General features: G+C 38.7%; 4 protein-coding genes across 4 annotated transcripts in view; 3 read left to right on the top strand and 1 right to left on the bottom strand.

Moving 5' to 3' along the window:
* Positions 1–40,280, top strand: part of LOC134670418 (unconventional myosin ID) — a 53,653-nt gene extending 13,373 nt beyond the window's left edge. The window contains exons 2-18 of the mRNA XM_063528266.1: positions 18,004–18,184; positions 20,263–20,384; positions 23,472–23,691; positions 26,510–26,707; positions 27,149–27,388; positions 27,499–27,649; positions 28,052–28,209; positions 28,616–28,737; positions 28,953–29,103; positions 29,439–29,585; positions 30,229–30,455; positions 30,766–30,915; positions 36,290–36,404; positions 36,767–36,947; positions 37,407–37,600; positions 38,043–38,188; positions 38,538–40,280. Of these exons, the coding sequence (XP_063384336.1) occupies positions 18,004–18,184; positions 20,263–20,384; positions 23,472–23,691; positions 26,510–26,707; positions 27,149–27,388; positions 27,499–27,649; positions 28,052–28,209; positions 28,616–28,737; positions 28,953–29,103; positions 29,439–29,585; positions 30,229–30,455; positions 30,766–30,915; positions 36,290–36,404; positions 36,767–36,947; positions 37,407–37,600; positions 38,043–38,188; positions 38,538–38,724 (2,890 nt within the window). The 3' untranslated portion in view covers positions 38,725–40,280. The remainder of the gene's footprint in view (positions 1–18,003; positions 18,185–20,262; positions 20,385–23,471; positions 23,692–26,509; positions 26,708–27,148; positions 27,389–27,498; positions 27,650–28,051; positions 28,210–28,615; positions 28,738–28,952; positions 29,104–29,438; positions 29,586–30,228; positions 30,456–30,765; positions 30,916–36,289; positions 36,405–36,766; positions 36,948–37,406; positions 37,601–38,042; positions 38,189–38,537) is intronic.
* Positions 40,281–68,873: 28,593 nt separating this feature from the next.
* On the top strand, positions 68,874–72,715 carry LOC134669923 (uncharacterized). The gene is made up of 4 exons (XM_063527539.1): positions 68,874–68,981; positions 70,452–70,585; positions 72,028–72,149; positions 72,633–72,715. Exons 1-4 carry the CDS (start codon positions 68,874–68,876, stop codon positions 72,683–72,685), a joined length of 417 nt encoding a protein of 138 aa, XP_063383609.1. The 3' UTR covers positions 72,686–72,715.
* A 3,720-nt stretch (positions 72,716–76,435) lies between these two features.
* On the top strand, positions 76,436–91,619 carry LOC134670386 (cationic amino acid transporter 2). Its single transcript, XM_063528213.1, has 14 exons — positions 76,436–76,741; positions 81,171–81,419; positions 82,331–82,459; positions 83,799–83,954; positions 84,825–84,929; positions 85,423–85,557; positions 85,803–85,951; positions 86,320–86,417; positions 86,973–87,112; positions 87,854–87,956; positions 88,455–88,603; positions 89,626–89,789; positions 90,811–90,919; positions 91,377–91,619. Exons 1-14 carry the CDS (start codon positions 76,648–76,650, stop codon positions 91,502–91,504), a joined length of 1,908 nt encoding a protein of 635 aa, XP_063384283.1. The 5' UTR covers positions 76,436–76,647; the 3' UTR covers positions 91,505–91,619.
* A 4,015-nt stretch (positions 91,620–95,634) lies between these two features.
* LOC134670385 (cationic amino acid transporter 3) lies at positions 95,635–142,850 on the bottom strand. The gene is made up of 12 exons (XM_063528212.1): positions 142,691–142,850; positions 106,503–106,734; positions 105,272–105,420; positions 104,722–104,857; positions 104,287–104,391; positions 103,587–103,873; positions 102,293–102,530; positions 99,975–100,077; positions 98,924–99,075; positions 98,671–98,822; positions 98,153–98,261; positions 95,635–97,573 (listed from the first exon to the last, which is right to left on the bottom strand). The coding sequence occupies exons 2-12, from the start codon at positions 106,732–106,734 to the stop codon at positions 97,464–97,466; spliced, it is 1,773 nt and encodes a 590-aa protein (XP_063384282.1). The 5' UTR covers positions 142,691–142,850; the 3' UTR covers positions 95,635–97,463.
* Between the last annotated feature and the right edge of the window lie 1,329 nt (positions 142,851–144,179).

The raw sequence follows: 144,179 nt of genomic DNA, 5'->3' as shown, positions 1-144,179 counted from the left end.
GGGTACCAACTAGATGCGGGTAATTTGCGAAGTTCGGTGTTCGCGGTAGGCGTTCTGCCCACGCCAAGACGTCACTGGGCTCGACCGACGCCACATTACGACACGACACGTCTTTTTCGCTCTTATTGCGTAGCGAGGTAGACTAAAGGCTGATTTAGACGGCGCGCGAACTCGTATTGGTTTTTAGTTACATTGCGGACTGTTTGTTACGTCCAATTCAAACGACCGAATCAAAAACCGCAATGTTATGAAACTCGCATGCGAGTTCTCGCATCGTCTAAATAGGGCTTAATAGACATAAAGCTTTTTTCTATATTAGGCTATTGCCGATTCCGCGCCGATAGGTGATGTGGGGACTTGGGAGACCCTTACTTTTTCGTCACTGTCATCGTAATAATACCCATGACGGGTAGGTACTTATCGTATCTTGCAAGTAATATATTTCAAGAACTCCATTGACTTGAGCCACCAGGCCATAGCCAGGCGATGACGGCACACCGCATAATAGCCCGTGTAATTGTCGTGCCGAACCGATTGTGTTCGCCCCTCACTAACAATACAATCTCGATCATTTAAATATAATCTAAGGAAAAGAAATATCATTCGTCTAAAAAAGACTTTATTTCCTTAGGATCTTGTCTTTCTTTCTTTGTCCAATGTCATAGCGTCTCATTCTCTCATTGAGCAAAAAGTGAGACAAAATATATATTGTACAAAGAAATTGCACAGGTGGAAATGGGGGAAGATAATATTAATATGTAATGTAACGTTTGAAAGTTTTTTGAAAGGACCCTACGAGTATACTTAAAGTTTGAAAATAGACTACTGATAATATAATAAATTTATTCTTCGTTTAATGACTTATTTAAATCATTTCGTATAACTACGTGAGATTCCTCATAGTCTTAAACAATCTTAATGAGTAAACAAAATAATAAATACTTTAGAACTCATTAACATTCCGTTATTCCAGGGCGTAGGCGTACGCAAGAAGTTGTTTCGTTTCTCAAATATAAAATATGAACAGAAAATGGTTTAACCAGAAATTAAATTACTAATAACAAATTTTATTATTAGACTCCTTAGAGCAGCCACCCTACATCCCCTTATCCACATCTAAATAAAAGTTAACTTATATTATGTAGGTTCTTATAAACGCAACGCATACGAACACTAAAATAAAACGAGCGACTTTAGTTCGAGCTTATTTCAATTAAAGCCCAACTGATAAAGCACGAGCGAGAAGCACGGAGAGTATTGCAAATGATGATGCGAAAGACTATTCATAATTGAATTAATACATAATTTAAATTGGAATAATCCTCTTCTGACGCAAAACGAGCATCTTTTCAATACGCATAACGTCGTATTTGTTCTTAGTTCTTACTCAGTGCATAAACAGGTGTGTCATGCACTATCACTGGCTTTGTAGCTATTTAATGGGTTGTACTCTGGCGTCATCGGTGACTCACGATACGAGTGTTTACATCATTTAAGCGTGTATGTTGAGGAGGCAAGAATCACCATAATTTGTCATAAGCAGGAGTGGCCAGACGTCTTTTAATTGTGTATAGGGATATGGCTAAAAGTGGCCCAGTGTGAATATGCCTAATGGTTGAAAAAATATGTCTGTTTTTATGATATGTCCTGATAAATGAAATGTACGGAGTACTGTAAAGAGTTTAGCCGTCGTTTGACCCCCGAAGCGCGGTCGCCGACCCCACTTGCGCTCATTCTTATTACAGTTCGCGAGACGGATGCTGCGATGTCTTAAGATCTTATCTCGACATACTGCTTTTTACACGCACTGCAAATTACATCATAAACAACAGCTATTTTTTCGAGTCTGTTGACAAAGAGAGAATTCCCGCAAAGTCCATTCCATTACGAGGCCTTATATACAGGGCCTTAAAACTTTGCGATACTAAAACCACGTGAATCGACCATTCAGCGAATGAACTACAAAAAGCAACACTGGGCCTTATTTATGGTACCTATGCCTTTTTACCAAGTGTCGGATAAAACTCCGAGTCCATTGAGTTATCTGCTTCAATAACGCTTGACTCGATTAAAAATTATAATAAGTCAAAACTCGCGTTATTTTCGATTATATTTGGCAAAAAAAAAGTCATTATTGGCTCAATAAAAGATTCGACTCAGGAATTCAAAGACTCGGAAGTTTTTTTTAGCGCACAGTCTCGTAAACGCGTTGGTTTCTTCAAATGTATATATACTCAAAAGACCCGAATTCTTACCAACACAGGTCACAAGCTTTCTTTGTTTAATATTCTTTCGTTTTTGATAAGAGCCAAACTTAGCTACAAAAAGAAACGAGCTTCAACGAGATGTCATTCTGTCACTTTGTATAACACTATACGAATCTCAATAATTCTGGCAACGTAAGAGATAGATAGCGCGTTAACTTCAAACAAAATATTAGGGCTATTGTCCAAGAAATAAGACTCATCATTGCATGTTTTTGGACACGGACAAGTGTGGGTGTGCGGCCCACATACAGTTTAAATTTATAAAAGCATAATTGTCACAACATATAAGTTATAACTATAGTGTTTTATTGTCATGTCTGAAGTATTACACTTGTTTCCAGCTATCCATATCTAAAGATAAATAAACTTGAAATATTTATTGACATGGATTGTTATCATTTATCACTTATCGCGAACTATTGATAAGATTGTAGTCTATTGAATTTAATCCGTCTGACTTAACCTAGAGTGTCTTGTAAAAAGAGGATAAATTAACAAGCATTGTCACTAACGGACAAAAATGCGAGTTCTTGAAACTACACGATAATAACTTGAAATAACCTAGAATATATTTTTTAAATAATACTGCAAACGGCAAAGTATAAAGAAATGTCAATAAACCGTGTGTGTAAGTTAGCTACGAGTAGCTTATGGCGGAATTCCACCAGTATGCGGCACTGTACGACACTAAGCATATTCCGTACTAAAATGCTTGTGCCGCATACTGGTGGAATTCCGCCTTTAGACGGACTCTACCTATATTTAAACCTATCTTCTTCAAAGTAAGTCATTTACGAGTTTTACGACTGAACTTGCGAGTTCGCCAGTGATCTGTCAAGCTTATGCTATAAAACATGCCATAGAAATAGTGCAATTAAAATTCTGCTTGACTGCATGTAGCAAGCTGCATGTAACATGTAGCAAGTATAGCTATAGGAAAAGCAGTGTTTCGTCTCCAATTTTGGCGGTGCAGCGTCGCCGTAATGTATGTCAACTACACGAAATACTCTACATGCCTACGTGCAATCACTATTAACTGCAGCCTTCAAAAACAAGCGGAATACGACCTTAAGCCGGGGCAGTAAGGTCGCAAGTTCTCATGTCACCTGTCTACACGTTGCTGACGAGGCGTTTCTATGGCGCGTCATTTTCTTTTCTTAGAGGATTGACCTCATACCTACGCTACACTTTAGGGCTGTCAAACGCTCCAATGTTTATACATACGATAGATAACTGGTCTAGAAATTAATAAGTTAGTGCGTTAATTTTTTTTCAACACCTTGCTCGAGTACCTACTTCTGCTACTAACTCTACGGTTACCTCGAATTCTTTTTCCCTTTTGCGACAACCCTAGGTGTCCTTAAGGCGCTCTATTTTCCTGGGGTCACGGCACATATCCAAGTCACGTCATCGCCAAGGCGTTCCTTGCCGAATGGAAATAGAAACAAGCTTGAAGCTAATGAAGAGTGCGTAAACGATATGACTCATTTTATTTTCGCTTAGTGTCTTGTGTCAACCCTAGGTGTCCTTAAGGCGCTCCATTTTCCTGGGGTCACGACACATTCACGGCACATATAATATGCAAGTCATGTCATCGCCAAGGCGTTCGCGGAACGGAAATAGAAACAAACTTGACGCAACTGAGTGCGTAAGCTATTTGACGTACTCGATAAATCAGTCTATTTAATTAATGTCTCAATTAGATGCAATTCTCGCTCATTTACTCGAACTACTAAAAGGTTAACTGAAGTAATCTCTTAAGTTCGCCTTTATGCTTGCCTTTTTAGGGTTCCGTAATAGTGACCAATAGTCAACTAGGAACCCTTATAGTTCGCCATGTCCGTCTCTCCGTGCTTCGCCAGCAAAGCCTCGTGCTCCGTGATATGTGCTAGAAAGCTGCCTTTTGGCATGGATACATATATAAATCAATCATGCCGACAACTTGGTAAAATAAAAAGTAGAAAAATATGTTAATAGGGTACCTCCACCTCCCCTACACGTAAAGTGGGATGATTTTTTTCGCTTCATTTACAGTGCATTTCTTAAATTGCATTTCTCTTGTAACTACTTCAATATTTAATAAATCTATGGTAACGATATCCACGAATATGAGGTTGCTGACTCACCAAAGGCTTATAAATATTTCAACGCCTTTATGAGGCTAATATAATATGGGTTCCATTAATTATAGAACGAGTTGGTTTGTGTATTCACACCTGCCGTCCCTCGTCTGCCATTGCCCTTCGCGAGATAAGGTCTTAAATGTCCAATAATTGTGTTTGTCTATGTTGGTATAGGATACATAAGTAGAAAACATGTTCGTCCAACCTCGACAGGTGTGTCATCGAAGCTGAGTCATAAGTTAACTACAGTAACTTGTATTTATGGGTTTATTAGTAAACAAAAGTATACATGGTGACTGTTAGACATCCCTGAGTCGACCAGCCGCGATATTCGATCACTCCTAATTATCTACTTCATTTAATTAAAATGCAATTGTCAATCGCTTCAATCAGGATTGTAAACAGTCAACCGCGATCATCAATAACATGAGTGTGATCCTCTCGAGACGTTTTTATAGGATGTCATGGATTCTATAAGGAGGACAAAATCAATATTCAAGAGCCAACCATTTTAGCGCTGTAATCTGATTTTACCACCAAGATGATTACCCCCAAACACTGACCGGTACCACCAACACCTATCAATCAACCGAACCAACAGCAACCAATAAACACAACATAAAAATGAAACAATTGTTCAGATCTTCAGATAGTTCTACAGGGTGTCCCAGAATTCGACGTCAAGCCGTAAACGGATGATAGACCAAGTCATAACAGTTATCATAAAAATACAAAAAAAAAATCCAACTCATGTTCTTCAAAATTATGGTCACTTTAAAAATCCACTAAAAAATCCACACCCTGTAATGGTTCTTTAACTCTTGTTACTACAAATTCCATAATTTATTCTAATTTTTTTATTATTGTGTAATCTTGAATAATTACAGGATGTGGATTTTTTAGTGAATTTTTAAAGTGACCATCATTTTTAAAGAACATGAGTTGGATTTTTTTTTTGTATTTTTATGATAACTGTTATGACTTGGTCTATCATCCGTTTACGGCTTGACGTCGAATTCTGGGACACCCTGTATAATACACCTTTTTACGGAGCTACGCCGTAGTAGAACACTAAAAGCTCACAAGAAAGCTTCCTCGCGGCGCGCGGCGGCCATTACGCGCTGCAAATTGCTGTAATTTCCGATTCCTGCTACACCTATATATTACTATACTCGGTGCATTTATAAACGCTAATGCGATCCTTTTACGATATTTATTCATTAGGCAGTGATAGAGACTATTAATCAACTCTTACAAAATTAACCATGGCTAGGCGCTGCGAATGTTGTGGTGAGGATTTGTATGCACACAATTCTCTGAAATGTTCAATTGCGAATTGTGCCCGTGACTACAAGTATGACTGTGTTGGCCTTTCACTAGAACAATATAAAAAAATGACCGCGACGGTTAAAAAAACCTGGATCTGTCCGGCTTGCAAATGCTCGAGACCGAAAGGCGATAACTCGAATACACCCTGCCGTAAGCCCGACGATACTAATGTTACTCATAGAAACAAGAATAAAGTCACAACAAATAATGACAACAGTGGGGCCGTCGACGCCAGCGAGACCGGCGCGAGTTCATCGGACGAGCTTCCAGGATGGTACGACTCGCTAGAAAAGAACTTATTAGCCAAAATGCGTGCACTCTTATCCTCAAAAATTGAACCGTTGTCGACGAAGATGGATGAAGTGAGTGATAGTATTAACTTTTTAAGTGATAAGTATGATGACGTAAAAAATAAGTTAGAAACCTTTGAAGACGAATTAACTTTTCTTAAAAAAGAGAATTCCGAGCTGAAGGCAACTGTCAGTTATTTGTCCGCAAGGCTCAATTTGGCGGAACAACACTCGCGAGAATGTAACGTAGAGATTTCATGCCTCCCGGAGCACGACAAGGAGAATTTAGTTAACACCGTCGTTCAGATTGGCAGGGTTGTTCAACTACCACTTCAGGAATCCGATGTTCAGTTGTGTAAGAGAGTGGCAAAAGTTGATGCGTCCAGTACGAGACCCAGGGCAGTCATTGTCAAACTACGGTCTGCGCTCCAAAGAGATCAACTACTTGCAGCTGTTATTAAGTTCAACAAGAGCAACGACAAAGATAAGCTCAACTCGAGCCATCTCGGCATCGGAGGTACAAAAACGCCTGTCTACATCTCAGAACACCTGGCACCGACTGCAAAAAAACTTCACGCGGCAGTCCGCGCTGCAGCTCGGGAAAAATCGTATAAAAATGTATGGACTCGCAACGGCAAGATATTCGTCCGTAAAACTGATGAATCTCCTAAACTTCACATCAAAACATATGCTGACGTAGCGCGTCTGTAGCGCGGTAGGATTATTTATGTACTAGTCCGCGTTTTTATTAATCAAAATTCACAGTGTACTATCAAAACATGAGAGGAGTACGTACTAAACTGCAAGAACTGAAACTAGCATCGTTGTCGTCCAACTACGATATTATTGTAATGACTGAAACGTGGTTGCATAATGGAATAGGCGACGCAGAGCTTTTAGACCCAAGATACTCTATTTATCGCCGTGACAGACAGTACGAAAGATCTGGTAAAAGAGATGGCGGCGGCTGCCTCATAGCGGTTTCAAATAAATTATTTTCTACAAGACTGTGCAATTGGGAAGGAGAAGATGAAGACTTATGGGTTGAAGTCCGCGATAAGTATACAAATTTGACCTTTATTATAGGTACTATTTATATGCCACCTAATTCCACTACCTCAAAGTACGAAAAATACTTTGAAAACTTAAGTGATAGAATGGATTCTTGTGAGGAAAAGATTTTAATTATTGGTGATTTTAACTTAGGGGCTATCAAATGGTCTCCCGACTCAAATGGTTGTTTTTTAAATCCTTCAGTATGTAATAATGGGGCGGCAAATTCTTTATTTGATTTTATGTCATTGAATAGCATGTTTCAATTAAATCCTGTTTTAAATGATAGCTCTAGAATTTTAGACCTAGTTTTAAGTAATTTTGTAGGCCCTATAGTCAGCAAGTCTGTAGATGTCCTTTGTAAACTTGACGGGCATCATCCGGCGCTTGATATTGTAATAAAAAATAACAATAGTGTAAAGAGAATCAGTAAGCCTAAACAATTTGGTACGTATAATTTTAAAAAAGCAGACTATTACATTGTTAATGAGAAGTTGCGTTCTATTGACTGGAATCTGGAGTTTGCCTCGTGTAGTACGGTGGACGACATGGTTTCAGCTTTCTATAAAATTTTAAATAAGGTTATAGAAATTACAATCCCCAAGTCAAAACCTCGTAACTATCTGTACCCATCCTGGTTTAGTTCTGTCCTTATCAGTATGATAAAAGAAAAAAATAAATGTCGACTAAGATACAAAAAAACAAACAATCCTCGTAACTTTTTAGAATTTCAGTTGCTACGTAGTCGGGTCAAAACTAAAATAAATAACGACTACTCGCGTTATACGTCATCTATAGAAAGTGATTTACATTCTAACCCCAAGAAATTTTGGTCTTTTGTCAAAAACTCACGAAAACAGCCTAGGAACAGTTCTTCTATTCCTTCTAGTATGTCCATTGGAAACGTAATAGCTAGTAATGATTCCGAAATTTGTAATATGTTTGCAAGTCACTTCTCCTCTACATTTTCACGACATTTCCATCCTCCAATGGGCGATGTGGTGTCCAAACAAATCTCCATTGATGCACTGAACAACACGTTTTCTTCAGTTCGATTGAATGAGTCATCTGTCATGAAGGAGCTTAAAGCCCTCGACGTCAGTAAGGGCCCCGGTCCCGATGGCATTCCTCCGTACTTTATAAAAAAATGTAGCAAATCTTTGACTGCCCCATTGGTTAAAATATTCAACGAGTCACTGCGACACTCCATATTCCCTACTATCTGGAAGGAGGCTAACGTTGTTCCGGTTTTTAAGAAAGGTGATAAGACAAAGGTATCCAACTATAGGCCGATATCTCTTTTATCTATTTTTCCTAAGGTCTTCGAGTGCATCATCTGTAAAAAACTGGCTTGGCATGTTAAAGAAAGAATTTCTCCTTTGCAGCACGGTTTCATAAGCTCTAAGTCCACTTCTACAAATTTGCTTTGCTACGTGAACGACGTTGGTACAGCTATTGACTCGGGCCACCAAGTAGACGCCATCTACACCGATTTTAGCAGCGCTTTTGATAGAGTGGACCACAGTATTCTCATGCATAAGCTTCTCGACCAGTTTAACGTCACAGGCGAAATGTGGAGATGGTTTGGTTCGTATCTGTCTGGTAGACGGCTAAGAGTAGTGAAAGATGGATACTTTTCAAACACGTACGTGGCGACATCGGGGGTTCCTCAAGGCTCACATCTTGGCCCTGTTCTATTTATTTGCTTTATAAACGACTTAGTTTCGTCTGTCAAGCATAGCAAATGCCTGTTATATGCTGATGATATGAAGCTTTACAAAGTGGTAACATCGGTAACTGACTCGTTGCTATTACAAGACGATTTGAATAGCGTAAAGACCTGGTGTCTGGAGAATAATATGACTTTAAACGCTGACAAGTGCCTCTTTATTAAATTCACGCGAAAAAAACTTCCTACCGACTCAAAATATTGTCTCAATGACGTTGTGCTTCGGGAGGTTTCCAATGTTAAGGATCTTGGAGTATGCCTGGATTCTAAATTAAACTTTATAAATCATATTGATTCAGTTATTAGTGAAAGCAATAAAATGCTTGGGTTTATAAAGCGTATAGGCAAAAAATTCAAACGCGCTGACACATTTCAAACTCTTTTCAATGCTCTAGTACGGTCTCGTCTTGAATACTGTTGTCAAGTTTGGAATCCAGGCTACGCAATTCACATTAATCGGTTGGAAAAAGTCCAACGTTCTTTTACTCGATTCTTAGTGTTTAAAACAAAGACCGAGGGAGTTCGTAAAAACCTAACATATGAAGAGAGACTCCAACGGTTTAAAATGTCTTCTTTACAGCTCAGGCGGTCATTCCTTGACATGGCTTTGTTACACAAGTTGTTAAACGGTAAAATCGCGGAACCTTACCTACTGGGCGGTTTAAACTTTACAGTACCAAAAGCTAGCACCCGGTCTGGTCGTCGCACTACTTTTCGCCCCAGTTCTACCAGGACTAAACTGGGCAAGTCACTTCCGGTCCATAGAATGCAAGTAACATGGAACAATCTGTCTCTTGAACAAAACTTTGAAATAGACATATTTAGTGATTCTATACAAAATTTAAAGCGCAGAATGCTCAAACAAACTTTTAACAAGTAATGTTTATAGTAGTTATATAGTCTTTCCTGCATGCCTTAATTACTTAACCTATTAACCTATTAATGTATATTTATAGTTTGTAAAGTAGTGTAAAAGCCTCGAACTGTTTGAATGTTGTTGCACACCTGTTATTGGTGCATAAATATCATACGTGTCTGATGTACTTATGTAACTTTACTTGCTTTGTTTATGTACTGTTGGTGTGTCAAAAAAAAAACTCATTGATGGATGGACTGTTGAATCTGTGTTCGCTTTGCTCCTGACTTCGTCGGTCATCAGATAGGTACCTACTTATAATGGAGCAACTAAGGTGCTCAGAAAATATCTGAATTTGCCTGTTTCACTTCATTATGAGGTTATACGATAACCATTGCAAGTATCACCATGATCTTCAAATTCATTTGAAAGTTCCGAATGAAGAGTTAGGTCTGCCGTTCCGTACCGCGGTAACTGCCGATGCTGGCACGATATTATTTTAGTTTTTAACGCCCAATAAAAATATATTTAACACGTTGAAACTTTATATTGCCTCTGCTTCTGCTTCAGTTTCTTCGCTTGAGTCGGAAACCACCGGGCAAGAATATAAATCGAAGGCTAAATAAAGACCAATAAAAAAATACTAAATATTTAACAGCCACAGGCTACTGAAACAAAGCGAAGTTTACTATAATCCGTTATTCTTAGCCCTTCCTGAATGGGTAACAATAAAAAAGAACTAAATAATTAAGGGCCGTAAGGCGAAGTTTCCTATAATTTTATTCTTAGCCCTTTCTGAATGGTGCCCCAATGAAAAAGGACTAAATATTTAATAGCCACAGGCCAATAAAACAAAGCGAAATTTTCCGTAATCCGTTATTCTTAGCCCTTCGTGAATGGAACAGCAACAGAAAAGGACTAAATTTCTTTAATCCGATATTCTTAGACCTTTATAAATGGGGCAGCAATGAAAAAGGACAAAATAATTAACAGCAGGGAGAAGTTTTCTATAATGGCGTATTCTTAGCCCTTCCTGAATGGGGGGCAGCACGTGGGCGCGGCTATTTCGGGAGTTTCCCTGCGCTTGCGCCGGATTCCACGATCATGGCACATTATACTTGTTCATTGCACTCTGGTGTTGGACAAGGCAAGGACTGGTAAGGGGTTTACCGGCCTTGGCAGCTTGGCACAAAAATGACCGATGTACAATCTATAACTACAAATAAGCAAGCGAGATCTTAAAATTCTCACGCGCACTTATTTTCTTATTGAATAAAAGTCTTATAACTTCCTAAAGGTAAGCAATCTATAATCCGGCAGTTTACTCAACCTCACTTAAAACGTACCTTGACTTACAGAAGAAAGCACAAAAAGACACATATAATAAAAATAGTCTTTTGTCCATGCTTTTAAAGTATACATCATAAAGAAACCATTACTGCACATGAATCAAGCGAATACAAATCGTTTATCAATGTCTATCTGTTTGGCTGTCTAGTACTTAGTCTAGTGTCAAATACCATACCATAGACTAACATGTCAAGCACCTAGCTATAGAAAAATATTAATGTATCAATATTTACGCCCTAATTAAAATTATAATAACGTACCTACAGACAGCTTGATGTAAACGGCTCTTAAACATTTGGCGACGTCTAGTCTTCGGGCGGGACACAGTCTCGCCAACAAGTAAAGCCCTACGCACTTTCGCTGTTATTGAAGCTAAGCTAGCTATTGCGAGGTCTGTTAAATAACAGCCACACTGATCGTCGGTGGACGTTATCTCTTTGCAATAAGGTTAACAAAGTCAGCGGTGTGGACGTCGATGATCGCCTGCATCTCTTTTGTCCGCATAATACAAAAGCTAGACGCTAGACGACTGAATTTCGATCTTCCATCGTTCACACTAATTTTGTAATGAACCTTATTAGAAACAGATAAGATCCGCCTTTGGTTAGTTAAGAGTGTTGCTGTTAGTTCGCGGTAGCCAAGGACCTACCTCTGTGACGGAAACGCCTCGGGTACAAAGACTCGTACGTAGTACGCGACTTGCATGCCGAATGGTTGCAGCGAGTAGAAAGTGTGTCGAAGGCGAAGGATGGGTATTAGATTGGGTATGTGATGAATGCAATTGTCTTGGTGCATTCTTGTGTGAAGTGCATTATGAAAGGGCATTAGGAATTGCATGCATGGCGGTAGTGTGGTTGTAAAAATATTTGCAGTATTGTATCTTCCTGTCCGTAACATCGTTAGTTTATTATGGTAAATACATGTTTCCTGTTGATGCATCTACAGATTTGTGTAGTCAGCAATCGTTGCTTGGTTAATACGTCCATAAGCAAATAAATAAGGGCTACAGTACGGGAGGAATGGCGACGGATTGTGAAGCTTGCCACCGGCCCTGACATGACGACCACGACCACTCTGACAAGAGTGTGACGACAAAGAAGGAGAAGCAAATAAATATAGTAATAGCTAAGCGGATGAGGTGTTCAAGAATGATGTTATACAGATTTAAGTTATATGCAGATAACTTTGACCTCGTTGTGCGCTTAGTTGCTTCTCCTTCGGACTGTACTTATGTTTGTGCAACGGAAGTATAAAAGAGTTTATAATTCCGATAAAATTCGTTGAAATAACTCCACATCAAATTGAAAATAGCTTTATCCAAAGATAACAGCTGTGAAACGATACAAAATAAATGTTTTCATGTCTTCATTCAGATAATATTGCCTCTTGCTTACTGTTTACTGCTCATTTAATCCGGTCCGGTGAATCGTAAAAATACCTTCGAAAAGAAAACAGGGTATAGTCTAACCTTTGGTTAGTAAATATTTTTATATTGCTATTACATATTATAAATCTAAAAAACTGGCCAACGAACTGTCAACACTATTAAATACAAAAATAGATCGTTTCCCCGTAGACTACCCATTCAGATGGACGTAAGCACAAGGAAATGGAAAATATATTAGGCGTAGACGGATCCATGACGTCAGGAGGGCACTGTCAATGACTCATACTCGGAGTCACACGAGCCAAAACGATAGTGACTCATATCTCGTCTCGTGATATAGATATCATTATTTCGCATAGTACTTGAAGTATAAAACTATACTAATTAAAAAAAAACCAAATGAATTCGATTTTTCCGAGTTCATGTTTGTATTTGTACCTAATACATAGTTGAAAATCAAATAATATCGCAGCACGTGTTGATGAAATTTCTGAACAGCTTTTCCACATCTCTATTCAATAACCGACAGTTTTATAAACAACTATTACTTACAGACAAGAAACTACCAATAAGTTATTTTGGTTCGTCAATATTATAAATAACACCAAATCTCATGCTTTTGTTCAAAACACGCAAGAGCATCATAATAATTATCATAAATATAAAAACGTAACATTTATAGAGTGCGCGTGTGGTCGAACCTGTGATCAATGTGATAAACGATTAAATACAGTTATGAAGACTACATATACATACATATACTATCTGGGTCAAAATCATTAAAGTGTAGCTGCCACGAGTGCCTTTCATAATTAAATCAGTATAAGGCAAAAAATGTGTAGTAATACTAGTATTCCTTGGTAAAACACTCTTAATTGTGTTAATATGTATAAATAATACAAAACAATTTATTTTCAAAACCAGTTCAGTTCATTTTGGACATATTTATACCCGCTTAGCAACTTCTACAGCTGATTGTACAACGGCGAACTTATGTTTTAATCTTGTTATCATATGTTTGACAATCACAAGCCTTCGTAATCACTATCAATCAGAATCGGAAGCCAATACAAATAAAGCTCAATAGGCAATGAATAATCCAACGGACATTAGCATTTCACGGCCTCCTGGGTTATTATTATTATGTTATTAACAAAGCTTGCCAAACAAGCGCACACTTGTATAAGTCCAACCTTTTATAGCAAACATTATGTTACGAAGTTATGACTATAATAGGTCACCTTCTAAAAAACATAAACACGGCCTCCTCGGTTATTATGTTATTACAAAGCTTGCCAAACAAGCAGACTCTTGTAGTATAAGTCTAACCTTTTATTCCAAACATTATGTTACGGAGTTATGACTATATAGGTCTCCTTCTAAAAAACATAACCTTACTACTTTTCTTAAATTTGGCTACTTTTGCGAAAAACTTGGAGCCAGATTCAGACAATTTTAATAAACCACATGTTAGTTTCTAAATAAAATTATTCTTAAAATAATTCGGGTTCTTCGTTGGTTACGTCTTGATACGAGACTCGGGGTCAGACTATATTGGAAACGAATATCTACGCGAATTCATGAATTGTAAATACAAAAACAGCCTCTTGATCTTGAACTGGAAGCTGCGCCTACGCTGTTACAAAATGGCGTATTTAAATGTAACGTTCTAATACTTCTAATCCTTTACGACGTTTGGGTATTACGTGGGTGACGTCATCGCAGCGCTCATCGAAGTCGTTTATAAATGTTACAATTCGCATAGTATAGGAGAGGAGATCGAGTTTAAAGTTTAATTAATGCGAGGACTGATAGTACATGCACATCTTTACATTCTTAACCCCTTACGTGAGAGAAGCTAAGTTAACTTTTGTGTCTGTCTGTATGTAGCGCCTCCAATGGACCTCCGTTGTCTTTGTTAGATATGTTTGGTCGGTGAATTTGGTGACCGATCGGCTTGATTTTACTTTTTTTTTGTAATTTTATTTTAGATTTTTATATGTATTTTATAATAGGTGCCTATTGAAAACTTTCCATGCTACCTTTGTCAATCGAGCTTCATTTAAGGCGAAATACATATCATGAGCGTATGCACATTCCCGCTTTATTCCAATGATTTAAGATGGAAATGTATCTTTAAATTTCGTGTACCATCTCGACATATAAAATGCCTTATTACAATGTGATAAGATTCAATGATGGTCATTTAATTGCCGGTGTTTTAATCTTGGACGCAAACCTGTTCGGGCGGTGACGTCAGCTCTAATGAGTTGTAAAAAATATGCGACTCGACTCAAATGGAGTGTTGAAGTCATATTAGATCATCACGTGTGGTTTTGATTGTTTTGAATGGTTTGCGTGAAATAGTAGAGTTCGGGAATGCTATGTTTTGGTGCAGTTAGCGGCGCGCTCATTCTTTCTTCCGTGGGTGCAATTTGTGTCGAATACATCCAGTGATGACACAAGTTAAATTTTATAAGGAATTCTAGTTAAATAGATAGAAAATAAGTGACGCCACGATCACGCACCGTTCCCGTTACAAAAGAACTTGCCATCTACAGCAACACAACGTCGAAAATATCCAACATCTTTATCATAGTCTTATTTTTGAAGAAATATTTATTCATTATTTTTAAAAGCCATTCATTTAATATTACCTTTTTTTGGGTTTTATAATTATTCCAATTAGAAACAGTACAAATGAATCCAACAGTCAAAGTTTTAATATTGAGAAAATAATTATTCATCCATTATTTTATATAAGTAATTTTTTGGGTATTATTGTAATTCGAAACGGGACAATATATACAAACGAATAAAACAATCAATTTTCCGAATGTAATTCGAAGGTTGTAACTAATTGTTGCAATGAAATTGGTTAGTTACGGTTTAAATTACGATTTAGTGTTATTAGGTCTTCATGATCTAATTCTGTAGGCATTGCGTAAGTGTTGCTAACTGTTGTCATCGCATGAGTTTATTATGAAATTAAAATTTCCAAAAATTCCGGACGGGAAAAGGACGCCCGCAAATGCAGAAGTGTTACTTGCGCGTTGCCGACCATCATTGCCCGCTACTCATGCTTTATTGCCTATATTACCTGCCTACTTTGCCTAATATATTACCTGCCTACTTTGCCTATATTACACACGAGTTACCAAATAGTGTGTCAAGTGTGACAGTGCTACCAAGGCACCATAACCATAAACTGGTGACAGCCTTCGGTCCGTTCGCGGGTCAACGCCCTCTTCGCCTGCTTCATGCTTATTTCTTACCTGGTACACGCGAGCTATGATATGATATCGATTGTCCTGTTATGGGTACTCATTGGTTGGTTGTTTCAAGTTTACGACCGCTAAATAAGTTACGTTTTCGTTTGCTAACAATCTACTGATACAGATTTAGATTAATAATGTATGCAGCGAAAAGGTTGAAAAGGCCAAAGCAAACAGGAACTTATTGACAACCAAAAGCTCTTAAGTTACTCAAACTCGTAAGCAAAAATGTATAATCTACATATACGGTCAGCAGTAGAAGTAGCGAAGCGAGGATTTCAAAATATTCTGAGCATAACTTCTTAGGGAGAAGAATGTGTAAATAAATTTGACCACTTCACCAGCTTTGGTTTTCTATGCTATATGGGACACTTTTCCACCAGTCAGTTCCATATTAAGTTAGGTCCCTTCGTCGATTGTTCTAATAGACAATTAACGCAACCACCAACAAATGCTTGTCAGCCCGACATGGTCATTTCATTTATCTTATCGCAGGTTTACACTAATTGTATACATTTAAACATGCCTGTTGGCACCACGAGCACGAGCCCACCCTGTCAACTAGCCTTTCGTCAACCTTATTGCAAAGACTTGCGGTCTAACAATGGTAAAAAGTGTTGTTAGAACATACGCCGAATTTTCTAATTAACGATCACTCTCGGTCGCGTAGCGGAATCATAGTCGCGTAGGTAATTATTTAAATTGGAACAAGCGTAAAATGTTATTACGTTATGTAGTCTACACACATCAGCTATTTACTCACTACTACGCTGGTGGAATTTCATAATGACAACATCGAACTGCCCTGTTGTAAGAAATCTATTAAAAATAATTAAGTACAAATGGTGATTGTACACCATAAGACATATGGGAGCGGCCAAGGCGCCCACAAATAAAAACATGCCTTTATCAAACATTATTGTCAAAGTGTTAGAGTGCATGTTCAGATATTGTTGAGCATCTCAGCCGCTCGGATATATCTAATGGCGACTGTACCTACACTATCAACCATATTTGGCAAACGGCACGACAACACGAGGCACGTTTGTAAAAATAATGTCGTTTTTACAATATTTTTGCACATTGGCTTATCAATAGGAAAATGTGCGATAAATTCAAAGTTGTATGTTATATGGAATTACCCAATTTTTAGATAAAATAATGGATACATAACTCCTAAAAAAACCATATCGTTACAAATTATAAAGTAAGTACAGTTACTTTCAATAATATCTTATGCGATGAAGCGTGCATGACACACTCTTACATAATCCAGAAAATACACGGTTATATAGATACACAAGAATATATTTCTACATGACTCGTAGGTATCGTATCCATCTTTTGGAACTCTTTTTTGTTTCGATTTTCTGCACAAGTTTGAATGGCCAATCAAGCCTTAGGCCTTACAAAGAATACTTTGTTTTGAGCCGCCAAAGTGAAGTGCAGCACAATGAAATGATGTGTCATTCTTTGGCCACGTCTTATGTCACGCTGCAAACCGCCGATTGACGTTATTTTATTATCTCAATTATCTGCATCGGATCATAATCTCAGATACTGCGCAATGAAAATGGAAGATTGTATTTTTTTCTTTAGTTGTTTTTATATAAAAAAATCCATACAAAGTGTAATGCATCATTACTATATCACACCACAAGCTTGAGCTTACTGTGGGGCTTAATCAATGTAATAATGTCCTATAACAATTATTTATTTTTATTTATTTATCATTAGAATGACGTGGCCGTGGGCTATATTTTCTTCTACCTTCCAAAAAGGAAGACATTGTATAAATATAAAAGGAGATAATAATCTGAAGTTTTTGTGACTTATTTTCTATTTCTGTCACGTAGATCTACATGTGTAATATTAGGTCTATTGTGTCGCCAACAATAACTATTGCATTCATGAGAACACTGGGAACTGGAAATGGTAACAATACGCGGTTATTAAATCATAATTCGTTTTTGTTTGACTTTACTGTCTCCACTACGAGTAGGTATGTTGTTCACCCGTGCTGATTGTCTGAAAATTACAGATAAAGCTGTAGTCCATAATTGTTTTCCTTCAGCAGGTGGTAGCAGGGGAATTAAAAAAGGGGGGTCAAAAATCGATGACATAATTTATGGACAGCCCCCTATTACAAAATATTTTTGTGCTGACAAACAAATCAAGACTTTTTCTATCAGTTTTATCATCTAGTTTTACCAGTGGATCGACTTGAAGATGTTTGGCTCGATTATGATAACAATCGTTGCCCATAGGTTTGCGCTAAATTTTGAATAAAATTCATTGCCGAAGAACATAAAACAAAATCCTAAACCTCTTTCTCTCTTTACAGATTCCAACACAACAAGATATATACATACATCGGCGAGGTCCTTGTGTCTGTCAACCCGTACAAGACGCTCGACATCTACAATGCCCAGCACATGGCTCAATACAGAGGCAGAGAGATGTTCGAGGTGCCTCCTCATGTGTACGCTGTCGCGGACGCGTGCCAACGCGTGCTTAGACAACAGGTCAGTAAAGATACGTTCGCTAAGCAGCAGATCTGTCAAGCAGCAGAATTCAATCATCGGTAGGCATGATGCTGAGCAAGCGCGCTCGATGCACCATAAAGTTACTGAGAATCATGCAAAGTACCTGCCGCACTAACCGTACGGCCAAAAAATGGGCTTGGCCTATAGATGTAACAGTGCTGATGATTTGATGAAGTATTTCAAGGCCTGCTAAGAACACCCGTAGTACGTCTATGCGTGTAAAAGCTCATTTAAACGCTGCCTTAATTATTGGCATAGTATTCTTAAATTTGGACGACTCGGTATTTTAATACTCTAATTGGGTCAAGATGGCTAGCGTCATATAAAAATTTAAACAATTATGACACCAAACATTACGTTATGCGTTTGTGTAAGCGAATTGGAAGGGCGAACGTGTAAAGCCTGTAAAGGATAATTAATTAGTTAAACTCAGAATGGGGTGTGTTTTATAGGGTGGGCTTGTGCCAGTTATGGTCTAATGACGACGCGACTCATTTTGATAAACTGGAATTTATCGTATCTTTTATTTCGCTTATTAAGTCAAGTCAAGTCAAGTCAATACCTATCCTATAGGTACTATCAGATACCTAATAGTATTGTGTAGATTTGTAGAACAATAAGAATCGTAATCCATGCATGACATAAACGAATGACACGCATTCATTATCGAATCATTGTCACTCTTCCATCAAATGATTTGTCACCAAACCCCGAACTGAATTGCCATGACATAACTAAATCGATATGTTCTCGCTATCGCTGACACATATAGTTTGACTCCAGTGCATGCCCTTTTATACGGCATCCCTCTGTAAAGGTCCTTTAAAGGTCGCCAGGACGAAGCACTCGTCCCGCGAGCCCTTTTCGTCCTTTGTCGTGTAAGCGATATTTTATAAAGCATTTTATCGTCTCACTTGAGTATCTATTTTGTATAAAATGAAACATAAAAGTAACATAAGACGATATAACCAGAGCGTATATAGATACTCGTAAAATGCAAACGAGAGTAGATATTATTTCGTTAGTTATCGTTTGCATCTTTTTACGTTCTTCATGGGACAGAGCATTTTCACTCACTCCATTTTCACTCTTTAATTTCTGAATCATCGGCCCTGCGATTTTCGGCGATAAAATGGTTCCTGTTATTCCCAAATTTCCTTTCCAAATGGACCCATCTGAAGAGTCATCAGCACGTCAATGCATCGAGCGGTATCGTCTGTGCGTTTCCCCGAGCAGTTAAATCAGTCACGGCACTGTTCCGTGCCAATCTTCATTGTCCTCCGCCGTAAATGCACATTGCCGGCCGGCGTGCCGTGCCGACAAAGTCGTAAACTCGAGGGCCCTAAAGCATTTTACGGTCAGTGAAGGTATGTTAACGCCTATATTGCTTACAATGTGGTTTATGGAAATGCAAATGGTGTATTGTATATACAAGAGTAAAGACGAAGGAGTTATTAAGTTTTCCATATTATATCTACCTACTTTGCCATGAGATACCTCACTCAACGATAACGTCCTAGGGCCTAAACCATTATAGATGATTGTCATTAGGAAACAGTTCAGTATCTAAAGGTTGTCCATTAAATTGTCCAATCTTATGGCACACCCAAATTTCCTCTCGATATAATGACCTCATCCTACTTGTCCCTGCGGTTTTGACCAGATCGTGGGCACATTGCTCGGAGAACTGATGGCCGTTGGGGCAGAAAGGTTCTTGAGTGGTCACCACGGACCGAAAAATACTGTTGAAATAAATATTTCTGGACTGTGTCTTTTTAAACACAACCACAATAACGTTTCTTTATCCAATGAGAACCACTGTATTTCGGCCTATCCTCCTCCTTGCGTCGTTATCCTCAGTGATGAGGGTCGCGACCTCCCTTCTGAATCACCTTCTCTTTCACAATTTCTCTCCATCTGGTTCTGTCCTTGGCGGTATGGAGAGCCCTGTGGACTGTGGAGTCAAGAGCGGTGCGGATCTGGTCGGACCAACGTATCGGACTTCGTATTGGTATTTCGGCCTGTACCTATTATTAATAATTTCATTTATGTTTCAGGGCAAAGACACATGCGTTCTCATATCCGGCGAATCGGGAGCAGGCAAGACAGAGGCATCGAAGTTCATAATGAAGTACATCGCCGCCAATACCACACAGGTCCACAGGGATTACATAGACAGGTATATTTATAAATTAAAGGAAAACTAGTAAAATGCAAGACTCGAACTTGCAACCTTTTGGAACAATGGTGCAATCACTCTTTAATGTTGTAAAAACTCTAACATGAAAAAAAAATATAGGGTACTGATTGCCATGCTTCGGGTAAAAAATCCTAACAGGAAACTTTACTAGCGATTGCAGCAGTGTTGCCAGATCTACTGATTAAGCAGTAGATCTATCTGATTTTAACCCTTTGACCGCCGTTGTCCGGTATAGAAGACAACGATAGAACGATACGCTGGCGCCGTCGTCTTGTATACAAGACACAAATTCAACCACTGAGTTAATGTGAAAATAATAACAATTGCAATTTCATTTACACTTGTGTTCATATTTAAGGTCTTTGTTTTTTCATTTATTTGCTTTTTAAGCCGCTATATAAATCCCTCCTTTTATAATAAGGCATTTAAAAAAATTGCTCCAATCTTCAACATTTTTCATGTTCCTCGTCGCCGTTGTCTTGTATAAAAGACAGCTAGGGATGGGAATGTTAACTCGATATGGGAATTTTTAAAGTAAATATAAAGTCAGAAATACGTTTTTATCTAAGTATTTGAACACTTGTTAATCGCCAATTTTTTTCAACGAATAGTAGGTATAACTACTTACTAGAATACGTAGAACGAGAGTCAGATAGGCATAACTATATTTAAAGTTCAGGCAGCTTCTTTAGTTCTATAAAGTCAAGAGTCAGACAAGTAAATTTGCCCTTGTAGATTGTGGACTATTTAATTGCAGAAGAGATAAATAAAAAAAATTATTGATGTTATTTTATAGCTTAGTGGGAAGGGATACACCGCAGCGACCGCTTCGCACAAGAGTGGTACAGGGACATACCTGTTTATCAGACTTTAGTTTTTTGTTATAACATTGAAGTTAATGTGTAATTTTTTTATAACAAGTCGTTGAACGTTTTTTTGATAAGAGTTTACCTATATTAATGTAAACCAAACTGAAATTATAATGATAGATTCTAATTCCGGAATAATATCTTCACGCATTAAAAATTCAACCCACGTGTAATTTTCACTAAAACAGTTCCGGTATATTGACTTTATCGACACATGATGCGCAGCTTTAACGTTACGCCAATAAAGTTTACGTACCGACAAGCGCTTACGCCGTTGACCTAGAGACTATTATTACTTGATCCGCGCGGAAACAGTCCTTGTCGATCTGCACTGCGGGCAGTCCATGCGCGCCGTTGTCTTGTATAAAAGACTTCTCGTACAGCCTAGTGCGGCGATATCACGTCTTGAATCGACATTGTTTAGTGGTTGTTTTTTATGTTAAATCCCTATATTTTAAACATTTTCGGGTGTAAAACATATGTTTAATTTTGGCAATTTGGAATTAAATTCAGAGCCGTGAACAGGTAGCGGAGGCAGCTAGTGTCCTGGAACGAGAGGCCTCTAGTTTAGGTCTCAGGATCAACCAGGCAAAAACTGAATACCTCCACATGAAACGTTACAAGAATACACGCATCCAGCGTGATAGTCTTCATGTTGGGGGTACCGTCTACCGTGGAGTTGAGAAGTTTCGGTACCTGGGATGCACTGTTACCGACACAAACACCAGAGAGGAGGAGATCAACATACGCATCCAAAACGCCCTGCGGTGCAGTGCAGCCCTCCACAAGGTGTTGGTGTCCAGGCTTCTCAGCAAACATACAAAGTTACGGATATATAAAACCGTTATACGGCCTATCCTAATGTATGGCTGTGAGGCCTGGTCCCTAACACTAAAAGAAGAAGGTCAGCTCCTGGTAGCAGAGAGAAAAGTTTTTCGCAAGATCCTGGGACCTATTCAGAGAGATGACGGCACCTGGAGGATCCGGAAAAATGCCGAGATCGAGGAGTTAGTGGCCGAACCCAATATCATCGGCGAAACGAAAGCGCACAGACTTCGCTGGTTCGGTCACCTACTCAGAATGGGAGAGGATCGGGCTGTCAAGAAGGCGTTCTTGGGACGACCGACTGGTAGCCGTCCAGTGGGTCGGCCCAGGTATCGCTGGGAAGACAGTGTGGCGGCGGATCTGCTTCAGCTTCGCGTCAGTAACTGGCAGGAAGTTGCGCAGGATCGGGACAGGTGGCACGCTCTCGTTTCGGAGGCCAAGATTCTCTTTGGATCGCTGAGCCAAAATAGTTAGTTAGTTAGTTAATTTGGAATTAAATTGAAACAGGATAAGAACAAAGCTAAATTAAAAAGATTTTTACCATAAATTGTAAATATCGATATCACTATTTGCAATCCCTAAACTTTTTATTAGTTGTTTACTTAAAATTTGCTCTGGCGTGTGAGTGAGCGTCTTTGCGGACTAGGTCCGGCGGCCAAAAGGTTAAAAATATCTACTGATCTACTGCTTTTTGCTGCTGAGCTACTGATTTTTCGAAAACGAATGATTATTCGTCGTGACCGGATCATCTAGTTACTTTATACCGTCGTATCGTGTCGTCTAGTGAACAGTGCTCGATAAAAAAGCGCCGCACTTAAAAACCGCCTTCGTGTGAATACATATATTTGGTCAAGCAGATATTGTCAGTAGAAAAAGGCGGCAATTTTGAAAAATGTAGGCGCGAAGGGATATCTTCCCGTAGAAAATTTGAATTTCGCGCCTTTTTTTACTGGCAAGAGTTGCTTGACCAGCTATACATGATTATCCATTTGTATCATTCAAACGCTTTTTTAACGCGCGGTGAAAAAGCTCCCGTGCGTATGGGGCCTAAAAAGGAAAATAAAAACAAATTTTCTATGGGAGGTTGGTGTCAGGTCAGAGCATATTTTTTTGTTCAATTTTATCTAGTGCAGACATCACTTTTTAAATCTACTGCTTTTTTCCCCTATTTACTGCTAAACCGATTTTTTTTCTACTGAATATTTCAGATTTCATCTTGCAACACTGGATTGCAGCCAGTTTTGGTACTTGTGGAATAAACTTGGACAAAATGCAAACTCGTTATTTCTCTGCAATTTAAGAGTTATCTTTTAGAATAAATAAGAGGAAATGGCTTGAAAACGTAGTTCATTGACTAAATCTTCTTTTGCAGAGTCAAGAACGTGCTCATCCAATCCAACTCCATCCTGGAGACATTCGGCAACGCGAAGACCAACCGCAACGACAACTCGTCCCGGTTCGGAAAGTACATGGACATCCACTTCGACTACAAGGGCGACCCCGTCGGCGGGCATATCAGCAACTACCTGTTAGAGAAGAGCAGAGTCGTCAGTCTGCAGCAAGGAGAGAGGAACTTCCATGCCTTCTATCAGGTAAATACCGATAGAGTACCGAGGTCTAGAGTCCGACGATGCTACGTTTCATGCCAACTGCTACGTCAAGTATGGCGCTCTTATGGGATTACTTAGTTCACGCTAAATCAGCGGTCGGCAACCTTTTAGCAGCCAAGGGCCACATAGCAGTTAACGAAGTTGACGCGGGCCGCACTTTGTTAATATTTATGACTTTATCATACATTGTCATTTGTCGATATTACATACAAAATAGCCAGAGGGAGGCTCGCGGGCCGCAAGTGAGAGGTTCGTTGGGCCGCTGGTTGCCGACCGCTGCGCTAAATGATGATCGTCCATAGTTGGGGCAGAAAATTCCGTGGGTCAGTCATCAGCAATAGTATCTTACACAACTAGGGCCGCAAAAATATGTGACACGTTCCTGTTTGGAGCGCAATAAGAGCGCGTCATATATTTTTGCGGCCCTAGTTGTGTAAGATACTATTGCTGATGACTGTACATCTGCAGCGAAATGGATTTTGTTACGGTGGAAATAAAATGCCCGTTTTTTAATTCAGAATCTGGAATCCAAGCTCACCAAATCTCACTTGTCCCTGGAACCGTTTCAATTTATTCTTTTTAGCTTTATCTTTTACATTCAATATATTAGGCTAATCGAATAATTTATCTTTATTTGTGTAGGTACGAGTAGTATTTGGTGGACAATTAAATATTTTTCAATTTGTTTTGGACTATTCAGTGTATAAATCACGTCCGGTAGTTCAACGCAGCAATAAAACTGCTGATACACGTACACAACAATTTCACAAAACAAACATAATATTTGACTATAACATAAATACATTACACAGGTGACTCAGTGCCATAGCGCTATCTCTGATAGCGATAACTTTAATCTGTATCCACTTTGCAGTGAGTTCATATCCTGGAAAACATGAGAATAATACTGTTTAGTTAACACGCCTAATATTTTCATCCAATGTGTTTTAGTATTTACACCCTTAACATTCCTTACTTAAATTCTAGTAGCGGGGTCCAAACTGCTATTAAAAATAAAGCTGTGTTGAGCTGTGCTGACATACGACAGCATATTTGCCTAAGCTGACATTTATTCTTATTGGATAAATGTATGCATTTGAATACCATCTCACCTGATGGTATATGATATAGATAAGTGCCGGTGCAGTCTAGGATGGAGTGTGCTTACCTAAGATAACAGTTGTCTATTCATTCTCGATTTGAAAATATCCAAGTTATACTCGTAGTGGACGGGAATAAATTAGCAAATTATTTATACGCCGAGAGAGGCTACTGAGAAGAGTAATGTAACTAACAATATGCCTCAGAGTGAATATATCTATCAGTGATCTTTGCCTAGATTTGTGTCCAAACATTTCAATAGAAAGCTCACTTGATTCTGATTGGTGCAATTGTCAAATTGTGTCAGCTATTGATGCGTGCACGCTGACATGTTTACTAACCGATGTTATTGTTGTACTAACATCAAATCTCTAATCAATTGTAGGCCTTATCTCGTTGGAGTAAGGTATACGAAGGGTCAAATAACAGTATCGATTGTACGTAGCTCTTGTTATGTAAACTATTTGTGTTGTATGTTGTATAGATTACGTGGGTTATTTAACTTTTGTAATCTATTCACTTAGCTAATCGTATCCTAAACCTGTGTATTAGATTAGATTAGAGAACATCTAAGCTAATTCTGCATCGATTTTTTAACAATTCCCGTTGAAAGTTATCTAAATCTATTACTCTCTAATTCTTTATTCTATTTATACAGCGTGTATCTTTGATTTCGAACACATTCTAAAGGCAGTAAGTATAGGCCCAAATGCATTCTAACCCGACGTCACTACTGTCACAAGTGATGACTGTATCAAATACATTGCCGCTCGAAAACGTTTTAAAAATTATTTAATTCCACTATAAGGGTAAATTAAGTTTCCTTTGAAATCGTTTCATGACACGGAAAGTCGGAAACCTACGCCTCGATTCAATTTGCGTTTGTATTAAAAATAGACGCCACATAGCTTATTATTGTAAGGCTATTAGAAAATCGTTAGATACTTTTGAAGTGTAGCCTTATCCGCTATGCGATGCTGAGTGTACAAGAGAACATCATAACATTGTCATGATTACGAATACCGCCCGCACGTGCGACACAATGCAGTCGCCGCTGCAGTTATGCACAAATAGCCGCACTCCCCTGACTGCGGTTTCCGTACTACTACATACACTACACAATGAAACAATGTACTTAGTGCGTGTAGTGCCAGGATGCTGGCGAATTCTTTACAAATAGCAGCAGAGCGAAAAATTGAATAGATCAAATCCAAGTACAGTGAGCTGCAGAGATAACTGCCCCCCCTGTAAACAAGTTTCTATGCAGGGCGGGGGTCAGTTATCTCTGCAGCTTATTGTACAACTTCAAATAAAGATAAATGTAGAAATCCACCGCCTCAGGTGGAATTCGAACTCGCAGCTCTATGACACCGATCCACAGCTATACCAACTAAGCTACTGAATATTATCCAGCAGCGGCTAATATTTCTAATGAATCCCTCTCTACCACTTACAAACGTGCTACGTGACCTTACGTGCTCAACTGTGCCTAAATTCTATATAATAAAATAGTACACATATTAAGTAATATCAATCTTTGCAATATAGGTATATTCAATTATCGAACTTGGCACCTAGTGAATGGTGTGTTACTCTTGTGATTTTTGTACAAATTACATACAAAGTTTTTCAGCCTATCTTTTTATTTATCGGTTTCCGAGTTGTTGATACAATAATAATTTATTACATTTATTTCCAGTTACTGAGCACAAACAACCCACACACGAAAAAGTTCGGCCTAGCGACGAACGCGCAGTACAAGATCTTGGGCAGCGAGCGAGCGACGTCACAAGATTCTAAGCTATATTCTCTAACGAATAGCGCCTTTAATGCCTTGGGCTTCGCGCAGTCCGTGCTTGATGATATTTGGAGTATCGTCGCTGGAGTCATCCTGTTGGTAAGCGCATTTTGAACCTTAATCCTATCAAGTCTAAGTCTAGTTCGCTGCGACAACAGTAAGTGAGAAAAAGAGACAGGACGCCGAAGATCTTGGGCTGCGTGCAAGCGTCACAAGATTCTAAGCTATATTCTCTAACGAATAGCGCCTTTAATGCCTTGGGCTCCGCGCAGTCCGTGCTTGATGATATTTGGAGTATCGTCGCTGGAGTCATCCTGTTGGTAAGCGCATTTTGAACCCTATTTGTATCAGATTAAAGTGTAGTTTCATCTGATGGGAGTAGCAGGAGTAAGAGTAAAGGACCTGTATATCATAGGACTTTAAGCTTTATTCTTCAACTAACAGATATAAGAGCCCTTTAGCTTCACGCGATCCGTTCTCGACGGTATTTGGAACTGATGCTCCAAAAATGATTACTTACATGTCTTCTTTGTTTTCCAGGGCGAGCTAACATTTACCGAAACACAAGACAACCAGTTAAACATCGGTGGTCCAGTGAAACAGTGCGTGGCCGCTCTCGGGGTCACAGAAGAAGGCCTGCGCGGGGCCATGGTGGGCCGCGTGTTGTCCGCCGGCGGAGACCTGGTGTCCAAGGAGCATTCGCTCAGCGACGCTAATTATACTAGATTGGCGCTCGCTAAGGCGGCTTATGATCGTCTTTTCACATGGATTGTACAGCAGGTAGGTCCGGACGTCGCGTCTTCAAACCTCCGCTCTTATCAATGAGTTATTCGGAACTTATGTGTATTGTAATTAAGTGTTTAGTAATACATATTGTTATTCGTTGACAGATAAACCGTGCGATCGAAGTCCCAGCCGGCACTTACAAGAACACCCTGATCGGAGTGCTCGATATCTACGGCTTCGAGATCTTCGATACCAACAGTTTCGAACAGTTCTGCATTAATTATTGCAACGAGAAGCTACAACAACTCTTCATTGGTTCGTTAATTTTACTAGAAAAATATAAGAAAGCACAGCTTAACAGTACTAGTTAATAAGGGCGTTACGCAACAAGGTCGCAAAGTCTTCCTAAGAATATGCTGTCATGGGTATGATATCCTTGCCGTTACAAGCGTCTAAGTAGGTTTTGGGAGCCTTCATATAAATTCGGTCGAGCCAAGACTCAGTTTTTATGGCTACTACTACTACTATGGCTTAGTTTTTATCGCTGTCACGTCATGAATTCAATCTTACGCTTTCTTTTCGCGAGTCGGACTGGAAAAATTCGCTAATCGGTTCTAGCCTGCAGGCTGCAGTTTGTGGGCACCTGGTCAAAACGTCTAGTGCTGTGTGTAACCTGTAGTGTTTAAAATTGTTTGATATCAAATTGTTACCTTTCAGAACTGGTGCTGAAACAGGAGCAGGAGGAATACGCCCGCGAGGGTATCCAGTGGACTCCGATCCAGTACTTCAACAACAGGGTCATCTGCGAGCTGGTGGATGCTCCGCACCAGGGCATCATCTCCGTCATGGACGAAGCCTGTCTTAATCCTACTAAGGTTAGTTCATGTATTTTTGAAGTGAAAACTTCATTAGCGACGCTGGGCACTCTTTGTGATGGGGAAAAAATGTAAAACTCGCGACAGGTCACGTGTCCGTAAGACGTAAGATTCGTGAGACGTAAGATTTTGTGATGGTGAAAAAATGTTAAACTCGCGACAGCGTAAGACGTAAGACGCTTCTTAAGACGGACACGTGACCTGATCGAAAAACTGTTACAATGTCATTGAGTTTTCACTTCTGCCAGTACTCCCGGAGTGCAACCCGTTGTTTTTTTAACTGTTTGACATTTTTAACTTGATTCCGGTATTTTTTTGAATAATGTCTGCCGATTTCTCGTTAGTTGGATCGCTTTAGCCTTAGAGTTATCCTTCATCCTATTTTTTTATTTTGTGTTTTGTGCAGATTTCCGACACACAACTATTAGAGGCACTCGACAAACGGCTGGGCTCACACAAACATTACACATCGCGGCAGCTCGCGCCCACAGACAAAAAACTCAAACACGGAGTTGACTTTAGAATCACGTGAGTTCCCTCTTTGATACTGCTCTCTTTTTGGTCATTCTCATGAGTGAGGAACAATCTTCAGACTTCGAGGGATTTAAATTAGAGTTACATCTGTTTGAGTTGAGTCAAAACAAATTTATTTATATTTTATCATGTACCCGTTATATAAAAAGTCTTTTTTAATTTATTTTATACAAAGGAGGATTTTTAAATCGTTTCTCTTGATTTTCCAGACATTATGCGGGCGATGTGACCTACGCAATCACTGGCTTCATGGATAAGAACAAGGATTCCTTGTGGCAAGACCTCAAGCGGCTGCTGCACTCATCTTCCAACGCTTCGCTCGCTGACATGTGGCCCGAAGGCGGCGCTCACATACAAAAGGTAACTTTCTAGACGACATGTAAAATCTGATAAAGCAATTTCGACATATGTTTTGTGGTCAATATGGCATCTACATTAGCTGTCAAATTCGAAGCACGAATTGTCGCAATGATTTTTTGATGTTAAATGAAGGAATCAACTGATTATACAGACACAATGCCTTCTCCCGGTTTTATTACCGTCGTCGCGGTACGGATCCAACAAATTATTTTTTATTAAAATATCTCGGGATTCCAGCCTTGGGCACTATCACTTAGTGACTTTTTCTGTCGTATAGTTAGGATAGTTATTTAGGTTTATTCAACGATTTCATCACACATACATATTGTTTTCAGACATCAAAGCGACCTCCGTCCGCAGCGACTCTGTTCCGCAACTCGATGGCAGCGTTAGTGACAGGGCTGCAGAGTAAAGAACCCTTCTACGTGCGCTGTGTCAAGCCGAACCCCATACAGTCACCTAACGCCTGGGACGACCAGCTGGTAAATACGCTGTGCTACTTGTTGTCCTGTGTAGCCTGTATGTATATTGCTACAAATGTGTTGGTTATTTTTGTAAATTTGTGTATGCGAATAGATTTATCTATCAATGGTTTAGCTACGTATTTTCTTTGCGCGCTTAACACGCTGGACGTGAACCTTTTCTTAGCACTCTTAGGGCCAGCTGTACCAATCACAATTAACGGACTAATCGACGTCACTCAGCAGAGAACTATGAAACTTCTCATACAATAAAATTTAGCAAACTTCGTAACCGTGACGATTAGGTGTGACCCTTAATGCTTGAAATAAGAAACTTACACCACGAAACATGCGAGTGACTGATTAAAATCGTGAGTTGAACAGTAATAGTTATTTACGATACAAGTGCGGAAAAGAGGAAACTCGAAACGAGTGGCGATACATTAAAACACGACCAAAGGGAGTGTTTTAAATCGACACGAGTTGCGAATCACCTATTCGCACGTGTATTGTACAACGTTTTACAGTACATATGGCCCTTCAAACTTTTGACATACGCACGAAAAGTGCTATTTTACGCACTAGAGCGGGAAACTGGGCCATATGTACTGTAAACTTAGTTTTTAATTATACGATTACTAAATTAACCTGACTCTGTGGCCAGGTGCGTCACCAAGTAGCGTACCTGGGCCTGGTGGAGAACGTGCGCGTGCGGCGCGCCGGGTTCGCGTCGCGGCAGCGCTACGACCGCTTCCTCAAGCGCTACAAGATGCTGTCGCAGTACACCTGGCCCAACTTCCGCGGCGCCAGCGACAAGGACGCCGTCATGGTGCTGCTCAAGGACCTGCAGGTCACCGATGTGCAGTTTGGACATACGAAGCTCTTCATCAGGTTAGTGGATAAGGACATGTTCTGCTTCTGTTACTGGTAATGCAACAGTTATCCGGTTCGAAGGACCATATTTGAGAGATGATGAAAAAATGCAGGAAAACGTGGTTTGCAAGTTTACACTTTAAATTCTCGCGTTGTTTACACTTATTTAACGGGTTTACCGCGATTAAATTTCATTATTTTACTTAATGTCGAGTATCCCGACGTATCTGCTGGTTTGAAGATACACCAAAAGTATGGTCCGCAACAAGCAGCGGTAGTTATATAGTTGTTTATTCTAATAATGATAACTACAATGTTTAATTCGCAGGAGCGCGAAAACCCTGCATGGTCTAGAAGCTGCGCGCGCGGCGCTCATCCCTTCCATCGTGGTGCTGCTGCAGAAGCTGTGGCGTGGCACCCTGGCGCGCATGCGCTACAAGAAGATGAAGGCCGCGCTCACCATATACAACGCCTGGAAGTTAGTATACTATAGCACTGATCCCGTCCATCGTGGTGCTGCTGCAGAAGCTGTGGCGTGGCACCCTGGCGCGCATGCGCTACAAGAAGATGAAGGCCGCGCTCACCATATACAACGCCTGGAAGTTAGTATACTATAGCACTGATCCCGTCCATCGTGGTGCTGCTGCAGAAGCTGTGGCGCGGCACCCTGGCGCGCATGCGCTACAAGAAGATGAAGGCCGCGCTCACCATATACAACGCCTGGAAGTTAGTATACTATAGCACTGATCCCGTCCATCGTGGTGCTGCTGCAGAAGCTGTGGCGCGGCACCCTGGCGCGCATGCGCTACAAGAAGATGAAGGCCGCGCTCACCATATACAACGCCTGGAAGTTAGTATACTATAGCACTGATCCCGTCCATCGTGGTGCTGCTGCAGAAGCTGTGGCGCGGCACCCTGGCGCGCATGCGCTACAAGAAGATGAAGGCCGCGCTCACCATATACAACGCCTGGAAGTTAGTATACTATAGCACTGATCCCGTCCATCGTGGTGCTGCTGCAGAAGCTGTGGCGCGGCACCCTGGCGCGCATGCGCTACAAGAAGATGAAGGCCGCGCTCACCATATACAACGCCTGGAAGTTAGTATACTATAGCACTGATCCCGTCCATCGTGGTGCTGCTGCAGAAGCTGTGGCGCGGCACCCTGGCGCGCATGCGCTACAAGAAGATGAAGGCCGCGCTCACCATATACAACGCCTGGAAGTTAGTATACTATAGCACTGATCCCGTCCATCGTGGTGCTGCTGCAGAAGCTGTGGCGCGGCACCCTGGCGCGCATGCGCTACAAGAAGATGAAGGCCGCGCTCACCATATACAACGCCTGGAAGTTAGTATACTATAGCACTGATCCCGTCCATCGTGGTGCTGCTGCAGAAGCTGTGGCGCGGCACCCTGGCGCGCATGCGCTACAAGAAGATGAAGGCCGCGCTCACCATATACAACGCCTGGAAGTTAGTATACTATAGCACTGATCCCGTCCATCGTGGTGCTGCTGCAGAAGCTGTGGCGCGGCACCCTGGCGCGCATGCGCTACAAGAAGATGAAGGCCGCGCTCACCATATACAACGCCTGGAAGTTAGTATACTATAGCACTGATCCCGTCCATCGTGGTGCTGCTGCAGAAGCTGTGGCGCGGCACCCTGGCGCGCATGCGCTACAAGAAGATGAAGGCCGCGCTCACCATATACAACGCCTGGAAGTTAGTATACTATAGCACTGATCCCGTCCATCGTGGTGCTGCTGCAGAAGCTGTGGCGCGGCACCCTGGCGCGCATGCGCTACAAGAAGATGAAGGCCGCGCTCACCATATACAACGCCTGGAAGTTAGTATACTATAGCACTGATCCCGTCCATCGTGGTGCTGCTGCAGAAGCTGTGGCGCGGCACCCTGGCGCGCATGCGCTACAAGAAGATGAAGGCCGCGCTCACCATATACAACGCCTGGAAGTTAGTATACTATAGCACTGATCCCGTCCATCGTGGTGCTGCTGCAGAAGCTGTGGCGCGGCACCCTGGCGCGCATGCGCTACAAGAAGATGAAGGCCGCGCTCACCATATACAACGCCTGGAAGTTAGTATACTATAGCACTGATCCCGTCCATCGTGGTGCTGCTGCAGAAGCTGTGGCGCGGCACCCTGGCGCGCATGCGCTACAAGAAGATGAAGGCCGCGCTCACCATATACAACGCCTGGAAGTTAGTATACTATAGCACTGATCCCGTCCATCGTGGTGCTGCTGCAGAAGCTGTGGCGCGGCACCCTGGCGCGCATGCGCTACAAGAAGATGAAGGCCGCGCTCACCATATACAACGCCTGGAAGTTAGTATACTATAGCACTGATCCCGTCCATCGTGGTGCTGCTGCAGAAGCTGTGGCGCGGCACCCTGGCGCGCATGCGCTACAAGAAGATGAAGGCCGCGCTCACCATATACAACGCCTGGAAGTTAGTATACTATAGCACTGATCCCGTCCATCGTGGTGCTGCTGCAGAAGCTGTGGCGCGGCACCCTGGCGCGCATGCGCTACAAGAAGATGAAGGCCGCGCTCACCATATACAACGCCTGGAAGTTAGTATACTATAGCACTGATCCCGTCCATCGTGGTGCTGCTGCAGAAGCTGTGGCGCGGCACCCTGGCGCGCATGCGCTACAAGAAGATGAAGGCCGCGCTCACCATATACAACGCCTGGAAGTTAGTATACTATAGCACTGATCCCGTCCATCGTGGTGCTGCTGCAGAAGCTGTGGCGCGGCACCCTGGCGCGCATGCGCTACAAGAAGATGAAGGCCGCGCTCACCATATACAACGCCTGGAAGTTAGTATACTATAGCACTGATCCCGTCCATCGTGGTGCTGCTGCAGAAGCTGTGGCGCGGCACCCTGGCGCGCATGCGCTACAAGAAGATGAAGGCCGCGCTCACCATATACAACGCCTGGAAGTTAGTATACTATAGCACTGATCCCGTCCATCGTGGTGCTGCTGCAGAAGCTGTGGCGCGGCACCCTGGCGCGCATGCGCTACAAGAAGATGAAGGCCGCGCTCACCATATACAACGCCTGGAAGTTAGTATACTATAGCACTGATCCCGTCCATCGTGGTGCTGCTGCAGAAGCTGTGGCGCGGCACCCTGGCGCGCATGCGCTACAAGAAGATGAAGGCCGCGCTCACCATATACAACGCCTGGAAGTTAGTATACTATAGCACTGATCCCGTCCATCGTGGTGCTGCTGCAGAAGCTGTGGCGCGGCACCCTGGCGCGCATGCGCTACAAGAAGATGAAGGCCGCGCTCACCATATACAACGCCTGGAAGTTAGTATACTATAGCACTGATCCCGTCCATCGTGGTGCTGCTGCAGAAGCTGTGGCGCGGCACCCTGGCGCGCATGCGCTACAAGAAGATGAAGGCCGCGCTCACCATATACAACGCCTGGAAGTTAGTATACTATAGCACTGATCCCGTCCATCGTGGTGCTGCTGCAGAAGCTGTGGCGCGGCACCCTGGCGCGCATGCGCTACAAGAAGATGAAGGCCGCGCTCACCATATACAACGCCTGGAAGTTAGTATACTATAGCACTGATCCCGTCCATCGTGGTGCTGCTGCAGAAGCTGTGGCGCGGCACCCTGGCGCGCATGCGCTACAAGAAGATGAAGGCCGCGCTCACCATATACAACGCCTGGAAGTTAGTATACTATAGCACTGATCCCGTCCATCGTGGTGCTGCTGCAGAAGCTGTGGCGCGGCACCCTGGCGCGCATGCGCTACAAGAAGATGAAGGCCGCGCTCACCATATACAACGCCTGGAAGTTAGTATACTATAGCACTGATCCCGTCCATCGTGGTGCTGCTGCAGAAGCTGTGGCGCGGCACCCTGGCGCGCATGCGCTACAAGAAGATGAAGGCCGCGCTCACCATATACAACGCCTGGAAGTTAGTATACTATAGCACTGATCCCGTCCATCGTGGTGCTGCTGCAGAAGCTGTGGCGCGGCACCCTGGCGCGCATGCGCTACAAGAAGATGAAGGCCGCGCTCACCATATACAACGCCTGGAAGTTAGTATACTATAGCACTGATCCCGTCCATCGTGGTGCTGCTGCAGAAGCTGTGGCGCGGCACCCTGGCGCGCATGCGCTACAAGAAGATGAAGGCCGCGCTCACCATATACAACGCCTGGAAGTTAGTATACTATAGCACTGATCCCGTCCATCGTGGTGCTGCTGCAGAAGCTGTGGCGCGGCACCCTGGCGCGCATGCGCTACAAGAAGATGAAGGCCGCGCTCACCATATACAACGCCTGGAAGTTAGTATACTATAGCACTGATCCCGTCCATCGTGGTGCTGCTGCAGAAGCTGTGGCGCGGCACCCTGGCGCGCATGCGCTACAAGAAGATGAAGGCCGCGCTCACCATATACAACGCCTGGAAGTTAGTATACTATAGCACTGATCCCGTCCATCGTGGTGCTGCTGCAGAAGCTGTGGCGCGGCACCCTGGCGCGCATGCGCTACAAGAAGATGAAGGCCGCGCTCACCATATACAACGCCTGGAAGTTAGTATACTATAGCACTGATCCCGTCCATCGTGGTGCTGCTGCAGAAGCTGTGGCGCGGCACCCTGGCGCGCATGCGCTACAAGAAGATGAAGGCCGCGCTCACCATATACAACGCCTGGAAGTTAGTATACTATAGCACTGATCCCGTCCATCGTGGTGCTGCTGCAGAAGCTGTGGCGTGGCACCCTGGCGCGCATGCGCTACAAGAAGATGAAGGCCGCGCTCACCATATACAACGCCTGGAAGTTAGTATACTATAGCACTGATCCCGTCCATCGTGGTGCTGCTGCAGAAGCTGTGGCGCGGCACCCTGGCGCGCATGCGCTACAAGAAGATGAAGGCCGCGCTCACCATATACAACGCCTGGAAGTTAGTATACTATAGCACTGATCCCGTCCATCGTGGTGCTGCTGCAGAAGCTGTGGCGCGGCACCCTGGCGCGCATGCGCTACAAGAAGATGAAGGCCGCGCTCACCATATACAACGCCTGGAAGTTAGTATACTATAGCACTGATCCCGTCCATCGTGGTGCTGCTGCAGAAGCTGTGGCGCGGCACCCTGGCGCGCATGCGCTACAAGAAGATGAAGGCCGCGCTCACCATATACAACGCCTGGAAGTTAGTATACTATAGCACTGATCCCGTCCATCGTGGTGCTGCTGCAGAAGCTGTGGCGCGGCACCCTGGCGCGCATGCGCTACAAGAAGATGAAGGCCGCGCTCACCATATACAACGCCTGGAAGTTAGTATACTATAGCACTGATCCCGTCCATCGTGGTGCTGCTGCAGAAGCTGTGGCGCGGCACCCTGGCGCGCATGCGCTACAAGAAGATGAAGGCCGCGCTCACCATATACAACGCCTGGAAGTTAGTATACTATAGCTTGACTGAGATCTCTGGTTCAGCTTGGGCAAAAAATGCTTTCATATGTCTGGCCACTCTCCGCTATGGGTCGCTTTTCTCAACCGATTTCCGTGAAATTTTGTAAGCGGGTTCGATAGTTATGTTTTTTTTGTCAATAATGTAGCCATGGGAGTTTATAGCTCACAGAGCCACTAGTAACCGAATGGTATTTCATCCATATGGACGATGGAGAGTATATACTACTCTTATTTAATAATAAATCTCCACTTAAAGTGTGATATCGTACATGGAATTTACAAAATGAATTATTGTTATCGTATCACAATAGTCGTACGAGTATATTCAGGACTAGGCACATGTATCGTGAGAATGGTCCTTGTAGTGTTTATACTAATGTAATCTACGTGTATGTTGCAGACGTTACTGCTACCGGCGCTACATCGCCGCCATCCAGCACGAGCTGCGCCGCAACCGCAACGTCATCAGGTCCTGGCCGCCGGCCCCGAGGCGGGTCAACTCCACCCTCATACAGGTATGAATTTCAAAAACTTACAACAGTTTACTTACATACTTACTCTCTCTGTTAATTCATACTGCCCATAGCAGTCTAAAGATTTTTAAGTATCTAACATAAACTTAAGTTGTCGTGGATCCGCTTATTAGGAAACTATATTCATTAACAAATTTAGAGGAACGCTTTAGGTTTAGTTACTAATTTTGAAATTACTTTAGGTGCTGGCTAGTGATTAAACCTTTTTTTTGCGTTCCTCTAAAGTCCATGAGTATATTAAAAAAAAAACTCGCGGAACACGAAACGTTAATAGAGTATTTTTTGCTTAACATTATTTTTAAATTACGATAATTGTTGTATTATAAAGATGTATAATTTTCCAGGCCGCCTACCGCCGCTGGAGGGCGTACCTGATCCTCGAGCCCATCCCGCGCGCGCAGTGGCCGCAGCTCAAGATGAAGATCTGCGCCGCCAGCGCGCTGCGGAGCCGGCGGAGGGACTGGGGCGCCGCCCGCCAGTGGCTGGGGGACTACCTGGCCGACGACAAGTATAACCCTAGAGCTGGTGAGTCTACTCGACCTCCTTGCGGCGCGGTGGTTCTTAGCTGTCTTTGATAAAAATCCATCCAGATCTTTGAAGAGTATCGGCTCTTTCAAATTGATGTAATTTGGCATAAAATGGTTTGCAATGTTATAATTAGCGTTAGTGTAAGGCCCGAGTGGACACTCGAGTTGAGCGTGCAGCGGGGCGGGGCGTGCGGCGTGCGTGTTAAATAAATGTAAACGTATAGGAGCGGCCTTAGTGCACGCTGCTCAAATCACTTGTGAGCCCGACGCCACGCTGCACGCCCCGCCGAACGTTTTCACTTAGGAGCTTTTTTTATTATCACCTAATTATACTACCAATCTTATGCCAATTGTTCGGGCTAATATTTTTATACATAGTTTGGCTACCTAATACAAAACTCTTTAGTTTCGTATTTGAAAACATTCTCACGTATTGAAATAAACCTCCCTATTCCAGCCGTGTACCGGTCGGCGCTGGCGTCCCTCCAGAAGGCGCAGCAGGCGGGCGCGGCGCTGTTCTCGTGCCGCGTGCACAAGTTCAACCGCTACAACAAGCTGGCCGAGCGCTGCCTGCTCGTCACGGACCACAGCATCTACAAACTGGACGCCAACACCTTCAAGGTGTTGAAGAAACCTACGCCTATCACTGAGGTCAGTTTCAATATTTTGCGATTTTACTCTGGAGTTCCACAAGGTAGTGTTCTTGGACCGCATGAGTTCAATTGATACAACAAACTTGCTGCGGGATGCCTACTCATCACGGGCCATAGCATTTACAAACTGGATGCTAACACGTTCAAAGTGTTGAAGAAACTTACGTCTATCATTGAAATAGTCACTATTTAGGAGTACTGCAAGGCAATGTTTACGGACCACATGTATAAGTTCCACCGATACAAGCTTGAGCTGAGAGATACCTGCTCATCAACTTACGCCTATTACTTAGGTAAGCCAAGATTTAGGAGTACCTCAAGGCAGTATTTTGGACAGCATGTAAGACTTATGACTTCGAGATTTAAAAACCGTAAGAAAAATAATATTACCTAGTCACTTTTGTTTATTTTTTGTAATACCAACTTTGTTTATTGTGCAGGTGGGAGCGGTTCGTGTGATGAGTTCAGACGCGCAGTTAGTGGTGATCAGCGTGCCGCACGCGAAGAACGACCTCGTGATCGGGCTGGCCTCCGACTTCGAGCTCGTCGGCGAGCTCGTGGGCGTGCTCGCCAACCGGTATCACATGTGAGTTGCCCTTTATATGTATCTAAGTAGTTTTTTTAGGGTTTCGTACCCAAAGGGTAAAAAGTTTTTTTCATGGTTACTCTAACACTATACTTCTGTTTTAAACATCAAAACATCAACATTTATTCAGCAAATAGGCCACAAGGGCACTTTTACACGTCAACATTGAATTTACATAAATATTTAAATTCTGCTCGTTAGATTTTTCAGCTATATCACTAACTAGCGAGCCGCACGGGTTAACAAATTATACACTTAAACTTGAGGCGAAAACCGCATGAAAATTTGTTCACAATCGTATGTGAGTTTTTCATGAACCCACAGATATATATTATCGTTTTGTTTGCAGGCTAACGGGTTCCGAGCTGTCGGTGGAAGTGGAGAGCGGCGCCACGACGCGCTGCACGCTGGGCGGCAAGCCGCGCGCGCTGCAGCTGCCCTCCTCCCCCGCCACCCCCGCCACACCCGCCACCGCCCCTCCCTTCACGCACGCACACAACGTCATCACCTACCATCCCGCGTCGGCGAGAGCGTAAACCGGAGATATTGCACTTTTTTGGACCACCCGAGGCGGTAGTAAACAAAACAAAATACGACTATGTGTATTCCTAATCAAAATTGAAAATGGTAAACTTTCACTTTCGGGCGTGTATTTCGACTGCATCCATACATTTTCACTCGTAACATTTATATGCCCGAAAAAAAGCATTTGTAATTCTGGACGTCGATCGGTATATTATTTCTTCGTCCCGCTCTCGTGTGTTCAAAAAAATGTTGACCGTATTGTAAGCAATAGTGATATGGATTGTAAAGTAATTTGTAAGTACCAATAATTTATTCGAGTGATAATAATAATATTAGCCCGCTGCCTTATTTTATGAATTATTAATTTTAAACCGTCCGGGAACTTTTTCATATGTTTAATAGTACCTCGTAACGTGACAGCCGTGAAACAAAATTTATGAATTATGTTATGAAATTACAAAATATTTTTAAAGGTACGGCCCCATAGAGTTAGCACGACTGCCGGCTCCAAAATAAATCTTCCTTTCTTAGTGCGCCACGCACGGTAGGCGTGGCTTTCAAAGGTTAAATACTTCTTGATAGAAGTATTTCGTGCAAACTGTTGTGCTAACTCTTTTAAATAACTTGTTAATAATTTAATTATGACTTTCCTGTTAAATAGCATTTATGTGAATAATGATTTCCGATGATTTAACTAAAGGCAATTATATTTTTAGATGTTTTTATTGATTTAATTGTAATTAATTATTTTCTTTATAAGTAAGTCATTACTTAGTTATATTTAATATATAGGTAAATAGCTTATTTACTGTTTTACACAATAGCGCCTACTTAAAGGAACGCACAAAATACCAGGAATATTTATTCTTCCCTTTGACTGCCTCAGAAAGGTTGCAGTATAAAATTAGCCTAAATACGTTCTTAAAAAGTTTATTCTTGCGTGTTATGTAAAATAAACTAAAACAAACGCGGCGGTCAAAGGGTTAACAACGACGACCTAGTCTTTTATTACTTAATTATTGTTTTTGGCCAGACATTATCAAAAAGTTACATTTAAGAGTAAAGGAAAAATATTATGATTTACTAAATTATTCATAGGTACAGAGTGACGGAGTAACTGATTTTGAGTGTAAGCTTTAGCAGCTTGTCAAATGTTAACCTGAAGGTTTTTTTGTTAAAATTGATACTTAGTATACTATATCCCAGATACTAAACTGGACGTTCGAGTGGCCAATTTACTAACCGATCACCTGTAGCCGTGCCACGAGTTGATACTTAACGTTTATCGCAATAAATATCGTTAACTCGTGTTAGCCGTGCTTTTGTTTCAATTTAGTACTAAAATTTTGGCAATTGGGTCAATCAAACTATGTATTTTAGTATCTGAGATATAATTATAACACGTTTAACGTATGATGTATGGTCTCTGGTCAGTAATATTGTGTGGGCGGCGGTGCGGTACGGTGCGGTGCGGTGCGCCGCGACGTTTATGTATATACGAGAATAATTCGGATGTGCCTTCGTGTGGTGCCATGAGTTTATGTATTGAATACAATCTTTTACCTGACGCGTGTTTATTTGTTTAACATCTTCCTATTTACCAATTTACCTTTACTTCCTTTAAGGGGCCCACAGATTAACAGTCCGCCGGACGGTATTGGCCGGTCAGTTAGAACAAATTTTGACAGTTCCGAACAACTGACAGGCCGATACCGTCTGGCGGACTGTTAATCTGTGGGCCCCTTTAGGCTGCGTTTCCACCAGAGATTTGCGAGGATGCGTCGCAACTCGCAAGGGATGAACCAATAGTTATTTACGATATAGGTGCGGAAAGTAGAAAATTCGCTACTTGTGGTGATAACTGATAAATGAAATCACGACAGACTATAATTTTCTTTCCACAAGCAACTAATACTCATCGAGACAATTCTAACAACACCAAACACAATTATGAGTAGCTTGCGCTGTTTTATCATAGAGTTCTATGGCTATCACGGTTCATGAGATACAGCCTGGTGACAGACAGACTGACAGTGAAGTATTATTAGTAATAGGGTCCCGTTTTTACCCTTTGGGTAGGGAACCCTAAGAAAAGTTATTGGCGTTTGTCCGTGCATATATTTTAGACCTTAAACTTTACATACATACGTTTGTGAATAGTCAGAATATACCTATCCAGATCTAGACCCTTCGTTTGCGTGATATGTTACAAATAAGAGTTTACTAATTAGTTGTAAAGTAATAACGAAGCCAACGAAGCGAAGTGATTATCGAACGAAATGGTAAATGGATATCGCCAGGGTAATGAAACTTAGGATGGAATTAGTATTAATCAGCACTTCAGAGAGAGCACTCGAACTTTGTTTAGTAAAATAATAACCATTTAGCCTTTATAAGTCCCAGTGGCTGGGCACAGGCCTCCCCACATGCGCTGGACTTTAAATTAGTTGGTAATGGAATTTAAACTGTTGTGAGACATACTAACATTGAATAATTTTACGGCTTAGACTTTAACCTTTCATCTGTCTAAGGACTGATGATCAGTGCGCACGAATTGAAATCCTTTTAATACAATAGGTTTAAATTCGTTCGCACTGACCAGTGCTTTTATACATACGAAGGGTTAAACAAGCGAGTCTACACCGGAAAATTATTCAAAATTAGTTTGACCTTAAATTCTAAACAATTTGTCTTTACCCAGTTTTTATTGTATATATATATATTACCTACTTTTAATCCTTTACCCTCGTTTTGAGTTTAGATCGTATTAACCTACCACTTACCTACCTAAAATACGAGTGCGTAGGTAAGTAATATGACATCTGCGCAATATGGTTTTATGTTGGTTTTTGACACGATAACGCCATTCAGGCCGCAGAGAAGGTTCTTTCATTTCAGTAAATATTCAGAAGTACAAGGGCTAGTAATAAAGACTATGAATATTACGCAGGGAAACCAAACAGTAGGCACAAACTGCAGCGACACTCCTAACTGTACATCGGTGGACCTTATTACAAAAGGCATAAGGTCCACCGATGTAGGTGCAGTTAATACATCAGCGTAAATCTAGACGGCGAACCTCTTTAATATGTTCTGTGGGCGAACCTTCCTAAAGTATTAAGTTAGTGTAAACATGTATTTCTCAGGAAGTGATTAGGTATAGTTCTTGTAATATAAACATCTTAAACCTATATTAACTCACATTATAGACGGGTCTAACGCGAATTATATTCGATTACCTTGATTTACCGACCACGACCAGTGAAACCTGTGTCGAAACGTCGATAAATCAAGGTAATTGAATATAATTCGCGTTAGACCCATCTATAATGTAACTCACATTGTGTTCAAAACGCGAAAGTTTAAAATACTATATCTTAAACCTAAACCTAAATTATAATAAGGCGATTTAAACAAGATTAAAATTAATTGTAACACAAAAAAATTCTAAACCGAACCTATCTGTAACTCAAAAAAATGAAATAAACAAATTGAAACAAGCCAACATCAAATCGCTGAAAAGAAATAATTGAAGATGGTGCATATTTCTATTTAAGTGGAGTCCAACAACGAAATAGCAAACAAATTAAAATTAAAGAACTAACTAACTATAACTAACTATTTTGGCTCAGCGATCCAAAGAGAATCTTGGCCTCCGAAACGAGAGCGTGCCACCTGTCCCGATCCTGCGCAACTTCCTGCCAGTTACTGACGCGAAGCTGAAGCAGATCCGCCGCCACACTGTCTTCCCAGCGATACCTGGGCCGACCCACTGGACGGCTACCAGTCGGTCGTCCCAAGAACGCCTTCTTGACAGCCCGATCCTCTCCCATTCTGAGTAGGTGACCGAACCAGCGAAGTCTGTGCGCTTTCGTTTCGCCGATGATATTGGGTTCGGCCACTAACTCCTCGATCTCGGCATTTTTCCGGATCCTCCAGGTGCCGTCATCTCTCTGAATAGGTCCCAGGATCTTGCGAAAAACTTTTCTCTCTGCTACCAGGAGCTGACCTTCTTCTTTTAGTGTTAGAATTAAAGAAACTTATCTATAAAATAAAAACCTAATTTTATAAAAAGAATATTTCTTAATATTTAAGATAACGTTTTAGACTAATTTATTTGCATAACTTGCTCTATTTGATCCACAATCAGTTTAAACCAGTTCTCGCGCCCGATCTCAAGCCCCGTTGTTATACCTCCTGTAAACGTGATGGAATGCTAAATTGCCCTCTTTTAACAAAACACGGAGACTAATCGAACGCGGATTCTTAGACAGTCCCGTTTTCATTTAACTGTTTTTGTCTATAAATAACTACCCATTTACATAGTCAGATAATCCTTTGGGCAGACCTGTGAAGAAGGGATGGTAATTTTTTTTCTGCCCTCCGGCCGGAAAGTGTCAACTTTCTGGTCGCTAAGATGCTAAACGAAGTTGCCGCTTTCCGGCTGCGTCGAACAGAAAAATACAGTCGTGTTAATTAATCAATTCACATTTCGGTTGTAGATTCTTGTTTACCGCCCTTCATACACAATGTAGGTAATAATTCTCTTAAGTTTGCGATATCTACAGGAAAGACGGGAATGAGTTAATCGTACTACTATAAAATGTAGTGTAAATAAATATGACCCATTTTACCTAAGTTGAAACGGAGATGAAGCTTACAAAATGCATCGCTCGCAAATGAAACGAACACGTAGCATGAGCAAAGTATGCTTATTTGAGCTGATGAAGTGAAAAATACCAACAATGCCGTTAGAAATATTCCTTCCTGGCAACAAGTAAAGGATGATACTCACGCTAGACCGGGCCGGGCCCGAGCCGAGGCATCCGACATGTCATTTTCTATGACGGCATCGGTGATCACGTGGTGCCTTCCATAGAAAACCAAGCTCCGGCCCAGCCCCGGCCCGGTTTAGCGTGAGTCATCCTTAATCCGGAGCAATATTCCACATCATTAGTGCTAAAGGCGTCAAAAGGCGAAACAACAAACAGTTGTAATTAACTAATTAAACGCGATGTGCTTTGAACTCTTGTGTAGAAATATTATTATCCAATTATACGTTGTCTTTTTCAGCTGTTCAGCTGCTACAGATAAAATAGAAAATTGAAAACAGCTAAACCAGGAGGTAGATTTTAATTTAACTATTTGTTACGGTTTTAATATAACCTTGGCGATTGCCTTCATGATTGGCGCGCATCTCACGCACGCCTTTCACTTCATTTCGCATGCACTAATTAGCGTGAGCGATCTTCAAGGCCGTGTCAAAATATCATCAAAACCGTAACAAGTTGTTAATCTCAATCGGACTCCAGTTTAAATTACCTTATATGCAGTAAATTGGATTATGTTTTTAACGAGTATCTATCCGGGTGGTATCCTTTGGTTCCTCGAAACTTTTAAAACTACTTTATATGCTGTGCAATTATTTATTATAGTATACATATTAGTAATATGTTTAGATTTTAAGTTAGGAAATTGCATGTAAATTATTTAAGTAGATTTTAAGATTGACTTTGATTTGTATTTACTATTCAAATATGTACAATATATCTCGATTATTTATTTATTTAATCTTTAAATAAATAAATAATGTAGGCTTGTAAATCCAAGTAAAATGGAACGTACACAGCTTCTTAAGAAGGCTTAAGAAAAGTAGTTAAAAACCAAAATAGTAGCACTAAGCGGTTTGATCGTTTTTCTCTCACGGCTAACTGGCTTTTACAGACTATCACCATAAAATAGCTTAGCCTTGAACACAGACTTCTTAGACATCACATTAAATACGTAACACTAGCTTCTGCCCGCGACTTTATCTGCGATGCTGTTGTTTTGTTTCCATCATATTGTAGTTGACCATAATTCTGGCAAATAAAAACTTTGAACATAATTAATTCCTCCCCAAATTCCCCAGCCAACCCCCCCCCCCCCCCCTGCATCAAATTATTTGCTTTCATCCTGCACCACCGTATCCTCTGCATACAGCTTTTCATATTTTCTATATAACACTTATCATTTGTAGTCTGCCTCTTTCGCACTCATGAAATGTTCATAAAAGTACGCGATGGCTTCCTGATTGCACTCATCAATTATCTTTATTATCTTTAAGCGTCAGCGTCAGCGACAAGATCTGTTACCCACATGTTACATCTAGTAGTCTCGGTAGTCTGTAGCCTTGGACTTGCGACTTGACTTTCAGCTGAGTGGCTGGACCTAGTTTATAGCGCAGTCAATGTCTGATAGTAAAGTTGCTTTTCATTGAGGATAGTTAACATAATGCCTAAGACACGTGCTGATTGTGACATTTGAGACGTCAGAGGACAAGCTGCAAGGAATAACTGCTTTTGAGAAACTTATCTAACAAATCAATAATAAGAAATTTAACAAAAATATCGTCAAATATAAAGAAAATGTATTGGAAAATACTAGGTAGTGAAGAATGTTTCTAGAAAAAAATTTACAAAAAAAACATAATTTGTTATGAGAGGAATACGTTGAGATTAATATCACATACCTATTTTAAAGATCTGAATCCGCCTCCTTGACTACGGTTGGTGAATGCGTCATATATGCTCACTTATTATTGTTGTTGTTTACTGTGAAATCATTTGCCGCGGCGTAGGCGTGCTACGACAACCGTAGCGCGTCTACGAGGCTACGAGTATCTCGTAAATTGAGTTATCGACGAAGTGCAAGCCACTAAACTTCTCGAATTCTCTAGTGCTTTAACCCTTCGTCGTACTATATTTTAAAAATTCACTAAGTTTCATTGCCACTTAAAAAATATGTACTTCTCTATAAGAAATAAAATTGTGGGTGGTTTTTCCTTACCATGTAACACCAAGATAATTGAATTTAGAACCGCCTATTTTGGGTACTTTCACTCAATATTAACCCAAGGTGTTGAGCTATGGGGTACGTCAGCAGACTGTGACAGACCATTTAAACTACAGAAGCGGGCTCTTAGAATAATATCTGGTAAGGCCTACGATCACCCAGCTCAAGCATTATTTAAGGAGCATAAAATCCTCACTCTGCCTTGTATCTTCATCTTAATGGCCTGCCAGCATGTGAGGTCTAATTTGGACCAATACACAACGCGCGGTCAGTGTCATGGTAGAAATACCCGGGGGCGGGGTGCACACCTAGCTGCTACTTGTCCCGCACCGCAGACTCGCTAAAGCCCGAAAGTCACTCGCTGTCCTAGGTGTTAAGATCTATAATACCCTACCTACTGAAATAATTACCTCAGCGAGCGATATTATATTCCATAATAAACTTATAAAAATGTTGGTTGACCTGTGTTGCTACAGTGTGAATGAATTTATTTTAAGGAAGTGTGAATGAGCCTGAAAGAATAATATTATATAAAAAAACGGAGATATTAAATGAGTAAATATAAATAACAATTGTAGTTCATGATAATAAAAACTGTATTTATTTAATAAACTACAGAGACAAATCTAACATTGTAATTTATTAACTGACATGTAAAATTTGTAAAATTTTATCAATAAATGTATCTTATCTTATCTTATCTTATCTTACCCTTGTTACAGTTTACATTCTCCTTAATTAAAGTTTTGTCATAATAAAATGGTTATTTTTTATTAATTAGTAGTAACCTGGCCGAGGACCGCGAAAACTGGCGCATACTCCACCGACAAGAGCCATGCTCTTAAATTATGATGATGATGACATACTGAGTAGGATAAACATGTTTGTAGATACTTAAACCTTTACTTAACATAAAGTTAATAAACAGAAAAAAGGTGTGATTGTTTCACTTAAATACGATGGTGACTATCTAGGTATTAATATTTTCACGTCTCATGAATCATCCTGTATCTGTGCCGTGTTATTATATTATTTTGACCCACGCTTTATCTATACCTGAATACAATCTATAGGTACCTACTTAGATTTTTGGGGCTACAACAAAATTGTTATCCACTTGAAGCAAGTTGATGAATATATTATCTATTTAAGACTTTAAAGCCACAACGTTGTGTACTCAAAGTTTTATTTACCTAGCTAAGTGCTAAACGGCCTCCTTGCCTAGTCGGTAGTGACCCAAGGCTAGATGTCCTGGATTCGAATCCCAGAATCCCAGAATATTAGGTTAGAATAGAATAAAATATAATGTATAGATTTCGTATAAATTATGCTATTCATACAAAATTCAATAAGTACATTTATTTTGGATCGATCGTTTATTTTGAATTACCAATAATAATGTAATTAACAGTATCCTCGTTCCTTGCATTCCATACCGATTTTCATATACTTTGATTTGATAGTGTTATTGTTTCTTATATTTCTACCTAAGCACTACCTATATTTCTACTCGTATTTCTTTCACAGCCTAGAAACTTCTCAAACCTATAGATTCCACTATTCTCAGGAAGTGAATAGTTCCATAATGGGAGTGAAATAACTTATATTTAGCGGTGGAAATTCACGTGCAGATATAAGGGCGGTCCTCAGCGCGCGGCGGCAGTCCGGTGCGCGGTGCCGCGACGCGAGTGTGACGCGAGTCGAGAGAACGCAGGTAAGTTCTTACGGACTTTACAAACATTTTGCGGGCGTCGAATTTAAACATTTTCAGTGTTTGATAATAGGTATGACATTTTTAATTTGTAAATTGTAGGATCTGGAAATGCCTCTATTTGATATTCTTCATATCAAAACAAGATCAAGATCACAATCTAATGTGCACTAAAACTGTTATAATTATATATAAATCTATAATTTTGATAGCATTTCAAATTGACATGCATTGACTAATGATTAGATGATAATATTGTGTTAGACTTTACTCATCAGGAGCTTTACCGTTTGTTTTATACGGAACACGGAAACTATTTTTGTCTATATTTATGATGTAATTTCGTTTATTGTAATTGGAAGAAACAACACACATTGTCATCATTATTTCTATTTTCATCTCCTTTGTCATCATAATAGGACTAATAGGTATAGTTTCCTTTACTTTGGCATTTGTTCTACAAATCTACTGACAGATAATCTAATATGATAATATTGATAATTTAAATATGGGAGTTTAAGGTTATATATTTTGACGACCGGTCTGGCCTAGTGGGTAGTGACCCTGCCTGCGAAGCCGATGGTCCTGGGTTCGAATCCCAGTAAGGGCATTTATTTGTATGATGATACAGATATTTGTTCCTGAGTCATGGGTGTTTTCTATGTATTTAAGTATTTGTATATTATATATATCGTTGTCTGAGTACCCACAACACAAGCCTTCTTGAGCTTACTGTGGGACTTATTCAATCTGTGTAAGAATGTCCTATAATATTTATTTATTATTATTATTTATTTATTTATATATATATGTGTGTAACTACCTTTCTATACATCTCGCTCACACTAATATGCCAGTACTTACGAGCGAGATGCGTACAAACTGTACAAAGGACCTAAGTTACGCATACGCTAGCGAATATGTCAGTGTCAAGCTCGTACTAAGGGTACCTACAGGATCAATTAAATGTAGTTAAGTAATCTAGTATTCACTGATATGTAGGTATGTACATTTATTTCATATTTTTGCTAAAATATCTAGGCAACCGACTGCTGCTTTCAGTTAATTTAAAATTCCATAATTACGTTGGATACCATTTACCATTTTTATCCGTGGTTGTTTTTTTTTTGGTTAAAAGTTAATACTCTTACATAAGACTGATTATATATCTTAACATATAAATTAGTACATCATAGAACAGTAAACGCATTTCTATTCCCAACAAGATCTAATTTAGGAGGATCGAAGCTACTTAATACATATACATATATTATACATTTCGGTATATTTACCTTTAAAAGGATTCCTGAGGTAACAGAATTACCTACAACCTGCATGCTAACCTGATCTGGAGTAGGTAAGTAATCTTCTTACTTCGAGCAAGATTATTCACTTTTATAGTGAATTTAGTGATCGGATTGGCGGGGACGAGAAAAGTTATTTTAGAATTTTAAGAATTTAAGTAGGTACATAGGTAGGTATATGTAATTGACCGCATTGTCCAGTCTACCGAGACATGGACAGTTGGACAGTCCAATGTATATGATGGTGACTGGATGATAATATTAAATATGTAACAGATTAAGGCGCCATGAGTTCAGCTTCTTCTCTCACTTTCACTGAGTGTGAGCGAGACATATCATGGTTCTTGAATTGTTATTGGTCGTTACTTTTAACAAAAACAAAGTTATTGATGAACTCATCAATAATAAAATTGCGTATTTTTAGAAGCAATACTCATATTTTTATCTTTTGTGCAGAATTTATTCCGAATTTTTAATGTTGCATTTTAGATCTATGTTCGTGTTTTTTTCTAACGAGCGATATATAGTTGTTAAATCACAGGTTTCAAATTGATGAAATGACTAAAGAAAGGGAAATATTAATAGCAATTCGGTGGGGGCTATTACCTACTTATATATTTTTTGGCAATCGTATTTCGGTCAAAAAAGCCCCACGCGCGTTTATCAAAAACACTGCTGGGGGCCGATTTTTGAATTTCGAGGACTCGATTTCGTCACTCGAAAATCGGTGGAAAACAGCGAAAGGCTAATTTTTGAAATACGAGCGATAGAAATTGGGAATCGAGTGGTATAGACCACTCGTTTTCAATTCTATTAGTAGAATTTAAATGCCGGGTACCTACTGGAGATATTATTGAACGAAATACACGAAATCGAGCGGTCGAAATTCAAAAATCGGCCCCCTGGCTGAGCCCACTGCTCCTTAAGATAAGATTTCTAAACTTCGAATATGGCCTCCCATGCTATGTTACCCTGAATTATCAGCGATAGGTATTTACGTTTCTGATTGAAATGTTAATTAACAATTTCACCCCAGAAACCTTACAATAAGCCAGTGTTTGTTGTTGGACCCGATACTACGTAGTATCGGTATTTTAATTGCATTATCTGCAACTCCTCCTAGCAATTGCTAGCATGTCTAACGCTACGTCTTACGTAGGCGAACAACGCGCGAACGCGGCGCGGCGCGGCGCGGCGAAATCAATCCTTTGATGCCCATAGAAGTGTCCTACGTAAGCGATCTCGTTGCGAACGCGGTGCGGCGCGATTTGCACGCGAATGTCAGGCGGCGCGGCGCGGCGGCGGCCGCTTTCGCCGCGCCGCGCCGCGCCGCGTTCGCGCGTTGTTCGCCTACGTAAGACGTAGCGTAACTACTTTTCTGGCCGGTCTGTTTAATGCCAAGGAAATTGTATGGATGGTAGTGGGCGTAATGGGTATATTTATCTGCCATGTCTAAATCAATATTACCCCTGAGAGTTATCGTTACCCTTAAATTAGTGGGGGAAACACGAGAGATATCAGAAATGAAAGTTCTTCCTATATTTGGTGTTGATTACTTTAGTTTGTTTCATGATCGATAGACAGTTTCTAAGTTCTTCGTTTTAGGAAAGAAGCGCTAAAGCTCGTACCAGTCGTACCTATTCCCAAATACATAAATAAAATACATAATAGTTCCACTACATTTTAACATTGAAAATGTTTTTTCGATCGCATCAGTATAGCCCTCCAATTTTAGCCAGAGTGAGACATCGCCTCGTGAGTTTTAGGGCTACGTAAATGGTCCAGGTCTCAAAAATGCGTCTTAAAAGGGCTACAATATGATCAAAAATGTTTGGAAAAAGTCAAAACTCTAATCGAAAATCTCAAAAATTTCGCATCTTTTCGGTGTCTTTTCGCAGTAAATCGACAATTTATCGAAAAAGAAAAGCGATATAGAAAAAATTAAAAAAGTGTGCATAAAATTTACTCAAAAATATGTCCCACGTAGTATGTTTGCTGACATAAAGGATGACTCACGTTAGACCGGGCCGTGTCCGACCCGGAGCTTCCGGCGCATAGTTTTCTATGGAAATTATCACGTGATCGCCAGTCATGTCATAGAAAAGTAAGCGCCGGAAGCTCCGGCCCGGACACGGCCCGGTCTAACGTGAGTCGTCCTTAAGAGCTATGGAACATATTTTTGAGTAGGTATGATGAGTGCACCCATAGTTTACATTTGACTGTATTAACAGCAGGTAATACTCTTATCTTTACCATCGGTGAACCTTATATTTTAGCAGTAAGGTTTAGAAGAGTTTTGTACATACACGCTACACGGGTTGAGTGAGCGTTAGTCAAACTTTCTCAACGATAGGAGTTGGCAGGTGTGAAAGGGTACACGGAAGTGACAAACATGAGTACTATACCCTCATCAACCTTTACTTGGAAAGGCAACACTTACTGTCGGTTTTATATTATAAAAAATGTAATACAATGAATTCTTGATGTTTTTCATGCGTACTTAGGTAAATAATGTGGATACTTCAAGATCAGTAGTTAGAATTGTATACATAATTTAGTAACACAAACAATGAAAAACATACATCTACAAACAAAGAAAAAGTAGTTCCGGTTCCAGTAGCATATCGGTGTGAGTTTGAGTTTAGCCTATTTCGAGCCTATCAGTCTATATCCAGGCATATCTGGGTTTTGTTTTCAAGTCTACTGTACCTACTTGTAATTACCCCATCCATATGTCTTCAAACGACTTTTATGTAACTAACCCCGGCTCGTACCAATGAGTTTTTCGGAACTTATGTACGAAATATGATTTGATATTTGCCAGTCGCTTTTCGGTGAAGGAAAACATCGTGAGGAAACTGGACTAATCCCAATAAGGCCTAGTTTCCCCTCTGGGTTGGAAGGTCAGATGGCAGTCGCTTTCGTAAAAACTAGTGCCTACGTCAAATCATGGGATTAGTTGTCAAGCGGACCCCAGGCCCCCATGAGCCGTGGCGAAATGCAGGGATAACGCATTTTTTAGATTTAGTTTAGATTAGTTTTATTTTAGTTTTATTTTATTTTAGAATAGTTTGTATTTAGTTTAATTTTAAGTTATTTTTATTTATTGTTTTTTGACTTGTTTTTGTACCATATATACGAATAAATCCTGTAATTAAATCACATCGAAATAATTAAATACTACCGACAAAATGTGAAATTGTCTAAAATTGGATAATTAAGGGTTCACCGTGACATAAAAGGTTTATTTGACTATTAAAGGTTAAGTGAGGTCGACATTTGTAGAGCTGTATAAATTTTTAAGTTATTATTCCTACGAAAACATGAAAAAAATGACAAGTGCTTTTTTAACACGAGGCAAAACATATTGTACCCTTTTAACTTTATAATTTTAAGGGCGTTAATAAACTGTGTATGTCATTGTCTAACAGCCATAAACAAAAAAGTCTGCACTGCGTAGCATTACAAATAATTCCGTTGACATATGTATCAGATAAACGTTGAGGTTTTTTGGGGTACCTTACCTTACCACATAATAAAGTTAAATTGCTATTCGTAAAAAAATTATGCTTGTAAAATATAACAGGTCGAGAAATGTCACTTCCAATCTGCTTCATAGATAAACAGTGAGCCATTTCAGAAGAGACATGAAAAGGTAATGAAGGAATGGCGAAATGAAATAGAGTGGTGCTAAATGAAATGGTTTTCTTTCAATATTTATTTCTTGCACTATCATTTGTTTCATTATTGGACGCTATCACGAAGAGCGCGTGATTAAAATAAACATTGTCTTGAACTAAGTTTTGATCAACTATTGTTATATAACTTATATAGAGTATCTTATATAGAGTAGCGAAAATACCTTGGTTTCACAGCATTTATATTATGTGTGTAAATCAATTTTTCTAGCTTTCAGGTGCCAAGATGAGAAAATAAACTGTTCATGTATAACATATTTCATGAATATTTTAACCTGAAATTACTTTTGTAATTTTGCATGTTGCCTTAAGGCGGTGCCTCTGTCGGAATATTGCGTACAAATGGTGTTTACATCTGTATGGAAATCGATGGATAATTTATACAATACGTATCTATAAGCAAGGAAATATTCAAAAAGGCTTTACGCAGATATAGCAATTTGAATTCAAATGTGATGTATAATATTGGTTTTTATAAGTAGATTTTTTTTAAATAAAAAAAATCATTTATTTACAATAAATAATTTATAGGGATATCGCCACCTAGATGAGTTAATAGGTACCTATAATATTTTTCAAACAGTTTGGGTACGATGACGGATGTCATCTCAATATAATTTATAACTTTAAAACGCAAAATTTCGTAAAATTGTAGCCAGATAACATCTGTCACCTTACCCATGCTGCTTAAAAAAATACTATAGGGCTATCCACCAGAATGATAACTTTTGTCGGTGACGTGACTTTAACAAATCGTTAGATTATACTACCGTTGAACTTAATGCCGAGTTACCAAATGTTATCATGCCAAACATCGGCTTTTTAGATAATAGCGTCACGTACGTAGCGTAGACACTTTTTTTTGGGCAGTCGTGGAAAAACAGTTATAAATGTTAGTTCCCGATTCGCAGGATTCTTGTTTCCCCGGGTTCTTGTTCCGTATTCCGGTTTAGTCGGATCGTGACTTACATGAATCCGGCGGAACTAATCAAAATAGCGTCACAAGCCCGACAAATTAAAACAAAAATATTACTTTGCTAATCAAAAAATTGTAACCTGCTAGTCAATTAGTGCTATCCCGTAGGTACTAGTAGGTACATTATAATTTCGCGGATTAGTAAAGTACCTCATATTTTAGGTTTTAATTAATATGGATTTCCGCAAAGTAAAGTCTGATTCTATTAATTACCTACGTAGGTATCCCAGTTGAAGTCGAAGGTTCGAAAATATGTAAATAAAATAAATAAAAATAAAAATATATTTATTTATCAACACAAAAATCAATGAATTGCATGTACAATAAAAAATTGTATTGATACAGTGCCTCAGTGCGGCCTATTTTAGATTTAAGCTAGTTATTAATTTGGTTTAGTATATATTATATATATATTGTATGTAAATAAAAAAAAATCAGGCACAATTTTGACAATGTACAATTTAAATATACATATGGCTTCATAATGTAATAGTTAATAATAGTTATAATAAGTTTTTAGTAATAAGTTGTTTTGCATGTTCTTTTTTTGTACTTTTCAATGGCGTGTATGTTGTGGGTATGAATAAAGGAATTATCTATTTAATCTATCTATCTATCATATTCGTGTAGTAAAATAGACGGGAATTAGCGAGACCGCTGAATTTAAGTCCCCAGGCAAAAAACTTAAAGCAAATTCTTAACTAAGTTATTTAATAACAACCTAACTAACTTACTAACTAACCAGACGAATAGTTAGCTGCGGCGATGTTGTCGGACAGGTTATCAATTCGAAGGCTTTGAGTAAATAATACATAACTAGTTTAATAGTAATAGGTATATAATAGCGGGCACTAATTAACCAGTTTGATTTTAATATTGATGTTAAAATATTGACATTACAAGTCGTACAACGCTCTTGGAAAACCCAATCAAATGATTACCGTATCCCCTGCAATAAAATATAAATTGACTATAACGACTGTACCTACGCGTGGTGGTGGTGGGTGGTTACACGATTTTACATTTGTTGTCGTTTTTCCACGTTTCGCATTGAAACAATTCAATAGGAATCCAGCCTATTATTAAACAGGTTTCAGTTAGGCCATCTTGCGTGGGAAGATTTATTTCTCCACAAAACAATGTAATCCTGGTCTTTTCGACACGAGCAATTAAACTAAAGGGGGATGATCTTAAAGAGGATGCTTACCGTCATACCGTCAAGGGCTCAACTCAACTGACGACTTATCTCGTAAAGTGGCATATCCCTTCGAGTGGCATTGTCCTCCTCGAGGTCTCTACGGTAAGTGGCGGTGGCCGCGAGGAGGACAGACATAACAAGCCCGTTGAGTGGCGCAGCCATTTTGGAAAAATATACGTCAAGTGGCGGGGCCTCAATGGGTGATCATCGCGAATTTGGCGCGTCACTTTGTTTTACGCGGGAAATCGACCGTTAGGGAATACTATCCTTGTTTATTGACGAATGCATCTTGCAAGAGTGAGCAAGCAAGGCATAGTTTTAACGGTTTTATTTTAGGCGCGAAATGCAGCGTCGCACAGATGCCGCGAGACGGTCTCTGCCAATTACGGGCTTGTTATGACCGAACCTTCTCGCGGCCTCTGCCACGCAGAGGCATATTTAAAAAATGGCCGCGCCATTTCTCCTGCCGTTCAACCGGAGGTGCTGCCACCCGAAGGGATAAACTGACGACAGTTTAATTTAGTGTATAACAAGGGCAAATAAATCGAAGTACCTATACCTACATTTTAAATGTTTTTTTTTTCAGATAAGTAGGGAATTATCAATAAATTTTTTTTAGTCGGATATTGAAAGTTTATGGAATCCATTTGGACAGCGGGGGTACCTATTAGGTTGCAGCGATCCAATAATAATACCTATATATTTTTACTATTTACCCAATTTAGATTTTCACCGTAGTTGAATTTTAATTTCTTCCTTTTTAGTGATTATAGCGGGGGTTATGAGACATAACTCTATATATTTCCGATTTTTTGTGTTTTTTCGTGCCATCGATGAAGTAATAATTATAGCGGGGGTTATAAACTCCTAAGTCTCAGAAGCTCAAGTTTTTATAAATATAGAACCTTGTCTTGTTTAATAAAAGTTGATATTGAATTTTGATTGTTTGGAATAAAGCCTTTATAAGGGCCTATGGCACTCAGGAGGCTAATTGACTACCAAAATAGATGTACAGTGAAACCTGGTTAAGTGGGACCTGGATAAGTGAGAAACCTCTATAGCTGGGACTGATGGTGTGGTCCCAACAGTTTAGCACTGAATTACCTCTGTTAGTGAGATAAAACGAACCTCTATAACTGAGATTAGTTGTTGTGATTTTATAGTCACATTTACCTCTATAATTGAGACAGAGAGTGTATTTTACCTCTTTTACTAGACTATATTTATAAAATTACATTTTCCTAATTGTTTTTTAGAATGTTATACGAATTACCTCTGTATCTGAGATAACGTCAATCTATGACCTCTCTAACTTGGACTTTATTGATCTATTTCCGTATTCTTACTTACTCTTAGGTCTTAGTATATCCACAAATTCCGCATTTGCTTAATTGTGTCTAAACGACTTCAAGTATCATTTAGTTACTTTATGTAGTTAAACTATCGAAACGAAAGCTGAAATCTACAAGAAAAACATCGAAAGTAACAAGAATAAACAAATTTTCATTTAATAAATTTCTAAGACACAATGAAGTCCGTATCAAATTTAATTGATAAAATCTATCATTTTGAAAATCATTCAAAATAAATTCAAAGAAATATTTAAACAGACTTAAAAAATATTTAGGGACAAGGATTATTTTACCTCAACATTTAAAGATACATAATTACAAAATACCTTATTAACCACCTCTATAACTGAGATATATTATATCCTCTATTCTCACCTCTATTAATGGGACCCTCTGTAAATGAGACAGAAATTTATTTGTACCTGGCTAACTGAGAGCCTGGGTAAGTGAAAAACCTCTTTAAGTGAGACAAATCTGCTCGTCCCTTGAAGTTTCACTTATCCAGGTTTCACTGTATTATGTAAATTCATATACATACTACTAATTGATACTAGAAATATACTAGAAATTAGGTAAAATCACATCCCTTTGTTTTTCAGACATGTTCGAAATTTGAATGTCATTATTAATGATAACATTCTCACAGATAAGAAATTTGTTCTAATAATACTTACCTACAGTTTTATGCTGGCCGTAATTTGTGGTTTTTGAACGCATCATAAATAGTCATAGAGGATTTTGTATTTACTCGATATAGTTATACTTAAAAAAGTCAAATCCCGGCTAATTACAGTTATCAAGATATTATCTTAGCCACGCTTCACATCACAGCCTTCTACGCAGCTACGAAATCATATTTGATTTCTATATTTTTAGAGTATTATAATTAAATATTTGTTTTCAATTCGGATTCAGTGACAGCTGTTAAGTACAATTCACGAGTTCAAAACTTAAGTTGCTAACACACTATCGCACCGCACCAAGGTCATTGTGGGACGCACCCATAAGTAAGAGGGAGAAAGCGATATCTCTTTCTCCCTCTTACTTATGGGTGCGTCCCACAATGACCTTGGTGCGGTGCGATAGTGTGTTAGCAACTTTAAAGTTGTCCCGGAGTGACAATTTGCACAGAAGGATGTTTCCTTCTCGAAACGGATCAAAACACGTCTAACGATTCATCTAAAATCAAGGCATCTAGAGAACAAATCAAATTCATTTATTATAATTGTTTATTTTTATTAAAAAATATTTTTAAATCTAGTATTTGGATGACGTGAGATCCAACAAAATGCCGGATGAAAAATGATGATCTATCGTTTTAAATCGGTCACATCGCATCCCACACCGCACACAGAGCTCGCTAAATGAACGTATCATTTTCATCCCACTACACACATTAATTACGGAGTTTTACAATTTACATATGCGTATTGCAATTAGTAATGGAATGAAACACCTGGGTTAGGATTAGCTCTTAAACCATATTTATTAAAATGCTCAGGTAGATAAATAAGCCTGGTAAATACATATATCGGATGTAGACCTGAATTTCTAGAACTGTGTCGTATGCAAAATTATTACCAACTAGACCGCAGCATGATTTCTGATAATTGTAAGTACTCCTAGTAGGTAATACTCCTAGGTCAATCACATCATTAGGAATCGTTAAAATTGCAAACTAACGGCTAATTCTGATTTTTTAATACTTACCACTTTTAGGACCACTAGTACCAACACTTGCAGCACTTGAAAAACCGAGAAATCGCTTCTTTTTTGGTATTCTCAATCATCATCATCATCATCATTTCAGCCTATATACGTCCCACTGATGAGCACAGGCCTCCTCTCATGCGCGAGAGGAGGCCATAAATTTTAAATGCTTACAATAACAAATGCAACATTCTACGATCCATTTTTGGATTCACGTGTTTGAGAAAATAATTTAGACGTAGGAAATTGGGTACCTATTGATTGAATTTACGTCAAGCGAAATTAACGTCAAACCGTTCTGTATAACAATACCTGTTCAATTAAAAACCTCATTAGCGATCACGATATTGCAAATATGAATATGTAATATTGCAATATCCGAGCCTTTGAAACTTTGGGACACAATTTAAAATTGAATGTTACTGAAAACTGAAAGTAAAAATGTGTAAAAGTAATTATAACATTGATTAACAGGATGTGGCGGGATTTATAACAATAATACAAATAATTATTTGACATAAACATATTTTTAAATTACGATCATAATTTGAGTCTTCTTGAGCCTTGTCTTTTATTAATTAATTTGAATTTTATTACTTACACAAAATAAATAGTACAATGCACAAACGCCAATCAAAATTCTGATACTATTCATTGACCTTATGTAGCTAAGCAGAGATTTAATATGTACCTATTTTTAAGAAAACGGCGGGAATGTATGTCAGAAGAGTAACTTTAGGTAACGATGTCTTAAAAAATCGATAGCGTCAGCTATACTTTACATTACATTCTTCTGCATTTAAGTACATTATTATTTTTTTGTCCAGTCTACTTATGCAACTCACTTTTGCTCATTTTTTGCTCTGTATAGAATGTACTTTATGTTATACCTAGGTACTTGATAAAATTAAACGACGAAGTGGATTAATTATCTGGCGTTGTATTTCAGATTTCTCTGTATCTGCACCCACTATTGTATCTGCCTTACGATTAAATTAAATAAATATTCGGTATTCGGTAGTTCGGCACCCATCCATAAGTCTGCACTAACAATGTCCATCGCCTTTTGACGTCCGTCAGCAGTAATGGTCGCAGATACCATCTCCGCCCACTTCATGACGTCCAGGGGTCATGACACTCATGACCTATCTGTGTTGGTTTGCGTCCCTATAGGAAAATTATAAAAATAACTTGTTTTTTTTAGTAATTTTCGCACTTTATGTGATCTTGATAAAAAATTGTCTCGATCACTTTCCCATGCTAATCAAGTAGGTACATATTTACCTCCCCGACCAAGACGACGTATATTGATATTAAAAAAAATCATGTAAGCAAGGAGATATTTTGTGTAATAATCTTATTGACACATGGTGATCAATTTTATCATTTATTTGGCAAATATATTCACCTACTGGAATGTGTTTCATATAGGTATTTGTAGATTGATGAATTTGATTTCCATAATCTTCTACGGTCGTTGCTTGCAAATACCTATTTACTTAGATTATAAATACGCGCCTATTTTATTACACAGTATTTATTAATACGACGTTGTAGGTACCCAAGCTTTACATTTAATTTTACTGATAGAAACTTTTGCAATGTGAATTATTAAAGTTCATTTGTAAATGATTTCTCTACTATTCATGTGGAACTTTTCTTTCTTAGGTACATAACATACTTGTTATTATTTAAGCCATCAAATGCACTGAGTCCCTGCAATAGAATTTCCTGTAAAAACAAAGTGACAAAAAAAGCACGAAGAGAAAATTTGGATTTTTTTAAATAACTTTGAGCAAACTACACCTTAGGGTCTTTTGGGAAATAAGTCAAACGCATTGACTTTAACTCTGTTTGGAGGAAAAATGTTACCTATTTAATTTATAATTATATAATAGTTGTAAATTGTATCCTGTATTATGGTGGGACTATACAGGGTGATCAATCTAAATGGGTCAGTATGGAGAAGTCAGAAACTATAAGAGATAGCGAAATCTGTTCTTAGGAACCATGGCTCCGATTTTAGATTTAATAATAATGGCATTCAATTTTTTTTTAATCTATCATACATAACCGGGATTCGAACATGGTCAATATTCTTGTTGTTTGTTTGTATGGCAACTTTTAAACGATGCGTGATAGGTGGGGGGTGCTCGACCAAATATCATAGAGGGCCCCGAGACAAAACAAAGTACATTAAAAAAAATCAAAATGGGCGACTTTTTTTTTAATTTTTTCAAGTTGGTCCGAGCGCGCTGAGATTCGGCATGCAGCGAGCCTGGGGGCCCAAGATTACAATGTCAAAAAAATATTTTTGGAAAAATTCAAAATGGCGGCGGACACGGGCAAAGTAAAATTTTCAAGTAGGTTAAGCGAGCCCGAAGGGCGAGCTTCATGCCGGGAGGCCGAAGGTCGACCCCGGTGGAAGGCCGAATGCCCTGAGCCTCCACCCCTACTCCCAAAACGCGAGGCCGAAGGCCGAACTGCGTGAATTCGGTGCTTCCAAGCGTTCTACCAAATCAACTGTATTGATGACCGAAGCCGGCAGGCCGAATGCCCCACGGCGAAGCGTCGAGGCTTGCGGAGGCCGAAGGCCGAGCTAGGCGTAGGGCCGAAGGCCCGAGGCGTCACACGAGAGGGGGAAGTTGGAGCTTAAACACGACCCAACACTTTTCCTATTGGGAGTCGCTTTTTGGGCGTCGGGGTGGAGGCTTCGGGCCTTCGGCCCTCCACCGGGGTCGGCCTTCGGCCTCCCGGCCTGAAGCTCGCCCTTCAGGCTCGCTTAACCTACTTGGAAATTTGTCTTTGCCCGTGTCCGCCGCCATTTTGGATTTTTCCAAAAATATTTTTTTGACATTGTAATCTTGGGCCCCCAGGCTCGTCGCATGCCGAATCTCAGCGCGCTCGGACCAACTTGAAAAAATTAAAAAAAAAGTCGGCCATTTTGATTTTTTTTAATGTACTTTGTTTTGTCTCGGGGCCCTCTATGATATTTGGTCGAGCACCCCCCACCTATCACGCATCGTTTAAAAGTTGCCATACAAACAAACAACAAGAATATTGACCATGTTCGAATCCCGGTTATGTATGATAGATTAAAAAAAAAAATTAATGCCATTATTATTAAATCTAAAATCGAAGCCATGGTTCCTAAGAACAGATTTTGCTATCTCTCATAGTTTCTGACTTCTCCATACTGACCCATTTGGATTGATCACCCTGTATAGTACCTACCCGATATAGTCCCACGACCCACCGTAACGCCTGCATGCAGCTTTTTGTATTTTACAGCACACTAACCTTACATTTTGTACATTTAAGCCGGCGGTTAGCGGTATTATAGTCTATTCGAGGTACGGAAAACGGTGAAAAATATAGATAATACTCCTAAAAATACGTGTGATACCTCATTAGATCGTAATGATGTCTAGAAAAATGTATTCGAAGCGTGTATTAGCACACAAAAAATTACAAAAGTTATTAACAAAAAAAGGGAGAAAAAAGTAGATTTGTCTTATTTCCCAAATATCTCAAAAAGTATTAATATTTAAGAAACCAAAATTAATATTATAAAAGAGGAGGATATTTCCAATCAAACATTCCATACTTGCAGAACTGTATTTCAATTATATATATGTAGGATTGAGTGAAATGGAACGTTGTGTGAATGAGTGAGAAAGAATGAAGATCATGTCAACAAGTATGAAAGGGATAGCATGAGTGAGTTATGTCGTTTAGGTTATGAGGCGCAGGCCGTCCGCCATTGGGATATGTTGGAGAAAGCTAACAGACAAGACGTGCCGTTATGTTAATTGTTTATATTTCTTTAAATACTTCGTTTAAATACATAAAGTTCAGTAAAAAGTGTGTTTTAGTTTCGCATCCACTTCCTACAGTGGTGTCAGACGTGGGAGTGGCAAACGAACAAAGAAAAAGACGTACCGAGATTTGCCGTTGGGATCGCGTGGTTCGAAAATTTTAAGACGAAATACGACGTCGAACTACGTGAAGGCAAAGCGTAAACATGTCTCCAAACAAACGTAGCGGCAGACAACAAGACTACAACGACGGAAATGCTGAAACATCACGAGATAATGGCATGACGATGTTACATCTCACGGAAGGGCTGATTCCCAAATTCACTGGTCAAGATAAGACGTATCCTGCGGCCAGATGGGTTCAAGACGTCGAGGACAGCTCCGAGCTCTGTGGGTGGACTCCGTTGCAACAGCTGTTGATGGCGAGGCGGTCGTTAACAGGAACGGCGTTATTGTGGTACCGGGCAGAGCGCATTTTTAAGACGTGGGACGAGTTTAAAGCCGCTATCCTCAAGGAGTTCCCTGATAACATCGACGCGAAGGCTATACACGAGCTGATGAGTTCCAGACATAAAAAATCAAGTGAATCGTGTTTAGAGTACTTATTTACTATGAAAGAGTTGGGTAAACGAGGAAAAATGCCAGACTATGTAGCCATTAAATACATAGTAGAAGGAATCAAGGATCAAGAAGTAAATAAGATAATGTTATACGGCGTTACGACATACAGTGACCTGAAAGAGAAGCTGAAGATTTATGAACAATTGAAATCAAACATGGCGAGTTCGAGTTCAAGCCGAGATACAAGTCGTTCGAAGCAGACAGAGAAAAATGAGAAGACGTATGGGCGATTTGTACGTTGCTACAGCTGTGGAGAAAAGAATCATTCATCAGCAGACTGTCCCCACAAGGAAAAAGGCCTGAAATGCTTCAAATGCGACGAATTTGGGCATATTGCATCTCAATGCAAAACGGCTGTGTCATCTTCAACTGCAAGTACTTCAAAGAGTGACGTGAAGTCAGCAGCGAGTGGTGAAGGTGGCAGCGCTGGGAAGAAATGGCCGACCGGAACGAATGGCGCTAGTGTCGCAACGAAACGTGCTTTTTACGGTTCGACGAGTGATGGTCACATCCCTAGTAGCGAAGACGTGATTGGCCAATCGAGCGAAATGGCGGCGAAGAATTGTCTACTAGCTGTCATGGCCGGCGACGTAAACAAAACACAGCAGACGATTACACCGAAAAAGAAGCCTGTGAAACGAGTTCATGTGTTGGGAAAAGATGTTATAGCGTTGGTTGACTCTGGGTGCGAAGTAAGTTTGATGACAATCGAGTGCTACAACAATTTAGGTGCGCCAGAGTTTGACAAAAGTGACGATTTCTTAACGGGATTAGGCGAGAACCAGGTGGATTGTTATGGACAAATTTGTTTGGACATTGAAATAGACGAGTTGTGGTATAAGGACGTTAAGTTTCGTATAGTTCCTAACCGTACCGTGCCGTACAGTATGATTCTCGGTGAAGATTTCTTGTTGCGTGTCAGACTTGTTATGGAGTATAACAATGTATGGTTAATACCGCTTGATAGGTGGGTATGCGAGATAAGGGTGTGTGATTCTCTTGTTACAGGTTCTAGTGAAGATGTTGAAAAACGGGTGAACGACCTGGTGGAATCATACGTACCGCGTAAGACGAAGGAAGCGCCTGTCAAGTTGAAAATTGTGCTAAAAGATGACATCCCTGTTGCACAACGACCCCGAAGATTGGCTCCAGCGGAACAAGAGGAGGTTGACCGACAAGTGAATAAGTGGCTTGAAGACGGCGTGGTAAGGGTAAGCTACTCAGAGTATGCTAGTCCTTTGGTTCTTGTAAAGAAAAAAGACGGTAGTATTAGGGTATGCATTGATTACAGACGACTTAATCAGAAGATTGTGAAGGACGAATATCCTATGCCAATAATTGAAGATCATATAGACAAATTGGTGGATGCAAGAGTTTTCAGCACACTGGATCTGAAAAATGGATATTTTCATTTACCTGTAGACGAGGAATCGGTTAAGTTCACTTCATTTGTCACGATGACAGGACAGTATGAGTTTCTTAGGGCACCTTTTGGCCTCTCCCTGTGTCCTAAAGTATTTACTAGATTCATCACTGCAATCTTTAGAGACCTCATTGCTAGAGGTGTAGTATTGATCTTTATTGACGACTTGATTATTCCCGCAGAGACTGAGGATGAAGCTGTGGTTCGACTGGGTGAAGTATTGGAGGTGGCTTCGCAATATGGCCTCGAGATTAATTGGAAAAAGTCGCAGCTTGTCCAACGACAAGTGGAGTACCTTGGACATGTGATCCAAGATGGGCAGGTGCGGCCTTCACCGGAAAAGACGGATGCGGTCGCTAGATTTCCAGAGCCTACCAATACCAAACAACTACAAAGCTTCATAGGCCTCACATCGTATTTTAGGAAGTACATACAAGATTTTGCAATGATTGCCAAGCCGCTGACAGATCTGTTAAGGAAAGATAGTTCATTTGAGTTTAACGCAGAGTGTAGAGCTGCATTTGAAGAATTAAAAAAGAGGTTAACCAGCCAACCAGTGCTACGGCTGTTCAACCCCAAGCTGAGTTCAGAGATGCACACGGATGCCTCCAAAGTGGCCATATCAGCCATTTTATTACAGAAAGGTGTAGACGCACAGTTACACCCAGTATACTACATGAGTAGAAAAACAACACCGGCAGAAAGTAATTATAGCAGCTATCAGCTGGAGGAGCTAGCTATAATAGAAGGAGTGAAGAAGTTCAGGTGTTACCTTTACGGTACTCATTTCAAGATAGTAACTGATTGTAAGGCGTTTCAGATGACCCTGAACAAAAAAGATTTAGTTATGTCAACTCAAGTGGCAAGATGGATTTTAATCCTCCAAGAATATGACTTTGAAATAGAACATAGAGAAGGCAATAGAATGCAACACGTTGATGCCCTGAGCAGAAATCCATATGTGGCATTTTTGAAGAGTGGCCCCATTCATGAGCAGTTGAGGGTGGCTCAAGGGAATGATGAAGGCTTGAAAGCCATTATGGAATTGCTGCAGAAGAGTGTGCCTTTTAAAGACTACTATTTGGACCAAGGATTGCTCTATAAAGGAGAGGATAGACGTCTCATTGTCCCTGCTGAGATGGAAAGAGAGATAATCAAGAGAGCTCATGATCAAGGTCATTTCTCTAAAAAGAAGATGATGGAACTAATTAGTAAGGATTACTATATTGAAAACTTAGAAAACAAGATTGAAAGACACATTGTGTCATGTGTCCCTTGTCTACTAGCTGACAAGAAAAGTGGTAAACAAGAAGGTTTCCTACACAGCATTGAGAAAGATGAGATACCCCTTTTTACACTGCACGCTGACCACATAGGACCCATGACGGAGACTAAAAAGCTATACAACCACATACTGACTATTGTGGACGCTTTCACCAAATTTGTATGGTTGTTTCCAGTAAAAAGCACTACAAGCCGAGAGACTATTGACAAGTTGAAGATTCACCAGCAATGTTTTGGAAATCCAGCAAGAATAATAACTGACCGAGGTACTGCTTTCACAAGCAAAGAGTTTGAAGAGTACTGCACGGAAGAAGGCATAGAGCATATAAAGATAACCACAGGGGTTCCGAGGTCAAACGGTCAATGCGAGATTATTCATAAGACACTGACCTCAATACTGACGAAACTATGCATAGAAAATCCGACACAGTGGTATCGACATGTCAGTCAAGTACAGAGATGTATAAATAGTACTTACCAGCGCAGTATAAACACGTCACCATACGAGCTACTTATAGGCGCTAAAATGAAGCTTAAAGAAGACATGGAGATTTATGAGTTACTAGAACAAGAAAACAGAGACTGCTTTGTACTAGCTAGAGAAGAGAACAGAAGGAAGGCGAAAGAACAAATACTAAAGGTACAAGAAGAGAACAGGCGTACGTTTAATAGGAAACGGAAGGAAAGTACCAAGTATAAGGAAGGTGATCTGGTTGCAATAAAAAGAACCCAATTTGGAGTCGGAATGAAGTTGAAGCCTAAGTACCTAGGTCCATACCGAGTCACGAAAGTCACAGGACGAGATCGGTACCAAGTAAAGAAGGTCGATGATTCCACCGAAGGGTCCAGGAACACCACCACCTCCTGTGATCATATGAAACGATGGCCTGTAAGCACGGAGTGATGGGGCAGGTAATTAAACTGCTTTCTTATTTTATTTTATTTTTTTTGTTGTCAGGTGAGAATCACATTTGTCGTTTCCCTAAGTCATGTTGTGTAACCATGCAGTGTTATACTCCTAAAGATGTTATTTTAGATACGCTAAGAATAAGGCTTATTTACCTAATTAAGATTTTGTTGTCATTAAACATATGGTCTGAAAATAGCTGTGACTAGATTATGTAAGTTGTTACCAACTGTTCTAAAAGATGTTTAGTTATGTTTAGTAAATCAACCTTACTTTAAGATGTTAAATTGATTAATTCAGCTATACTTAAGAACCTAAAGTTATGTTTGTGTACTAACTGTAATACTGTAATGTGAGACTGAGAGACCAGTCTATATTTCAGGAACGGCCGACTGTAGGATTGAGTGAAATGGAACGTTGTGTGAATGAGTGAGAAAGAATGAAGATCATGTCAACAAGTATGAAAGGGATAGCATGAGTGAGTTATGTCGTTTAGGTTATGAGGCGCAGGCCGTCCGCCATTGGGATATGTTGGAGAAAGCTAACAGACAAGACGTGCCGTTATGTTAATTGTTTATATTTCTTTAAATACTTCGTTTAAATACATAAAGTTCAGTAAAAAGTGTGTTTTAGTTTCGCATCCACTTCCTACATATACTTCTTTTTCAACGCTGAACACAGCCCTCCGCGCCTCATTTTCGGGAAACGCGCGCGGCGTGAAAAAGCGATTACGTAACATTAAATATAATTTTAAAGTTATTAAATATTCATTGAAAAATAAAAAAAATAATGGTGTATTTAAAATATGTCAACAAATATAATACTTGTAGAAATTTATCTTAAAGTTATTTTTTTATTGGTACTTAGTCTGCCTCTCACTCACTGACGAAATATTCATATAGGTACATGATTGCTTCCCTTTTGCACACTTAAATGATTATTAAGCGTCACTCTAGCTGTGATTAAAATCTACAATGGTCTTAATTGCAACTGTTTATTTTCCTTTTATCTCCGCTGTTTTGAACTGCGTTAAAATGTGTACAAAAGGCTCACGAGAGCACCCATTCGCGTTTCTGTCTCAAGAGGCACGAGTGCCTTAGATAACAACTTAATGGTTTTCACATTTAACACATTACAACTTTTATAAATATTGAATTGTTAAAACACGTTTTTACAAAGGAAAATGCCATGAAAAATTTCGCACGGAAACTAGGTATTTAAGTAAATTATATTTGCAAGAGTAGAATCTAACCAAAACCTTACCGTCGTAGTTCTATGGCAAATATTTTTATTAATTGTAAAAAAAACTAGTCAAAACCAAACAGAACATAATCTATCTATGTAATACCTTTCGGTTTATAGAAACTTTAAACGAGCAATTCTTGATTATTTATATAATTATATATATTTCGGGGATCTCGGCAACGGCTCTAACGATTTCGATGAAATGCTATATTACGGGGGCTATAAATCAATCTAGCTAGGTATCTCTGGGAAAACTCGCATTTTTGAGTTTTTATATTATGTTTTCCGAGCAAAGCTTGGTCATCCGCCAGATATTAAGGAAGGTCTGGTAAAGCGAACACCCCAGGCAACGCGAATTCGGGCTCCCAATCCTACACTATTCGACTTTGTCGCACCTTCATCCAATCCTTCGCTCTATGAGTCGTCGCTGCGAGCGTCGTCGGTGAGGAGTCAAAATGTGCTTTTAGTGCAAAACATTCGATTTTGAAAGGTAAGTACATTGTATGTCATTTTGTCATAGTAATTATCTCGAATTTTAAATCAAGCTGCTTCTATTGCTTATTAAAGTATCTTCCTTTTACAACGCATTTCTTTTAAAGCAATCCAACGGTTACTTTTTTTAATACTTAATTTATTTAACTGACTGAATGGGCAAAGTGGATCGGGCAAAGCGGATAGCATGTTCACTTTGAATTTATTGGGTATTTTTTTTATTATAATATTTTTTTACAGGTGGTATATAAATATCAAAAAAAAATCAATCATTGCTCCTGGCTAACAGACGTCATGGAAATTGCTATCAAAACGTGGATTCGCTGTGTTAAAATGTCTTCAGAGATGCCGTGAATTATATGCTTATGAAATCAGTGAAAATATATCAAAAGTTACTTGTGACAGCTTTTTCTAATTCATATTATTGAAATGATCTTATATTGATTAATTTTCACTTAGTTATTAAGTTCACTAAGATTTTATGAGCGATATTTGCTTTGCCCGGAGGTCTGTTTCACTTTGCCCGGCACCCTGGGCAAAGCGAATAAGATATATTTTTTTACGTTTTGTTCAAAATTGCAGAAATTATTAAACATTGGACGCTAGTGTTGATTTAAATTAAAAGTTTATTAAATAAAGACTTATTATTGACACTTTTTTCATTTCTTCCTTGTTAAATTTTCCTGTTATGTCAAGTCAAACCTTAAGGTGTGGTGTTCACTATATCCGGGCTTCCCCTAAATATCCTTCTATTTACGTGTTGAACTCGTGGACCATAGTTGTAATAGATGCTGGACTATAGTTGGGTGATATTACGGAAGCTATTACCTATGCTTAGAAAAGCTCTTATCAGTATCGCCTAAATCCAGTCCTATTCGTTGCTTTTGTTACATGACTTTTATTTCCAGCTAAATATTAGGATAGTTAATTCTTGGTCTTTTCTTTGTATTCCTCACATATTCCATCCATCCTTTCTTATAAGCTATTATACTGCTGTCTCAATTACAATTTAAAATATTGATTCAAAATGAACCTAACCACTTTAGTAATAGAGCCGAAATTCCCGAAAACGCTCAAAAAGTTCATTCACGAGGGGATTAAGGAAACAATTACGCAAACTTATCATCCTGATGAGGTTTCTGTGTCCCTTCTAGACCGTGGACCTTACAGCGTGGACTTTAAGGTCGAGTATTTCTTGGCTACCGCACGGGATTAATAGTAGATAGACACAGTTCGTGGTGACGACACAATGCATAATACCTAAGTGGGTGTCAGTTTACCCTTAGAGCGTTTTCACACCGATATAGGATGCAGGATTCTATGTATATCTGCGTAGACAGGCCGCGGGGGCGCTACCTTTAGCGTCCGGTAATTCTCGTACTGTCATCGCGATTAGGCTCCGATTAGGACGTCCACATACACCATCAACAAGTTTTTTCAGCAACATTTCGCGAATAAACGTTGCAAAAGTAACGTAGCTGCATTTGTCATCGTAATGTTAGGTTAAGATCTTAAGAGTTAAGTTAATTTTTTAACCCCAAACTCCCTAGTTTATTGTATGTAAACTTAGCTCCGACTGTTTCAGAAATGATGTGCCACAGCCGACTGGGCGCCGTGTGGGTGTTGCTGGCCGCCGCTGCCGCCGTCGACCTGTACGAGATGTCACCAGAATTTGACAACGAGCTCATGTACCAGGTGAGGGTCCGAATTATGTCATGGCTCCTCTACACGATGGGCCAACGCCGGCCTCTCCAAGGGACGCATTTATGCGTTAGAGGGAGCAAGTGGTATTGCTATCTCATTCTTCCGCATGGCTGCGTCCCTTGGAGTGGCCGGCACTGGCCCATCTTGTAGAGGAGCCATCACAGTGTGGGCCGTGGTGTGTACAGGCAGTTAATTGCCAAACTGTATGAATTTGGCACCAGAATTCGACAATAAGTTCATGTACAGTCAACTGTAAAAATATGGGTGCATACAGGGTGATTCCGGGGTCGTGGAGCAAGCGATCAAGGCATGATACACAAGCCCATACTGAACAACTTTTACTATGGGACCAACTCCGAAATCGCGAAAAAAAAATTGGTAGTTTCATACATTTCGGCCGATCACTGTATTATGCCTTGATCGCTGGCTTTACTATGGGACCAAATCCGAAATCGCGAAAAAAAACTGGCCTTCCCATAGAACACGACAACATGTGATCGGCCGAAATGTATGAAACTACCAATTTTTTTTTCGCGATTTCGGAGTTGGTCCCATAGTAAAAGTTGTTGAGTATGGGCTTGTGTATCATGCCTTGATCGCTTGCTCCACGACCCCGGAATCACCCTGTATAACTTCTCAAAAATATGTCCCATAGATCTTAATTCGCTGACATAAGAGCTAAGGGACATACTTTGGAGTAGGTATGATGTGTGCACAGATATTTTTACACTTGACTGTACCACCCTTGAAATTAGTTTTAAATTTCTGACTTCAAAAATTAGCTTTAAAACCCCAGTGAGATAGTTTAAAAACTTGCATGCAATATTCGATACATTGCTAACTACAGAGTACCTACAATGAATTCAGTGGATCAACCAAATACCAATGTAAAATCTCATGCAACCGTCTAAATGGAGCTTTAATCACGTAGTTTTTATAGACGTGTAGGTATAAATAATTACTTCAAAAACCAATCTAAGGTAAGGCATAGGTATGTTATTAACGCAGTCATTACTTACCAACTACTTTACCAAACTATAGTTACAAATGAGCAAGAAGTTATCATAACTCTTTCCGAAGTAGAAGCTGTTTGGTTAGTTACGACTTTACGAGTAAGTGCTAAGACGCATTCCGCATGAGGATAATTATGTTGGAAAATTAAGTCATCAAAATTATGTACACATACGGATAAATGTCACTGTAGAGTTCACTCTTGAGTGCATATTTTTGATATTTTAGTGCTATAAAAAGATTATGAAAGATTTTTAAAAGCAATTTTCATATTTTTAGCGTATGCGCATAAATTATTACAAATTTTTAACGAAGTAAATACTTGCAGTGGCCTATTTTATAAAGCTACAAGTTACAATTTACAAGCGGAAGTCTCTTTCTGACCCTATGTGTTAGAAAGAGACTTCCGCTTGTAAATTGTAACTTGTAGCTTTATAAAATTGGGCCCAGGACGTCAACGACATAGACACGGGCCCGCCGCTCAGACACCTACTCCCGGACGACACGGAGACGACACGACTCAACGACCTGCTGCTGTTCAGACTGATCAAGTCGCATCTGAGAGGGTCACGGACGGAGCACAGGTTTGTAGAAATTGTATTTTACGATAAGATAGCAAAATAGACTGGCTAGAATAATAGTTATTTGTTATACAAGGGGGCAAAGTTGTTGTTTAACCGCTCGTGCTAATATTGATACCCGAGCAAGCGAAAGATTCCAAAATTGAACCACGAGCGTAGCGAGTGGTTCGAAAAATGGAATCTTGAGCGTTGCGAGGGTTTCAAAGCACGACGGTTAAACAAAATTTGCCCCCGAGTGAAACACAAAATTTTTCACCACACCAACCCGAAGCAAATATTAAAATGAAAATATCAAACAAAATCGAACCAAATCAAATCCAAATGAATGTTATTAAATATTTATCATCCAAAATCATCATTTAAAAGTCAATTCTACCAGCAAACATAAGAAACCAACTCAAAATTTGCATTTGATTACTTTGTCTCACATGTGAATAAAATGCAACTTTGCTATCAGTTTTTGAAGTGCAAATTAAGCCTTTCCGAGCTGGTGTGGTGAAAAATAGTTTATTAGGTACCTACACTTAACCTACGAGATCTCGCCGCCGTTGCCGTTGCTATTATACAGGGTGGAAAGATAAGTCGGGTCCTGGAGGGAAACTACCTTAAATCCTTAAGCTAGCTCATTTTACTTAAAGGAGACATTCCATTATTTTTAAAAAGAAACAAAACTGCATTTAAAGATTCTCTAGAGAATTAAAGATTTTCTTTTCTGACCTTATATCTTCGGTAAGTGTAATATTAGCGCTTAAAAGTCTTTGCTTACGGTGGCGTTGTTGATCGGGTCGCCACTTTCCCGAATGAAGGTTGAGGGAGGCGATGGCTGAGATACGCGTCATACTCGTGAACGGGTGCTGTTTGTGGAGACTGGTCTGTTAAGCTAACACGAGCTATTATACTTAGTAACTTTTATTAATTAATTACAGTGAGACGCCTCATTCTGTTCTCGTATGTTTCTTTTCTTTTAATGAATGTATTAATTATACAGGATATTGACTCTTGGAGACCCTATATGTACATCTCTAAGGATAACTTGATAAACTATATAATCTTATAGTTCTGACACCTAGAGACATTTACACCTCTAAATATTATAGATTTTTTGTGTGTGTTTTTTTATCTGTATTTTGTATGTAATTCGACATTAAGAGACCATATACATCTCTTAGTAATTGTAATACGTTAGATTGAATTGTTAGTTTTAATTTATAAAATTGTTGATGTTATTATTTTTGCTTTTATGTAAATTCAATGTTGACGTGTAAAAGTGCCCTTGTGGCCTATTTGCTGAATAAATGTTGATATTTGATGTTGATATTTGATATTTGATATTTGATATTTGATATCATCTAGGACGTGTTTCGGAGGGTTTAATTTGATTGGACGGATCATAAAACTTCCAGAAATGTACTTATTTAGACCGACTCTACCTATATCTGTTTCAGAATGCAAAAAGACGCGCCGACGGGAGACATCCCAATGTTGGGTGACTCGAACGTGGCGAAGAGATTCTTCTTGGGCGTGAGACCACAACAGCGGTGGAAATCTAAGAAGGGGAAAGTTATAGGTAATAATGAAGGTCCTAACGTGAACCATGCTCGACGTGTTGCCTCCCTCTCACACTTACGAATTTACAAGTACTACAGAGGGACAAGGGGCTACACGTCGAACGTGGTTCGCAGTAGATCCTCAGTTAAGGCTTCAGTTCAGTCGAGGGATTAAGGCAGCGTGCGCCACAAAGTCTAGAATGTACAAGGTTAGTTTTAGGAAGTATTTTCTGAGATAAAGGGAGGGGGGATGCTTATTTTTGCCTATTTTCTTGAATTACTTCTAAACTGTTTATCCTAAAATTATAAAAAATATATATAGGTATCGATTTAAGATTCTCATAATGAGCTCTTTCATTTGATATGTAACTGTGACAGACGGACAGACAGACGTACGAGTGACCCTAATATAAGGGTTCCATTTTTCTCCTTTTGAGGTACGGAACAGTAAAAACACTCAAGGTATCTAAAATGAATTAAGTCAATATTTATTCTGTTTACAGGATCGCAAATGGTGTGCTACTTCAAGCTGTGTGCATTCAGAAATCCCGCATAAGACGACCCCATCACACCGATTTTCTATTAACTACATATATATTACAAATTTTATATTATGTAGCTACGAGGATATGTATTTATATATCGTCAATTCGTTTCATCAATATGTGATTAGGTATAAAAATTATTATAAATAATAAGTGAATAAATGATCTCAATCATTGTATGTTACGTCCAATTTTAGAAAAGATAAAGTATAAAAAAATTTTTAGGTACTTTAATAGGTACCTAAACTACCTAACTAATATGAACAAAAGTAGGTTGAATTTGAACATGAGGCTAATTAGGTACTGACATTACAAAGTAGCCCCTGAAATTCGAAGTCGCCCCATATCATATTACCTACCTGTAATTCACAAAAAACAAAACAGGCAACCAATGGGGTTGGCGACTGTCATAGGTTTTTATAGATGACGCCATCGTAGGTTTCCGATTTTTCTGGTTTTGTTACTTTTGTTCTATGGAATTTGGCTTAAAGGGCTGGTATCCAGGCCATAAAATTCCAAAAACAAAAGAAGAATAACAAGAAGAATTGGACACTTGGACACTATTGACAAGTGAAACATAATCCCACCAAAAACATAAATGTAAAAAAGGAGAGCCAAGTTCAATACAAAAATTATGCTTGGCTGTGGGGCTCGCCGCAAAAAGAATGGAGATCTAAATGAGTGCCACTGCCAAGTTCTATGCAAAATCCAAATATGTATTTATAGGAACAAAATAACATTATAAACAAGTATTAAACTCTATTTCTTTGCTTTATTGGATACCTATAACAATTGCTGTTTTTAAAAAAATGTGAGATCTTAAAGCAGGTTAGATTTGACTTGGCCAGTTTTCATTATATCAATCATTTTATATATATTGTAATTCTGATAAAACCTGGCCAAGCCAAATCTAACCTACTTTAAGATCTCACATTTTTTTAAATAACAGCAATTGTTATAGGTATCCAATAAAGCAAAGAAATAGAGTTTAATACTTGTTTATAATGTTATTTTGTTCCTATAAATACATATTTGGATTTTGCATAGAACTTGGCAGTGGCACTCATTTAGATCTCCATTCTTTTTGCGGCGAGCCCCACAGCCAAGCATAATTTTTGTATTGAACTTGGCTCTCCTTTTTTACATTTATGTTTTTGGTGGGATATCAATACTTTTTGTAAAGAAAACTAGGCAGGTATTGAGATTTAATGTTTTTTTCTTGTGTTTCCGCTGTATGGTTTTTACATCTGTTCTTTTTATAATTATGTGGTGCCGCGCTACAATAAAAAAATATTTTTTTGTATGGGGACCCCCCCTATTTTTTAACTTTTTAGATTTTTGATTTTTTCCTACGCTTACACACAATAACCGAGCTGGATTCCAAATTTCATCCTTCTAGGTCATCTGGAAGTAGGTTAGGTTTAGGTACTTATATGTCAGTCCCAATAAAAAATGGTTTTTTTGTATGGAGACCCCCCCTATTTTTAAACTTTATTTTATTTTTAGATTTTTTCCTACGGTTACACACAATAACCGAGCTGGATTCCAAATTTCATCCTTCTAGGTCATCTGGAAGTAGGTTAGGTTTAGGTACTTATATGTCAGTCCCAATAAAAAGTGTTTTTTTTGTATGGGGACCCCCCCTATTTTTTAACTTTATTTTATTTTTAGAATTTTTCCTACGGTTACACACAATAACCAAGCTGGATTCCAAATTTCATCCTTCTAGGTCATCTGGAAGTAGGTTAGGTTTAGGTACTATAAGTCATAAGTCAGTCTTAAAATTTACGACTTTTTGACCTTCATACCTTTATAACCGTTTGAGCTAGCTTCATGAAATTTGGGCTTCTAGATATCCTTATGGATATAATTAAACACACGTAGTTTTATGTGTTTACGTCAAAGATGTTTTGAGTTATAGAAGGGTCAAAAGTGGCACCAAGTGGTTCGTGTAATATTACACTCGGCGCTGGCTAGCCAGTTCCTTTGCTTGAACTTGGCTTGACACGCTGCCGCGTGTCTAGATATATGATGGCGCCTTCTGAAATACAGATTTTGATCGATTTCTAGTCATTTTCATCCATGAACGAAAAAATCTAAGTGTAAAAAGTGAATCTTAGCATTTTAATGAATGTAGATAAAAGAATAGACATAATCAGTAGATGTAATTAATATTCGTTAATGTTGTGTTTAAGTGTTAATTTTATTCAATTTATAAAGGCAAAGGAATTGTACGTCTTGTTCGTTAATAAAGATGGTGAACAAGCTATGCTATTTTATTTGTTTATAGGTATTTACCGATTCAGGTACTTACCTATAGTTTTTAGTTTTACTTAGCAGGAAGATATACGAAATTACCTACGAATTTACTCCTTATACTGGTTCTTACTGACTGACAAATTAGTTTGAACAACTCAAGAGAAAAATTTCATTTACAACGGTTGAATTCCACGAACAGGCTGCTGTGGTCGCAGCTGATTTCCAGTAAAATTGAACGCAGCCGATGATGCAACGTAATCAGCAGGTTGCATTTGACATTTGACACTTGTAGAGTTGTAATTAGTTCATGTTATCGATATCGATAGAAAAAGGTATCGAAATTTAAATCGCTATTTGTTGTATTTTCTTTAACAAACATAATTGCAAATAACAAACGATAGCTATTTCAATGTTATTAATGTGTTTCAGTGTTAACTGTTGAAAACCGAAGTCTTAATTTAATATTTTCAGCAGAACAATTTGTTTGTTCATTTGTTGTTCATCGAATGTAGAAATTTAGTGAATTGAAATGTCAATGGATTGATTTATTTACAACATTGAATTTAAGTGGTAGTGTTAATATATTGTGAATAGATTTAGCATCTAATTTCTTATTCATTGGGTTAAGAACTTGTAAACTCACAGCAACAAATATATTCGTTAAAATTGCTTTTTTTAGTATTTTATCAATATTGCAAATTCGTTTTATGTTTTCAGTATTTTATCTAATTAAAAAAAAAGAAAAATTAAAAACTAATTAAAAAAAAAAGAAAAATTAAAAACTAGTGGAGCTACAAAAATACCAGATATTGGAAAAGAAAATAATAGTACATTATTGTCGATGCTCGGAAGTAGCTACTTGCAGGCTGAGGATTCGTTTTAAACGGACGACCTTGGGAGTCCGTTTAATTGAATCCGAAGCCAGCAAGTAGCCTTCCAGCCGAGTCATATATAGTGCTTTTCTCAAAAATGGTGCAAGAAACATAAATATCATAGAAACATTTTACAAAAGCAACGTTCTTACGTATATATTTTCACAGAGAAAAGCCCTTGCCGCCTTTTTATTTTTTTAATAAAAAAATAGAAGTGTATTTTTCTGCCGAAAATACGCCAACCTATTTGAGACAACTAAATAGTCGCGGTACTAATCATCTGTTTGGCTGTTTAATGGGCCTGTGCCTTCATTTGATATGGCCATTTGAACTTTTAAAAAGTTTGGAACTCGACAAATAATGGAATTTGTATGCAACATTGCAGTCCCAAAATCGAGACTGCAATGTTTTTAACTTTTTAAATTTTGACTGACCATAAACTCCGCGCTTCGCGACCTATTTTTTAGACGGCATAGTCGACTTTGCCGTCCATTTTTGAGAAAAGGTATTTTGTAGGTTTATTTATAACATTTCATTCAAAATTTGACGAGTGTCGATATCGATACCGGTATTTTGACTGCTTGCCATACCATACCATCACTTGATCACTAGTTAGTATTGTCAAAGTTGCCTTCATGGTTGGTGGTGTCGTTAGCTAAAATGTTTTATAATTATTAAAATACGCGTTGTTACTTAATGAAAACCAATTATTCGAGGGCTTAGAACAGTATATATCTTCTCGTCATACACAGTTTATTTATGCCGCAAGTTTCTTTAGTGATATTACTAAATTAGGTTAGGTGCGGTGGTGTCAAGTTCTAAAGGTTAGGGAAATTACGAAAATGACTTTTCCTGAAGGTCCCGGGTATGCTAATTACGAAGCCGTGCAGCCTAGGGCCGAATCGGCCAGCGGAGTTCGACAGGCCTATAAAGAGGGTAAGTTTTTTATTCAAAATTATATTCGTAACAATTTAGACTGCGGTTTACTGCGTTAGATTTTTTTCAAGGTTTCGACGCGTTAGTGACACGGTGCCTTAGATATAACTGTAAATTAATCGTCAAGAAATAAGTACCACGTGTTTTTCTTATTAAGGTTATGCTTTTATATTTTCGCGCAAAAATATTGTAGTCACAAGATAAGCTACTGTTTACAAATGACAGATATTGGTAGGAAGGGGTTCTAAAACGTAATAGATGTAAATGTTAATTAATACTCCTAATAGTATTAAATAAATAAATATTATACAACATTTTTTACACAAATTGACTAAGCCCCACGGTAAGCTCAAGAAGGCTTGTGTTGTGGGTACTCAGACAACGATATACATAATATATAAATACTTAAATACATATAAAACAACCATGACTCAGGAACAAATATCTGTATCATCATACAAATAAATGCCCTTACCAGGATTCGAACCTGGGACCATCGGCTTCATAGGCAGGGTCACCACCCACTAGGCCAGACCGGTCATCAAAATATTACGATTCAGTCAGTATTACGATTAAACAACACAAAGTTTCCACAAGACACCAGCCACAAGTTTGTCATATAAATCAAGCTTTAAGTTGCAATGTCACCCAATTTCTGAATCCATTGAGTGACATTGTTGTCTAGGGTGAACAAGTCCATTGGGTTGCCCTGATATTTGGTGAGGGGACATTTGCAGATTATATTGTCCATGTTCTGCACCACATCAGAGCAGAAGCTCTCAAACCCTATCGCAGCCGATTTGTAGTTGTTTGACTGCCAAAGATGACAGCTATGTGCGCAGCGACAGCCCAATATCAACCATCATGCATTCCGACAAGGTTCGTGATGTCAAGTCGCACACAATAGGCATTGCATTTAAAGGGTTAATGTTAAAATGTAGATAGTAGGGATTGCAATCCGGTCCGGCGGATCCGGTAATCCGGCCGGATCCGGCACATTTTTCATGATACCGGATCCGGCAAAATTCACCGGATCCGGTCCCGGATCCGGTAAAGTGAATCAAAGCGCTAAAATATAAAATAACAGCTTAAAACACTGCTAAAATTTAAAAGTTCTCGCCAGTATTCGAATTTTCTCGCTCGCAAACAGCAACACAACAACTTGTTTGTTAGTTGGCGCCAGTCTTCTAGCCGACGAAATATGTGTCGTGAGATTTCCGTGCACCGTAAGTACTGGATTGGTTTATATTCAATTTATTGTGTTGTTACATTGTAATTTAATGTACATGTTCTTTCGTTTTATTTTGTACAAACCATTTTAGCCCACTTATAATAAGTGTTACCTGCATTTAAAATATAATGAATAAATATTTATAAAATTAAATAGTGAAATATATGTTGACTTTTGACGACCGGTCTGACCTAGCCAGTGGGTAGTGATCCTGCCTGTGGAGCCGCGATCCTGGGTTTTCGAATCCCGGTAAGGACAATTATTTGTGTGATGAGCACAGATATTTGTTCCTGAGTCATGGTTGCTTTCTATGTATTTAATTTTAAGTATTTGTATATTATATATCGTTGTCTGAGTACCAACAACACAAGCTTTCTTGAGCTTACCGTGGGGCTTAGTCAATTTGTGTAAAAATGTCCTATAATATTTATTTATTATTATTATTTATATGTTATTTTGTTATTATTATGCTACTAAATGTACTTGTATAGGTATACGCGTTTATTGATTTTGTTTGCTAAAACTAAAATGGTTGAATTGAGAGCACCTTTTTGTTGGAAATGTGGGTTGGGCTATAGATATTTTAAGAGAAAAAGAAGATTTTATTTGTGGTTAAGTAATGAAAACGTTGATTTTTGAAACTTAAAACAGCCGTCATCGAATTAAACTGTTGTGAGACATACTAACATTGAATAATTCACGGTTTAGACTCACTTGTTTTTAGTCACTCGCGCGACATGTTTCGGAGAGCCTAGGTCTCCTGTTAAGACACCCGTTTTATTAATCCATTAAAAAATATCCTTAAATTCGTATGTAACGCTAAAATAAAAACAAGATAAAATACGTGACTTGATGAATTTTTTATCCGCAATACCAATCCGGCCGGATCCGGCCGGATCCGCCGGATTGAGGCCAAAATCCGGCCGGATCCGGCCGGATTCAAAACCAGTCCGGATTGCAATCCCTAGTAGATAGTAATCTTCAAACATTGATCCCATAATACAAGGCACAATTATATATGTCTAAATAACTTCAATTAATAGGAAGTACTATAGTTTCCATTCACCTTGGTAAGATAACATATCACATAGGTAATTGTGGGTTTCCATGTTAAAAGTTACCTTAATACATTTGCCATAAAACAGTTTTTGATTGGGAAATATGCATTCAATGTGACTTCCTTCCTATTGTACCAATCAACATTATTATTATTTAAAGTTGTATAAAATGTTTTGACTTTATTAGTTGCTGTATTTTATAATTTTGTCCATTTTTGAAATAACTCAACTTACTGAAGTATTTAAAATTAATATTAGTTGAGATTAGAATGAAATCTTATAATATGTAACCCTAAACTATACTCCTAAGTCATCATAAATAAGACATGCGCCCAAATATAGTATGTGCAATGCGCATAATATGATTTTCGTGCAACATATTGGTGTCAAGTGAAACTAACAAGAACACATCAATGGACCTTATGTTATTGAAATAAGGTTTAGAATTGTTAGGCAACAGTGCAGATAGTAAATCTACTGGAATTTACCAGCTAGAGTTGCTGAATCAGCAATAGTTTAGAATGGATAGTATGCGCTAGATTTAGATTATGGATAGATCTAGTATGAGTCAGTTGCTAGTAATGCAAAAGATTTTCTAGTAGAAATTCTATGAGAGAGATACTTTACAGACTGAGTTTCTAATCAATACACTTTTGGGATATTATGTCTTGATATTTATTTAGGCATAAATCATATTTAAATATATTAACTAATAGTAATACCCCTTGTACTTATAGCAGCACTCTTTATCTTCAGTGGACCTTAATTATGTCTTATCAATGAGTTTTAAGAGTTGCCAGAAGATACAATGAGAGTCCTGTGTCCAACAGTCTACTTCTAGAGATTAATACAACTCCCAGGCCAATAAAGATTTCAGTCAATGGTTTTTTTTTGTGTTGTGTTAAGTGTTTTAAGTCTAGCCTATAATAATGTGCGAGTGTGACAATTCAGACGGTGATCCTACAATTGTTATCTGTGATGTTTCTAATGCCGGTGGTAAGTTTTCACAGTGAAGTACCCATTAATATTTTTTCCCCGTATCTTTTTGTTCAACCCCTGTATTTCCGTTGTACATCCTTGGCGAACAGCGCTGTGCCGCCAGTCTTGTTTTTACTGGTCTAAGTAATGAACCTTTCACATGCAGGAGCGTGGATCCACGTCATTAGATATTGAGCTCTAATTAAAACTTAATAAGGATTCAGAACATACTGCACGACCTCCGTTCCGGCATGTGAAAGATAAGTCAACTGTTAAAATAAAACTCGAATTCCTAGAATTCCCGAGACAATAAAATAGTTGCGTTGGGAAGCGACACTGTGTTGGTGTGCTTCTTAAAAACATTAAAACAAACTTCACCACACGTATTAAGTAGTAAGGGGCTGTCCATAAATTACGTCATCTATTTTTGACGATATTTGACCGTAGTTCTGTAGAAAGCGACCAACTTTTTATTTTTGTCAAAGTGATTTACACCCTAACTCAGTGGCTTTGGTCGCTTTCTGCATTGATAAAAAAATTGAGTTGGTCGTTTTCTGCATAACTACGGTCATTTGACCCCCCCCCCCCCTCCCTAAAATCATCCAAAAATTATGCTTCGAATGACACCGTTTCCTCCTACGTCATGCTACTACTATATCCGATGTCCAGACCCCCACCCCCCCAATTTCAAATGACGTAATTTATGAATAGCCCCTAAGTTATAATGAGCATTATTCATACTGTAAGTAAGTACCACTAAGATTGCCATTAATAATTGGATGCAAATCAATTAAATCTTGAACTGACCGGGCGCTGACCGTAGGCAACTGCCTATAACTGAAATCTGTCGTCTGATTGAGTTGATTAACTGTCGATTCTGCCGAATTGGCGACGGGTGCCCGGGCGGAACGCGCGTGTGCTACGGACATGTGGCTCATGTGGTTCATATGTAAGTGAAAATATGGTTTAAAAAGTTGTTAGTCGAAATCAGTTTTAATAAGTTGTTGTTAGACTTGTGCTGAGTTTAGACTCGCATGCCCTTTAAGCATCGTGCCAGAAAAACGGCCCGGCGCACACACGTTCTCTTTCTCAGCTCGAAATTCCTCCTACTCCTCGAACTACAGTCCTAAAGTCACAAGATAATAATGACATAATTTTTCAGGTGGCGTAAAAGCGGGCGCGAGCCGTGCTTTCCGCCTCGCTTATGGAGTCCTATCCCGCCGCAAAGCCGCAGAAGAGGGCGCGGCGCGCCTGGCCCGTGTTCTCTCTGCCTTGGACCTGACGGCACTGGGTGTTGGCAGTACCCTGGGTGTCGGCGTCTACGTGTTAGCTGGAGATGTAGCCAAGAACTATGCGGGTCCGGCGGTTATATTGTCCTTTCTATTAGCTGCAGTGGCTAGCGTGTTTGCTGGTGAGTTACCTATATTATCCTCTAGTTGTTAAAAAAAGCTTTTGTTTTTAATTAAAGGGCGTAAGATTGCAGAAAATGGTAAAGCGTGGTTACTCAGGGTATTTTCTTTCCTAGACTTAAGAAGAAGGCGTGGCGGCGGCGTGTCTTTATGGAAAGAATGTAAGACCAAAAGACTAAATTGAAGCTATGCATTACCTAACTACGTCATAATTCTGTAAAACAGTTGTGTTTACAATATTTTAATGAAACGTCAGTAATTGGCGCTGATTGGAAAACACTCTGCTACATATGTGGTACCGTTGGACAAACATTAATTGTTAAGTAATATTATACTGCATCTAAACTGAAAATGGTGTAGGAAATACATATAAGATCTTCAATAATAATAGGATTCTAGTTTGACCTCTTTCTTATATTGAAAACGTGATGAAATGTTCACTTTCACTCCAAAACTAGCCAACTAGCCGGTCAACTCAGCAAACAATCTGAAACGTTAGCTTTAGTGAAATGAATAAGTCAGCGCATACGACAGACAGCGAGGCAAAAATGTGTTTTGATTTCTATGCAATTATATTTCACTAACACTTTCGGGGCGCACCGAAATAGAAAAACAGTATTTACCTACTACCGATATCGTCTGCTTATACTAAAGTGAACCTTAGATTAGTGATAATAAGGTTAACTATTCCGCACGAGAGCGGCATATGACGCATTTGTAAGACTTTTTTAAAGTCACAAATTATTATCGCCATAGTGCGTTTTCACGATCAAACAATTTTTAACAATGTTTGAATTGTAAATGCTGTTTTATTCCCAATTAACTATTGAACATGGTTCCTTTTATTAGTTTCAAGTTCTATATTTGTATAAGAAATGTGTATATGTATCTAACGAATGTTCGTCTGTTCCAGGTCTCTGCTACGCCGAATTCGGCGCTCGCGTGCCTAAAGCTGGCTCGGCCTACGTGTACAGCTATGTGTGTGTGGGCGAGTTCATCGCGTTCATCATCGGGTGGAATCTTATACTGGAGTATATTATAGGTGAACATGTCTCTTTGAACGCGGCTAGGTATTTATTTGTTAATAATTAGCCGTGCATTTAGATATCGCAATTTTTGCGCTGTAAATAAAAATAAGTAGGCTTCATGTTAAAGAATGAATAATTTATTACATATTTTAGGTTTACAGTTGCAAACAATCTCATTTTATTTGGACTGAAAAATGCTAATGTATGTTTAGTGTTTTATATGATATAAGTAGATAATATAACATTAAATATTACTTATATCATACAGTCGATTGTTCATCAAAAATCACATAAATAATCAGAACGAACGTAAGACAATTTTACGATATTTACTTTATTATTTATTTATTATTTACCTCGCCCCGCGACTGAGTTCTGACGGACTCCTGACGTACGCTCAGTTCGGCTAGCGACGCCGCGACGCGATGACGCAACGTTCAAAATGCCGGTGTATTGTGCGATGTACGGGTAGTACGGATAGCTACTTATTGTAGAAATGAATAATAAATATAGTTTTCCAAAGAGACGAAATATGTATCAGAAAATAAGGCTATACTTTTGCGTAAAAATAATAATATCATATGAATTAAAACCCGTTCGTTGAATTTGTGAATGTTAAGCCAACATTTAATATTTAAAGTACCTAAGGTAACTAGACCTTCTACACAGATATTCCTCGTAAATGTTTTATTTTTAGTTTAACACTCTTTTCACAAAAAAGAACTTGTTGGTCGCGGGACATTCGCGTTTGATTTTTAATTTAATTTTAAGAATTTAAGAAATAATTATGTATGTTATATAAAATAATCAATAGGCATCAACAATAAGGTACATTTAATAATGGCGTGTTGAAAGTCCAACTACGTGCAGGACTATAAACTGACAAAGCCAATTCAACAATTGGAGCGAAATAAAACATAAACCTATATTTTGTTTTTTTTACGTATTTCGGTCGAATTATGCAACGCAGCGGGCCGCTCGTAGTGTCCTTCGGCCGGCCTCGGCAAACCTCGGCTTCGCCTTCCCCGCGCGCCGCACGAGTCAGCCCTAAGCCATTTACTCACACAATGACGCGTGTACAGACATGCCGTGCACACATATAAACGCAAATGATTTTCGATGTATGGCGTGTCCGCCCTGTGCTTAAGGCAAAGCAAAGAGATTTACGTAAATAAATAAATAAATAGTTTCAAGTTTTGATGCATTCCAGCGCGATTTTCGGGATCTTGCTCAGCACAGGGAGGATTAGAAAGGGAGAGTGAAGGCCTTTGCCGAGCAGTAGGATACACACATAGGCTAAAAAAAATTATTGAAAATTATTTTGAAAACCTCACCCATATTTTTGTTGGCCAGGCGCGGCTTCGGTAGTAAAAGCCCTCAGCGAATACTTGGACTCGCTACTGGATAAAGCTATCTCCACCAACCTGCAGGCGATGATGCCTATGGACTCGCCACACCTAGCGCGGTATCCGGACCTCTTCGCGTTCTCCGTCATCATGTTATTCTCAGGTATACATGTTATGATCTCCCAAGTACTTAGGGCATACTGAAAATTCCTGGACTGGCCACTTAATACGTCGTCTCATGTATCAAAATCCACAAACATTCAGTATGGCCCGCGTAAGCAGAAAATTGACTCGCTTCTTCATTTGGTTAACAATGCCCCTTATTCTTAATGTTAATTTGACTTTTGGACATCAATTCTAATGATTTTGTCTGATATTGTAAAGATAACATTCCGTCTTTATAATTTGAATTGAACAGTTAAATTGACTTGTCAATGTTGTATTTAGAGATCATGAATCACTGAACTGATGTTGGCTGTTAAACAATAAAGCGGCCGCTGATAGAGCTCGTTGGCTCAATTGGAATGAACCCGACTGATTAACAATTGCTGGGTCTTTGATACGTGCAGATTTAATACACAAAATGGGTGGTTCTTTATTATTATTAATGCATCATTTACTGCAAAGCCTGACCAGGAACAACTCTGGACAGTGATCATATATCATGATCATAATTATAATGATCAATGGTCAGGCTTTACTTTACTTTTAAATTTAGCTTCATAAACAATTTCAAGATTTTCAAAAATTGACATGGTCAAAAATAGTTTCACATACATTTAAAATCTAAATGCATTTAGAGAGTAGTTCTGCTTCATACACCTACTTCTATTTACTCATCCATCGAAAATACATCCATTCAATTCATAACTACGATTATAAATAAATTGATCTTAACTGACACTGGCTAAATTACGTTTCAGACGACCAATTTAATACTTTGTACGATTTTTTCGTCGATCATCAAACGATATAAAGTTTAATGATTAGCTAAATATCTGTTAGTGCGATACAATTGTCTGTTTGTTGACAGTGGGTCTGGCATTCGGCGTAAAAGAGTCTACCAAGTTCAATAACTTCTGCACGGGTGTCAATCTGTGCGTCGTGTTGTTTGTCATTATCTCTGGCTCCTTCAAAGGTAAGCATGCTCTTTTCGTACGTTGATTTTAAAATTTATTATTTAAATTTATTTAAAAATTTGAAATACGCGTTAACGTCATTCGTACACACTCCTTGCTTTACTGTGGCGCCTCCCAGCTGGCTGTGGGACATATCGTCGGGTGACAAGCAAAACTCACTAAGTACTATCAAAAATTTAAAGTAAAAATGCACTTTATTACACTTGTAACACGGTTTATTGTCCAATAATTTCAATGGTGTTAGTTAGTGACTTTTGCTTGTCACCCGACGATATTGTTTATTTGACAGTTGGCAGCTGCCAAATAGTATGAAGATGTCGTCCCACAAAATCATATTTTCATATTTCATATTTTCTCCACGTCGTGCGTTGGCGTCGCTTGTATTTCCCCCACTAGCATATAGTCAATAGCGACTATCAATTTCGATTGAGATTCGATATAAATCGTTACAGTTATTTTTACTTTAATTAATCACAAGTTATCGTTCGTCAGCCGACAGCAAGAACTGGCGTATCCCCGAATCCGAGGTGCCTAAAGGAGGCAAAGACTTCGGAACAGGTGGTTTCGCGCCGTACGGCGTCGCGGGCATCATCAAGGGTGCTGCCGTGTGCTTCTATGGCTTTATCGGTGAGTACACATAATAGTCGCCAAGCAACCCCTAGGGAACAGTAATACGAAATCATCTTATTCCAATCTGAAATGGAGACATTCGCCCTGCGTCGGTCAATAAATGGACTTCTGAAAAATACAAATAACTATTAAATGTCGTGTGTATCGGTTTCAAAAGTGTTTTAATACACACGTTCTTACTTACTTGCTCTTTCGGTAATCTGAAACATTCCAGCTTGTACAAATCATTATTTTCCCTACAGGTTTTGACTGCGTAGCAACAGCGGGCGAGGAAGCGAGAAGACCGCAAAAAACTATTCCTTTCGCCGTTGTGGCGTCACTTCTAGTCGTGTTCCTCGCTTACTGTGGAGTGTCTTCCGTGCTGACACTCATGATGCCCTATTATATGCAGGTTGGATGTCAAAATACAAACAAAACTTTGTTGTATCACTGGCTTTTTTGGCCAAGCTGAAATGGAGACCCTCTGCTCGCACTTTCACGCTTGCTCGGTCAATAAGGCCATGTTTAATTTTTATGCTTTGCGAAAGTGGAAGCATACAGTAAAATAAAAGTTTCGTGGGGCTTTCGCACTAAGTTTAGTAACGAAGCTAAATTATAAGTAGCTTACGCTGCAATCTATTTTCAATTCTGAAGGCTTCGCCCTCTCAACTGCCTCCCCCCTTGTTAGAGGCTTCGCCAAAGATCAAAACTAGGGCAAGTGATTTAAGAACAAACGACAAAAACGACGAAGGAGATTCAGTTCATTGGTATTGTTCTCAGGACGAAAAAGCGCCTTTCCCGTTCGTGTACGACCAGCTGGGCTGGCCGTGGGCCAAGTACGCCGTCAGCGTCGGCGCCATCTGCGCGCTCTGCTCCAGGTAAACTTCACACTTTTAACCGACAATTCCTATACCTTATTGCGAAGACATAGGGTCTTGTGGCGGTCAAGCGGGGAGCGAATGCACCCGTTCGTGGTTAATATTCCATCTGTCCGCACAAAACGATTTGCCTCGTCTTTTTTGGTAAGGACGGCTAGGGAATGGAATGCGCTCCCGTCATCTGTATTCCCTGAGAAATATGACCTCGGTCTCTTTAAAGCTAGAGTGAATAGGCTATCACTGAACCGGTGAGCTCCATCTTAGGCTCTGTCTTAACTTTCCATCAGGTGTGACTAGAGCCAATCGCCGATCAGTTAAAAAAAAAAAAACATTTCTCAGAGACTTGTTAGTCTCCAAAAAAAACCTTATAGGTATAAAATATTTTAGTGTGAAATTTCACATGATCTTTTAACGGCAACTATTCGGTTCTGGTTAAGAAAACACCGAAAAAGTTTTGAAATTCAAACTGTTTTGTAGAAAGTTTGGAAATGGGAATTTTGACAGAAAATATCGATGTGAAATATTTGAATGCAGAACTTTCTTGCCTTGTTCCAGTTTACTAGGCGCAGTGTTTCCTCTGCCCCGCATCATCTACGCGATGTCTTCTGACGGTCTGCTGTACCGCTTCATGGGCCGCGTCAGCGAGAGATTCCAGACCCCACTAGTGGGCACTATGATCGCTGGATTATTCACAGGTATATATTACATACGTTACGTACATTCCAAGCTGGTAGTGGGCCCGAAACGAATGCACAATGAGCCAACCCCGCTCGGTGATTAACTGACAGCCGTATTCGAACTTCAAGATATTCACAAGAGACGACACGTACTAGATCCATTCTAGATACGTAATAGTTTAGATATTAACTAGTTCTCTTTTGCAGCGCAATTCGGGCAACCAATGTCACTTTTACGTTAGACAGAGTAAGATATCTATTAGATGTGAATTGGATCTCTAAGTTATATCCTGTGGAAATCGTTCAAGAGTATCTCCAGAATCGCGCAAATGTCAAATTTGACAGGTTAGATCTTAAACATACCGTTATCGTATCTTGGTGATGTCTATAAGAAATCTAATAGATGTCTATTTCAAAATCCGAATCGGGCCCTGAATCTCAGTATCGCCATCGCGTAAAATCTGAGATTTCCTTGACTATACTCGTACAAATCAAGATCTGAATTAGAAGCCCTTATCCGGTCGGTTGACGTGTTATTATTTATTATTTATTTATTAGTCAAATAAGTAACACAGCATTACAGTAAAACCAAGGCACTGTGAAACTACAAAAATATAACACAAAGAAACTACAAATAAAAACCAAAGATAAATTAAACATTAGATTTGGGCGACGACGTAACAGCGTGGCTCCGTTGCGTCGTTTGACTTGGTGTAGGATTCTCGGTGTTGGTGTTCTCTAACTAATTATAATCTGCAGGCACGTTGGCCATGATCTTCGAGTTGGAACAGCTGATCCACATGATGTCCATCGGGACTCTACTGGCCTACTCCATGGTTGCCTCCTGTGTGCTGTTGCTCAGGTAAATAAGACACGAAGTTAGATGTGGAAACATGTCGTCAAGTGATTATTTTGTGCCCATATTCAGGTTAAAACCCTACAGATAGCAGGAACATAAATAAAAGCCGCTTTAGTGTTTTTCACATAGTTTGGGTACGGAGACAACTGTCATCTCAATACAATTTTGCGTTTTAAGGTTATAAATGAATGGAGAAGACAGACGTCACCCCTAATTTATGTGAAAATTTGTCTATAGTTTCTGTTCACTATGTTTATGTAATAATAGTTTTTTTTTAAATATAATTTCCTATAACGTGATAAGAATTGTGCAAAATTGATAAAAGTATGGACATTCTGGAATTATTTGTGGTTCATTTTATATTACCTACTGTGTTTTATACTACCTACTGCGTTAAACTCAAACACAAGACTGAAATACTTAGTGAAAGCTTGCATGACCATATTGTGTTGAGCTTTTCCCGTTTATCTTCTTTGTAGTTAAACCATGACTATTTTGTAGGTATGAGCGCAGCGTGTCCGCCCATAAGGCTGTGGAACCACTGAACCTCACCATCCGCTCCGCTCTTCGTCAGCTGGTGAACGCGGACAGTCACGCCACACCCACAAGGCTCAGCGCTCTCACTGTCAGCGTCTTAGTTACTCTTTATGGTAAGATACGGAACGAATACATTACCTAAGGGGTCATCCATTAATTACATCACACGTTTAGGGGGAGGGAGGGGGTCAAGAAAATGTGACATATTGTGACATGGGGGAGGGGGGAGACACAAACTTTGTGACGTCACTTTAACTTCATCAGTAACCGAAAATTTATTTAAATAATTTTATTCGCTGTAGATTTAAATAACAAGTTTTTAAAACGATAATCGTTTTTATTCGTTTAATTTTCTTTCCTAAGCAGTTTTGGGTTATAAAATTACTAATATTTATATCGTCAAAAATATTTTGATAATATATTAATAATACTTAGGTACTTACTTAATTCGATTTGGCGATTTCGTAGAAAAAATGTGACGTCACACTAGGGGGGAGAGGTTTGCCAAATGTGACCACACATTTGGCAAACTAGTGTGACGTCACATTTTTTCTACGAAATCGCCAAAGTGTGACAAGGAGGGGGGGGGGGAGGGGTCAAAAAACCTAGAAATTCGTGTGACGTAATTAATGGATGACCCCTAATATCTATATGTATATTGCTTATAATAAGCAGCTTATTATATATTTCCTTCGAATCTTGGCTATGAGTGATTAAAGTCAAATCCATGACAAAATCTTTAATATTCAGTTTAGAAACATCACAAGCTCGCAACTTCGTAAATTTTATGTTCAATGTTTAATTTCCTTAAGTTTTATTTATCCGAACGCGTTTCTTTTTTACTTCTATACAAAAACCAGCCAGCCAGTTTACGCTTTACGGGATTTAATTTAAATTTACGGCAGTTCTATAGTTAACCCTAATTTTTTTTTTAAATCTATGCAATACCAACATGGCTGGCCAGTATTTAGCACAGCCTTCTGGGCACTGCGCGCTGACGGCGATTTGGGCCAAATTTTTTACCTGCCTATATTATGTTAAGTAATTCATATATAGTAAGTTTTTATTATTGAGAATTATGATTGTGACGCTTAAATATACAAACATTAATTTCAACTTGACATGTGTTCCTCAGGTATCTGGTGTTTCATAATGATGTCGTGTGTGAACCACTACGGCACTCGGGTGTGGTCGGAGCCCGCCGCGCTGGCCGCGTTCACCGCCGGCTCGGTGCTGGTGCTCGCCACGCTCGTGGCTATATCGAGACAGCCCGTCTCGGAAAAGAAACTCGCTTTCTCTGTAAGTCTATAAGTTACTGTTGAGTGTCATGGACAAAATATATTTGTTAGGGTTCCGTACCCAAAGGATACAAACGGGACCCTATTACTAAGACTCCGCTGTCCGTCTGTCCGTCCGTTTATCTATCTGTCTATCACCAGGCTGTAACTCATGAACCGTGATAGTTACCTAGATAGTTGAAATTTTCACAGGTGTATTTCTGTTGCCGCTATAACAACAAATACTAAAAACAAAATAAAATAAATATTTAAGTGGGAACAGACGTAATTTTTTTGCCGTTTTTTTTTGCGTGCGTACGGAACCCTTCTTGCGCGAGTCCGAGTCGCACTTGACAGGTTTTGTTTGTAGAACAAAACGATAAGACGAGATCTAGCAGAACAACTCACAAGTACTTCGCAAGGACGTATTGATTATCTTATTTTTGTATCCAATATACCCGTTATCGGCCGCGTCTCGATATCGCGCGGCGGCCGCGCGAGCAATGTTCGACCGCGGCAAACCTGTATTTTGGCTCGCGAGCCAATTTCGGCACCATCTTGAATTTATGCGCGGCGGCCGCGCGCGGCAGGCGATCCGACGATCGACCACATTATATCACAAAAATTAATTATTCGGAACGAAGTATAGCCAAATAAAATAATAATCTGTTGCGATAATCACTATATTTACTGTTCCATAGAAACTGTTTAGTGCCGTATAATTTAATTAAAGTACGACACTTTTCATTATCCATGTATGCGGCCGCGCGAGCCAACTGAAATATATACACACCCGTCCCAACTGCGCGCGAACATTCCTTTGCCGCGCGTCGAAACACCGACAGTGAATGGTTCGTCGCATGGCGCGTTCGAGCGCGCCGATGATCGAGTTGGCGCGCGCGGCAGCCGCGCACAATGGATACCGGGCTGCCGCGCGAGCCAATGTTCGATAGCTTGCCGCGCGATGTGGAGACGGGCCTTTCGGACAACATGTAGTTAGGGTTGACCTGACCAAACGTAACCCAACATTCTCAATTGTCCAGGTCCCGCTGGTCCCCTGGCTACCGGGGCTCAGCATCCTCATCAACGTGTACCTCATGTTGAACCTGGACTACATGACGTGGCTGCGGTTTGCCGTGTGGATCGCCGCCGGTGAGTGCCATGCCACGGACAAAGAGAATTAAGACTAGAGGAATATTGTCAAATTAAATTCTCTAGTCAGTACATTTACTGCCATCTTTTGAAACAATGATTAATACTTTTAAAACACCATTGACTTTGATCCTTATTTTTCACTCATATGTGTTAAATGTTAATAAGTATCGCCATCTATTCGAGAGTAAGTAAGGTCATCTTATCGAGCGATGGCGCCATACCATCTCTTTGCCACGGACAAATAACTATTCGGCGGTTGGCTCGCTATTTATTTTTATGTGAAATTAACTCGGATCTGACCTTAATTCAGGTTATCAGCTGTAATAAAATTTCAGCCAAATCTGTTCAGCCATTTTTGCGAAATTGAGGAACAGACACGCAAGCATCTATACATCCAAATATCTAACGTGCCTTAATAGTAGAATAGTAATAATAATATGATGTCCACGTCCAGGTCTCATAATCTACGTGACGTACGGCGCGTGGCACAGCTCGGAGCGCCGCCGGAGCCCCGACGTGCAGCTGTCGGTGCTGCACAACGACAGCCACACCGCCCTGCTGGCCCACAACGCGCTCGGCTGACCGGAGACCCTCGCTACTGTCGCTAGTCCCACCGGTACCGTGGTATCGTTCATATCCAGTATCTAATCTACATAACCTACAGCTCTGAACGTTAACGTCACCCTGACGTACAATCGTCAGTGTTACATATTGACAGCCACACCGCCCTGCTGGCCCACAACGCGCTCGGCTGACCGGAGACCCTCGCTACTGTCGCTAGTCCCACCGGTACCGTGGTATCGTTCATATCCAGTATCTAATCTACATAACCTACAGCTCTGAACGTTAACGTAACCCTGACGTACAATCGTCAGTGTTACATAACGACAGCCACACCGCCCTGCTGGCGCACAACGCGCTCGGCTGACCGGAGACCCTCGCTACTGTCGCTAGTCCCACCGGTACCGTGGTATCGTTCATATCCAGTATCTAATCTACATAACCTACAGCTCTGAACGTTAACGTAACCCTGACGTACAATCGTCAGTGTTACATATTGACAGCCACACCGCCCTACTGGCGCACAACGCGCTCGGCTGACCGGAGACCCTCGCTACTGTCGCTAGTCCCACCGGTACCGTGGTATCGTTCATATCCAGTATCTAATCTACATAACCTACAGCTCTGAACGTTAACGTAACCCTGACGTACAATCGTCAGTGTTACATAACGACAGCCACACCGCCCTGCTGGCGCACAACGCGCTCGGCTGACCGGAGACCCTCGCTACTGTCGCTAGTCCCACCGGTACCGTGGTATCGTTCATATCCAGTATCTAATCTACATAACCTACAGCTCTGAACGTTAACGTAACCCTGACGTACAATCGTCAGTGTTACATATTGACAGCCACACCGCCCTACTGGCGCACAACGCGCTCGGCTGACCGGAGACCCTCGCTACTGTCGCTAGTCCCACCGGTACCGTGGTATCGTTCATATCCAGTATCTAATCTACATAACCTACAGCTCTGAACGTTAACGTAACCCTGACGTACAATCGTCAGTGTTACATATTGACAGCCACACCGCCCTACTGGCGCACAACGCGCTCGGCTGACCGGAGACCCTCGCTACTGTCGCTAGTCCCACCGGTACCGTGGTATCGTTCATATCCAGTATCTAATCTACATAACCTACAGCTCTGAACGTTAACGTAACCCTGACGTACAATCGTCAGTGTTACATAACGACAGCCACACCGCCCTGCTGGCGCACAACGCGCTCGGCTGACCGGAGACCCTCGCTACTGTCGCTAGTCCCACCGGTACCGTGGTATCGTTCATATCCAGTATCTAATCTACATAACCTACAGCTCTGAACGTTAACGTAACCCTGACGTACAATCGTCAGTGTTACATATTGACAGCCACACCGCCCTACTGGCGCACAACGCGCTCGGCTGACCGGAGACCCTCGCTACTGTCGCTAGTCCCACCGGTACCGTGGTATCGTTCATATCCAGTATCTAATCTACATAACCTACAGCTCTGAACGTTAACGTAACCCTGACGTACAATCGTCAGTGTTACATAACGACAGCCACACCGCCTTGCTGGCGCACAACGCGCTCGGCTGACCGGAGACCCTCGCTACTGTCGCTAGTCCCACCGGTACCGTGGTATCGTTCATATCCAGTATCTAATCTACATAACCTACAGCTCTGAACGTTAACGTAACCCTGACGTACAATCGTCAGTGTTACATAACGACAGCCACACCGCCCTGCTGGCGCACAACGCGCTCGGCTGACCGGAGACCCTCGCTACTGTCGCTGGTTCTACCGGTACCATGGTATCATTTATATACAGTATTTAAAATCTCCAACAGGCCTGTATCGTATATTTCTAGTATTTACCAAAAGGCGATCGATAATTTCTATTTTCTTATAAAACGAAGCATTACCTTGCTAGTGACATCTTTCTAAATATGTTTTGAGTCTTGAGAAGGGGAAGTTAGTATAGCTGAAGTGAGACACCTAACGAACATGAACTTACTTCTTGTAAGTACTCTAATGAAAGTAGGTACTCTAAGCTATGTAGTTTTAATGTTAATGTTAATTCAGTTGTTCAGATAATCTCAGTTCAATCTCACGTGTTAAATATGTTCCTAAAATTAACAGCCAAAGTATTTTAGTATTTATTTACTAGCGCACACATGTATGCTGGTTAGTTAGAGTGGTATTCCACCTGTCCAATCTTTTGTCCAATGTCAGTGCGTCTCAATCTCTCATCAAGCAAAATGTGAGACAAAATACATTGGACAAAGGAATTGGATAGGTGGTATACCACCCTTAGTTAGATATCGCAGTTCGTCTTGTTTTATTAGAATGCAATATTTTTGGTAGTCTCTATGGAATTTTAGTTTTTGACATAAAATGTATTGTTTAATGTACTTATTTAAATCTGTATGTTAGTTATAGTTTTTTTAATGTGACGACATGTATGTACTTATTAAAAAGATCCGTTGTCTTAAAATTGTGTAAACAATATTTATGTTCTACACATTCTTTAGTGAATCTCTTGCCGTTTAAATACCTGCCGTTTATGGAAATCATATTTATTACGTATTTAAAATAGTAATTTACGATACAAGTGCGGAAAAGAGAAAATTCGAAACGATCGGCGTTAAATTACAACATGACCGAAGGGAGTGCGAATAAGTAATTCGCAACTCGTGTCGCTTTAAAACACTCCCTCGGTCGTGTTTTAATTTATCGCCACTCGTTTCGAATTTCGTATTTTCTGCACTAATAACTCTTATCATTTGGATTAGCATTTTTGCGAACGGATCTTTATAATATTTCTTAGGGAGCGAATTGTATGTTGTGCATTTACAATAGGTATTAAGTATTTTAATTTTGCTTTTAGATGTGTTGTTGTGTTATTGCTATGAGCTAAACCAGTGGTGGGCAAACTTTCTTCATGAGGGGCCAAAACATGAAGAAATTTCGGAGGAGGGCCAGGTTTACAGCAAAAATGTATTTTTATTATATCGCTGGCCATATAACACATTTCAAAGGACCGGCCGGATAAAATCCTTTCGCGGACCGGATCTTGCCCGCGGGCCGTACTTTGCCCACCACTGAGCTAAACTATGTAAACTAAGCTTCATATATCATTGTTAATGCTTACAGTATGAAATAAGAATCAAGTTTTGCAAATATTCACGCCACTGCCAGAGGAGGGTTGTTTTTGACGTGAGAACGTCTTATAAATCGATGCTCATGCACGAAAAAGTGTCACGTTGTGGATAGATCTCCATGGTAATATTATGGCCACGTTTTTTATGACGTTATCACGCAAAATTATTGACTTTACAGACAACCGAAAAATATTTCGAACATATCTATGTATGTAAGTCTAATTATGCGCTGAATCATATGTTCATTGATTCGTTTTATAGTGTATAATGTTACATTCGTCTCAGTTGTGTGGAATAGGCTAAATTAATGAAATGCAGCCGGGTTTTGAAATTTTAAATTGGCCTTGTTTTTGCAGTGGTTTGTGGAACACATTAAATGTAGTTATTAAAGCAAACGTGAGTGATTCCAGTATTACGTAGAATGTGGCTGTGAAACAGCGATATTTATTATATAAATTATTTTATTTATAATGCTTATGGTGTAGCCTCAAGATGATTTGATCTGGATGGGCTTTGAAATAATAGTTTGTAAGTTTTATTTATGAGTTGCTTTTAAATTTTAATATGTAGGTACGTGTACAGTCACCTGCAATAATATGTTACTCTTCGAAAGCCGCAAAAATATGTGACACGCTCTTATGGCTCTACAAACAAGATCGTGTCAGATATTTTTGCGGCCTTCGTTGTGTAACATAATATTGCAGGTGACTGTACTATCAAAATCGTTGCAGACTTATCTTGGTTTAACTTTAATTTTCTGTTGACAATCTTGATATGGCCCTATTTATTTTAATTCTTAAACGTGTTATGCTCCTGTATTGACATTAAATGCAATTTGCTACAAGATTTTGTCGTTTTACTTACACAGCTCCATGGTACAGCCACCTTCAATTTTATATTGCACATCGTAGCGAATAAAAATGTATGATATACTCTAATGGGTTGTTTATTGAAGTATTGTGTCAGACATTTTAGGCTGCTATTAATATCCAGAAATAAATAGAGACGTTTAATTCAAATAATATTTATTAATTTTCGACTTTATCAAATCACAGTTTGTTAAATTATTCTAGTTAATAATAACATCATCATAATTTAATGATCACATGGTTCTCACCATTACTATCACAAACACACGATCACAACACATTTGTATAAAACTATACATATATACAATACACTGTTTTAATATTATAAGTATTTAATAAGTATAAAGTCATTTAATGACTTATTGTCACAGAATAGTTGATCTCCAAAATTAGGAGGAACTAATCTTATAAAAATAAATTTATAAGCTCAATTAAATATTAATTAATAAAAAAAACTACAACTAAGTAAATTAATAAATAGCGACACATTCAATTTGTATGAAATAATATTTAAGTAATCAAAATACTGTATATTTTAAATTTTAATCCGTTACATGCCAACATTTTTCTTGTAAAGCATTATTAACAATACTATTGAAAATACAGACGGACAAAACCATAAAATAATGTATCTAGAATTTCTATACAATATTTCCCAGTATTAAATGCAATGACCATATAAAGCTAATGTGGATGAGTAATCCGGTGCATGGAATGGCAAGATTGTTCTAGAGTCGCACGTACCCGCTGCCAAAAAGCCGCTCTCATACAATCTTAGTAACTCATTTTGACACGACGTGCTTAAATTACATGAAACTGCATGAACATTTAAGTAATTTAAGTAACATTATCTCTGTCTGATACTAGTGATAATTTATTTGTATGAAAATCGAAAACTTAGTACCCTATTTTATGATATTTACTCGCGTTTTACTCGTATTGGTATGTACAGTCACCTGCAATAATATGTTACACAACAAAGGCCGCAAAAATATCTGACACGATCTTATTTGTAGAGCCATTAACCACATATTTTTACGCCCTTCAAAGAGTAGGTAACATACTATTGCAGCTGACTGTACCTAGGTACTTACTAAAAAACTAATACCTACTTGGTTCATTCGTATTTCAGGCACAGAATAAATAATAGTACTAAGTACAGAAGACTCACTCTCTAACAAAACGCGTCTGTTACGATCAGCACATATACGGCTGCTAGGTGGCGACAGCGCCACGCGCAGCTTATGGCAAACCCCAAAATTGGGGCCGAACGGATGCAGCTACCTGTAGCAAAGCGACGAAATCGCGGAGTGAGACACGCCTGTTTCAGGTTCAATTTAAAATAGCGTCTATTCTAGATTCCCTTAAAGTAATTAATCGTCCCTTGTCAAGCACTGCTAATAATCCACATAATATGGTAACGGCACCAATGTTGGACACTACACAAAAATTCAAGTAAGATGCTCCGAAGTACCTAATCATGAGGAGTTTTATCAGGCACTTGATACGATATAAGAATGGAATAATCTCAACTAACACGATTTATTATTCACTTAAAAAAACGACTGCTTAAAGTGCCTGATTTGGTACATCATGCTTACATTTGTAAAGTTATTATCGTGCTTACTTTTGTAAAGTCATTTCTACTTCTAAACAATAATGAAGTATAAATTCAATGATTATCAATGAATTCAATCAGTTATCAATAAAAAAGAAATGTTTTTAATTAAAAAAATATTAATAGTCATAATTGTAGATTGTCCATTACTGGCACCGTTACGTTATATTATCGTGCAACTTATTTTTAATCATACTTTAACGCAATCATTACATTACTTACATACGTAAAAGTATACATTTCTTTACAAACTTGTATAATCAAGACATAAAACTATCTTTCTACAATCTTATCCTTCAAAGTCCATGGGAAAAGGATGCATTAGTATAAAGTCCTAAGTAGTCCCTCGATCAGAACTTGGTGGTCACCTGTTTGTCCTCGGATTTTCCGTTGCTCGTGGGCACACTAGTCTCGTTCAGAGAACTGTTCCTCACGCCGTAGAAGAAATATATTGCGTATCCTGGAATAAAAATTAAAATGTCTTACAAAAAGGACCCGGAAACTGATTACTAGTTCGTTCATGAAGTCTTGAATTCTTCTTCCTCCTCGCGTTATCCCGGCATTTCGCGAGAGCCTGGGGTCCGCTTGACAACTAATCCCATGATTTGACGTAGGCACTAGTTTTTACGAAAGCGACTGCCATCTGACCTTTCAACCCAGAGGGTAAACTAGGCCTTATTGGAATTAGTCCGGTTTCCTCACGATGTTTTCCTTCACCGAAAAGCGACTGGTAAATATCATATAATAGGTATTTCGTACATAAGTTCTGAAAAACTCATTGGTACGAGCCGGGGTTTGAACCTGCGACCTCCAGATTGCAAGTCGCACGCTCTCACCGCTACGCCACCAGCACTGCATGAAGTCATTTTACATTTAAGGAGGACTTTGGTCGAAGAAGAGTTCTATTGACCCTTATACTCCCTATAGTCTACGCATGCTCTCTTGCGCTTTGTTGTTTTTATTCCTACTTATAATCCCGAACTCTTTCGATGTTAAGTAATATTAGGAGAAATAAATTCATTAATTAGATCCTACTCACCTATAACCAGCCAGACGATGAACCGCACCCAGGTCTGGTAGTCCAACTGCACCATCAGATACACGTTCATACACACGCTCAGGTACGGAACCAGTGGCACGAGGGGCACCTGAAATACATTACTTGGTTTAGCAATGGTCGTGTTTGCTAATACATGCAATATAGGTTTACAGAGTGAGTCTTCTGTACCTAGTACTATTATTTATTCTGTAATAATACGCAGTTCTTTCAGAAAAGTAGTGAAAGAAAGGAAGGGGTTTAGAAGCTGTTTTTTCCTGGAAACGCGGTGCTGTCGGTTTACACGTTGTTTCTGGGTGTGTTCTAGTCGGGATATGATGTTTGTGATTGTGAAGTGTAGTGTGTGTATGTGTGTGTGCGTGCGTGCGTGCGTGTGTGCGTGCGTGCGTGCTTGCATGCGTGCGTGCGCGCGTGCGTGCGTGTTTGCGTGTGTATGTGTGTGTGTGTGTGTGAAGTGATATGAAAAGGAAGAAATTGAGAAATCACATGGGAGTACTTACTTTGAAGCTAAGATGCGCTGTACCCTGCCTCGGTTGTCGGTACAGGATTATGAGCAGCACTAGCAGGGCCGCTCCTAAGGCTCCCAGCGCCGCGTCCAGCGCGCCGCCGTGCTCGTAAGTTAGGAGACTGCAGGTTATCAGAGCTAGGACGACTGTAACAACATAAGGTTTTTGACAAAAATTTCATTTTTAATACAAGCTAGTTTATCGCTTAAAGTTAAGTGACTGAATCTCTGTTTGGTCAAGGACTTACATAGTATAATAATGGATGACTTGGCGATAGAGGCCGACAAGTTTGTAGGCCTCTTCAGGCCGAGAAGGTTGAAGCTCTGCTTGGCCACGGAGTACGGCGTCTCTGGTACCGGTTTCATGCTGGTGATGGAGAGGTCTGGCTCCTGTTCATATCTGAAATACGACGAAATACTAATGAGATTTGAAAACTATTTCTTTTTATTGGAGAATTTATTATGATATTGATATACCAGGATTTCGTAGAGTCCGACCAAGCTAATTGGGAATGGCATTTGCAATGACAAAGTGAGGTAATGTCAACAATTGACAAATTTCTATGAAAATATGACCATGTATAACGACACTACCACACTTTGATCTGTTCAAGTTAACTTAGACTGCTTCTACGGTAATTCACTAATCACCATAAAACGGAGTGGTATTTGTTTCTTACAAATACGTCACAGACCATGTTCACCACAATAGGAACTGAGTATTTGATGTAACACTTTAAACTCTCGCGTTTTGTACACATATTTAATTACACAAACGGATCTACCGCGATATAATTTCATTGTATCGCATTTTACCTTTAATTCCGACGTTTCAGCTGAGTTGCACCAGCTGTGCTCACGGAAAGACTGACGTCGGAAATTATATCGCGGTAGACCCGTTTGTGTAATTCATCATCATCATCATCATCTCAGCCATAAGACGTCCACTGCTGAACATAGGCCTCCCTCTTTTGGGGGGTGTATGCCATAATCGCCACGCTTGGCAGGCGGGTTGGCGATCGCAGTCGAGTACACCGAATTTGAGGGACGCTGCTGCCCGTCCACCGGTGGTCTTGGACGTAGTTTAAGGACATACCCGGGTCCGGGTCCGGGTCCGGGTATGAGTATCTGATGACCCATTTGGTGTAAATGTAAAGATTCTTGACCGCATTTTGGTATTTAAACTTGGTTACGTTTTTTATCGATGGACACATTATTTCTTTTAGGGTCTAATCTAGGTATTCAGCAATTGAAGTTTTTAAGGTGATATCATGTTACTTTATGATAATGATTAGGTACCTTAGAATGAGGACACTGGTAGCAACGATGGTGTAAGCCAGCAGGGTGCCGATAGACATCATGTCGATTAGCTGGTTTAGGTTGAACAACGCCGCCATTATCGCTGCAAAAAAACAACGAAAATTAATTCTCATGCAAACGACACATCATATAGACACTCGTAAAACAGTAACACTCTTAACTGTCCATCAATGGACTTTATGCCTTTTGTAATAAGGTTTAAGAACGGTCAGTTAACAGTGTGGGTGACGGTACAGATTTAGGTTAGCTTTTGGAAACAAAATGATAATTATATACCTAAGTATTTTCTTCTAAAGTTGAACAGAAACTGTCCTTGACCTTGACCTTGTCATGATACCTTTTAGATCTAGTGCTGCAGATTAGGTACACATAAAAATACCTAATAGCAAGACACACAGGAATGTACCATTGCAAGCAGTGGTGATAAATCGCGCACGAATTCGAGCCAATCGTCCAGCCTAACGAAACTAGTTGCGAACTTGCGACCAATCACGCGCATGATTCGAACTCATCAACCGATCGCGTTGTACAGAGATGTGAAAAATACTTTATAAAAAGTATTTAAATACAAAATACAAATACTTCCTTGATAATACTATTTCAAATGCAAAATACAAAATAGTTTTTGAATTTGTATTTAAATACAAAATACGAAATAGGTATTTTCAAAATACTTTTTAAAAATACAAATACTTTGCGATAAAAGGTACTCTGAGTAGTGAATACCTAGTCTGAATTAAAAAGTATTACTCGGAATTTCCGAGTTGAAAAGACTCTTTTTATTCTTTAAATAAAGAGAGTCTTTTCATCTCAGTCATCTCATCAATCCTCTATCTAAAGTGCAAATTTTTAGTTGTTTGCTCATATTAACCAGTAGGATGTAGGTATGGATGATGGTTTTTAACGGACAACTTTTAAAGCATTCATTTGTAATGTTTTACAGCTAGTAATGCCTCTTGTTAGTGTGATGAAAACGTCTCCTTTTCACCAGGGCAGAAAAGTTTGTTCTCCTCTCGTGCCTTGAAACCCTCGCAACACTCAAGATTCCACTTTTTTTAACCACTCGCTGTAACGTTATGCGTTACACGAACTATTATTATTAAAATAAAATACAAATATAGATAAAAATACCACTTAAAACTAATTTTACGAGCTAATATTTACAATTAAAACTATATTAAAACATAAAAAATGCAACAAGTATTCGTCAGCGCCGTCTTAGCGCTCCGCTAGATTTGTGAATGCAACATTTTAGAGCTCACGGAAACAAGTTCTTTTGTTTGTCGTATGGTCAGTTGCATTAGCGGATCGCCCGTCCACGATTCCCGATCTTCATTCGAAATAGAACGCACGTCACACTAATCATCGGTCTCTGATACGTACATCAATTTATAAAAATGTAACCGATATAACTTAATATGTTGTCGTCCCTAACGTTCCTCGAAATGTTTTTCCTTAACGTCGTAATACGTTAACTTGTACTATCGCGAGTGAAAGTAAACCCCAAATTGGGTGCTTTCTTTTCCTGCCGCTCGCCGGAGATGCTCACAAATTACGTAGCCGGACTGTAATCTCATGCGTTTGGATGACGCGTTCCAGGGTCCAAAGTTCGGGCTGAATTTTGTGGTGGAGGATCCACCGCAGCCTACTACTACGTTGGGTAGTACACTCGCCGCAGCCACACCTACACTACGCTACACTTCTCTCGTCAGTCGGAAGACCACCCCGTCTCAAGCACCGGGCGGCCCTGAGTACAGTCGGCCACAGTTCAGCGCCCGCGCACACCCAGGCGAGAGTACCTAACCGCAGAGTAAAGGGATATTGTGTGGATTTATAAAACCAAACTTACGACCCACTTGGCCATTTAGTTTTTTTTTTAGTTTTTTTTAGTTAAATTAAATATTCTTTTGCACGAATCGAGATTACTCATTTCTCTCTTCTAAAAGGTAATTAAGATCCTAATCGTGACATCGCTACGCTTGTGGTCATCATTTGCGACGTTACTAAACAGATTCAACAGTTCCATGTTAAAAGAATGAGAGAGTTGCCGGGATTGTAAGATCAGAAGAGATTGTAACTCCTATCTACATTACCTACCTACTACATATAAAGTATTTTGTATTTTGAAAATAGAAAATAGGTTCTAAAAACTATTTCAAATAAAATACAAAATAGTTTTCTTCAAAAGGTATTTAAATACAAAATACAAAATAGGTATTTTGCATTTTGTATTTGCATTTTAAATACAAGTATTTCAAATAAGTCACATCTCTGGCGTTGTAGCATTCCACGCTTACCTGATAGTAATCCGCTAAGGAATGTCGCCAACAAAGGTGTTTTGGTCCACCCATGGATGGTCGCCAAAGGCCTGAACAGCACCCCGTCGCTGCCCATGGCATACAGGACCCTCGGCAGAGGAAACATGGCGCCGAGCAGGCTGGTGCAGAGCGCGAAGATGGCGCCGATGGTCACGATCCACTTGATGACGGGGAGGCCCGCCTCGGTGAACACGTGCGGGAAGGGTGCGTCGGCATCCTGGATACACGATTTTATACGTTAAACACAGACAAGACATCCACCAGACTGAGCATAGTCGCGCTACCCCCTCTGCCACGCATACGGTAATTTTACTCCATGTTCGAGTCGAAAGTGTCTTTGTGTGACGTCCGTGTCTTTGAACGGACCAATCACGGCACGGTACTTCGCTCACCTCGTCCCGCGCACCCCCGCATTTTTGGCATCATCGGTTGCATGAAATAATTGCTCTAAACTCGGCCTAGAGGATTCCTAGTCTATGACGTTAAATATCTATGAAAATCTCTTCGGAAATAAGGATACTGGCGTGAAGTGTCAATGTTAAGTTACGATTAAGGTCTTACCTGTTACCTTAACGTCAGCAAGGGGCCCACAGATTACCAGTTCACTTGATGAAATCAGCCTGTCAATTCTTCGGAACTGTCACCTTTTACGATTAACTGACAGACTGATATCGTCCGGCGAACTGGTAATCTGTGGGCCCTTTTAAGGTGGCAGAACTTCCAACTTAAAGGGTCCCTATGAAGACTCGCAAAGAAAGAGCCATAATAAGTCAATGCATTATTTACGGTCTTCAAAAGTCGGTAGTCTCGACTCAAAACTCAAACAAAACGACAACAGAACTGTCGTGCCATAAAAACGGTTACCTTGAGGAAATAAAAACATCGTTAATGTAGATCATCTCGTTTGTCACGGTTGCGATAAAAAAAACCGTTTATCTCCGAACAAGGTCGTCCGTGCTAACTACCTTATTGAAATTTCAAAGATCGCCAATTAACTTTGTATCCCAGTGTGTGTTTTGTATACCAGTTATCATTTCTGACAACACCATATAGTACTTACGTAAGTCGAAGCCGATGAAGACACTTACCAAGATGCTAATTTATAGACAGCAGTACAAAAATACGGACTCAGTCATCAACTCATCACTTTAGTTGACGAACACCTACCTGATTGGAACTGCAGATATCACATGTATATGGTTTTTCATTATAGCTCACGATACGTCGAATGTCTGTACGTGTACAATGTGTTGTGTATGTTTAGATAACTAACCTGCAGGTAATACGGCCACATCATAGTCAACACCGTCGCGATACTGAAGTATGACACGAAGATCACCACCAGCGACATGACGATCGACAGTGGAATATCCCTCTTGGGATTCTTCGCTTCTTCGCCAGTCGTAGCCACGCAGTCGAAGCCGACGAAGCCGAAGAAGCACTTGGCCGCGCCTGCCATCACGCCGGCTATGCCCCACGGCATGAAGCCGCCTGCGCCGGCCTTGTCGCGGTATTCTTCGGGGATGTCTTCCAGTTTGATACGCCAGTTGGCTGGGTCACCTGGAGAAAAGGGCATATTTAATTTGCGCTTGCCAAATTGACAAATGCGTAGTGCGATGTTTTCTACTACTAATGAATCCAATCTTAAAATGCAAATCCATAGACACACATTGAGTCTGGGTGAAAACATTGATGGAATTTAATTACTTAAGAGAGATTACAATTAGGTTGACATCGGAATTTGGTCTTCTAATGTTTAGTTCATTAAGTTAATTTAGTTAGGTATATGTCCTACACGCGATTTGGTATTCCTACGGCTCGGCCACGACATCGAGCGAATTGCGACGGCGGCAGCGATAACCATAGGTTGGAGCGTGACACAGCGATCGGACCTTTCGCTAACACTATGCCGTAACACTATGTTGGATTTTCATTTGTAGGTATGTTATAGTTTTGTTAATTAACGAACTTACTTTTGACAGCTCCAGCGATGACCACAATGATGACAGTCAACATGTTGAGTGCCGTGAACACGTTGTTGAGTTTTGTGGACTCTTTCACTCCCACTGCCAGCAGCACTGTAACAAAATACCATAATTTAAATAAAATTAAGTAATTATAGGGCCCAGAAAGACAGCCGTTGCTTGTGTATGACTACCATAAAACATTTCTGTAGCAGAATATGTCTTTTAAACTACGTCATAGACTACAAGAGAGGTAGGCCACAGTGTGTCACAGAATTTCCTTCTTCGTGTACCTACAAGTTCCTGAAGAGTTAGCAGCGTATGCGATCTGAGTGATATTTCTGGGCTCTGACGTTTATAAGCCCTGTTAACCGCGTACCATCAGGCCTTTGACGTGGTATAACATATATATCTACCTACAAGAATGACACTAAATCCACTTACAAGTGATCAGAAGAACCAGCGCAAACGCGAAGAAGTCCGGATACTCTCCCATGAACCCGATTCGCATGGGCGCCCACTCAGTCATCGCTCGCGCCATGCTGTTGTTCGTCAGGCTGTCTATGTAGTTCGCCATGCCCTGAAATAAATCCAAATTAGTATACCTAATATTACGTAAAACTTTAAATATAAACGGATGGTGTTTAGCAAAAGTGTGTCAACCCACATAATTTTTTCAATAAAATGTCGACTGTAAGCATATTATTTTTGAGTTGATATCTTATTGCAAAATTAATGTGGGTTGACACATTATTGCGCATCAGCATCCAATTTAACAAAAAAGACAATGTGCAATGGTTGAAGAGTTTGAAGATGAATAATTGTGGGAAAGCGTGCCTTAACTACACTCGTGTTACTCGTGTAACATCGACCAAATTATGGATAAAGTTGTCAAAAGCCGAACCTGGTCGCCTTTAGGATACATTACTAACGGGAAAGAGGAAAACAAGAAGAGGTGGGGTTTACAAGTGATAAGTTACAAAGAGTCGCTCACCTTAGCCACGCTAGCTGTTCCTATCACGTACTCCAAGATGAGGTTCCATCCTATAGTGAAGCCGACGAACTCGCCGACGCTGACGTAACTGTACACGTATGCGGAGCCCGCTTTGGGGACTCGGGACGCGAACTCGGCGTAGCAGAGGCCTGGAAAAGAGACACGTTATGTACTCGTATCAAACGGCTAGAGTCGGGGTACGTCTAGCTAGAAACAAAAGAATGTGAACCTACTCTATAGTAGTTTAATATAAGGAAAGGAGTTAAATGGGTAAAGGAGGTAAATGAGGTTATCGACATAAAAACTCCTTACCTGTCATTTAAATTAACAACAATAACAATTATTTGAACAAATTAAATATTTTTTTAGAAAAATGTTTTAATTTGTTTTTATTGAGTAGAAACACTACTATATAAATTATAAACTGAAATAAATGTCATATACTAAGAAAAAGTGACCAAGGCCTCCAGTACCCCAGGCTGGAATCGAACCAGCGTACTCTGCTATCGCGGCAGGTGCTTGGCACTGGAGGCCTTGGTCACTTTTTCTTAGTATATGACATTTTTTCAGTTAATTTTTGTATAATATCAGGGGATGTGTCTTACAAGGCTATTTTGCAACATTTTATTTGAATCATCTCAATTTACTTACTGTTAATTATATTTCAAGACGCAATATATAAAGTAACAATATTTTGTGAAGTACCTACCTGTATTTAATGTAAGCCTGTTAAGCCCACACGCTTTCTGTTATGAGATAGCGGTTTGTTTTGTATGATATCACGTTTAAGATTTACATTACTACCTCACTACTTTCACGACTGGATTAAGCATTTTATGGAGGCGAGGAAAGATTCAGTTTCTTGAAGCAAACCAAAAAAGGAACCTTGAAAAATTTACTACCGTAGGTAATTTAAAACTATGGCAATAGGGCTGCCGGCGTTATTAACTTGAGGAGGAAAGGAAAAAGAGGAAATAAACTTATCAAGAAGCTGACGCAAGCACCAAGAATTTTAAAGAGTGACCTAGATAGCGGGGAAGCGGGTGGCGTTGTGATCACCTTTTAAAATTTCTTAATGCATTTTGGTGTCTTAGAAACTTCGTAAGCTCCACCTTCAGTCTTTGCAGGCCCTCGATTTATCAATAAATGTGATGGACGCGACGGCCAGGACTGTCCACACCGCTGCATACCTAATCTGACAATCTAATCACAAGTAAAAGAAGAGACTTACCGGCAAAAGCTGAAGCAATAGCAGCGACCAAAAAGCTTAACGTGACAGCGGGCCCAGCGACCGTCTTCGCCACTGCCCCAGCTAGCACGTAAACACCAAGACCTAACGTACTGCCTACACCCAGGGCAGTTAGGTCTAGGAGGCCTAAACACCGGGCGAGTTGCGTCGAGTTGTCGCCATCTTCGAGACGCTTGCACCGCCGGAGGACGTGGAGGATGCGCGCGCAGCCCATCTGGGGAAAGAAGAAATTTCAATTAAATCATGGTGAACTGTTGACCTTTCTAATTAATAGAAAAAAAACGTCACTTTAAGTGAGATGTAGCTCTAGGCTGGAAGGCAGCCAACAGGCTATGGAAGACCATTTAAATTTGAACTTTGCCCAAGAAAACGCTAATGTAATTAATTTTGCAATATTATAGTGTGTTAGGGCTGTGATGCGTGTTGAGGTAGAGTTTGTGATACTCTGTAGGTATATTGCTAGGTATGTATTTGAAATTTGATGGAGTTATAGAGCGGCTAATTTAATTGAAATAAACCTCTATAAATTATTATAACGATAAACAACGCGTTAATATTATTTGGAGCCTGCTATACCTACCTGTCATACTGCTGGACAAAGACTACTTTTCAAATTCTCTACTGATCTCAGTCCAGTGCTATTTATGGTCACTCTTCCAAGAAAGGTTCGAGTTCATATTATTAAGTACATTTAAAATAATTAGAATATATAGTGTGTATCAATTTAACATGTATTGAATGTACGTAATACGTGTTAAATTGTTCCTACAAGTGTTCCAAGAAGCATGTTTCCAAGTGGTTTAAGGCTGTTTCCACCGGTCGGTGCGTATTCAATTCGCATGTAAACTTGAAGATAGCGAAAGGATTAACTCATATCAAGAACGCACTTCACTTCAATGTTAGAAAATCACGGTTAGTTTATTGGCATGGTTATGTAAACTCGATAAAAAAAAGAGTTTCATTCGTTTTGGACACATGTAGCATTAAATACACAGAGGGCATATGGGCACCCACTAACAAGGTAGCGATATCGATACAGATAGGTAGGTACATTCAACATCAGTATAGGACACCAATATTAGGAGAATGTACCAAAAATATAAGCTACCCCAATTGTTGAATTTAAAAGTCAAAATGTTAAGTCCTCATCGTTTTTCCTATGAGTTATTTAATCTTAAACCTTTAACTATAGCTCTAATGATAAGATAAAAAGAAATTAAGTATAAACGAAAATTGTCTATGTACACAGTCAGTATACTAACGCTATACATATGTAAATATTGACTAAGTATACTTTTTAGATAAATCCTAAATCTGATGATGGTGACCTGATGACTCAAAGGCATGGCTTCCTCGCGTGACAGAGGGTCTACCGCGAACCACGTTCGACGTGTTGCCTCCCTGACACACTTACGTACGAATTTACAAGTGCGACAGAGAGGCAAGACGTCGAACGTGGTTCGCGGTAGGCCTTCAGGCGTGATACGTGTATTTTTATTCCGCAAATAAGCGTGCGATGTCTAAAGCTATGGTCGATGAAATTGAATCATTTTTCAACGAATCAATCCATTTAATTCTTAAACATTATTGCATTAGTGACATAAAGTAACTAGTCGATAGACAGATAACTAAGTAGGTATTGATAATAATAGATAGTTATTGCAATTGAATAGGTGCGTCGACGCCGAACATAAATTTGATGACCTTTACATATATCTCAATGATGGAATTTTATTTGTAGGTATTTGATAAAAATAAACAATTTTAGTTTATAAATAATTCTTCTTAAGTTTTTTTGAGACTGCATCAAAGGAAAAAGGAAATAATATTGCAACTGGTTTACCTTCGTATTTAGCGCATTGGCTCGGGAACTTACCTAACTGTTGTGGATAGGCATTTTACAAACCCGCCCTTTCTATAAATAGGTACGTGTTTTTACTTAACTGCTTTTCCAACAATACTTAGAGGTAGATATTGAAGACACTTTCAAAGGATATACATATAGGAGATCCACCCAGATAGGAGACTCGAAACGACATTTTATATAAAAAAAAATATCTACACCAAGTAATGGTGTACCATTAATATTTCCTTTTTAGCATGCATGTGTTATCACTGAAATTAATATTATGTCTTTTGCACTTTATAAAAGAAAACAAATCTCACATTACGGCAAGTCTGCTAGGCTCACATTTCCTTCTTATTTTTTATCACAGACGATACAGGAACTACAAGAAGGTTTCAAGCTATAAAATAGTCCTCAACCTAGCCCAACCCGAATGGACTTCACTCACAACTTAGAATTCATCGCAACGCTTGTACAACATTTTCCTACACCAAATAGCCACTAGTACTATCAAGTAATATTTATTATTATAGGTACTTATAAACATACATTTCAAGAAACCGAAGGTCGAACCCACGGACTCAGGTATAATCGTAGAATGGAAGACGTAATTAGGATGCCTCACACTTTAGGCTACAAAAGTGCTGCGTAATTGATTGCTTATTACATAACAGGCAACACAGGTACTTTACAGGAAATACCTAGTTGCTATTTAGTTAAGTGAGAAGTAATTTATACGCAATTTTCAAAAGTAAAAAAAAAAATGTCTCTAAATTTCATTCCTATTATGCGTTTAATTACTTATTGCTATAAACTATAAATGTGATAAAATACTTACACTTAAACAAGATTTTTCACTAAAACAATCGTTAGAAGACATTAATGACAATAATTACCAATTATTAACAAAAATTAAAATAAATAAATACGGAATGTACAAATCACAGTGACAATTCACCAAACAGTGACAAGAACAAATGAAATGTGTCTCGTCATGAGCTGTTTGTTTCCACAATCTCATCGCCTGATCCTATAGCAAATACTATTATTATTCTTAGCAAATTTTATAATTATTTGATTGTCTTTGTGTTATGTCTGTTAAAACGTCTTTTGGAACTGTATTTCCTCTATAACCTAAACTTTCCCCTGATTGCGAATCAGAAAACCAGTACAAGAGTGGCACAAAGCCAAGTTATGGCGTCAGTCAAAAAACCCGAAAACTCTGGCGCTGGTTCGATTTTAATGACATATCAGTTTATAACTTTTGAAGTAGGCAGTGTAGCGAAGCGAATAAAAAGTATAAAATAACGTATAATTTGATTCGGTGCCTATTTATTTCAGAAAACCATTTCAACTGTGGTTGAACGCGCAGAATCAGATATAAGTATCTGGAATCGGTCAACTCGGTCTTGGTAGACCCACCAAAATGTATTCCAAATGCGTTCCTCTATAGGTTCTTCTAAAAAAATACTTTGTCAAAGTTTTGTTTTGTATGATTCGCGCAGTCATTTAACAGCACAGCGATTACGATGATTCATAACAAAACTGCGAACTGCGTCCTGCTCCTGCGTCTAAAAACTGACGTTCTTGTATACCTTAATTTCACACAATAAAGTCCAAATTCAAACTAATTTCACAACGGCAGGTAAGGCTGTTTTGCTTGGTGTAGAAAACTGCGGCATCATTACTTCGATTGCATGCTATCGTATTTACCCTATTATTACATTATTTCAATAATAGAGACCCATTATCACAACCAAGGTCGTCCATACATATTCGCATCATATCAATACGAACATTACATGTATGAAAAACTATACAACTTGAGGCCTTGATACTTGAACTCTAAAAATCGTAACTTGCTGTGATAGTGATTTGACATGCCTTACATGAGGGCCCCCCCACATCTGGCGTCTTTCGAGCGTCGGCGGCGTCGGTCCAGCGCTATGGAAAATGACGTCGCTGCGCAGTTGCGTCGACGCTGCGTCGACGTTGCGTCGACGTCGGCCATAGAATTGTAGACGCCGACGCTCGAAAGACGCCAGATGTGGGGGGGGCCCTTGCCTACACACAACTTAAAATGTCGCACAAGACGGTTTCAGAAAAAAATCCTACCGCAAATTAACGCTACGGCTGTGGAATGAACTACCCCCCGGGACTTTTTGAGGGACTAAGTGCAAGGAGTACTTCAAAAACGGAGTGTGCAGGTTCTTAAAGTATCGACACATCGAAATTTCCATTTTCGGTTCTAGCGGTAGGTTCTCTGGAGTTGCGCTGTTTTTGATGTTGCTCGGATTGACGTTGTAACACTTTAGGGTAGGCACCCAGTGTTATAAACGTCTGAATGTTATTGTAGATAGACACGTTATAGGTTAGAAAAGTAGATGTTTGTTTGGTAAGAATTTGGTGGTTAATATACGTTCTACACGGGTATTAGAGTAGATAGGTCAAGGTCGGAGACCAGAAATGTTGTTTTTAATCTTCACATATACGCTTTTGGCTATATTTAGAGGATAAAACTTACCGGAATGGTAGGTCATCAATCATCTATAAATCGTCGCATTTAGCGCATCCATTGTTCGTTCCTGCATTGTGCTGGGACATAAATACCTTGTTTTCTTTGGAGTTTACACATTTCACAATTGAAATACATTTGTACATGGTTACACTACATATAAATAGCTTTGACTTGGTAAAGCGGGTTGAATCGGTGTTGTTTATTACTGTCGCGGTAAACATTGACGTACGTCAATGACAGTTGGTTTGTTGTCTGTGGTTTTGCACAGACAATCAGTCATACATAAAGAGTATTTATGAATAAACATTTGGTATGTGTTCTTTTATATTTTGCAATTCGTAGTTATAAATAATGTCCTTATTTTTAGCTTTCGAAATTAGTAATTCTTTTTATTTTTGGTGACTTCGGTTTTCTGTAAATTGGATCTGGTCAGTTGCGATGTCATTGAATGGGAAGTTTTCCATTCACCACTTTGTCTGTGGTTTTTGCCATTTGATTTTTCGCTGGATCACTGGGATATTCCGTGACAAGATGTAAGACGTAATTTCGACATCAGGTCGGCAATTAATTCATGGGCTTGGCCCAAAATATGATTAACCTAGCTTCCTATGCGCCGGTAATGGCGGCATAACCTTTTCACCTCTTTTAAACCAACTTGCAATCCCTTTACAAATATGAGGCATCATTTTGTTTCACCGCGTGCGCATACGTCGCCACGTCTGGTGTCTAATATAAGGGACTCGGCTTAGAAACCGGGTCCTTTTTGGCTAGGCCTGTCCTTTGGCTAGGCCTACTTCTTGGCTTGGCCTGTCCCTTGGCTTGCCTTCTTCATCTTCTTGGCCCTATGGCTTTTGGAAGATCTAGGGTGGTGTCGCACCATGCTAGTTGAGAAGCCGTCTTCTCCACTTAATTTTTGGACTCGAGGTGAAGTGTTTATACGATAAAACTGTGAGTTAAAAACTTATATTTACATTAGTGACTGTGTTCCTTTGATGGAAAGGATAAACAATATTTAAGTCTGAATTTCTTTTTAACGTGAACTTTCTACATGGTAAATTCTATTATTATTATGAAACCTGTAATTCCTATGTAGGATTTTGTGTGTATTGCAGGCCCGAGTATGCCTGAGATGTACTTAAGTTAAATTTAATTAGTAATAGTTACGGTATATAATTTAAATTTTAAGTGTTGAGGCCGTAGCAGGTCCTATTGTGGTGTAAAGTGAATAAAAGTATTTAGTAAATAAATTTGTATTTTCATTTGGATATGTCATACGTTTGATGAGGATAGTATCCTGGCGTCCTAATTTAAATATTTGGATATCTATTCTCACTCCATAGTGGCAGAAACCACGACCCTATCTATGCTCGTAGTTAGCCGTAAGCATTTTTGAATTTTTAAGTAGGTAGATCTTGGGGGTTCTGGACCACTTACCCAGAGCTCACCCTCACCTATTACAGTGGCGTGCCCAACGTATGGCCCGAGGAGTATGACATTTCCAAGTGAAACATTTTAGAAATATTTTAGTATTAAGGTTTTTATATGTAAAGGGAATTGCAAGTTGTTGTTTGAAAGTGTTGTTTGTGTTGGAGGTTAAACTTATTAATTTAACCAACTTATAAATAAAGCTATACTTTATACGCTAAATAATTAGCTATACTTAAAGAGATTTTCTCAATATTTTAAAATACTTTAAAAGGGTTAAAATCTTATAAAATTTTAACTTATCTTTAAAATATTATAACTCTATACTGACTTACTTCTGATATTACATATCAATCTTGAAAAATGGATTTCATAAAAGCGGGTTGTAAAATCACCCATTTACATAAAGACGAAATGTCACATGAATTAGCGATTCGCAGACTTCCGGTTAATCCCATCTCACGTAGATCCAGTCTGTGTCAAGCTTTAAAACAGACTGCAGATTTAGCCAAAAAGGGTAGTCTAAAGTTCCAGGACTTGGTAATAAGTAATGAAGCTTCCGAATTAGAACTCTGTCAGCATAAGGTAGAGGAGATAGAGTTAGAAGCAAAAGGAGAATTATCAGCAGCGGCGATCGACAGGCTATCCTCGCGTTGCAAATATCTATTGTGTCGTATTTCACGGTTGCCTCAGGAGACCGAAGCGGTACTTCTGTTGAAAACGTTAATTACTTCTTTATTGGATCGGTTGAATGAGCAAGGCTCTTCTGCGTCGTCTGGTTCGGATGATGACTTTCAATCTCCTAACGAATCTCGTATTGTTAGGGAGATTATTTACAAAACGGATAAGACTTTTAATATAAATTCTTTAAATTTGAAATTTAAAGGTGACACTTGTGTTCGTACTTTCCTGTCTCGCCTCGAAGAGTTGCGAGATGCTAGAAGAATTTCCGAAAGCCGAATATATAGAGGTTTTCCTGAGATTCTCGAAGGTCCTGCGTTGTCGTGGTTCCGGTCGCAACGTACGAAACTTACTACTTATAAAGAAGTCACCGCGGCTTTACAAGATGAATTTGATATACCTGATTTGGATCATCAGTTGTTACAGGAAATACGGGCTAGGACTCAAGCCAAGTCTGAAACTATTGTTTATTTCGTATCGACCATTCTAGGAATGTATGAGCGTCTTGCAAAAGAGGTTCCTGAACAAGAAAAGCTGGATACTATGATGAGAAACATTCGTCCGGAGTATTCCAAAGATTTAGCTTTACATGACATAGGATCGATTGAGCAGTTGAAGTCGTTGTGTAAACGCATAGAACTAGCTCAGGTTAAGGCTAAACAATTTCGTGAACCGGTTTTATCAAACCAGTCAAATAATTCTTCATCAGAACATCCACCAAAGAACGTTGAACCTAGGAATAGGTCCTTCCAGTCTCGTTTTCCTAATTCTTCCAGAAACTTTGTTGCTGCGGCAGCACAAAGCTCTTCTCAACTAAAATGTTTTAGATGTGGTAGGTCCAACCATAACACTAAAGAGTGCAAGAGCTCTAGAGATATCGTTTGCTTTAAATGTGGAGAAAAAGGGGTGAAAACTCCCGAATGTGTTAAATGTAACTCCAAGACAAAAAACTAAATAAGGTCTTTTCTGCTAATAATAAATGTCGATCTGCTGCTCCCTATCGCGCAGAAAAGACGATTTTCTTTAATCCTCCAAAGGGAGACAATAGGGTATATGCGCTATTGAATATACTTAACTTGAATTTCAAGGCTTTGTTAGATTGTGGTGCCAGTGTTAGTTTCTTGGGCCACAACAGCCATTTAGTATTCGCCACAGGTGGGATTCCTATTCAAAAACATACGAAACCTGTTATGGTGAACGTAGCTGACGATCATCGAATCGTATCTACTGAATATATGGTTTTACCAGTAAATTATAAAGGTCAAGTTAAACTTATACACTTTAATATTCAACCGGAGATTGCCACTCCAATGGTACTTGGTTTAAACTTTTGGAGAGCCTATGGATTAGCTCCAGGTCTCATTACTGATATAGAAAAAACTGATTCTCATGATATTGCTAGTCTTGACGCTTTACCGTCAGAGACAGGACTTACTACTTATGACTCTTTATCTTCTGAACAAAGGTCTCGACTAGAGACTACTAAATCTCTTTTTGATCAAATTGATACTGATAAGGTTGGTTTGGGAAAGACTCACTTAATTGAACATGTTATAAATACCGGAGATACTCCTCCGATAAAACAAAAATATTATCGACTTAGTCCTTTTAAACAAGCTGCACTAGCTAAAGAGGTAGATCGTATGCTGAAAGAAGGAATTGTCGAACCTTCTCATTCCCCATGGAATTCTCCTGTCGTTATGGTGGAAAAACCTAACGGAGACTTAAGACTTTGTTTAGATAGTAGAAAAGTAAACGCAGTTTCAAAATCTGATGCGTATCCCGTACCACATGTTCAATACATACTGGATAATTTACGCGATGCGAAATTCCTTACCTCTCTTGATTTGAGTGCGGCATATCATCAGATTCCTCTTAGTGAAGACTCCAAGGAGAAAACTAGTTTTACTGTACCAGGAAAAGGGTTATTCCACTATAATAGAATGTGTTTTGGTTTGGTAGGCGCTTCTGCGACTATGCAACGTCTCATGGATAACCTCTTTACCTCACATTTTGATCACAAAGTTTTCTGTTATATTGATGACATAATTATTTGTACTTCCGATTTCGATGAACACATAAGATTACTTAAAGCGGTTTTTGAAAAATTAAAATCAGCAAATTTAACTATTAATATGAAAAAGTCATCCTTCTGTAGGAGTGAACTGAAATATCTAGGATATTTAGTTGATAGATACGGTCTGCGAACCGATCCATCTAAAATTGATGTAATTTTAAATTTTCCTACGCCTAAAGATGCTAAGGATATTAAACGTTTTCTTGGAATGTGCGGTTGGTACCGTCGTTTCATTAATAATTTCGCAAAGATAGCTCGTCCCTTATCTCGCTTAACGAGTAAGAAAGTAAAATTTGAATGGACAAATGAAGTTAACGATTCTTTTAACATACTTAAATCTGCCTTAGTTTCTTCTCCTATTCTTAAATGCCCTAACTTTAATGAAAGCTTCTATATACATACGGATGCATCTTCTTACGCCGTAGGCGCGGTCTTGACTCAGTCTTATAATGGGATCGATCATCCGATCGCATACTGCAGCCGTACACTTAACCAACCAGAGACGAACTATTCGGCTACTGAGCGCGAACTCTTAGCTGTGATTTATGGTCTCGAGCAATTTCGTGCATATGTAGAAGGGAGAAAATGCTATATTATAACTGATCATGCATCTTTAAAATGGTTCCAAAACTTGAAAAACCCTACTGGACGATTAAATCGATGGGCGTGTAGATTAAGTCAATTTAACTTTGAAATTATTCATCGGAAGGGCAAAGAACATGTCATACCTGACTGTCTTTCTCGTATTCATGTCAGTTCTATAAATTCTGTTACTACTCAAGACCCTTGGTATCTTGATATATATAAAAAGGTATCTGAAAAACCTTCTCTCTTTCCCAACTTTAAAATTGAAAATGATAAACTTTTCCGTTACTCTAAGAATAAGTATCGTCTGACAGCTCAATTTGACTGGAAGCTGGTACTCCCTTATGAGCACCGAAATGAAATCTTAAATAAGTATCATGATGATCCTACTGCCGGTCATTTTGGCGTGGCTAAAACCCATTCCAAAATAGCGGACTTATATTATTGGCCTACGTTGTTTCAAGACGTGAAAGAATACGTCGATTCTTGTGAAATTTGTAAAACTTATAAACCTGTTAATTTAGCTCGTCCTGGCTTGATGGGTAATCCCCGACGTATATCGTCACCAGGCGAAGCCATATCTTGTGATATTCTTGGTCCCTTTCCTCCGTCTTATTTGAGAAATCAGTATCTTTTTGTATGTGCTGATTATTTCAGTAAGTATGTGACTTTGTTTCCACTACGCAACATAACTGCAAAAGCTATAGTTAAGTGTATGGAAAAAGGGATATTTCTTATACATGGGGTTCCTAAATATATATTCTGCGATAATGGTGTTCAATTTACTTCAAAAGACTTTCGAGACTTAATGTCCAAATATAATGTCCCTCATATTTTCTATAACCCTAGATATCATCCTCAGACGAATCAAACGGAACGAGTGAACCGTGAACTTGTAAGAACTATTGCTTCATACGTGCGTTCTGATCACCGTAACTGGGATAAGAACATATCGGAAATACAATGTGCATTAAATACAGCTCGTCACGAAGTAACTAAAGATACACCGTATTTTCTAACACATGGTCGTCAGATGATTCTAGATGGTTCTCTTTATAATAGTGAAGGTCCTATAGATCAAAACGCGCTCGAATTAGATACCAGCGGTGAGTTTTCTGAAAAACTTAAAGAGCTCAAAACTATATTTCAAAAAGTGCGTAACTCGTTGATCGCCTCCCATGAACGTAACGCTAGGTATTACAACATGAGGAAGCGTCACGTAGAACTAGAAGAAGGACAAATCGTTTATAAAAGATGTTTCCCATTGTCAAATGCAGCAAAACATTTCTCAGCTAAATTAGCGCCCCGTTATGACAAGTGTGTTATTCATAAAAAATTAAGTCCTCTTGTATACTCTTTAAAATCCTTAGAAGGAAAACTTCTAGGTAACTTTCATATAAAAGATATTGTACGTCCTGGTGAAGCCGAGCCGTCTTCGTAGCGGTACTCGTCTTTTCACTTGTTGGCTCAATACTTAAATTTGAAATATCCTATATGACACTAAATACTGAACTTACCTATTGAACTGAATGCAGCCTGGCGCAAGCTTGTTTTCATCAGACCGGGTAATCGTTCCATGTATTTGATTCTATATATATATTGGTACCGGATGCATACGGACCAATCTTAATCTTTGATATGTCCTTATAAAGACATAAAACATCAAATAATCTGAATAAACTACAGAAACTTACTTTACTTATAAACCCTTAAGTGGGACTACTCCATAAAACGTTATTAAATCGTGAAACGAGACTACGTTCTCAATAAACTCTGTACTATGTCTAAACTTTTGTTTGTCGATATAGGAATTGTGTATTGGCTAGATGATGCAGCTCTTTACTTAGTTCCACCTTTGTCGGTGATAGGCAATTTCTTTAATAAAGGGAAAGTTTTTTTTTCTCGGGTTGCCGTCTTTGACATCCTCTTCTAGATTTAGGTAAGTATTCACTAGGAATAAGTAGATCCGGATCAAAATTAGTTGCTAGATTTCCTTGGTTGAATTGGCCATTCACCAAGTCATAGGTATAAGTTTTGTCATAAGGTTTGTTTTCTTTACGGATTAGCTGTGTTCTCGTGGTTAAGTTTGGTTGGTTAAGGTGTAACTTCATATTAGACATATAAATTAAAAAAAAAAAAAAATTTTTTTTTTTTCAAAAAAAATTTTTTTTTAACCCAACTAAAGATGAACTGTAACACTTTAGGGTAGGCACCCAGTGTTATAAACGTCTGAATGTTATTGTAGATAGACACGTTATAGGTTAGAAAAGTAGATGTTTGTTTGGTAAGAATTTGGTGGTTAATATACGTTCTACACGGGTATTAGAGTAGATAGGTCAAGGTCGGAGACCAGAAATGTTGTTTTTAATCTTCACATATACGCTTTTGGCTATATTTAGAGGATAAAACTTACCGGAATGGTAGGTCATCAATCATCTATAAATCGTCGCATTTAGCGCATCCATTGTTCGTTCCTGCATTGTGCTGGGACATAAATACCTTGTTTTCTTTGGAGTTTACACATTTCACAATTGAAATACATTTGTACATGGTTACACTACATATAAATAGCTTTGACTTGGTAAAGCGGGTTGAATCGGTGTTGTTTATTACTGTCGCGGTAAACATTGACGTACGTCAATGACAGTTGGTTTGTTGTCTGTGGTTTTGCACAGACAATCAGTCATACATAAAGAGTATTTATGAATAAACATTTGGTATGTGTTCTTTTATATTTTGCAATTCGTAGTTATAAATAATGTCCTTATTTTTAGCTTTCGAAATTAGTAATTCTTTTTATTTTTGGTGACTTCGGTTTTCTGTAAATTGGATCTGGTCAGTTGCGATGTCATTGAATGGGAAGTTTTCCATTCACCACTTTGTCTGTGGTTTTTGCCATTTGATTTTTCGCTGGATCACTGGGATATTCCGTGACAAGATGTAAGACGTAATTTCGACATCAGGTCGGCAATTAATTCATGGGCTTGGCCCAAAATATGATTAACCTAGCTTCCTATGCGCCGGTAATGGCGGCATAACCTTTTCACCTCTTTTAAACCAACTTGCAATCCCTTTACAAATATGAGGCATCATTTTGTTTCACCGCGTGCGCATACGTCGCCACGTCTGGTGTCTAATATAAGGGACTCGGCTTAGAAACCGGGTCCTTTTTGGCTAGGCCTGTCCTTTGGCTAGGCCTACTTCTTGGCTTGGCCTGTCCCTTGGCTTGCCTTCTTCATCTTCTTGGCCCTATGGCTTTTGGAAGATCTAGGGTGGTGTCGCACCATGCTAGTTGAGAAGCCGTCTTCTCCACTTAATTTTTGGACTCGAGGTGAAGTGTTTATACGATAAAACTGTGAGTTAAAAACTTATATTTACATTAGTGACTGTGTTCCTTTGATGGAAAGGATAAACAATATTTAAGTCTGAATTTCTTTTTAACGTGAACTTTCTACATGGTAAATTCTATTATTATTATGAAACCTGTAATTCCTATGTAGGATTTTGTGTGTATTGCAGGCCCGAGTATGCCTGAGATGTACTTAAGTTAAATTTAATTAGTAATAGTTACGGTATATAATTTAAATTTTAAGTGTTGAGGCCGTAGCAGGTCCTATTGTGGTGTAAAGTGAATAAAAGTATTTAGTAAATAAATTTGTATTTTCATTTGGATATGTCATACGTTTGATGAGGATAGTATCCTGGCGTCCTAATTTAAATATTTGGATATCTATTCTCACTCCATAGTGGCAGAAACCACGACCCTATCTATGCTCGTAGTTAGCCGTAAGCATTTTTGAATTTTTAAGTAGGTAGATCTTGGGGGTTCTGGACCACTTACCCAGAGCTCACCCTCACCTATTACAACGTGATTTAAAAAACACAGTACATAGTGCAACATATAAGTGTAGTGAAAAATGACAAAACAAGTTAATATTTTCAATGTTAGAATGCTACCTGGACTACCGAAGCATGACCACTGACAAATCAAATTAGCTTCAGCCAAATTGAAATTGGATATGTGTGGCAAATTGCTACAAATTAACAATGAGGCTTTTCGACTCGAGTCATGGTATATTTAGGATGTCCATTATGTAAATTGAGTTAGGTAACTTATTTTTCAATAACTGCTGGTTGGCTAAAGGCTGCTGTTGCATGTGTCCATTATAGACTTAAGCATCTGATAAAAGGGATCTTAGGAAGATAAAAAATAAACAGAAAATAATATAGGTATGTTGTGCCCCCGAAAATTAATCCAATCTGAAATTTGATTTATATGAATTCATTTTAATACAGATAGGTACAATGACCAAAACCACAGCATTCCCTAGTCTTATATATCAGCAGTATCATTGTACAAACTAACCCAGCCAATAAAACAATAAAGAAAGCATAAAGAAAGTCGTGTTTCATTGTTTGATCGTCTGTGCATAGGATCTTGTTTAGCAAACATCGCTTACCAACTTATCAATGCCGTCATCGCAACCTTGTTGCTACGAATAGAGGTAATCTTCAACTCGCTTCTTTGACTAATTGTAGATTTTACCTCTTTGTAATAGGGTCTATGAATGTTCAATTGACTTTGCTACAGTTAGTTCGATTTGTAGGTTTGTGGTGTGCATTAAAATTGTCGAAGACAGGAACGTCGACCTATGAATGAACGTCACCTAGAGGGTAGCTTGGAGACAGTGTCTGTTCTACATTACTGTGATGACTTGTGTGACGACTTTGTTTGGAAGGTTGTAGCAGATGTTCATTCTAGAATTGTGCAATTGTGATTTCATATCACACATTTCATACACATGAAAATTTATAGTAACAACCAAGAGCAAATGATTAAAGTGCATTTCTGTATACGATCTTAGAGCGATGTTTAACACGATACAAAGTTAAGGGTAGGATGCTAGCATGACAAAGTACGAATAATTATCGACCGAATTCAAAATGTTGGTTGGTAGAATGAATTTATTTCTTCATAAACCACTACAACGCTAATAGGTTCTAAGTGTTTAGACTAAGTTTTTTGTGGCATTATTGGAAAAAATACTTTTTTTTGAACTCCAAAGATAACAAAATGTAGGTATGTAAACCTATTTCTTTTCTGCTTTATTGACAGGTAAGTTATGATACCACCATCCTCCTCGCGTTATCCCGGCATTGTGCCACGGTTCATGGGAGTCTGTGGTCCGCTTAACAACTAATCCTAAGATTTGGCGTTGTTACTAGTTTGTAAAAGAAATACATACCGAAATTGAAAGAATGAATTTAATGTATGTCACGGAATTTATGCCCTTATATCTAAACGAGGTAATATTTTGCCTGAGGACCAAGGCAAACGACATGCGTGGTCAATCCAATTGACTTTAATCTCAAAATTATCCTGTTTGCGAGGCTTTGACCCCAATATTACTCCGATACTTGCACTAAGTTACCGTTATACCTTTATTTGGATATTATTATTTTATTACAAAACGGAATATTTTGGTTAAAAAGGTGCCTCCTTCCAAAAATCCCACAACCATAATTTGTGGCAAAGGTATTAACTATATTTCTTTGTAGTTTTCTATCTGCCGATCAATTCTTAGAGACAAAACAAAAGTGGAAACTCACGACTCCGCAACACCATCCCGCCGCTCTTTCAATAGAACTACCGATGCCGAGATTTACCAATTTAATTAAATAACAATTAATTAAAACAGAATGGTCGGCCATTATTTAATAAACAGCTCTCACAACAGTGCGGTAAGATTGATAGATCACGTCACGTTAGATTGGTACGTAACACGCACTCATTGAATTAGATAACTATGAGGCATCGTCTAGGAAAAATGCCGACTACATATTACAATGATACTTATGAGTTTTCAACGTTCATCAGCAGTATGTGTATAATTATAAAGTTCAACAGTATGTATGAGTATGTATGTAAAAAGCAGTATAACTTCACATAAAGGTGCACAACACGATTAAACATGCACGAGTTGGACGTAAAAAAGGCAAGTGACGAAGACTGTAAACAAAGTACCTCTAGATATATCACACACGCATACACACAGAATTGTGGAACAGGGAATAGTCGTGACCTAGATTTGAACGTCGATACATAATTTCTCAAGGGCACAGAATAAATAATAGTACTAGGTATAGAAGACTCACTCTCTAACAAAACACGTCTGTTGCGATCAGCACAGATATGGCCGCTAGGTGGCGATAGCGCCACGCGCGGCATATGGGTTTCCCCAAAATTGGGGTGGAACGGATGTACTTTTAGCTACCTGTAGCAAAGCGACGAAATCGCGCCACGCCTGTCAAGGGTCGAAAATAGGTTATACCTATTATGTATTTATTATCTTACTGCGGTTTTAGGTAAGTACACGTCAAACAACTTAAAGTTACATACAGTACAAGAAATTGATTTCTGTGCTACTTTGGATACACTCATTCATCTTATTGAAACTATATATTATATTTTCATTGAAGACTCCTATTTGAAAATATCTGCCAGAAACATAACCAATTAACCAGGAGACCGATTCCGTCGTTTCTGTATTTGTCCTATTTTGATATGACCCCGCATCGTGTCATCAGGCGTCAGGGTCGTATCAAAATAAGATGACAACCTACCTCAAGACATCGGTGCCGCATAGCTGAATTAAATGTTCTAGGTACTAAGGTTCATGCTGTTAATTCTCATTAATCAATGATCATTTCATATACTTAGACATGGATTTTTATAAAAACCAAAAAAATAAAAACCTGGTGTGGAGCATCCACATCCACCGATGACTACAATCCTGAGGGAGCGACCACAGGGAGAGAGATAGAATTGTGTATTTTGTTTTGTTTTTAAATTAAGATCATTCTATTATTTAATAAAATGTTAAATAAGTGCTACATAATTTACTGAGAGCCTATATAAATATTAGCTAAGTATGCATAAAACCTAACTACGAGGTTAGCACAACAATGCTGCACCGAAATTGAACAATATTTACGATGTCAGATCGTAACGTATCTATAACTAAACAATATTGCAAATATTGAGGCCGGTTCTGTTTTAAAATTTGGATACGATTTTCAACTTATTTTTATAAGGTCAGGAGACCGCGAGCATCAATCAACGTTAGCAACTCAGACTGATAAAATACAATCAGTCATCTAATAGTAATAAGGCACTTATTGGTCGTGGCCTTAACATTGCAAATATGAACGTAGGTAATATATGATCGTCATCATGTAATCAACTGTAGCTGGAAATATCCTCGCGCCCGTATCCTGCGTCTCCAGACATCGCTATTTTTAGATTACGGTTATGTTCAGTTGATGTATTGCTAGGGGACGTGTTTGTGGGGTCTAATTTAATAAATTTTCATCTTAATTGTAATCTTTAATCAATGTCGTCAGTGTATGATCAGTAGGTACCAATAAATAAATCTATCGACCTATCTATCAAGTAATGCTTATTATAAATGCAAAAGCAACTCTACTTGTCTGATACTTTGTATGTCTTTCTTCTTTTTATTTTTTCACGGTCAAGAAATATATTTTGATAAAATTTTATGGGCGAAGACAACTTTCTTTTTCTACTTATATTGACTTTCGTGTTTAAACTGGCACAGAGTAGTCCTACGCGGGCGGAGCCATTGTACCAACTAGTATGTAAAAGTAGCTGAAATAGTAACATATGTATGTAACACTTATATGGATTATCGTTTACCTACAGCGATCAATGGCATGTTTTATGCAAATACACAGCTTCCTTAAATGAGAAAAAATATGCAAATCGCATTCATATAAATGTGGGTTTGGCATAGATCACTAGGTCAAGTTTATTTGTGTACATTTGGTTTGTTAACTTATTTGCATATGGGTATTAGTTGATGTGTTGTATATTGCATTTATGGTCAAGTGGTTGCAGGCTTTTTGTAAGGACAACAAGGAAATAGTTTGAATGAGTACACACTTCACACGCTAATGGGGTTTGAGGATTTGACGGCTTAGGCAAAATCAAGCGTTATGATTTTAGCAAGCAGTCTATGTATTGTCAAACTAAATATTTCTGTGCCACTTTGTACACATATGAAAGCCGCTAAAGAAACTAATATTATTTATACCGTACCTTGGGTACGTATGTTTTTTGTATTGTATGTTCCAACGTATGACATATAATATACTGAACACATTTTAAGGTGACAATAGTATTTTTGTGGTTCAACTGACTTCCAAACAGAACGAGGTTTTATACTTATTTACGAAAGAAACCGTAGTCTGGTAAGGTTAGTATTTTTTATTTTTTTTACTTATTTCTTGTAGATTTCAAGGTACCTAATTAATATAACGTGTGTTTTGCAAAGTTTGCGGTTAATATTGTTATATAATTTTACGTCAACGTTAAAATAGGTATTAAATAAGAGTAAGGCAGACTGGTGCCTTACTGCCTAACAAATCTAACAATAACTAATAAAAAATCAAATTTGGTTACAGGCAGGATATAATATACTCGTAACTATTAATTTCTTATGGACCAAAGAGACATTAAGAGTACCGCTTCCGTACTAAAAAATAATCTTTAAAAATATTTGTCATTGTGTAAAAACGCCAAAGTGTTATTTTAACTTCAATTATTTGCATCACCTCAAAACTAAAAACGCAACAGAAAAGGGAATATTTATAAAAATAGATTTTATGTTTTTGAGATTATTAGTAAGTACTTAAGCCCTGCCTACCTAATTATATTTTTTCCCGTTCAGCCCTTGTCACGAAAGAACTAATGCATAATGATACTAATTTATTTATTAGCTACAAATGTAATATTTTATTTCAGGAAATTTCAGTGAACGTCATCCGTTGCCTTGGAGATGTCAATATTGAGTTATTGAAGGGTTATTGTGTTGCTGAAGAGTTATTTCATTAGTAATTGTACCAATATTTAATCAGCAGTCATCAAGTGGTTATTAAACAAAAAAGGTGTGAGTACTGTCTAAAGTAGTTATAAATTACTTTAATAACAATGTAAGTTATGTTATGTAATTAAAAATATTGTTTCCATTTTAATTTATCTTTATCCAGTGGTCGTAGTACAGTCAGCCAAGAAAGTGCTCTACCACTTTTCGACTCTATCAATCAGATGATAGAGTCGAAAAGTGGCAGGCCTCTTTCTTGGCTGACCGTACCTATCTATTGAACCATCACGCTCAGCGATTGTTGCGCCATTTAGGGTCCTAGCTAAATTGGTTGTTCAATACTTACATTATAGAATTACCTATTTATGTGGTGACTGAGTGGCTACCGCGAAAACAGAACTTCGAAAATTGCGGGGATCTTTCCCTTTTACTCCAATGAAGGCGTAATTAGAGTGATAGAAAAATGCCCGCAACCTTGCGAACTTCGATTTTTGCGGTTATAGCCCTGTTATAATACACAAATATTGTATATTACACAAAAGATTGAAATGTGTAAATAAAATCCCTTATCACCTATTAATCGAGCAATCGAGTGCAAAATCTATTAATTATTAATGGACCGTTTTTCTTAGCATGTCGTAATTTAGTTGAGAAATATCTGCTTTTTAAAAGGCCTCTCAGTAATTAAATATTATAATAATTCTTTCTAACATTAAACATTAGCATACCAGTTTCCATTGTTCCGGTGTTAATCACCATAGTTGTTTCTTATACAAGTGTACCACAAAAATATTACGAACGGAAATTAAATAAATTCCTAGTTTAGGAATCCAAAATTCCTTAATTGTTTAGCTAAAAGAAAGTGAATTAGCCGATAGGCGTTAATGTTTGTTGTTACAGTTAGTTTGTAAAACAGTATTTACAAACACGAGATTGCTTTCGATCTAACGAATGCGTTTACGTTCCGGTTACATGTAAGAACCTAGAACCTGTCCGGATTTAATAACTTGTTACGGATTTGAACTGGTTATGATACGACCTATAGGGGTACAGTACAGGTAGGGTGTTTGGTACATCGTTTGCCAAATTAAAACGGCAGATAGGTTGAGTCATTTGCTATCTTCCTAGGCCTAGAAATTTTCAATTTTGCGCACTTTTTTTTTCAGCTCTATGTAGGTCAGGAAATGAATGCTCAAAAAACGTTGTAGAGGGAAATGCTAGGAACACAATTTTTGACTCCGTAACTTTGTTTAGACTAATTAGGAGGTAAACATATCAAAAGTCCCCGGCTGTAGCCCCGGTGCTGCGGGGTAGAGGGGGGTAAGAAGGTCGAATTTTTCGGTTTTTCATTGATATCTTGGAAACTTTGCATCTTAGCGACATGACTACTAAGACAAACCGAAAGCTCATAAAATTAGTTACAAGTTTTATCTAGTCAAGTTTTTCGATATGTATCTTGAATAGTTTTTGAGATACCCGCTCTTGAAAGTTTATTTAGGGATTTTAATTTTATCTTGATATCTACATCAGTGATGCTGTTAGGCCATGTTTGGTATCATTTTCGTATAAATCGGGGGTGCTGAATTCATTTATGGTATCACATTGGCACTATTCCGAAGTAAAACCAAAATTAAAAAAAATATATTTTTAAAAATCCCTCTTCACGCTTAAACCACTGAACCAATTTCGTTGAAATTTGGTATAGAAATAGTTTCAGTCTCGACACAGGACATAGGATGGTTTTTATAACCAAAAGCATCTTTTGAGGATGTGAAAAGTGGGGTGGAAGTTTGTATGAGGAGTCAATAACCGCTGAACCGGTTTAGGTGAAATTTAGGATGGTATACATCTCTGATTTAGATGAAAATGATACCTAACATGACTTTAAACTTTACCTTAAGCAGTATTTACCTCAGGAATTCAGTTTCGTCGACGAAGTTGAATTCGCCCCATACTCCATTTCACAACTTTAAAGGATGATTATTGAGATAAAAAGTATCTTATGTCCTGTCTTGGGACTCGAAATGTCTGTATACAAAAATTACAATTAAATCGGTTGAGCGGTTTAAGCGTGAACAGGAATTTAAAAAAAAAGGTATTTGTTTAAAGTTTATATGTTTTTTCTAAGGAATGGTGTCAATGTGATACCAAAAATGAATTTAACACCCCCGATTTATACGAAAATGATACCAAACACGGCCTAGCAGCTTCACTAATGTAGATATCAAGATAAAATTGAAAGCCCTAAATAAACTTTCAAGAGCGGATATCTCAAAAACTATTCAAGATATCGAAAAACTTGACTGAATAAAACTTGTAACAAATTTTATCAGCTTTTGGTTTGTCTCAGTAGTCATGTCGCTAAGACGCAAAGTTTCCAAGATATTAGTGAAAAACCGAAAAATGAGACCTTCTTTTCCCCCTCTCCCCCCCAGCACCGGGGCTACGGCCGGGGACTTTTGATATGTTCACCTCCTAACTAGTCCAAACAAAGTTACGGAGTCAAAAATTGTGTTCCTAGCATTTCCCTCTATAACTTCTTATTTCTTGGCCTAATGCCAGTTTTTCGTAAATTTCAAATTTTTACTTGCAGAGTAGTAAAAAAAAACATGGCCATTTTTTTTTCTAGGCATGAGCAGATAGCAAATACTCAACCTATCTGCCGTTTTAATTTGGCAAACGGTGTACTAGTACCAAACACTCTGTATATATATAGCCCTTAACTTTTGGGAATTTTGGGCATGTCTACTGGAAAGGCGTGAACACAGTTTTGTGTTTGACCGATAAAAAATTCAATTTTGTTTTAAAACGGTAGGTAAAAATTTGAATAAATGTCAAAACAGTCAATCAAAAGAAAAATTTTCTACACAATTTCCTTGAACTCTAATAAGACTTGTCCAATCATAATTATGCAATAAGCTAGAAATACTCAGTTTGGTAGCCTAGGTGCGACCAGTTCTAGCCGCATGTCCTAGAATCTAGAAACATCGATGATCTAGAAAGTAGTTATGTTAATATAATATTACCAATCGTTGAAGAGCCTTTGCTGAATTAGGCCCATGTAACTATTTAAATAGGTTAAATATATTTAAATATCCAACAGTTACTTAAAACCAGCATTTAAGTAAAATATGAAATGAAATATCTGACGAAAAAATATTAGAGAATTGTATACACCTGCCAAAAAAGAGTAGAAATAAAAAGTGGCAACACTGTTGTGTCGTCCCCTATATGAATTGATTTGAAAGGGACGACACTACAACAGTGTTGCCACTTTTTAATTTCTACTCTTTTTGTCAGGCTGTACAACTATATCCCTACTAATAGGTAATAATGCGAAAGTAACTCTGTATGACTGTCTACTTCTTCTCGTTTAAACCGTTTTACATGACAGTTAGTATGGAGATTAATTTTATTTATCTTTTAAACACTGTTTCGTAAAACTGATATGGGTTTAATTTCCCGATAAAATCTTTACTATCTGTGGACAGATACGATTAGAATTATGAAATGTGTCCATTTCGAAACGATGCCCTTCCATTCTTTAATAACGTCCTTCGTGCAAGATTATTGATAAATGACATACTTGAATATTGTGTAAAGCAATAATGTGGACTATTGTGGAGGTGCTATTATAGTTTCGATAAGTCACAGAATCTATTGTTGAACTACATGCAGAGTTATACACGGTAAGCCTGAGTAACCCGATAGATTAACCACGTGAGGTCGAAGAATTTATTTGATTTCTGTGGCACTTTGTTCAATGACAATGACATGAGACCTTGCGGCATTCATTGTGACAAGGCACGAAGTATCACTGAAGTCAAATTCCTTCACTTCATACGTACCTACTTATTATGTCAGTATTAGATTCGTTTTTATACATTCCCATGTAAAAGTAATCAATGTTTTCCCGAAGCCTGCCTAGGTGCGTTTTCCATCATTTTACGCGATTGAGTAACCAACACAAACATTTAGGTACTTACTTTACCGCCTTATTCATAAAAGTTTATAAGCCTTCATTAGTTAATTTATGTGTTACTGTTTCAATTTTACAAATACATACATATTTAAATTAAAATGACAGATGATACTAACGAATAGTAGGTATGTATAATTCTGAATAACGCCATTGTCATTACACTAAAAAAAACCTGATAAAAGCAAAAATACATCCAAAAACATACAAACTGTTCACTTTTCTTTTCCTTTTTATGGATATCAATCAGTGCATTTTCTGATACTTTAATTTTTAGTTGATTATAAAATTGTAATAGTGATATAATGTAAAATTCAAACAAACGCAATGTATATCGTTCTATGAATAAATGACTATGACTTTGCCCTTCGCTAAGGGCGAGGCGAGGTTGCTATAGTTTTCCTCGTCGGGAAAGATCCCGCGCCATTTTAGATGCTTTATGCACGTGTAGTTTGTAAAGTATTGTGTTTGAATTTACGAGTCTTATGACAGTTGTAAAATGTATTATTCCTATTTTATTACTTACATATAAAGTGAAAGATACACAAACTGTAAAAATAAGTAAAAAAGTGCAAAATAAAATACAAGTGCTTCGATATACAGGCATCAGCTTCAAGAGCTGCTACCTATCAAAATAAATAATAATAATACATTCAGTTTATTAGAAGAATGTTAGGGATGAATGTTGATGGACGGAGACCGTATGGTAGACCCAAAAAACGATGGATGGATTGTGTAAAAGAGGATATGAGAAAGAAAGGAGTGAGTGCTGAGGACACGAAAGACAAAGGAGAATGGAAGAGAAAAACATGTTGTGCCGACCCCATATAACGTGGGATAAGGGCAGGGGAAAGAAGAAGAAGAAGGATGTAAGTGCCACGAGGTTGCTTACTTATACACACAACCAGATTCACGTTGTGCATAGGGCTTGCATTCCGGAATTCCGGAATTTCGAAATTCCGGAATCTCGGACAAATTTTCCGATATTACAATTCCGGAATTGAGACCATTGAATATTGAAAATTCCGGAATTGGTTTTAAGTACTTTTATTCGATTTTGCTATTGAAAATTGCCAATAAACTACACTATGCTGGTGTTAAGCCGTCGCTGACAAAAGTCTGAAGTCTAGCAGAATGCTGCATTAACATGCCTTATTAACTTAACTATCGAATTATTTACTTTTGATACTTGCTAAGGCAAAGCCATACATTTACTTGCCTAGAATCCTACCTACAAAAACCTATGAATTAAAATTTATAAATATTTGGATATTTTACTCTCAATTCAGAAAGAAGTTTCCTTAATGAAAAATTTCGGAGTTTGTAGTGTAGCAGCACATTAAATTCTGAGTTTGGAACTAGTAAGGAAAAAACCAAACTTGGAAAGCGCGTTACGCTTTAAGTATGTAAAGCCCTGTTTTACAGTATATGAGCCATTAAAGTTATTATTTTATTTTACACTCAATTAGAAAAAGCAATCAGGAAATTATTTAGCCCATTGGCTTTAATCTCAATAAGGTTTGCGTTTTGGGCACTAGTCGGCAATGAATAAAGGTAATAGGTTTAGCTAAACAACCTTAACACAGGAACAAATAATCGTTATAGGTACTTTAACACAATAAATGCCCTTACCGAGATCGGAACCCCATCAGGACCTTCATCTTCGTAAACAGAGAGCCACTAGGTAGGCTACGAAGCCGTTATATTTAGACATTATATGTATAAAATTACTAAAATTAGGCATCAAATGGTTTGCCAGCACAAAACTATTTGAGTGGTTCGCACAAAACTATTTCGAAGAGATGGTCACGACCCTCAGCATTGAGGAAACCGACGCGAGGAGGAGGAGGGTTTGCCAGCATTCGTAGTTTCCCCAAATAAATACGCCGTATCATTGAAGCGAATAAAAGTGACCATAGTATAGTAATAAGGTGCTAAAATAAGAGGTGCAGGACGGCACTAATCAATTTATTAATATTTTTCGATTAATATTACTTCAAATTTAATTCTAATAAAACAACACTTTCTTTAATAAACGTAAAGTATTAGAATTTCACATTTTTGTTGTTTTTTATTAAAAAATCTAATAAAAATATGATTAACCCTAATTCCGGAACCAGTTCCGGAATTCCGGAATTGGAACCCAATATCGAAAATCAGTTCCGGAATTGGAAACCGTCCGATATTGCAAGCCCTAGTTGTACAACTTCCCTAAAAATAAATTCTTGGAAATTCAACATCTAGGGGTGTTAAAATAGAGTTGAATCTGGCGTAGGCTAGTCTAATAACAGAAGTAAAAAATCTGAGTAAATCCCAAACTAGAAATGCTCGTAGAATATGGACACATACCTATTGCGCACATTATATTACAACTCTTTTCTGTATGCGGCTCACGTTTGGACAGAAAGGAAAAGACACTGACTTGGCCTTCGTTTTGGTTCCGCTAAGGCACTGTCACACTCGGCTATGTATTGTAATCTATGTATGCACGTATCAAGTTACATAGTCTATTAGTTCTCTTAACAATAATTTATGGAAATGATTAGTGTATATAATAACTGGAACTATTGACCACACTTTTATTATAGAATTGTGCGTTATAATGTTTACTAAAAAATATCGGCTTAGTCGGGAATGCGCATGAGTTGCAAGCATCCATAGGCTACGCTACGGTGACCACTTACCATTAGGCGAGCTATGCTTGTTTGCCACCGACGTGGAAGTAAAAAAAAGGTATTGCTTAATAAAATACGGATGGTTATTGTCAAGATCCTGAGTTTTAATGGACATCTTTTAATTGACATGGTGATGATTATTTTGGCAATTAAATCATAAATCATAAATCATAAATCATTTATTTTTCGTGATAAACTTAGTGTACATACAAAAGTAACATGCAAGGCTTTTAATACAAACATAATTACAAATTGTTTACCACGAAATGGGCTCGCCTCAGCATAATGCTGACCCGAGAGTCGGCGCTGGTCTTCCGGCGAGTCCATTTTGGTGGGCCACGATCGCAGCTGTACGGCACGGCCTCGTAGAACTGAACGCAACCATGCGGCGGCTGCCAGCGCCATCTGGCCTACGGGTGTGACAAATGACAGATAACCTAAAAGGCAATGCCGCACAGACAGGGTGCTAACAATAACAATTGAGAATAATAGAACATTTCAAACATAAAACACATGGAATAACTGTGAAAACATTACAAATATTCGGATACAAACAAACAACATAAATAAATAAGACTACATACGTGATTAACGTTAAAAAAGGTTACCAAACACACTGTTTATTCTGTTTACCAAAGTGAGAAGTGAAGGAGAGATCAAGAAAATATCTCTTACATAAAAGACAGATAAAACACACGCGCAAACAGACAGCGATAAAGAAGGGATATGACAGCAAAACTATACATACAGACGCATTGGGTTACTTACAGTGAGGAAAGGACATAAAAAACAGGTATTTATTATTATACTATTTAGGATATACATATTAAAATTCAATCTAAAAATATTCTATTTATAATTATAATTACCTTAATATAATTATTGACGAGTAGTTATATTCGCCAGTAATTACATTAAAAGCAACTGGTGTCATGCCTTAAAGTTTCCTGTTGCCGCTGGTGTTGTAGTGTGAATATTTTGAGTTTGGCTTTAAAACTTATAATACTTTCTAGGTTCCTGAGAGGGGGTGGAATGTTATTCCAGCAACGGGTGGCCATGTACTTGAAACTCCCACGGAAGGCAGCTGTAGCATGTCGAGGAGTTACCAACTGCACGCTGCAATTACGTGCGCCAAGTGATCTACGAGTGGACATCCAAGACAACTTCTCAAAAAGATATGACGGAGATTTGTATTTTACAATGCCGAATAGAAGACCTGCTAGATGAAGCTTTCGACGGTGCAGCATTTTAAGAACACTGTGTTTATTTAAGAAAGGAGTCACATGGCCTCTAGGTGGGATATTGAAGCAGAACCGGGCGCAAGCATTTTGCACCCTCTGTATAAGTCGCTTTGTTTTTGATAGGAGACGTGGACCATACACTAAATCCATATAATTTAATTTGGATAGAACAAGAGCTTCAACTAACTGAGTGCGCAAGGTTTCGTTGATAAATGGTCGTATATTATATAGTAGTTTGAGCCTGTAAAAACAGTTTCTAACAGATTCAGTAACATGTTTCTCAAACCTAAGTTCGCTGTCCATAATCAAGCCTAAATTTCGAGCCTCATATACGCGTTCAATGGGTTCACCTGATAGGATTAGATCTACAGTAGGTCTGATTATGTTCAGCTGATTTTTGGTGCCAAATATTAGATATTTTGTTTTAGAAGGATTGAGCATTAAACTATTATCTAAAGCCCAAGAGGCTATACTTGCAAGGTCTACATTAAGTTTTTGAATAGCAGTGTCAATTTCAGAAGGTTTACAAGTAATATATATCTGTATGTCATCTGCATAAATATGATACTTGCAGTGTGTGATGTGAGTTGTGATGTCTGCTGTATATAAGATGAACAGGATTGGGCCGAGTATCGACCCCTGCGGAACACCTCTGGAAAGGGGCATTTTTCCTGAGACTTTGGCCGGTCCATCACTTGAGGACAGCTTTACATATTGGTGCCGCAATGTGAGATAACTATGAAACCAATGCAGAGCACTATTATCAAATCCATAGTAACTTAGCTTCGATAGTAACAGGTCTATATTAATACAGTCAAATGCCCTGGAAAAATCAAGTAGCACAATTGATGCAGTTATTGTATGTACTTGTACACTGAATCAAAACATTTGACAAACAAAAACATAGCAGCATCGATCTAGCAATCATTAAGATCATGATGTTGAAAAGATACCCAATAACGAGTTACTGCGTTATATACGGGTATTACAATATTTGCAATCTACATTCCAATTCACAGTTTTGATAGTTTTATGCAATCACGAATGTTGTGTGGCTGACTTAAGGTAACGTGCATTTGATGTAGCAACTCCAACTAAACTGTAGTGAAGTGTTTAATATTCATTGATGGAATTTACAGATAATTGATTGGTAGTTGAAATTGTTTGTGGCTTGCCTAATTTTAAATAAGAAATATACCTAGAGTGAAATCAGAAATTATTTATTTGCATTGATACAGTATGGGGATGTTACAATATTATAGTGTTACAGATCACGTACCTACCTAGCTTGCATGCAAGCGTGCAAATTCATCATCATAATATAAACTGTAAATTAAAATAATTTAAAATTAACATAATAGGCATATCACAATGCAATTAAATAAATTATAGTGATATAAATATAGGATGTAAAGTAGAACTATTTTCCAAAAAAGGTCAAAGTGGGGAAAAACGGCATTGTCGGATGTCGGCTTACCTTTTTCCGATAGTAAAAAAACACTACCTAGTGTCCACGACTTGCCACTTGATTGTTGTGGTCAGCTAAAACCTACAATCAAATCGTGTGAATGTATCAAGTATCGTTAAAACCGAAGCGATACAGAATATACACCCTGTCAGTTGGAATTTATACCTTAAATTGATTGAAGAACGTTGCTTACTGTGTGGGATCAGTTTGATGTGAAACAATAGGCATGATTAAGTCATTATGCGGTTAGTGCTAGGTAAGAGACAAATCTGATTACTTTTATGTATGTGTAATCTGATTCAGTCTATTAGAAGATTATCGTAAATGTCTATGCCTGTTAATAAAATAACGTCACAGATTATTAAAAAGTTACTACTTTGAGTAAAAGTAACATTAGAGTTTTTATGATTAAGGGTGAATGAACTCCATATCATGCGTTGCCATAGGTTATGTTCCCATATGTTATGTTAAATGCCGTATCCCCTGCGTGACCGCAGCCATAAGTAGGTACATAAGGCAGGGCCAAATGGGGATGATTTATATGAAGCGCCTATTCCCATCTGTGCCCGGAGGGAACAAATGGGAAATTACCATTTAAATTAACGAAATATGCATTTTAGCGTAGTTGTATTCCCTTTCATGATAATGGGTCATCTCATCTACCAAGCATGTTTGTAGAATGTGGTACCTACATATACGGTTTATATTCATTTTTTTCTTTCAATTTTCTGACAAAAAAATGTATTAGGTACTCAGTTTATTGAACGTAACAAAGTCATAACACCAATAAATATTAAAATCTGACAATTAAATACGAAAGACAAACGTTTTCAAGTTAAAAAAGTAATCATACTGATGACGTACCTATTTTTACTCATCAACTGTCTAAATGATGGAAACCTTAACGAATGCTAATTATTTAATATTATAATTAGTGATAATTTATGTATTCTCTTACAAAGAAGACATTATGATTGACGCTTTGCAGAAACAATTGGCAATATATAATGCGCAGGCGACGCCACAGATAAAAATATGTTTTTGTCTTTTTACTACAGATTAAAGTCCTACAGTTATTTATTCTACAAGGAGGCAAAGTTGTTGTTTAACCCCTCGTGCTTGCTCGAGCAAGAGGAAAATTCCAAAATTAAATAGCGTGTTGTTCGAAAAGTGGGATCTTGAGCATTGCGAGGGTTGCCAGGTACGAGGGTCAAACAAAACTTTGGTACTCGTAAAGTGAAACACAAAATATTTCACCACAAAAACGGCAGGATAATACTAACTGCAAAACATTACAAATCAGTCCAAATGAATGTTATGTTATGAGGAAACAACTAAACATTTTCATCAAATTACTTTGCCACTCTATAGGTCAAGAAATGAATGCTCAAAAAACGTTGTAGAGGGAAATGCTAGGAACACAATTTTTGACTCCGTAACTTTGTTTGGACTAGTTAGGAGGTGAACATATCAAAAGTCCCCGGCTGTAGCCCCGCTGCTGGGGGGTAGAGGGGGGTAAGAAGGTCGAATTTTTCGGTTTTTCATTCATATCTTGGAAACTTTGCGTCTTAGCGACATGACTACTAAGACAAACCGAAAGCTGATAAAATTAGTTACAAGTCTTATCCTGTCAAGTTTTTCGATATCATGAATAGTTTTTGAGATACCCGCTCTTGAAAGTTTATTTAGGGATTTTAATTTTATCTTGATATCTACGTCAGTGAAGCTGTTAGGCCATGTTTGGTTTTATTTTCGTATAAATCGGGGGTGCTGAATTCATTTATGGTATCACATTGACACCATTCCGAAGTAAAACCAAAATTTAAAAATAAATATTTTTTTAAATCCCTCTTCACGCTTAAACCGCTGAACCAATTTCGTTGAAATTTGGTATAGAAATAGTTTAAATCTCGACACACGACATAGGATAGTTTTTATAACCAAAAGCATCTTTTGAGGGTGTGAAAAGTGGGGTGGAAGTTTGTATGGGGAGTCAATAACCGCTGAACCGGTTTAAATGAAATTTAGGACGGAATACATCTGTGATTTAGATGAAAGTGATACCAAACATGACTTCAAACCTTACCTTGAGCAGTATTAACTAGGGCTCCCGATATCCGTGCTACACGCCAACCCGTGTATCCGTGTTCTTAGCCCCGGCGGTGCTAAGCCTCCGAATTACACGAACCCGTCAAGATCCGTTCCCGTGTAGTGCGTTCGGCTCCGGATCTACGCTCGGCTCCGGAGCCGCGGACTTCGGCTTCGTTCGGGTATTGAATACACGGCGCCGGCGGACCGACTCCCCCGGCCGGTTCGAGTTTAAACAATATTTAAGAGGTGGTATTCTACCGGTGGATAATGTCTTGATTATTTTGTGAAATATGAAGGTGTTGCTGAAATGTAATTTAGTCGGATTATATTAAATGAGACACCAATTGTATATTAAATGTTACTGCTTGTAAAAATTATTAAATAATGAGCATATAGGTTTATAATAAATATTAAGATACTAGAGTCAGACCAAGAATAGTCTGCAGCGGATTTGATAGCCCACACAGTGGAAGAGTTATTTTAAACGTCATACTTTGTAACGTTGCACTTTACTAATATGTAGGTATTTGAACTAAACATAATCTTAAACTTAAATAATAAATACCTAAATAAGAACTGTAATCATATGCTTACAATGTAGATTTAACCAAATCAATACGTTCATTTCATAAATTAACGAATTGATTTGGTTAAATCTACATTTTTTTTCGATCGCAATTTCTATGAAATTATGACGTATAAATGACACTTGCACTGCGTGGGCTATCAAATCCGCTTTAAGACTTTTTTTGTCCGACTCTAGTTTTTTCTCACATCCCCACTTATTACTTAGATAATTTTTATTTCGTGCGAAGTTCATAGAAATGTACACGTGTAGATTAAGATAATAATGGTTTGCGGGCGGCACATGCAATAAAATACCCGTGGCAATTTTGACACAGGTATTTTACCCGGCATACCTTTTGTTTGGAAAGTTAAAGAAGTAGCCGTACTGTTATACAAACAAGAATTGGATTTTTTTCAGTTATGGAATTTTTAAGATTTTAGTTTGCCACTCAGTCGGTCAAAGTTTCTAATCATAGTTCAGCTGTTTTCATTTGGTCATACATAGTTGATGCCGTTCTGTTTTTTTTTTCGTTTTGTTCGCCCCCGCTCAGCAAATTTTATCGAAACCATTAGAGCCATTTCCGAAATGCGCGAAAAATAGAAATAGAAAAAATGAAAATGATAAAATGAAAATGAAAGTTTATTGGTAACAATGGTTACAAGTCTGTTTAAAAAAATAGTACATTTACTATTTGAATATAATGGTATTGCTCGTTTAAAGATATAAGATTCTTTGCTTTTATAAAGAACGCGATCGATCGTCATCGTCACTATACGTCGAGAACGGGCCGGACCCGTGTGTAATTAATATCCGTGGATCCGGACACACGGGTAACACGGGTACACGGATCTTAATTACACGGATCCTAATTATCCGTTCCGAACGGGCCACAAATCCGGTTTCGTGTAGCACGAGAACGGGGCCCCGGCAACGGGTACCCGAAACCCGGACCCGACCGCGAGCCCTAGTATTAACCTCAGGAATTCAGTTTCGTCGACGAAGTTGAATTCCCCCCATACTCCATTTCACAACTTTAAAGGATGATTATTGAGATAAAAAGTATCTTATGTCCTGTCTTGGGACTCGAAATATTTGTATACCAAATTTCAATTAAATCGGTTGAGCGGTTTAAGCGTGAAGAGGAATTTAAAAAAAAAGGTATTTGTTTAAAGTTTATATGTTTTTTCTTAGGAATGGTGTCAATGTGATACCAAAACTGAATTCAGCACCCCCGATTTATACGAAAATGATACCAAACACGGTCTAGCAGCGTCACTAATGTAGATATCAAGATAAAATTGAAAGCCCTAAATAAACGTTCAAGAGCGGATATCTCAAAAACTATTCAAGATATCGAAAAACTTGACTGAATAAAACTTGTAACAAATTTTATCAGCTTTTGGTTTGTCTTAGTAGTCATGTCGCTAAGACGCAAAATTTCCAAGATATAAGTGAAAAACCGAAAAATGAGACCTTTTTTCCCCCCTCTACCCCCCAGCACCGGGGCTACGGCCGGGGACTTTTGATATGTTCACCTCCTAACTAGTCCAAACAAAGTTACGTAGTCAAAAATTGTGTTCCTAGCATTTCCCTCTATAACTTCTTATTGCTTGGCCTACTAGTGGATAAAGGTAAAGTTAAAAAAAGAAAAGGACAAAATTCACGCAAATACGCGATATAATCCGTTTCAATAGTTTTATTTTATGCATCAATATTTAACGATATATAATAGAAATCGTGGTAATTATACGTGTAATAACTTAATAAGATTTTAAATCACAAAACGATAAATGTCGCATGCGTGTTGAGTTTCTACAATTCATCAAATTTTACTCAGGCATTTGATTTCTAGAACGAATTGCGATTCGATTCATTGATTTCTCTGGTAAAAACTTAGAAACATTCATATAATATGTATGCAAAACACCGTTGTTGAATGGTTATTATAACCCAAGTACATTCAGAATTTATTTCATTAATTCCATAAAATTTGCAATCTACGTTTTAAATAAATACGTTGTTTAATGGATTTTATTTTAAGAATACCAAGACCTAAGATATTTTAAGGACGGTATTAGTGTGTAGTTCAGATAAAATCTATTTTGATAAACAATAAACATTTAGGTATAAATACTGAGAAAACAAAATAGGTTTATTCTTCTATCTAAGCACATTAAGTATGATTACTTACACCACCACAGAAATGAAACACGACAAACTTTATGGAAATAGGCTGTTTTGAAAATTATAGTATTTTTATTAAGCTATCATTTTAATGTCACACCAATAACATTATCGACATTAGCGGCGTCATGGACATCTCTAAATATACTTTAATGTGCGTTTTTTTTATCCACCAACTCTAAATTTAATAGTCACCTACTGTTTCGCGAATAATCTAAAATGTCAATAACAATTTTTGCAACATTCAACTTGTTCCATCAAAGACATGACAGACATTACAACAGCGAAAAGCCTTATATGGCACGTTTCTAGTACTTTCTAGTGTGGAGTTTAGGCTTTTTAGTTTAATGTAAAGTAACAAACTGACAGTAATAAAATGCGAACTCAATTAGTTCCGCCCGCTATTGTTGCTTCAGGTGGCAATAATAACAATGTCACGACAATTCTAAACTAGGCCTTATATGTATATTGGGTATAAGGTTTGAAAGAGGTTGTAACAATAGTTGTTTGCAGCTAATACATTATAATAAATTAAATTATTTACAAAATATAAAAGTGGTGATGCTGGTGCGAGAGCTGTCGATATGTTGATATAGCGCCAGCTTTTGTGACCCGATGAAGTAACATTTAACGTTTTGAAATTGGCCTCAAAGTTAGATCAATTACTTGACTTATTTTTGCAACAGAACTCAATCGCAATCATATCACACTCAGGCAAATCAAGTTGTTAAGTCGACCAATTAATGTCATTTAATCCTTGTAGTTTTATAATTACGTAGTCAACAAGGAAATCGAATATATAGATTAGCCACCTCTGGGTCAGTCTAAGCCCCTAAGCGCTACTTGCACCATCCCATTAACCCGGGGTTAAGCGGTTAAACCGGTCACTCAGCGTCAAATTGTACTGGTAACCGTGGTAACTCCAGTTTTAACCGGTTTACCCCGGGTTAGTGTAATGGTGCAAGTAGCGCTAAGTATCTGTCTGTCCGTCCGCGCCTTAGCTCAGTTACCCATGTCTACCATATGATACGAGTATTAAGTAGGTAAGCAGACCATACAGAGCATACAGGTAGGTATTACATATTGGTAGAGATGCAACGGATAGTTGTTTGGCCGGATACCGGATAGTAACAATGCTTGATTTTGGAGTAAACAAATTGGATTTAAGAAACATACAAGGTCATAATCGTACTTGTTTATTATTTTAAAACAATTTAAACATTCTACTGACTTGCACACGCACTCATTTCGAACCTAGAAATGTGTCCGCGCGAACGTTCACTAGGAAACAGGTCAAATCTGCAGAATGCTCACCTGAAAAACCGAAATGTACGTATAATTCCATTGGCCAGATATTCAGCGGCCGGATACCGGATATTCGCTGATGGTCAGGCCGAAAAATCCAATCGAAAGGCTTTCTTAAATCCAATTTGTTTACTCCAAAATCAAGCATTGTTACTATCTGGTATCCGGCCGGATGGTAAAATAATGGCCTGACAGGCCGGATACCGGATAGTATCCGAATACCGGTGCATCTCTAATTATTAGTATAAATTGGTAAGCAAAGTAAATATAGGCATGTCACACTGAAAGGCACCCTCATTTATCAACTATGATCAAGTCATCACTATCATTTAATACTGTGATGTCACTTTGGACGTGCAGTTTCCTTTCAGCGATCATTTTCAGCCATGTTCAGTGTCCAGTGGCCGGAACGGGCATTGTATTGCAACTATGGCAAGGTCGCGGTCATCACAATACTCTGTGGTCAGGTATTATTACAGCAAAGGTACAGTTAATTGAATAGTTAAGTGATCGTTGACATGTGTATTCTGCCTGTTCTAACCTACGGCGCTCAAACTTCGTCACTAACAGAGATTCAGAAATCCAAACTGAAGGTTTGCCAACGCGCCATGGAGCGCAGTATTCTAGGTGCTAAACTAACTGATCGCATAAGAAACACCACGCTGCGCTCCAAAACCCTCATTGCTGACGTAGGCGAGAAAACCGCTAGGCTCAAATGGGACTGGGCCGGTCACGTCTACCGCATGCATCCCGAGAGGTGGGCTAGCTTAGCCACCAAGTGGATGCCGGTAGAGGGACGTGGCCGCGGTAGGCCCAAACGGAGATGGCGAGATGACCTGGACAGCTTCCTGAACAACTGGCTGGAGGAAGCACCAAATCAGGAGTCGTGGAGATTAAGGCGTCTGCCCAGCGGTGGGACACTCAAATCGGCTAGAAAAAAAGTGATCAGGGGACCTAGCCAAGTGATACTAGTTTGTTTAATAGAAAATGCCGATCTAAACTTAACCTTTGTTATGTCAAAAATCGTGGGTGTAAAAACCTCGGTTGCGTCGTATAGAGCAGAAAAAAAATCGTTTTCGAGACACATGCAACAAAGAGGACTAAAATTCCGGTCAGCCGGTTTTAAAAAAGTTTTTCTTATTTAACACATACGCAACGGAGCGGGTTGTTAAAAATATACACGTTTCACCTCGCTAGAAATCGGGGCAAGTTCGCTTGTTCGTAGTCCACGCACGCGTCTTCCTTCCGTCTTGCGTGCTCTGCATACTGTCCCCTGTGAGTAACAGGTTGTTACTCAACACGAGGTAAACGTGGCGTAGGTCACAAGATGACGTTGCAAGGGTTAAACCCTGACCAAGTGTTAGTTTTAAACTGAAATAGATGTCATATACTAATGACCAAACCCTCTAGAAGTCTATAGGCTAGTTAATGCCATATCAAACCGGCGCGGCGTATTCAGCTTACGCGTTTAACGTCCTTTAGGTACGTCCTAACGTCCTCTGAAGACCCGGCGTTCGATTTAGAACTGAATACGGAGGACTTGGTCACCATTTTTATGTTAAGTAAGTAAATTATTTTATTTGTTCCAGTGTACTAGTTCTCGAGTGCTAGTTCTGAAATGCCACTTACACAAGACATCATAGAGAGAAGTGATAAAAAATGTATGCCACGAGACTGCGCTAAAATTGCACTTAACCACGTTTTCAATAACATACATGTATGTTGACCATAATATTTCGCCATTAGATTATAGACCTTAAGCCAAGGAGACTAGGTCGAAAATGAGTATGATAGTAAAAGTGATTGTTGATAATATTGTCTAATAGTGAAACCAATTAAGTAATATATTTAAAAGTAGGTGATCGAGTAACTTTGCCGTTGGTGTTAGATATAGATTATCTGTCTGTGATTACGATGCATGTTTAGTATGAACGATTTAAATTTATTTATTTTATGAGATATATTACAATTGAGTATACCTATATTATAAAATTGCCTGTTACGTTGTCAAAAAATTACATAATCTTTAACATGTGACGGTACCTATTTCTAAATTAAAATGTGCTTTATTTATTAAAAAAAAACGTATGACTAAACACATTTGAGTAAAACCGTGAGATTCATTCTTGTTTTCACAAACAATTTTAACTCGAACTAAAAAGAGTATCAAACGTAATTTAAAAGTTGATCAATATTTGTAAAGTAAAAACAACTAAGTATTATAATTATTACTTAGGGCGACTTGCACCATTCACTAACCTGGGGTTAACCGGTTAAACCTGGAATTGTCAAGGTTAGCAGTACAATTTGACACTAAACCGCTGGCGGTGGTGGCGGTGGTGGCGGTGGCGAGTTTAACCGCTTAGACCCGGGTTAGAGGAATGGTGCAAGTGGGCCTTAGAGACAAATTACTGCTGTTCAATTTCATTTTTAAGGGGTCTTATTTACTAAATGCGAGGATAAGCCGGTTTTTCTTTCCTCGTAGCATCAGTCAGTCGTAAACTTGCTCTGTTAAACTTATTTTAATAACATTATTTATAATTTTAATACTTAAAACAAATCTTATACAGAAACCGATGCAATATCCGCTCCACGTATTGTCGCCTGAAAAAACTAACACTTACCGTAAAGTCAACAATCTCCGGTACTTTTAAAAATCACTAACACAAACAAAAACTACACACAATTGGTTAAACAGACTCGCGAATTCCAAATTTGAATCGTTCTAAACTCGCGCCATATTGCGTTTGTAACGGACTACTTGCGCGCGCACGGTTTGAGATCAGACTGACTCGAAGGCTGCGCGTGCTACTGTTTTTACTTTCGCTTTGCTTGCTGCAGTTATTATGGATCTTATGTTGATGAGTGTAAGGTTGGAATTAAAGGTTAGCAATGTTTGTTTTGGGTTTTAAAGTTTGTGTGGTAGTGTACCGCCAAGTTCGGGGATGTTAAGCGAGCTTAAGTTATTTTTCTTAATTTAGATAGTCCTGTTCGTATGTTTTGCTGGCAGGAAATATTGTGTATTTAACTAATATACAATATACAGACGTCGTTATAATAGTTAGGTGTTCTAAAATATCGACATGCACGCTAATAACTTGATATAGAGGCGTGACAGCTTTTTGTGTCAATATCATGTTATGCCTATACCCTGCTGGTATACCTAAGCAATTTTGTCCTATATTTTTATTCATTACATGGTTCAGCTGAAATATAAATATAGAAATCCAATGAATAAGCGTTGTAAGTAAATTATTCTTTAATTTCAATTAATTATACTTAATTATAGTTTTTATTTTGTGTCACATATAAATGAACTATAATTTAGATATTTCTATTACACATACAGTCAAATAATTTAATTTCCTACCCATTTCGTACGTTGTCACAGTGACAATCAATATGAAAGTCGCTAGTGACCTCATTTATTAGTGTCACTGTGACAAAGTACAAAATGGGTACCATTAAATTCATTAACTGGACTTGGCAATTTCTCTACGCTACACCGGCTTCATTGATCTTTAGACACAGATTTAGTTGATCAATTGAATTAACTAGCTGCAAGGAATGGAAGGCCAATAGTGACGTTTATTACACCGAAAAAATAATATAAATTATGTACACGATTCAAATTTTATCCCAAAGTAATAAGACATATTATTGCATAGTTGTTTAATATAACCTCGACTGTACCAATGTTATTAAAATTTTCAACAGCAGAACCGTAACCATAAGTCCAGGAAGTTAAACATTTGTACCTACTACAGCCCAAAACAAAATGATGTTAACAAAATTAATAATAATACATTTATATTTATTCCTTTATCTTTTCAATTAAATTATACTAATAAATTCAAAAGTATCTGTCACAGTCTTTGTTTTGGTTTTGCATAATATAGTGAGATGGCTGTACGTCGAATTGGCTTGTTAGTTAGTCACTATGCCGTCAAAAATATTACTATGAGTATATTTGAGTATGGTATGTGTAGGTTGTTCAAACCGATTCGCAAACAAGGTACATATCTACGAGGTAATTGAAAATTTCAATATCAAAAGAGACACTTGACATTCTGACGCGTTTTGGCTGTGTAAGAAGTTTGTCGGCACTTGAGT

The sequence above is a fragment of the Cydia fagiglandana genome, chromosome 13 (assembly GCF_963556715.1).
Source record: "Cydia fagiglandana chromosome 13, ilCydFagi1.1, whole genome shotgun sequence".
Classification (NCBI taxonomy): Eukaryota; Metazoa; Arthropoda; class Insecta; order Lepidoptera; family Tortricidae; genus Cydia; species Cydia fagiglandana.
Note: the sequence above shows the minus strand (reverse complement) of the source record. Positions and strands in the feature narration are given on the sequence as shown.

Excerpts from the sequence above, each read along its gene's own strand:
- LOC134669923 (XM_063527539.1), top strand. The coding sequence starts at position 68,874 with ATGATGTGCCACAGCCGACTGGGCGCCGTGTGGGTGTTGCTGGCCGCC. Across the intron at positions 70,586-72,027 it reads GGGTCACGGACGGAGCACAG|AATGCAAAAAGACGCGCCGA; the intron begins GTTTGTAGAAAT and ends TATCTGTTTCAG. Across the intron at positions 72,150-72,632 it reads TAAGAAGGGGAAAGTTATAG|GATCGCAAATGGTGTGCTAC; the intron begins GTAATAATGAAG and ends TTCTGTTTACAG.
- LOC134670386 (XM_063528213.1), top strand. The coding sequence starts at position 76,648 with ATGACTTTTCCTGAAGGTCCCGGGTATGCTAATTACGAAGCCGTGCAG. Across the intron at positions 81,420-82,330 it reads AGTGGCTAGCGTGTTTGCTG|GTCTCTGCTACGCCGAATTC; the intron begins GTGAGTTACCTA and ends CGTCTGTTCCAG. Across the intron at positions 87,113-87,853 it reads GATCGCTGGATTATTCACAG|GCACGTTGGCCATGATCTTC; the intron begins GTATATATTACA and ends TATAATCTGCAG.
- LOC134670385 (XM_063528212.1), bottom strand. The coding sequence starts at position 106,734 with ATGGGCTGCGCGCGCATCCTCCACGTCCTCCGGCGGTGCAAGCGTCTC. Across the intron at positions 98,262-98,670 it reads CAGCGCATCTTAGCTTCAAA|GTGCCCCTCGTGCCACTGGT; the intron begins GTAAGTACTCCC and ends AATGTATTTCAG. Across the intron at positions 97,574-98,152 it reads CATCGTCTGGCTGGTTATAG|GATACGCAATATATTTCTTC; the intron begins GTGAGTAGGATC and ends TTTTTATTCCAG.